Consider the following 144179-nt stretch of genomic DNA (forward strand, 5'->3'; position numbering starts at 1 on the left):
CAAACTAGGCCTGTTAAATAAAAATTCAACCTCGACAGATTATCTCCAGACTTGCCAGTGCGAGATTTGGTTGATCCGAAAAATAAAAGTCTGATCTCGAAAATTCACGTCGCCAAGAAGGAATTTTACACGGATGGTGCATCTCATACATGGTCAACGTTCAAGATTATTCGCAACACTGTCACGGACGCTACAATGAATGACAAGCGAGCGGCAACTATCATTAACTACATCGCTGAATACGAGGGCAATCAAAAATATTTCTTCAGAGTAAAATTTATTGTATTAACAGAAACAGGTAGTTGGATTATCCGTGACAAATATGATCCTGTCCTTGGCAATAATAAAACTGTCATATCAAGTAAAAATTCCAGACCGGGTCTACTGACGGGTATTGACAAACCGTATTATGAGCGAGCATATCCTGTAACAGCGGTTATTTATGGAATCTATGAGATAAATAAAAAACCCAACGTTGATAAACTAGCGCCGATGAAATTTTCAAGGTTAAATTGTGTAGCCGAACGAGTAATAGAACACTTTACAAACGCGATGCGTGGAAATGGAATAACTGATTTAAGGCGTGAAAAAATAAACTCGTGGGCTGATTCAGTTAAGGATACCGGTGCTACAATAAAAGATGTTGCTGAACTAGGAAAACTATTAAAATTTCCAATAACCGTAGCGACAATAACGGGAGAGGTACTGTACGAATCGAAATATAAATCGAAAGGAGCTCCAATAAATATTATTGATCATAACGCGCACGCATGGACTAGCGCAGTAACAATATTTCCACGTGATCGAACTGTTAGATTTTACCCCCCCCCCCCAGATAATTCTGGGGGAGGTATGTTTGATTTTATTAACGAAATAAGTAAAACCGATCCTGTATCGGTATGGTTATTTAAAAGTAATGAGGAAGGTGAATTTGATCAGTTTGTCAGACCAAACGGTGAAATATATCGAACAGAATCCCTCCATGACGAGATGAAAAATCTCGCGGAGAAGTTTTTAGAGTGCAAGCACGCGGAAAATACTGACAAATTACTAACTAATTGCTTTACCGTTCCATCTGTTGCGGCTCATTTTGCTAGAGAAAAAAATTCATGGAAACCAACACGATTTGATTTACTCGAGGACGTACGCGCAAGTTGCGTCGAATACGGACATGGCGGATTATGGAATACCAAATACAATTACAATGATGTTATTTCGGTTGATATGGTTGCATGTTACCCAGGAAGTTTTCTAGGACACGGAGATTGTTCTGTATACTTTAAAAGATTTGGTCACCCTACAAACGAGATGACGCGAGTGGCAATTAATGGACCATTACCTGATTTTGATCTGACTGGATTCGCCTGTATTGAATCATTCGAGTTTAACGAAAATCTTCACAAGATTTGTTATGTTTGGTTTGGCAGACATTTTTGTGAAAAACGTTGGGCACCTATAGTTTTATTACGATATATGCTAGATTGTGCGATACTGACATCGTTGGTGGTCAGTGAGGCGATTATATCATATCATGCACAGACGAAAGTTTGGTTGCCCATGTCAGATTCTGAAGTTATTAGCGAGTTTAAGGATGTTTCCGAAGATGATATTCCTAAAACTCTCGAGAATAAACTCAAAACCGCAAAAGATCTCGGTAGAAAAATGATAGGTAAATTTACTCAGGGTGGTACATATGATTATAAAAGACATCACGCACGATTAATTTTAGATGATGCCGAGTACGATTTTATAATCGCTGACACAACAGCGAGAAATATATTTGTAAATCGAGAAAGTGTTTATTTATCCGACGGAACACAATTGGGTACGATCGTTAGTTACATAAATGACGTCTTCCCACAGTATACTCATCTAAGATCTTCCATGTTGGCTTATGTTTCTATAAATTTATTATCGATGATTAATAGATTTCCTGAGACCGCAGTCAGAGTCGCAGCAGACTCGTTTTATATTTCAAGTAAATATTTAGAACCTGTTATGAAATTTACAAGTAATGATGAACGATGGGGTTCGTGGAGAATAAAAAAGGAACTATTACACAATTATACAGAATCAGCAGATGTTCCAATGAGAGATTTTTATTGTAAGGGTAATAAAATATCAGAAATGTCGAAAGCGCCATCATTGAGTGATCCAATAACTAGATATAAGACAGTATATCTCAATGGACCTGGTGGATGCGGCAAGACGACTCGAGCAATTAATGTTTTTAGAAATTCAGATATAATCGTGCTGACACCCACACATAGACTTGCACGCGAGATGAAACAGCGGCAAGTACAATCGTGTACGTATCATAGTTTCTTTCGGTGGCGCGGGGATACATGGACTCCTGAACGAATGGGAGAAAAATATATACCTAAAATAATTATTTGGGACGAGATATGTACGGTGTCATTGGATACATTAAAAACGTTTCTTGATTGGTTATTGACGAAAAATACCGCTATAATAATGTGTGGCGATCATGGTCAACCGCCGCCTTTTGTTGGACCATCTCCACATGATTGGTTAAAAAATTTCGTTGATTATTATGAAGAAATAGATGATGATCATAGAGCTTTTGATGCAAATTTAAAGGAATTTAAAAAATTAATCAGATTACAATCAAACAAAATTCAGTGTGAAATAATACGTGGAGTGATCTCAGAGACCTCAATGAGTGATTTTTTAAATTTATGGAGACCCAACGATTTGATCGTAACAAGTAGAAAAATAATCAGAGACGATTTACAACAACAGTTATTTCAACTACATAAAGAAAAATACCCAGAATTACCCATACCGTTGTGTTATAGACCATCAGATACACGAAAACAGAATATTAATGTTGATATTCCAGGACAGACTGAAAAACAGAATCTCGTATTAAATGATATTGTCGCCGTTGATATCAGTGTGGTCGAAGATGCATTACGCGCTGACAAATCTCCATGGGTGTTGGGATACGCCATGACGATCCACTCGTCTCAGGGATTAACTATTTCTGATACACGAGTGTGGATTGTAGACGATCGTATCGAGTGGTCAAATTTAGTTTATTCAGCGGTATCGAGGGTCAGAAAAATATCTCAATTACGTAGAATTATAATTCCTGAAATCGTTGATAAATGTAACATCATCGATGATGATATATTAAGAAAAAAATTAATCGGATACAAACAATCTGATAAAAAAAATAAACGTGACTTTGATCTTGATGTTGAATTTATTATTGAGTTAAAACAGCAGCAAAATAATCATTGTGCCAAGTTGTAATTGTATAATGCTGTGGAGGTATTCGAGTAATGATTCAAGACAATTTACCGCAGACAGAAAAGATAATAGTCGCGGTCATGCACGAGAAAATACCATGTTGACCTGTCTTGAGTGTAATCGACGTCGGGGTGCAGGCACCCTTGGCGCTAGTGCTAGTTAAGTGATCGCGGTGGTAGTTGTGTATCCTCGGGAATTATTTCTGGTTGTTCACGTACAAATCCACGTTGAGGAGCAGCCGAATCTAATCTGTAGATTGCAGGTCTACCTGAGGATCTTGTCACGGTGGATATTTTGTGTGTGGTAACACTCCAAATAGGATCAGTCGCTCTCGCGCTACCACCCTCAAGTTCACCAGGCTCATATAAATATCGGACTGTAACATCACCCAATATTTTTTGTTTTTCAACATCTTTTCGTTGCGTTGGTATATTTTTTTCGTAATTGCATTAATGGGTTTCATGTTGGTTGTTCGTGTAATCTCATTATTTAATGCAGCTATCACGCTTGGTAATCTTGCAACCCATTCAGGAGATCTTTTATCCTGAATAAATTCCCTCACGTATTGATATCCAAATAACCGCTCAGCGAGTGTTCGATTAAATCGCTCAACAATTGCATGATCACGATGAATTGCAGTATGACCTCGTCGTATTTTGGTATTATGTTGTTTCATCAACGATGATACTGGACCAAGAAATTCCTTACCAGGATCAACCTGTAGTAGCTGTGGCCATCGTAATGGTCCTCGATGATAAATTCGTTCAAACGCATCGGCTACTTCAGATGATGTTTTCGCTGATAGCGGCTCTGCTTCTTTATATCTACTTGCAACATCAACTACGGTTAACGCGTATTTGTATGTTTTTCTACGCACAGTATCATGCGGTAAAAACAGAATATCAGCTTGATGAACTTCATTAGGAGCACTGACATCGAAATACGCGTACTGAATTCGTTTCGGTGGTGGTAGATAAATTTGCCATATTGCTTGTTTGGATAACCACGTTTTAGCAGTAGAATGTTTAACCGCTGCTGCATCAGCAAGTTTACCAATTGCTGCTTTCCCCCTCCAGTATCCTCTTGGTGAATAATAAATCGATTCCATTATTAATTATCAGCCCCAAGCGCTAATTTACCTTTCATCGCAGATCTTACTAACCAATTAGTTAATGATTCTCTAATATTTTTATTTTTTATGGAATTTAACGTGTGAATTAATTTCACATCTGCAATATGTCTATCTTGTAGATTTTTACTTTTATAAGCTACATCATGAGAGTGACAAGCTCGATCAATAGCGTTTATTGGTTCCTCGCCTGGTTTTGGTTGATCTTGATTATCGAGCCTGATATCAAGTCTGGTACCAGGACCGCAATAATTATATCCCGGTAGATGTTTTTCTCCGCTGTATTTAGCCCATGGAGCACCTGGAAACTTTGACATCAAATTAGCAATATCACCACCGCGCTTATTAGGTAAAAACGAAAATTTCTTTCTACCGCATACAGAACATTTTCCACCATACGCTATTTTTTTATTTTTTGTTGTAACCGTAGCTAAATCAGTAGTTGGAGTTTTAACTCTACAACGTAAGCAATATAAATTCATGACATAATATATATATATGGATATAATTGATTTCTCAGCAACAAGAAAACGAGAGCCAGTTAAACACCACCCTGCGTTACCAAATTCCATCAGAATGATTATCATAGGACCATCTGGATCGGGTAAGACGCAATTATTACTTAATCTGATAATGAGATGGTTGAAATGGGATAAATTGTATTTAGTAGCACCATCCGCTGATGATCAACGATGTTATGATGTACTTAAAGATTTCAATGAAAACGCGCGATTACTGGATGAGGGTAATGATGTTATAGAGTTTATACCCGATATTGATGAAGCACCATCCTTAGATTCCTTAGACGGATTTATTAATAATTTAGTTGTATACGACGATGTGATGCTAGATAAACAATCAAATCCAGCCAGAATATTTTCCCGAGGTAGACATAAAAATACAGATGTGATCTATGTTACTCAACGATACACACAAATACCAAAAGTGATCAGAGACAACTGCAACATTTTAGTTGTGTTTAATGGCGTGGACACACACACACTTAGAAATATTCATCAAACTTGTGGTGGTGACATGGATATAATTAAATTCAGAAATTTCTTCTCACGAGCGCAAGCTACTCCGCACGGATTTATAACAATAAATTTACATGATCCAAGAACAAGATATCGTGTGGGTCTTGATAAAATCTTTTAATTGATATCAGCAGAAGGGGTGTAAATTTAATTAAAAAGATATCGTTCATATAATAAACAACTGTGCGTGGCTGCGTCAAGGAACTACTAACAAATGTGATAAAAAATGTCGTGGAGAATATTGTAAAAAACATAATTATCTTATAAAGAAAAATCCTCATGCTGGCCCACGAAGTTGTGTTGGATGTAACAACGGCGTTAGAGGTTTATATCAGATTTGCAAAAATTGCGGTGGAGATCGATACAGAAGTTTGATGATATATTATAAACACAGAGAGAACATAAATCCAAAAATAGAAAACCACCATCAGAACTTGAATATTACTTGAAACATAGAACAAATTCCGAAGATTCCGAAGATTCAGATGATTCAGATGAAAAGACAAATATTCATCAAACTTAAAAATTTCTTTTACAACATGAATAGCAGCAGAGAGGGGGCGTCTACAATTCTGTTTAGGACAAACAATAATCGTAGACGTGGTATTGACCTCTATGAAGGGTCACTATTTTTTTTTGGTCCAAACACAAGGGTGACCGCTCCCTTAAGTGGTCTGATCGCCCTCTCTGCTGCTCAAGCTTTCACACGAGCACACGTTGACCAGACGTTGACATTAACTTAAACAGAGCAGACAGAGGTGAGGTGTCGGTGATCTTTAACTGGGAGCGCCTTTTTGGACCATTCGGCTACCCGGACGTTTTGGGGTGACTGTACTAACCTCCTTGTAAATTATACATGCTTGTTGTGCTTAATATTGGCTTGTATGTATGTATGTATGTATGTGTGTGTGTGTGTGTGTGTGTGTGTGTGTGTGTGTGTGTGTGAGTGTGTGTGTGTGTGTGTTTCATTACGCTTGGTCCCAAACATGATAAAATGACTCATTTCTGATTTGGTCAGTGCGGCTTAATTGTTGTTGTTGTAGGGTTTAACGCCATTTTTCAGCACTAGATAGGCTATACATGGCGGCCAGTATAACTGGTGGAGGAAGAACCCTGGAAAACCCAGGGAAGAACCACCGACCCACGAGAAGCTACTGGCAGGCTTTCCCACGTACCCACGCTAGCCGAGCCTTGGACTCGAACCCACGCAGACAGAGCAGTGCGGCTTAATAAAAGTTAATTCACCCTGGAAGATTTAATAAGGAAACTTGAACATGCCATGAAAAATGAAGGCTAAAAGTCTAATGATCAATGAAATAAATTTCTTTCTCAGATCTGCTTTATTTTAATAATTTAAATCATTTTGTAATTAAGAAATTCTTGAAAATATTCATGTTCAACGAAAACTGGATTTAAATTAGGGTCTTAAAAAATAATGCATTAAATGATATACAGTGCTAATGAAATCTAAGTAACATTGCAGCCTATTTCATTTATGCTTAATAGTTTACACATCACTTCACAAATGAAATGTACACTTTGTTGGTTTAGATACATTAGATATTTTCTTCATTTGGCTTAAAAACAATTGTTCTAATAGTTTACTTGTATTTATTCATATTAAACTTATGACACAACAATCGCTCGCTATTTTTATCTGTTCAGTATTTTTAAAAACGCCAGATTTTCTTAAAAATATAAGTTGTAACATCCCTTTCTCACCGATTTTATGCGCTTTTGAATTAACATATAATTTTTGGTCGACCAAGGAAACCGTGATCATATCCATTGAAGTTATTTTTTGGGACCTTTTTCTTATTTACCTTTTTTTCGCAAACTGACACTTGATGGATTCAGTTTAACTTGAAATGTAAGTGAACATTGGAAATGAGTGATGGGTATAATTTATTCAAAATAGCGAAAAGAAGATTCATTTTTGTGTGTGTTGGCGGAAATAAATATGAAGCGATCTACAGGTACATTATATAGCTGGTAGTTTTTCTGCATCGTCTTACATTCGAAGTGAGCGCCAGTCCAAGTTTATATTTCCTCTTGCATGCGATACAAGTGGGCAAATAAATAAAACTATCAAACGGAACACTACACTGCACATTTGGCTCAAACATATCAGATTCTTTCCTTAATTGCTGGTATATTTTCTGTATCACCAGAAGCTGAACGGTAGTTACTGTAATTATTTTCTTTTGGCTTGATTGCTTCATTGAAATTCCATGAAACGTATTATTATAAATACACCAAGAGCATTCTGTGATACTGATTCATCCTTAGTCTGAAGGTCAAGATAAATGTCAAGGTCGCATGGAATTTGTAATTTCATATGTGTTTATTTGGTTTGATTTGTGGTTTTACGGCACAGGAATACAAGAGGATTATTGAGTGCCGAGGTAATAACAGTAAATTTCCTTAGCCAATAACAAGAGACGGTAACCGACCTGGGCTTTTACGAAATGCAGGTATCACCTGAGGCGTATTTTACAGCCTGCAGTCCGTTCGGGTTATTTCATATGGGACTCGTAAAGGTCAAACTCTTATTAGAGTTAGATCACAATAAGATCAATAGTCCAGCGTCATTAAATTGTACAGGGACTCATTCCTGACTTAAAATAATCGTTATGTCTATTCTAAATTGTATTAGAGTCTAAACCTAACACTATTTTCTGAAATACAGTTTCCTAGCTTAATTCGCACCCCACCCCACCCCCCAAAAAAGAAATGTCAGCAAAGATTTTTGTTTTATCTTTAACGGCACATAAACACATGAAGGATATATTGTACCGAGGGATATGGGAATGAAGTGCCTTGCCCAGAGACAACAAATCAGCAGCTGATCCGAGCTGATCTGGGCAGGATTCGAACCCGGACATTTGTCTTGCATATCCAGCAGGATACAGCGGCTCCTCATGATTTACATTTCCCCCTCTCTCCCCCACCTCTCGTGCTACACTCCGTGTGGTATCGCAAAGTATTGTAGGACAGAGAAAGGATCTGATTACTGTCAGGTTAATATAATTATAAACAATGAGTGGAGTGTTACAAGGTCAAGAATATTTCACATTCAAGTTTTACCGATATTTTTTTCTTCACATTCCTCTGTTCAACTGAATACGATTTGATCTAGAGCTGTATGAATTTAATTTCAATCAAATCTAATAAGAGGTTGCAATAAAACTATAGTACGAGTCGACGGGTACGAACAGCACTGATACACAAAGAAAAGAAAGCATACAAATATTGTGATTTTATTATCTCATTCTGAGTGAAACAGGTTGGGTTTTGTAACAGTAGGAAATTTCACTTATATTCTAGATGTTGAGAGAGAGAGAGAGAGAGAGAGAGAGAGAGAGAGAGAGAGGATTTCTTCAGGACGACGAGACATTAATTTTTTTTTTTTTTTTGTAAAGTCTTTTCATACAATGCAAAACGAGATGCCTTACATCAATACATTCTAACCGCTTCGGTGGCATAAGTGGTTAGAGCGTTCGCCTCGGATGTGGGAAGTCGCGGGTTTGAACCCCAGCCGAGTCATATCAAAGACTTATTTTTTTAAAAATGGCACTTGCAGCTGCCTCGCTTGGCGCTCAACATTAAGAGGTTAGTGTTAGGACTGGTTGGCCTGGTGTCATAATAATGTGACTGGGTGGGACATGATGCTACATGTCAATGGCATTATGCCCCAGTGCTAGACATCACTATAAACTCCCACACTGCAGACATCGTAGCGATATGACTGAAATTGTTTTAGAGCGATGTTAAAAAATTCAAATCACACACACACACACACACACACAAACACACAATACATTTTAGCATGAGGGGATCCATGAAGTAATCAAGACCTTATCAGGTTGATTACTGATTTCTATCAGTAACACAGTAACGTCACGTGAAGTCTTTTCTTAGCTCAACGGCCAAGTCATATACCAAATCCACCCTACATATTAGGACCCAAAATGAAAAGGCATATGGAGAAAAAGTGGGCTATCACAAACGTCAACGCTTTTCGTATAAAAGAAACAAGTTTAATTTTTAAAAATCCGATCAGAACTAATGAAATATACTTTTATTGAAACAAACAGTATTATTTGCAAGCGAAAAAATGTGATACAAAAGTCCGCATCTGCGGAATCAAACACACACACACACACACACACACACACACTATTCATAGGTGTGTGTGTGTGCGTTGGGGGTGGGGTGTGTGCTTCTGATTCAGCAAAATCTACCGGCTCGTGGACTGTAAACAGAGAAGGTGGACTGTAAACAGAGAAACAATTTGGCTTGGTCATCTCTCTGTTCATCTCACTATGTAAGAAATTCACGAGACGGACATTCCTGAGAAACTTCACTTTATCGTGTCTTGTTCAACTGAGTAACTGTTTCCTAAAAACAAAAGGTAGCCGTAGGATTGTTTTTGAGTAAACAAATATAGATGAACGAACTCGATCTATGAATATGATTACATAATGGATAATACTAATATGGTATTTTTTAAATCAGTGAAAAAAATGAAAGTTATGATTGGACCAATCAAGTTCTTGTGCCTCGAATTTGTGAAAAATAATACGTCTTCATTTTGTTCCTTTCGTTCGTTCTTTCTTTAGTTTTTGTAAAATGGCTAATCAAGGCCAAGATGATATAGCTCTTCAATGAGACTTTCCCTCGTCTTCTTAAGTTCTAAAACGTCCAACGTTTTGAGCATAAAATACACACAAATATAACAACTGTCATGGAAACATGGCCACTGGCGACAGATCTAATTGGACGATCGCACTCTGTTACATATTCCCCAACACAGGAAGCGTACGCCATCACGTGAGGTATATAGTTCTGCTCATGCGTACGTTGGAATAGGTGCGCCATTGGTCCACGTGCATAAATGGCGACCTCCTCTGCACCATGTGTTTCGTCTGCCATCGGTACAGCGGAGGAAAATACAAAATCCTTGTGCGCTGAAAATAGTAAAAATAACATGCTTTGATGCCTTGCTGGCAGTTCTGGTGCGGGAAATGTTATCCGTCACCGTTGTTGTTATAGAATTCGTCATCAAAAATGATGGAAACTGTTAGTAGAATGGACATTCAGTGGCTGTTACTCTTCCAAATGATGAGCTGGAATGCCTGAAGTTCTAGTCTGTCTAGGGCTCAATAATGTAAAGCTGCACGCTAAATTTGAGTGAAAATTCAATGATGTTTGGTAAAGAAGGTAACGCTCTAGAAACCAAAGGAAAGTGGACAGGCAATCGGGCATCTTCATTAGCCAAGGTTCCGATATGTTAACCGTATCTACACTTTGGCGGTTCGATCAGATATTTTAGTGCTCCGGGTCTGTAAATTTCATTGGATACGGCGGCAAGCCACAGCATCCAATCAAATTACGTTGTTCAGATTTGAACACTGTTCCTACGTGATCGAGACTAGGGGAGCTCACAACTTGAATGGACTCATAAATAAGAAATTTTCCGCCTCTGGTGCGTGTTTGTACCAATATATTTCACTCAAATACACCTGTAATGGCTTATCGCTGGTAACTAATCACACTTTCGATGTTAAATCTACAAGTATCCTTAAAAAGTCAAGTACCTCCACCATTTTCGGCCAATATACAATTCAGCACAGTTACACACTATTGGTTAGTTGGCATTATATACTAAGGAAGGCAACTCATGAAATCCAATAGATGCCGCTAGGACAACTAAAATATCTGCTCGATCCGTCAAGGTGTGTAATTATGGTTAATATCGGAACATTGGCCAGCGAAGATGGCAATCAGGATTCATAAGTCTGCTAAACGATAATGTGGAACACTGGAGATCGATATTTTGTGTTTTCTATTAAATTTGAAAAATTACCTTTCCTAACCTCCAACCAAAACCCCCTTTTTAAATGGAGAATTTGGAGGTACGTCACCTATTGAACATATGTACAAAAAAGAATGATATTTTTGTTTCCTGGAGTAAAGAAACAATATATTATCGGTGATAATGTGTAATGTTTGATGTAACAGTAGCAGGTGGATAAATTGTCTCATAATATTTTAACAATTCAAATATTACTTACAAATGGTATCGACAGAAAGTTACAATTCACAGGAAATTAAAGGATGACGTATATACGACCTTGACACTCTAATTTAGAGAGTTCATCAAAAGGAAAAGTGTGAATTTTTAAAACAGATCATTCTTTAAAAAATCAGGTAAATAAAGAACAATTTTTAGTCAAAACTTCTAATCAAAGACTAACAATATGAGATGGTACAATGCAGAAAATAAGACTCTACACTGTGCAATTCAAATGATATCGGTGACGAGTTTTGCTGCTTTTACTTCAACATTGACGTTTAAATGAATATAAAAAATATACATACATAAATTTTAATGCAGGCAAGCAAAGATATTAAAGCTGACAGAACTATTTTAGAGCAACACTAGAGAGTTGTAAGGCAACCGTCGCAAATTTATTCAAATTGCAATTGGAAAATGACTTGTAAACTTCAGTAAAATTTACATGAACTTTCATATGTTGTTATGTTTACTGTTCGCGTACATCTATGTACTACTTAACAATTATCTTATTCACTTTGTTTAGTTTCTTTATATATGTATATATCTCACCTGCTAATTTTCGACCTCAGTGAAATAAAGTATTTATTTGTATTGGAAATATAATTCATCAAAACTTTATAATGACTAAAATGTTGCATGCCACTCCTAGTTGAAATCACATAATCCTTGGTTTAGTAAACTGGCAAAAAACTAGGGGAACAGATAAACAACATGAACCCATGTAAACCATGCTGTGTAATGATCGAAATGTCGCGCATTGACAGAAATACCAAGTGAGGAGGACAGGTAATCAATGAGATCCCCTGTATACGATGTTACGCATTGACAGAAATACCAAGTGAGGAGGACAGGTAATCAATGAGATCCCCTGTATATGACGTCTCGCATTGACAGAAATCCCAAGTGTGGAGAAAAGATAATCAAGGAGATACCCTGTATACTATGTCGCGCATTGACAGAAATACCAAGTGAGGAGGACAGGTAATCAATGAGATCCTCTGTATATGATGTTATGCATTGACAGAAATACCAAGTTACCAAGAGAGGAGGACAGATAATAGGAGAGAATTCCCGTATACGATGTCTCCTGTTGACAGAAATACTAAGTGAGGACCACATATAATGAGGGAGATCATCTGTATATGATCTGGCGGGATGATATAAATCACGTTTTATTCACGGTTTTATAAATATAAAAGTGCAAAAGATATTTGGTGTAAATCCAAAAGTGCTTTTACAGACACCAAAGTAAGAAGGAGGGAAAATGAGAGGCTAAAGCGCCTGTTTAGGACGAAGTGGAACAAAGAAAGGCATTCAGATCTTGTCAGTATAAAGTTACTTCAAATTCTTTTTTTTTAAAATCCTACAATAAATTGTTGAAGTTATGTTGCAAAAACCCAAGTCCAGAGGATGAGCAATTAGGGGACACAACTCCCGCAAATGATACTAGATAAGTATCAAACTCAAAGTCATTCAGGGTCTTATCAGCATAAGCAGAATACCAAAGGTGTTGTCTTTTTTTAAATATCTTTCGTTTAATTTTCGTTTAATATTTTTAATCCAACCATACATGGCAACGTTTTTGCTGCGGAAACCAAAACCCGGAAAACAACCAGGGGCAATAACTCCTGTAATTGTTGTCGTGGATGCTGAAAATCGATTTCTTTCAATATCTGTTCAGTATAAAGCTACACACCAGATATGGCTGAAATCTAACAAAATTTGGAAGTTTTAAAACCAGGAGTATGTGTAAATAGGTGGCATAACTCCTGTACATAACGTCGTTGAATATTGAAAATTGGAAATAAAACTTTCAAAGTCTCATAACACTAAATATACGTAATTCTTGTAAACGATGACGTGGAATGCTGAGAATTTAGCTTTTTTATGGTCTCGTCAGTTAAAGTTTCATATCAAATTCGTATTAAATCAAACACTCCGTGGTTATGCTACGTAAATAACGGTTAGGAGAACGGGCAGTCAGGGGTCATAACTCCTCAAGAATACGGCTGAGAAAGCTGGAAATCAAAAACCTTTGCGAGCTCATCAGTATAAATCTGCATACCAAATTTTGTCAAAATACAACGATTGACAAGGCATTTTAAGAAAACCAAATTGCGGACGGACAGTTTGATTAATATAGGGCTCTACAGACTTAGCCGAGCTGATCAACAACGCATTATATATAGATCTACTACGCTGCCATGTAAGAAAAATAGAATTAGTTGTTATTTTGACGGCTGAAATAGCATTTATATTATTCCTTAGGCTTGCGTGCATCAGTGATTTAATAATGCAACCAAGCCATCTGAATAACTCCTAGCCGATGATATCTCGTATGTAAAGTACCTTTATATCCATCAGAAATTGTTTGTTATATTTCACTTTTTCATTATGTCGGTGATTAGATTACATTCATGGTAAAATCTCTCTCTCTCTTTCTCTCTCTCTCTCTCTCTCTCTCTCTCTCTCTCTCTCTCTCTGTATAGTGATAATAAAAAAATGTTTTGCTCACTTGAATGTTGCTTTTTGAGCTATCCTGTTATAGTGAAATTTTTGCAATTTGGAAACTGGAAAATTTGAGACTTTAGAAATGCCTATCGTTGAAAGACAGAAGACAATAAAGACATACGTTACATATTTACAGAAAATGAATTCAAAAACTTCCAGGGTTTGTTTTGAAGAATCTCTCTGAGAAGATATTTCAGTATCACAGGGCACAATGCATATATTGCTTAATATCCAATAATAAAAAATAAAAAAATTAAAAAATTAAAAATTAAAAAACTCATGAAACACCAGGCAAATGCAACAAGAAACCAGCGATGTGAAGCAACCAGGACCGTTCCTGAGCTCTCCTTCCCATTAATGACAGCCAACCATTCAACTGTAAGGGACTTTTATGGACCCACAGATTGAGGCTAAACTATCAGGGTTCCTTGAACCCATAAAAGCCTGGGGGAGGTGGCGCCATTCCCTTCCCCAGGAACAACTAGCAGGCTGCGGTGCAGTCAGAAAAAAAGTGGCACATGCACAATTGTGCGCACGCCCCTATAATTAAACTCAACAACAACAACAACAACGCCATAAACGATGGCAGTCTAATCAGTAAGGATAGAAAATATCACAAATATATATTATATTTTTAATTTCTAAAACGTTTTATGGGTCCAACTTACTGGTATCAACTCCTGTTAGATTCGTGCGATTGCCATAGTTGTAACTGGGCCCGTTACCATATATCAGGGTTGTGTAGGGCAAGCCATCTGCAGGAGCCGACTCCGCGGGCATGGGATCCACAAGTCCTGGAAAATACACGGAGCAGTGTCAATCAATTGGAAATATCAGAGAGAAAAAAATCCAAGGTGATCACGCAAAATGCTGAGATAAAACTGCAATTTAACTTCAACGGACTGACGCTTTCTTGGTTGAAGAGAATTTTCAGGGATTCTAAAAACTTACGTTTCATCTTTTTAAGTTCTGAAAATGAAAACATCTTTGGTATTCTGGAGAAACTCCAGCATACCAAATTTCGTAACAAAATTATTTTCTTATGTTTGAATTAACACGTTCAGGAGGTATCTGTACTATCAGGACCATTGTTTTATTAGATAAAGCTACATCACGATTCATTCTTAAGATGGCGGCCATATTGTAAGTCCGATCGACACTGTTTCATTTAAGGCGATCTAGATATCATAAGAAGTCTTCCAGTGAAAAAAAAACACAAAATGCTGAAAGTGGAATTACGGCCCCGGATTTCTCGTGAAGTACAGTAACATCTCGAAAAATATGTTGGATGTGACGGTATTATATATGCATTTCACATAGATATTTTACTTGACAAGGGTCTTAAGAGAATACTATGGCGGCCAGAACTGGAGAAAGATGGTCCCATTTTTTACGAACCCCTCCTACCCAGAAAGCAGTATGTCTATTATTCCCAGCGAATCACTTAACGGTCCATTGGTGAGATCAAACTGGCGTTCAGCAGTTGTTACCATCACACTATTGTCTACGCAATGACGGGTCGCAGAGACAGAGCGCTTTGTCATTTTACTAATACACGCCATGCCATTTCATTGTGTACATTAAGGGGCCGTCCATTTAGTACCATGGTTCATACAGAATTCTGAATGATAAATTCAAAGACTTTTAGGGTCATCTGCTCAATGTTCCCAAACTTTCAAGGCCTTGAAAATGCTACCTCATTTTTCACAAACTGTCAAAGACCTTCAAAGACCTATGAACCCTGAGTACGTATGCACGGTGGGAGGGGAGAACCAAAATGCATACGCTTGCGTGTGTGTGGGGTCTACTGATAAATTACGTACGCACAGGAAACGGGAGAGGGGTAAAACCTCAATAATAGTTGTCTCATACGTAACTTGTTCGAATGGCAGTCGGCGTTTGAATTTTAGCGGACACTAGAGAAACTTTTTAAAGTTACGCAGCTTATTTCTTTGATGCAGCCAGACATTCATCGTCGGTGGACTATCTGTTCTATTAAACACATTAATATTATTAATCCTTGATCTTTTCTGCGTGGATTAAATATAGGCTGTTCTATAGGATTCTGGGGGTGGGGGTGCGTCAAGCGTACGTACACAGGTGGGGGTGTAAAAAAGTATGCATGTGTACAGGGAGGGGAAAAGGGGTCAAGCTTTGCTAGATTTGTAAGTGCGTACTAAATCAATGGCCCCTTAGAGCAAATTGGACTGTGAACTACACAGTACGATGCTGCTATATACCAGGACAGATGACTACACATAAAGACACTAATACACACTATGATAGTTACTACACGGTAGGACTCCGCAACACACCAGGATAGCCGACTACACATAACGACACAGATACAAGCTAGAATAATTAAGCACACATTACGACTCTGCGACACACCAGGATAGCCGACTGCACATAACGACACTGATACACGCTAGGATAGTTAACTACACAGTACGACTCTGCAACACACCAGGATAGCCGACTACATATAACGACACAGATACACGCTAGGATAGTTAACTACACAGTACGACTCTGCTACGCAACAGATTAGTTAACTAACCGGGATAGTTAACTTCACATAACGACACTGAAACACATCAAGATAGCCAACTACACAGTACGACTCTGCTACGCACCAAATTCTCTGCTACGCACCAAATTAATTGCCTACACATAACGGCACTGATACACGCCAGGTCAGCCAACTATACAGTACGACTCTGCGTCACATCAGGACAGACAATTACACACTACGACTCTGCAACACACCAGGATAGCCTTGCTATTACCCTTGAAGGCACCAAAAAGGTACAATTCCACTGTTTACGGACGTGTAATGACAAGTCACCTCACTGCGGCTCACAAATAGCCTCCGCTATTGATAGAAGCGTCACAACCCTGACATCAAAGTTTCTACTTGACAGGTCCACTAGTGCATAACTATTTTCCCACTGACCTTTCCTGTTCCGAAAGTTTCACTGACAGCTGTCCAACACTAATTATAGATAACACAACAGAACACCTAGATCTCCTGTAAATGCAGCGTCTTTGGCACAGTGCTCTAAACAGGCCTTAAGGACACGCGGTACTAATGGACTGGAAAAATGGGAACCAGCCTAGAAATGGGTGAACCTAAATTAGAGTATATACGGGTTAGGCTGACCAGGATTGGTTCATAATGTAAGTTATGCTGTTGGATAAAGAATCTTTTGAGAGCTTATCCTAGTTGTAAGTGACAAAAAATTAGAGACATTTGTTTTATTGATGGAATTTCAGTCCTTTAACAGTCTTGAGTTTGGAACACTCGTTACTAAAATTAGCACCTGACTTTGGTGCGGAATTGAAAGCACACGTTTCAAACACATGCAGGTCCAGAAAATACCGTGGCTCATATCCTTTCCTCTACACAGAAGCTGACATCCAGGTTTCATCTATACTGATAAATATAGGTTTGATTATAAGCATTCAAAAATTTAAGTTATTGAATTTTTAATATCATGGTGTTTGCATAGGTTTACTATTAGTACGGTGAGTCCTTAAGGCAGTCAAAGGCAATCACAGTGAGCGAATAACATTAACTGGAGAGTTATCTCCCTTCAATTGCTTCCCTTTCATAAGCAAAGCAAGTCCCATAAGAAAAACTCAATATGACGACTGGTATCTACTGATTAGATAATTGTTCGAGAATAACACAGAAGCCCATAATCACACAAACAATCACAAAAAGATACTGAATTTACGGGATTGAGACTGTAACGCATCAAGCTCTGCCCCCACCCCTCTCCACCCACCCATCCACCAGCAGTGCTTTAACAAATTCGCAAAATTCAACGTGCGTATTCTATCAGATATGGTTTTACTTAACGAGAAACAGCTACGCCAGTTCTTCTCTTTATTGACATGTAGAGACACGAGAACAAAACTGATGTACGAGTTGAATTACATTCTGTGATTTTCAGCATAATTCATTACAGACAGACAGACAGAAAGAGAGTAGGCTGTGATCTGATTCTTCTAAAACACAAAACGCAATGCACATACATTACCTAGTATATCGTTTCCTCTATACGGATAGCCTGCAATACTGAAGACATGGGAGTGGTCAGCAGTGACAAGGATCAAAGTATCCATTTCATTGGTCATCTTCGTGGCCATTTGCACAGCAGCGTCCATGGCAACCACTTCAGACAAAGCTTTCTTTGGCAAGGTGTCGTGATGGGCGTGGTCAATTCTTGCCCCTGACAAATCATAAAATCTCGTTTCAGAATAATTATGTAGCATTATAGAGGTCGATATCAAATACATTACCCTCCCCTGTTCCGTCACAAGGTTTTGATTATATTTTCACTGATAACATCACTATTAATTTCAAAAGACAAAGATACACTACTTCAGTAACGGCAACAATCTGCTGTGCTCCTTTATCTGTGGTTCTAATTGTGATGAGATTTCCTCACTTTTCGCGAGCATCCATGAGAAAAAATACGTCAACAGCAAGACAATGTAACAATGTCAGTTACATCAATGAAAGTCACTCAGATCAATTAGTCGAGTTCCACAAGACAAAAATATGCTTCAAATGTATATCGGAGTAGTAACTTACAGAAAAATCGTACATTTTGTTCGCCTGCAATGTCTTCACAGAAAAGAATCCGTAATCTATTCGGACTACCTCGGTTATTTCTAGAATTGCCCTGACCGTATGATTAATAGGCAAGTTGTGAATTAATAAATCGTTCAATGCATTCACAATATATCGGTAAAGCCATGTTTTGTAAATAGCCGAAGTAGTTCGAATGGCAGCTATCGGCATACAATCTAGCTATGACCTATATGAATGACCTCAAAGTTGCTAACGATTTAAAAATGTCCATTGTATCGATTGACAGATGATTGCGTTTGGAAGAAAAACTTGGATTTGTTTATTCGATCAGCATGAAATGTCATGTTAGATCACAATAAAGAGAACATTTTATTTGTGCTCGCAGTGATTGGTTACGCAGGTATGTATATTCATGAAAAACAATGAAATCTCCGCACAGACAGCCACGGCATTTGGAACATCGTTCGTGGATATCTGTCAAGTCGAGAAATAACCTAGGCTGTAGTGTATGAATACACATACATTTCGTGGGTTTGGTGTTTCGCCTCCGGCAACAGATAAGGCTGGTAATGTTCTCATCGTGACTTCGTCTCCTTCCGCATCCTTATTGTGCTATGTGTAGAAAAGCAGTTTCGAATGCAGTTCTAAGTTCAGCGAATTAAATCCAAGGTTCGATGGAAAAGGCGGGAGATTTTCCGATTACAGCCGTGTGATAAAAGTAAGAAACGGATTGTCACCCGTGGTTTTGACAAAAATACATCAGATATGATACAAAATTTAACACATTAAGATACAATCTTGCATAGCCTAAGTTTGGCATTATTATTTTAAGAGAAGGCTACATTAAAATTTGAAATCTTTTTTCTCTTTTCAGTAAAAAAAAAAAAAAAAAAACATAATCATGAAACCTTTCTTAATATTGCTACTAAACCAGTCCTGAGTCATTATTTCCCAAGTATACACAATGTTGTTATTCTCATTTTAAATTAATTACCGTAATTAACTACGTTGTAATATGCAGTTAACCAAATTTCCTGACTATGAAGCTGGCGAGAGTGGTGAAGTACTAACTGTCTTTGTCAACATTCTTGCGCAAAATGTCTACAATATTTATTGACTATAATTTATTTTAAAGTGATTTTAAGTAAATTCCCCGTGATGCATTAATCACTCTGAAGGAGGAGTCATATCAAGATGGGTGTGGTCTCATACTAGGAGTCACAGTCTGTAAGAATGCACAGTATTATACACGCGAAGAGAATTCCGCGGGACACATAATTCTATTAGTCTTAAAATAATATATTCAAAAGAAAGGACTGTGAGAACATTGGTTTGGATTGTCGGTTTAACGTCATTTTCGGCAAATGATAAATGGCGGCTAGCTGTCCGAATCGAAAGTCCGACCCACGTGGACAGATGTGAAATGTCAACGTTATGTAAAGGCGATCCAGGGCTTCGAGAACATTTGGAAAGGGCGGTGTATTTGATAATTGATTAACAAATATTTTAGTACGCTTTATACTAAACAATTATTTTATTTTTTAAGAAAGGAAAAAACACGTTTGTTTAGCTTATCTTTGTTGCATTAGCCAGGATGTTCTCATTCTACATACAAAGATGAAAAATACATCTTGACGGTTTAAGACATGGAAACCTTAATTTTGCCGTAGTATCCTTCAGTTCTTTTCTTTCCACATGCGTCTGAACCTTATTAACAGATTTAAATTTTGTGCTATACAATGGGGCATGAATTTCAAGTGCTAATGTTTATTTGTCTACACATTTTTTTAATCCTGTATGCAACAAAAGAAAAACATTTACGACAGTATCATTCATAGATTTGATAATCTGCTAATTTTCGATGATCGTTTTTTCGGACTTGTAATTTAAACAAGGATTTAAATCCGATGCTTTGTTTTTGATAATCAGTCATTAGAAGCAGACTGCATCATATTGTACTTAGTAATATGTGGCACTTGGGGGTCATGTCGGATTTAACATGGGAAAAATTGCATATAAGAGACAATGGAAATTTAAGACGGAGATGGCATTAGGGGCACATATAATGTTAAAGTTATCATGATATTTCATCTTCTTCCAAGAGTTTAATGGCACTTACCCAGTAGGTTACAATGGCAATTTAACAGGGACAAAAAAGGCACTTGAGGGACAATGGGAAATCTAACGTTAAAAAATAACATAAATTTTCTCATTATCCTAGGATTGGGGAGGGGGGCATTACTTGCAAGAATTACTTGAAGGACAATGGGAATATAATATTAATTTGTAATATGAAATTTCCCACTATCTCAAATGCCATGTTTTACAAAATGAAACTAGACCTACTAACCAACATGCTGTTTGGAGTGGCCATATATTTACAATCCAAAACCGCACACTTACTATCCAACAAGCCACTTAGAGTGACCAACATCCAGTCATATACTATCCAACACCCTATTTAACATCCAAGACTTGCTATCCAACACACTTGAGGAGAGCGGTATTACCGATTAACTATGGTGTTTTCTTGTTCTTTTCTCGGTAGTACGTGTAATTGTACCTTCTCATTGTACCATTACGTTGGTGGTTTCTTCCAGTAAGGAAAGTACGAAAATTACAGAGGCAACTTCTTATGTTATGCATATTTGATTTAATTATATCTGATTTAAAATATATTTATTTCAATTTAAGTGTTTGTCAGTTTTAAACATTTTTGTATTTTTTATTACATGCTATTGTAATGTAAATTTATTCACTAGAGATGATACATTTTCAGAAAATAATTTGACCGTGACTAATAATTTTATAAACACCAGGTGTTGATCTAGATCCTGACCTTGATTCAAAATTAGTAGCAGCCACGTAAACAAGTTCTATTTTTATTTTAAAATGATTGGTTGTTGTCTTGTCGAGGTCATGATGGGACTACGTGTTGATGTAAATAAACCGTAAGTTCATATTTTTTTCATTTTTACAGAATTTTCCAGGGAAATAAATATTATATTCTTCAAAGGTTGTTTGTTTTCACTCTTTCTTGTGTTACTTTTTATTCGAGCCTAAACATGTGACATAAGACTTACGACTTTAATAATATTAGCTATGTGTTTTCATTATTTGTGACATAATAGTTCAACAAATTTTTTTACAAAACGTTTGCATCTGTCACAAATAAAGGTGAATATTACAAATATAATTTAGTGAATGACCCATTAACCACATGTTTACACGTGTCACAAACGTCAATTCAGTGGCCATTTGGAATGTTATGAAATATATTCGGGCCAAATCCAACTCTATATGGTCAAACGGGAAAGCAAGGCGACAATGCGAATTTCACATTAGGCCATCACCAAATTTAACTGTATGTGGTATGATGGGGATTTAACATTAGTCCATGGGTTTAACCATGCCGGCATGTATAGCGACAAGGAAAAATATAAAATTAAAACGACCTTAGATTGATCATTATGGGCCCGTATGGCGACAAAGGAGAAAGTAATGTTCATTTATAAAAGTCAAAAAGCTTACAAGCTATAGACATTAAACATGTTGGAGAGAAGAAGAAACACGTGTAAGGACATGGATTTGTTTATTCTTACAATCCAAGAAGAGTCGTAAAACATATCCGACATTGTTGTTAATCACGTTTGCAGCCAAGGGTGTTTAGAACTTGTGATAATCTTTTTCGTTTTTATCATCCTAAACTGAATTATCTAACTAAACGGCTACTCATTGTTGCTTGGCAGACAGATGCAGATGGTTTTATTTCAAAAGTATCTCGTGTCAATTGACTCAGATTTGGCTCTTAATTGTACTACAAATTTAAATTTTTACCCTAGATTTAGAACACAGGCTGCCCTTCCCCAGTGTCAGTTCTTTTCTTTGTAAATGATTTTGTATTTCTTTTTTTTTTCTTTCTTTGTTTAAGACTCTGAGTGAAATGTGACCTATGAAGAGATGCAGGAGGTAAATCTGCTATGTTATCAAAGTAAATCAGAATTTGTCGTGAAACTTGAGGTTTACTGTAAGGTTGTGACATTTCCTATATGTGTGCTTTGAAAACGGCAAAACGTATGGATCCTACTTGGTGGGAAAGGTTCTTAAAGTTACCTAAACATGCAGAGTGATCCCTTACATTCTTAGTCACTATTAACCTCCCTATCATCCCCATTATAGCAAAAATAATACCCCAACAATACCAATGTCCCCTACAAGACTACCAGGCAATGCAGATTTCTCTGTTCAGCTTGCTACAAATGTATGTGTTGCTATTCTAGGATTTAGTACACTGATTGACCTTATATAGCGTCCGTTGAATCCGTTACAATTTTTCTTTTAATTGTGAAATATAACCTATGAAGACAGGAAGCCTCAGCCACACTGTCAAACTAGATCAGAATATGGAGTGAAGCCAAGGGTTTACTGTAAGGTTGTGATATGTTTTATTTGTACTTGTTAAAACAGCAAAATTAACGTACCTTACATTAAGTGTTTGCATTTTTATGCAAAGACTTTAACTTAATTAGCACTGAGACTTACTGATTGTGCAATACGCTTTACTTTCTTGAAATGAAGTTTGAGTAATATAAACAATACCGGCCGTATGATTACGTCCGTTTCGTGTAAACCAGAGCTTGATTTCTTCTTCCTCTTCTCCTAGCATATCATCGAAGAAGGCAACACGTGTTGGACGAGAATCAGACACGATCCAGTCCTCTTTACGAGAAATTCTGTCTACAAATGAGATGGATTCTCTTTGACTTTCTTGACCTAACGTGTAGGAGAATAGCCACTTTGTTAACGCCACACGATACGTTGTTGAGGGCGATCAAACGTGATTTGTGTTCGATCAAACGTTGGACAAATTCGGGTTTGTTCTAACCGCTCGATCTAGTAATTAGCATGTTAAACGGATCGCGAAGATACAGCACTTCCCAACTTTGTTGAACTGACCTTTCAAAATCTTTGAGAATGGATGGTGCAACCATAGCTCTCAAACTGATTTGGAATTCTTAGATTCCAAAAGCGAGATAGAAAAATAAACATGTTTAATTTCTTTGTTCATCGTACAAGAAAATATATTCACATTAAAAATCCTGACTTCGTTCTTTCATCAGTCACATATGACCTCTTGAGCATAGTCAGCAACTTTGCGTTTCCAAGCATAGAACCCACGACTTTTCCAGTCACGAACATCCTTCCAGTCGCATATCTGTTGGAGTACCCAACCAGCTATGCACCCTTCTTGCTAAGCATGCCAAGCAGACAAAACGGCAACGAATGTCTTCTTTACATGGGGGTAGATAAATAGTATTCACTCTTCGTGGAACTTTTAACAGAATTAGTTTCTCGAGCACATAAACGGAGATAATAAGCATGACCCAGAAACAGAGATAATAAGCATGACCCAGAAACGGAGATAAGAAGCATGACCCAGAAACAGAGATAATAAGCATGATCCAGAAACGGAGATAATAAGCATGACCCGGGAAGGTAGAGACAGCACGGAAACTATCTGACGTGTTCAAGAAAAACTGAGTTAATCTTCAAGCTGTGCTTGGTTGCCTTTCACCAAGTGGAGAAATTCTACTCTGGCTAAAGTTTTTGGGGTGGGTAATCCTTCCAGATATTTAGGCCATTTTCAAAAATCACAAAATCCAGGCAAAATTCACAGGAAACGTGAAATTCTTGAGGAACTAGTGGTACCCAACGTATCTAGCGTGGTGTGGGAGTACGTAGATGAGATCTATATATTGTCATACGTACTGCATCGCTTTCAGTATTAGTGCGACAAAGTTTTGATGATCCGAATGTGTCATAAATCTACAAATGGAAGCGATGACATGATCTATGGATGAATTGCAATATAACGAGGGGTTTTATAGCAAGCTTCCACTCAATTAATCAACTGAAGTTACGACAAGATATAAGTAACTGTGGGAATGCAGTAATGTATCAGATAATCATTTTATTTATGCAAAGATGTTCAATTAAAACCAATATTATTTCAAACATTTCTTTGATTTAAACGTATCCTTCCCTTGAGGGAACATTAGGAGGGATTCATATAAAACACGTTAATTGAAGGTAATGTCCAGATGGTCTTCCGTAATCCGGTGAAACATGATTTAACCGATAAGGAACATCAATATTAAGTCCTTGGAAGAATTTGTTTGTATTGTATTTTATAGGATTTTGGAATGGCAAGGGTTTGGATTTAAAACGGTTTAATGTATTAAGCAGGTGATTAAAAATGACCACATGGGTTGAGGACTAAAATAATTTTTCTACCTACCTTCAACAAACAGGAAGAATCCTTTTTCATTTTTCTGTAATATCTGAATGGCTTTCTGCGTCATTTCCGCTAGTGATGGCTCTCCATTGCCGCTTTTGTCCCTCTCTAGCTCGTATTGCATGTGGCTCGGCTCAAATAGACCTAAAATACAAGAAAATTTGAAAGAATTGCACATATCAACAAATGACATTACCTCGAAAGTAGCCTAACAATTTTATTTAAAAAGAAGCTTGTCTATCGATTTAGTTTCCTCGCATCACTTTGCATTATATTCTCAAAGAAAGTGCTCCATATTAAAATTATCGATTACATTTGCAATCTTCTTAGTCTAATACTTATAGGTAATCAAAGAATCACGGCATCTATGGCACAGCGTGTAAACAAATATAATATTGGATTTAAGCAACGTGAGTTGAGGTGTTTGATCAGAATATACAGATTTTCCGTGATTATAAACGGAGAAACTTCCTTTATCCGCCTAAAAGAAAATGTCGATGGAAAAAGATAGAAAGATAGATGCGTGTTCTACATTCATTCATTAAATATAAATTCATTTTGTATGTGTGCAGGAGTGGGGAAAGAGGTAAAATCCCCATCGGAAATACTAAATTTCGTTCAACTCGTTCAAATCGCACATGGCTCCCTAAGAGATCTGCCATACGAAAGTCTGATAAAATTATTAAACGATCAATGCCAATGACAGAAGACGTTTGAGTAGTTGTAGCAGAACTACAAAGACACCTATCTCTACCTCAGATTTTTCTAAACATGTTTTCTGTAATCGTTCAAACAAAATTAATATTGAAAACTTCAAAGAATATAATTTAAAACCAAAAAAGGCGCGTTTCAATCAACCAGTGAGATAGAGGAGATAAAGAAATAATTGGATGGAGTGAAACTGCAGAAAATGGAAGACAATCGGGAGAACTGGTAACACGCTCAAGTAATTTGGGAAATACTCAACCAGGTCAAAAAACATTATGAAATTGTATTATGAAATTATTTGCTTTTTATTTTTGTTTATTCTAACGGCACTTGTAACACATTATTGGCGGCTACATCATGCTGAGGATATGGAAGCTACATGCCTTTCCTGGGCTGACTTAATTGGGGACCCAACCACGATCATTATATGACAAGTCTATCAACCCAGCTACTGCAGCTACCTTATATAAGTCCCATAAAAAATACATTTCTTAATGAATTCACGCTTAATTCAAAAGCATCTTGAGAATGTTTTGAACCAGCATCAGTCATTTCAGTGGAGTCGATCGTAGTGAGAGGTTAAATGGCATGTTATGTAAACGTGACGTCATTCGGTAAACAAAGTATATACATGTTCTGTGCTTGTTTAGGTCATGCTGTTTATATCGCTGATCGTTTAGAAACAGAATATATTACATGACGTAAACAATATTATTATATGCTCATTTTATTCTCCGTTAACTTTACATTGTCAGAATCGTTCAATATTTCACGATATTGCACACCTTCATATTGCATTCACGTGCATAAAGGAACTACTTTCTATTGTAAACAAACGATAGACGCAGACGCCAGTACTTTTGATTTGTAAACAAATCATGTACACTCGCGTAGTAGGCGCTTTACGTTTTGGTTGATTCAATTTGTTTTTGAATGAAGTAAAGCAGATGTTTCGTGGACTGCCACATTCCAGCTGCTTTGGCACATTCCGCGTTAACCTTTCTGATACAATGTTTCGGATTTAGCTTAGCTATACAGTTGACGCCAGAAAAGGTTCTTACAAATAACATGCAAGTGACAAGGCATAAACTGTTTTCTTTAGCTAGTAATAAGAATGGCAAAAAATATACTTACAATAATACATCCTGAATTTCCTCAAAATGTAATTTCTTAGTTCTGTAAATCGGAATTACATGAGCCATGTCATAGGTGCTCAATCTTGATTACACGTTTGCAATGTCAACACGCTTCTCTCTCGCTTCTTCAATCCGATATATTTCATGTGGAATTGTCACATATAAATCCAGTCTATAATCACGAAATTTCGTAGAATCGTAAACATACCAAAATCTATTCATTCCAGATCAAATGGGAAAGTAGTTGCAGTGCGCATTCATTCACAATATGACTAAGTTCAAATTTATCTGGGCGGAGTTATGTGCGCAGTAATAATGTTGTTGTTGTGTAATGATGAATCTGCGCTTGTTTATTTAGTTTCGAATAAGGCATACATTCATTTACTTTGTTTCTTGTATTGTGTTTTGTTAACATAATATAAGTAAGCATTATGTAGAATAAGAAAATGAGCATATAATAAAAAGGTTACTGCATTTGTATGAAAAAATATGAACTCGTTTTGACGGATGGATATCTACACTCCCATGGTCGTGCTGTATTTACATCCGAAAAACTGGTTCATATTTTCCCATACAAATGCAGTAACCTATAAATATTGAACTCAGTTGGAATTCAGTCTGAAGAAGCAATAAAGCGAAACCAGTCACACATTCTTGATGTTATTTATTTTAATATGTATTAATATTTATATTCAATGGCTGCTGTAGTATTTTGAAAGTGTATTTAAGGGGAGGGGGGCGGGGTCCCCAATATTAGAGGATGTGCGCATGTGTTGTTGATTTACAAGATTTCCTATAAAAAAAGCTCCAAAATCCAGTTTTATCCAGTTTTTTATTTTCTAAAAGATTATCTGTGTATTCTTATTTTTGAAGTACTTAATGTTGACGCTCTTATTAGTAAATAATTGAAGTTGCATCAGCTGATAAATGCATGGAAGATTTCCACTGGTTTGAACATGACCATGTAATCACACCCAGCTGCGTTTATTTCTGTATAAACTGTAAGGAGAACTACGTTATACTAACTTCTATAAATAGAGTCACGAGCAAAGTAACTAATGTAAACGCAGAATCGGAAGTCATACACACTGCATGCCTTTAAAACGAAATAAAAACGATGGGTTTACATTTTATTTAGAAAATTTAATAAATTGATTTGACGGAATCAAACAACAATTCTTTGTAAGTTTCTGAAGAAAAATAATTCTTTTATTTAATTAGATTTAAAAATAAGAAGCCTGGAAACTCAAAATCTGCCAAGAAGAACATTGGGTCATTGTACAGCACTTTCACACATTATAATAATTGGATTCACAGTCATACAATGTAATACGCCGACCTTGATAGTTACGGTGTGAGGGTGGGTAAAAATCCCGCTATTCTCCCACTGTAATTGACAGGGTCTTACTTTCATTTGTAAGTAGCCCCCTTAGGTAATCTAAACAGATAACGAACACAAAAATAGATTCAAAGAAACGAAAATTCGTTACTCACGTGTCTGGACAATAACAATTCGGCCAAGTCACAATGAACTCATGAGAGCATCAAATCCAAGAGTCATTCGTATGTCAAACAAAACAACACATGCTTTGCTTTGAATACTGAACTTTACTCAGTTCACATATGCCAATTTAGATAAAAGATTAAGACCATGCTGTGGAATGTTCAAAGCCTTAGATCGCCTACCATTGTAGAATTATTTGTTTGATGTCGACATAGCTATTACGCTGGAGATGGAGAATCTTCTGTTCTATAAATAGCTATGTAGCACACACGCTCAACAAGAATTCATACGCTAAAATAAAGTTCTAAAACTGATAGGAACTGTCTTTAAAACAAATTAATACAAAATATAAGGAATTGCAATTATAAGAGTTTAATGTTGTTTTTTTCTGAGCTATCGTGGTATAAACTGATAGTTGTCTGACTCATACAGCTTGCATAACGCCCTGTCATTACTGGCATTTTGTCTCTTCCCTGATTCAAAACCCACTCGGTCTATTCCAGTGACAGCAGCCATATTATCACTAATATTAGCCTACATTCCCGGTAGTGTGCATCCCCTTTTCACTTTGCGATATTTAAACGCTAAAAGCATCAAGAATATAAGAAATGTACAAAACGTAGTCATTGCATTCATTAGTTTATAATTTCTGATTTTTCACAGGGGGATATCTAACATTGTCATCTTGTTCACAATTCAAACCAAGCGAGTGTTTTCTGTGTAAACAATGAGTCTGCTCATTCTCCTTTACCTGTTCCGGAAATGTCCATAGGATTATACATGCATATTAGATAAAACCAGTGTTGTCTGCATCCAATATCTGCTAATGCCTAGTTTTAATATTTCTGAACAAAACTTGAAATAGCAAAAAATAAAATGGCAACGCGGTTTGCAAAATGTACATGGATTCAAAGGGATGTAACTCCCAAAGTTACATAAATCTGCGTAATTATTTGCAGCTTATCGAAGACGACGAACTACATCACTCCTGCTGTACGATAAAAAAAATAGACTCTCCCGGTGTTAGTAAAGAAACTCCAGGTTTTGTTTGAATGAAAAAAACTGTAGACTTATCGCAACCTATCTATATTGCATATCGCCGTAGAAACCATTTTACACACCTTTATTCGATAAGAGTAACACCAGTTGATGAGAAATACCAGATTTATATCTATCATAATGAACATCATATATATATATATATATATATATATATATATATATATATATATATATATATATATATATATATATATATATATATATATATGTGTGTGTGTGTGTGTGTGTGTGTATGTTTTATGGTATACAATCAAAGGCAAATGTGCCAGGATGCAGGCGATGATGATACAAATGGTTTAAGTTATCAATCGAAATATGTACCTGTTTGTTGTTTTTGCTTCTTTTTAATTAAAAAACCCAGTAACACCAGATAAAGCTACAAGGAAAACTCAGGAGAAACAAATGGAACTCAAGTACAATTATATAAGTGAAGTAACGCCAAGCTTGTATAGCAAATATAAAGAAGTATTTTAGAAACATTTGACTCTAAATGGCCTACAGCCATCAACACAATTTAAAATAAAGGTAGTTTTAACTACTTTTTTTGAAACATCAGAAAATAAATTTTAAGATCCGTAGAAAGTTGTTAAGGAAAATCTAACTGATTCATTCCAAGAAAGATGGAATGTTGAGGTCTACATTTTTAATTATGTGTATAAATTATAGAATGTTTTAGTTTGCGCATTGGTTGGAATAATAACCTAAACTTTCGATCACATACATCTGCAAGAACATGCTTATTTCAGATGCTTAATCACAGCCTTCTTGTTGATGTTGGATATTTTTTATAGAGTTTATAAAATTGATCGTTTATGTGTCCTATTTGAGGGCAGTACAACCGGTTATGAATTCCATAATTTTTATTTAAATTTTTGACAGTAGAGAGGAACATATTCCTGCCTCATGAACGCCGCAAGAAAATCTTATCAATCAATGATACCGCAGATCTCATATCACCAGAGACCAAATGTTGAAAAACTGTTACCATCGGGAAATGTAATAAGAAAGATAAATGTATCAAACTTGCAAATTGTTTTATCAAAATTTCAATAAGCTGCCTCATTTGTGCATAACCCAATTCCTTGAACATGCAGTTTACATTTTTTTATGTTCATTTGCTGTTTCTTTGTTACTTGTGATACTTGTTTATACAAACCTACCCAAGAATAGGTCTTCAGCTAAAATAACATTTTGAATCTTGAATAACAAAAACATAAAAGGTTCTCACTGTAATAACGTGTCATACAACAAGGAACTTTTAGAACCAATGTAAAATCATCTAGGTCTTTGATTTATTTTTAGGACGAAGACACAAGGGCAGCTGGGTCTTGGGTTTAGTTTTAGAACCAAGATAACCATACATAAATCGTCGATTTATTTTTAAAACCAAGATAACCATACATAAATCGTCGATTTATTTTTAGAACCAAGATAACCATACATAAATCGTCGATTTATTTTTAGAACCAAGATAACCATACATAAATCGTCGATTTATTTTTAGAATCAAGATAACCATACATAAATCGTCGATTTATTTTTAGAACTAAGATAACCATACATAAATCGTCGATTTATTTTTAGAATCAAGATAACTGCAGCTGGGGCTTTCATTAATTTTAGAACGAAGGTAACCAAAGCTAGGTCTTCAGTTTATTTTTACCTTTATCTTTCATTTTATTTGCTTTTAACATAAGTTTGAACATCTTAACCTTTCATTTTTTATATTGTTATTATAAATTTTTAGGTTTATTTGGAAGGGGTTATCTTCCAAATTTATTTTGTATATTTCTGCAGTTCTATATCTTAACAGTTTTAGAACACACATTTCATTTGGAATCATATAGCCAGCATTGTGCTAACGTGCCGTTCAAGCTGTCTATATACATTATTCCACCTCAAAAACTTATTATGTGCACATCTATCGTATCGAGGCTAATTTCCATGATTTTTACTACTTCTACTACTGATGTAATTTGCAATTTGATTTCTGTACATTTGATTATAACCGCGAAACTAGAGTTATTAGCAACAGCTATCCACTGAAACTTCTAACGCTTTTAAAAAATGTATATTCCATCTCTAGCCCGGCTATGTACTCAACCCCACTCCCAAACAGTGACTCTGTGTTCATAATGCCAAATCTGTATGGTGGATTGTTCATGCCACGACTATGATCTATGGTTAAAACATATACTGAAAATGTCAGAGTAATTAAAAAATGTACATTTGACATTTGACCCCCTTGCAGCGACCCTAGGACTGGATCCAAGGATGACTCACTGCATGAAGTGGTATATATATATATATATATATATATATATATATATATATATATATATATATATATATATATATATGTGTATATATATATATATATATATATATATATATATATATATATATATATATATATATATATATATATATATATATATATATATATATATATATATATATAAAACTCCTGGTACATGATTTTATCTTATATATGTAATTTGTATTATTCATGGCTGTAAGTTGTACAGATTGTCTTTAGTTATATTTTGTCTCTGTGACTATGGTCTGCTATAGAAATAGTAAAAGAGTAGAATTACATAGGATCTATAAATAGATTCTTATATGTACGTGTTGACAATTACAACTAACAATCTTAATAATACAACTTAATGACGACTTTGGGTTAATTTCTCATTGCCTGGTAGGGTTCGGACGGTTCTAGAAGAATTAAGTAACTTCCCATCGGTTGGGCTAGGTCACATGAATAAGCGATTTAAAGATAATACAGAAGTAAGAACTTTCACGTAGGGTAGGTTGTAAAATATAGTCATAATAGAAGGTGTATATAAGGAGAGAACTGAGCAATCAGTTTCATTTCTATTTTGGAGTCATTTATATTTATTGTATTCCTGTTGTAAGTCTGCAGACGTGTCTTATGTTGTGCTTAGATATTATTCCAGAGGAAAAGAATGTGTTTGGACTGTTCAGTGGAAATAGAAAGAACTCCTTTTTTGAACTATCATATTATTCTGGAACTATTTTGAATTATTCGAAGGAGTTCTGGACGACGCCATTTTCACGATGTCAAGATTCTTGGCCGACCAGTACATTTCCGGTTTTGAAATTTATGCGGACTTTATTTGGACTTTCTTAGAACTTTATCAGGATTATTTTGGATTCACTTCAGAATACAAGTTCCTTTCACATTTTTCCTTTAAATTTTACAAAACTTGTTGGTTTTGCGCCTTTCTGTTAATTAGTTTGTGACCACAGAGTCGCAGCATAAGATAATTGCCTTTGGTGGAACGTAACTACAGCGTTTGGTGATAATTCTACTGAACGATTGAGGAGGCGATCTGGTAACGGACCGACGGAAGGATGACAGACAAATGCCTTAAATATAAAAAAATTCGAGAAAATAAAGCTAATTACCTAATAAATAATCTGCATTTCTGGGGTCCACATTATCAAACTGTTGCTTGTTCCAGACGTAGGTGTGGAATTTGTTCCGTGCATCTTTATCTTCTGCCCATGCCTGCAACACATTTGACCTGCTAAATATTCGCTTTTGTTTTTGCTACTTAGTTTTGCTCAAATTCAATCCAACAATTTTGCAACAAAAGAAATAGACATAAAAAAGCCACTAGAACCAATCTTTAGATAAATATAAAGAAGCAAGATGAATTATTAACATGACTGACATTTCTTGAATATACCAGTCTTGATATGTGTCAAGCAACGGATCAATCGATAAATCGAATGATTCCAAATATAACATTTTAAAAGGACTATCCATATAAATTACAGGCATAAAAGAATGTTTAGTTTTGGTGTTGTCACCCGTACACATTTTTGAACTAAATACAGACCACAAGTCTTTATGAGACATATTTGAAATATATTGCAAAGATAGAATAGATCAACAAAAATATGACAACCAAATCATGTCAAGTTATTTTTATGCATGCTTGGTCAAGCTGCCATAATGTTTTAAGAGGATTTGCGATTTTGATGCAATAATAATAATAATAATAACAATAATAATAATAATAATAACTAAATAATGTAATAAATCTACGGCATGTGTCATCTTTATTTACTTTCGTTATAGATTTGTTAGATTTTAGTGATTAGTTGTTTATGGGAAGTCGGTGTTGGGGAAATATTCCTCAGCCTGAATAATTAGCTAATAACTAGGGGCAAACGTCACAGAGTGCAGTGTTGGTGAGATTTCATGGTGGCATGGTTTAGTTTCATAGGGAGTTCAGGTCAGAGCCGCATAAATGGGTTTTTAGTTAAGTAGTTCCTATTAAAATCTAATTGCTTTGATTGACTGTGTATCTCCATGTGAACTATTTGTAACTGAGACTGATGTTTTGTATAATGGAATAACTGAGAAGGGATTGTTCCATTATTTGGAGGCGCCTTTTATTGTTGTTATGACTGTAAATATGGTGTAGATTCACATACGAAATGAAGCCTAAAATCATGATCAAACTGACCTAGGGATTGAGTAGGAAAATAGTTCCCTGTATTTGTTGTTTGAGTTGTATTTATATTTCACTGAGCAGAGGAAAATTATTTATACCGGATGTCTTGGCGCGTTGTTAGACTGTCCATTAGAAAACGGTTGTTGTTGAAAAGCCCTTGGAAATAAGGGAAAAACAAGTGACTTCAAGCTGAATTTACACGAGGGTTGGAATCGCTCGGTAATGAGACCCCTCTGACATATTACCACACAAATGAATTGACACATTACTCGCTTTGTTGATTTGTACGCAGCGAAGAGTTAAAAACGGATTGAGGTCGTTCGTTGTAAACAGTCTTCATGTAGAAGAAATTTTCACAGTTACATGTGTAAATGATGCAGATTCTAGGTATGTTATACAAAAAATTACTCTTACATTTGTTCTCTAATTTTTTTAAATTTTAAAATAAATTTTTATTACAAATATCAATTAACACCCTGCTCGGCATGATGCATTTCTAGCCTCACTAACTGCTTACATAACAGAAAAGGAATTAAGTCAATAAAAGATCAACTTCTCTCTCTCTCTCTCTCTCTCTCTCTCTCTCTCTCTCTCTCTCTCGAACGAACGAACGAACGAACGAAACTAACCTTAATGAGATCACGTCCGTCCTTCCTCTGTTTATCCAAGTCTATTTTACCTGTTTCTGGATCTGTCTGATTTTTCAACATGAAGGAACGTCTCCCTCCCCCAAGTAGAACCTGATATAAAAGATATTCAATAATACGAATTTACATTATATTTCAAGACCTTGTCGTCGTTTAATACACTTACCTGGGCATGCGCATACTGATATGTATCTGAAACAGAATCTCATGAAAAGATGAGTGAGCACAAATGTTGGAAAAAGTATATTAATCTGTACTGAGTGAGAACCAATATGTACTTTCGGCACCAATACAGCAGATCTGACTTTTAAGAGTTGAAGAATTCCAGATCCAGATCATTCGGAGTATAACCTTTTCCATTTAAAGCAAACAAAGCTTAACTCAACAATAGGCTATTGTTTCAATAGGAGGACAGACTGAGATGCGCCATTTTCTCTCCAACTGTAGAGGCAAAGCAGCCTCTGAACAAAACACTGATTGATCAGATACGTATATAATTGCACCAGTTGACAAGTCTAATGTCCCACATGTGCAGGTCAGTCTGGATGGTTTGAAAACCCTGCATTTAATACCCAGTTAAGCATCTTGTTTTACCATCACCTTCGATGCAATCACATATCTTTTGCATGTTTTGGCACAGAGAAGGAGTAGATCGGTCTGTATTGTAATAAGTTGTGTTCAATACTCAGAGTAAAGAAAAATTAGGATGATAAACATAAAATTCATTCCATGTAAGATTAAACATAATATTCAATTTAATTGAAACTAGTGTTCTTAACAGGATAACAATGCACCATTCAAGACATACTGAAAATTTGATCTTGACTTTGACCTCGACCTCAACAATGGTCAAGGTTAGGGGGAAGGCAATAATTTTCGAGGGGGGGGGGAAGCAATCAACAAATTTTGGTAAGTTATCATGGGCGCACATTTCTACTATATTAATGAAATTGACTAATTATTTATTAGACAAAGACTCCTTTATTTTCTTTTGACAACAAAGTAAATACATTTATCACTAATTATATTTTAATTATTAGCAATAACAAACGACTATCCAATTATGTTACTTTTAATGGAGGAAGATTTCATCAGTTCCACCAATTTCCATCATGGCGGGTCGGATAGAAATGTTATAAAAGGGCCAAACCCCAGGCCAGCGGTAGTAATCGACACTTTGTGGTACATAGTAAATAATCGGAACTTTTAAACCAGACTGATTCAGGGAGACGTGTGATACAGAATATATGTGTACAATGGTTTTGAAATCGTTATGGTAGAAGTGATGGAGAAATATTTGTGACAGATAGACTTAAAGGTGCTTTTAAAAGAAAATAAGCTAAACAAAGGTTACCGTCGCGTTTTCATTACTAATTTAATTAAATGTTTTCCTAAGAAGGAAATGTTTACTTGTTGTTGGTGTAGGGTTTAACGCCATTTTTCAGCAACCGATAGGCTATACATGGCGGCCAGTATTAATGGTGGAGGAAGAACTCGGGAAAACCCCGTTAAGAACCACCGACCCACGAGAAGCTACTGGCAAGCTTTCTCACATACCCACATTAGCCGAATCCGAGACTCGAACCCAAGCAGACAGAGGTGAGATGGCAGTGATCCGTAACGGAGAGCGCTTTAGACCACTCGGTCACTCGGGGCCCCAGGAAATGTTTAAACAGATCAGTCACAAAGACTTGCCAGTGACTGCCCTGTCCATCCTGAGCTATCTACATTCCAAAATTAATGTTGGCGAATGAGGATGCCTAAGATTTGATGGTAATGATATACTACTACTACTACTGCAACTACTACTACAACAATAACTACAACAGCTATTATCATTTCCTCACACACACACACAATACATACATACATACATACATACATACATACATACATACATACATACATACATACATACATACATACATACATACATACATACATACGTACGTACGTACGTACGTACGTACATACATACATACATACAACAAGTACTACTGGTACTATTTCTACGTTTGCTACTGCTACTATGTGCATCAAAGCATAGATACACGACCACCACCAACACCAACTACTACTAATGTTTCTACGTTTGTTAATGTTACTACATGCATTACCGCACACATGCAACAACCACCACTACTACTACTACTGCAACTACTGCAACTAATACTTCGTCGGGTAATTCATCATCTACTGTGACCACTCCTTCGTCAATATCGATGTTACATCTACTGGATATAATGTGTATATATATAACTCAAATCAAAGGTTATACCTCGATGTTGGAATTATCATATATCAGCTGGTAAGCGATGTCTTTGCAGTCTCCGTCTACTCCCTCCATATCTGCATCCCCCTCCCAATCTCGCTCAGCTGAGTGAGCATACAGCGCAGCCGGGGACGCATGCGTAATGCGAGAAGTGGTCACTATGCCGACGGATTTGCCTGTTTCCAAAAAGTTGACGCTGTTGTTTTTTACTACTAATTTTGTATCAGTATCTAGCTATGTATACATAAGTTAAGTTAAACGCTGAAGTCTCGGAAGTCGATAATTACGATTCTATTTTCTTCTAGATAGAAATCTATATCAATAATCCAGAAATTACCGTATAAATACTACAGAAGCTTAAATATCATGCTGAAACATTTATTCGAAAAAATACATCTTTTAGAATAGGCATTATGTTATCTTAATAGTCTGAAGTTAAAGTGAATTGGTGGAATCATCTACTAGTAGCCCTATAAATCACCCAACTCACCCCAATATGTGTTAATACTGATGAAAGATATGTGGATCTGATGTCACCCGTTCATTAAAATGTACAATTTTGCTACATACAAATCTTTCCTGAACACACCCTCGTATACTTGAGACTCTTGGTGGTATTTGGTAACAGCCATATCTAGCGCGAAATTCAAAATGGTCACAGGACAGAAGGTTGTACTATTCATTGTGGATTCTCAAGTCACCAAATACAGGATTTGGCCCAGAAATATAATGTTTTTGTCGCCCCCCCCCCCCAAAAAAAAAAAAAAAAACTTCATCCGACAGTAGCTCCACAGCTGCAAGAAATACATGTAAGTGAAGAAAATGTACACCGATGTGTGCAGACAAGACTGACTGCAACCTATTTTTGCAGGTTTTAATAAACTGGCAATATGGTACCCTAAACCGCCAATCAATCTCATCACTCGTGTGGGCCTGATTTATCTGCCTAATCTACTTGTAATTATCTCAGAAATATGAACGGAAGAGAATTCTTACCCACAGCTTTAGACCAGTCTAGAATTGACGTCACTTCCCTGCCTTTCTGAGCAATACAGTCACTTCTTGGTACATTTGGATCTACACCGAGTGTAGCGTAGTTACCTTTGACTCCACATAAATACGCCGTGGCAGTACCCGCTGAATCGGCCGTTTGTCGGTCTACATTATAAGTCTATAAAATAATTAGAAAACATTACATTAATTTACAGAGAAGAGGAATATATGATACCCAAATCAATAAAAAGGATTTCAGATAATTACTGAGAACTTTATCCTGTCTGTAAAGCAGTGACACGGCTGATTTTATAACGTTTCTGGAGTCTTACATCTACAGTATTTGAAAAAAATTCTAACTTATTTGCTACTTCAAAAAAATGGCATGACAACATGTTCTCCTAAAGGATTAGATTGTAAGAATTTGTGTTTACAATAACATTTACATTTAAATCTAATGAAGATTTACTCAGTTTGTCCATATTACTTAGCTTCGTGGGCATCGTGTTCAGCACTCACGTAATTTATATTTAGTTTATACAGTGTGATTGCCTTTTGTCTGTGATTGCGGGTAGAGTTCAGGCCTACCTGACTTTTGTCAATTTTTTTAGGTGTCTACTTCCATTTAAGTTCAAGGTCAAACCTTATTAATGAACTTAGAATCTAGAAACCAGACACAGTTTACAAGTTCGTGAAGTTTTCTATAAATGATATTGCGTCGTAGGTCAGGTGACAGTCTGCATATATAGGGTGAGGTAAATAATTATACTTTTCTTTTTGAATTAAGTATGCGGAATCACTGACTGTTGTGTTCAGATACAATTTGAGAGGAAACATGTATTTACATTATTAATTGGAATTACACAGTCCCATAGACCTATTTAACTCAAACACTACTGTGGTATTATTGTCAATTCATTTAAAGACAGTCTGGATTATATCATTATGATACATCAAGACTATTTGTGTATCAGCAGATTCACGACCTTTAGTAGTACATCAGCACATTTAATATTGGAATTCATTCGGCTCCTTCAAAACCTTTACCTTTTATCAATGATGACAAATACAGACCCCAAGTCATATTGGTCGGAATCTTTATCAGTATCAGATGTGTGAACTATGTAGAAGATGTTTCTAACATTACCATATCTGACCGCTCAAAATTCTTTAAACTAAAACTACCATATACATCCATGTATCTTGTCTTTATGATAATCAATATTTATACAATAACATGATGGGAAATGTTAGGTTTTAACATGACGGCAACACCTTCCCCCTTAAGAGAAACCTTTAGTTTTCGAACAAAATTATAAAGGATGGATAAGGAAGACTGAAGAGTCACTATTTGGAAGTATACAGTTCTATGCAATTACCTTACTTCATGAAATTTAACAGTTCTAGCATCGCACTGGCATTTAGAGTTCTATCAATATAATATACAGTGCAAGCATTCAATGACTCGCTAAATATTTCCATATTCCGAATACAACATTTTGCGCAACATCTAACAACAAACAATTTAGATTAACTTAAAATCAAACTGATATGCATTACGGAAGTACTTAATTAGTACACAAGAGATAGTACACACCACTACATGGGTCTTAATTCAGACAAGTCCAACAAGAATGAATAATAAAATACATAGTCGTAGGCTCCGGCAAGTGACAATCCATCAGCATTTGCATTCTCTGTTCCCCAACGCTGTTGGATCGTGAACATGTATAGTTGCAGTCACAGGGACCATCTCAGAAGCCGTTGGTTTTTTCCTTTGTTTTGGCTTAGCCAGGTTAGCGGGTTATGGTCATTTTCGACACTGAATGGAGCACCGCACAATCAGTAGTGAAGAGATTATATCGCCCATACTATCGCAAGGCGTGCTTTCGTAATTGTAGAATGATTCTGCTCCCGGGGATATAGTTTGCGACCAAGATACGCTATAGGATATTTGTCCTTACTGTCATTGTACTGACTCAGAACAGTTCCAATGCTCATGTCACTTACTACAGTTTGCTGTACAAATGAGCGTTCAAAAACAGGGTTGATCAGGATAGGTGCCTTTACAAGTGCATTCTTAAAGTCACTGAATGACTTACCAGCTGTATCATCCCATGTACCACTATACTGCTGTCCCTTCATTGTCAAAATACAAAGCGGAGACGAGAGCTCAGCGAAATCATTGATGAATTTTCCATAATAACCCACCATTCCTAGAAAAGATCAAACCACTTTCTTTGTTTTCGGGAGTGGGAAGCCAACCATGGCTTCCACTTTGGAGGCGACTGGTTTAATTTATCCTCCCCAAATAATGTGACCAAGGCAAACAATAGTATCCTTTCCAATGTCACACTTGGAAGGTTTAACTGTCAGATTATTTTCTCACAACCTCTCCAAGACTGCTCGTATATCCTAAAGGTGGTCATCCCATCTCTCACTATAAATAATGTCATCAACGTAAGATGCAACATCACGTAATTTGGACAGCAACAAGTCCATCATGCGCGAATATGTTACTGGTGAAGTTTTCATCCAGAAAGACATGACAGTAAATGCATTAAGTCCAAAGGGTGTCAGAAATGCAGATTTCTCCTGTGCTTCTTTAGACAGTAACCTTTGGTCATATCGAGTTTGCTAATATATTTTGCATTTCCCAACTTGTCAAAAAGCTCGTATATCCTTGATATATGATAGGCATTAAACAGTGTGATGTTGTTCAATTTTCTGTAATCAACACAAAGTCGCAGACTTCCATCTTTCTCGTGAACCAGTACAATTGGCGAAATCCATGGGCTTATAGGCGGACTTATCTATTCTTGTTGTAACATTTCGTCTACTATAGCTCTCACTTCAGCCCTTTTTGCATGGGGAATACGATAGGATTTCTTCGTGATCGGAATGTCAATTGTTGTTCGAATGTTTTGAGTGATGAAGCTTGTCTTGCCCGGTTTTGAAGTTAGCACGTCTTCAAACTCATAGTATAATTTTCGCACCTGTTCTCGCTGTTCTTTCGCCAGTCTGCCATTCAGACAGGCGAATGATGTTGTCCAAACTCTCGATATCAACCAGTGAGAAGTCAAACCGTACTCCTCAATCAAATTCATCACACACAGTTGCTGATGACAGTACAGCTCCCTTGTACTGACGTAATAGGTTACCATGGTAGAATACTTGTCCTTACCTACCACTAATGTTAATCTTGTAATTAACATCACTGACTTTACGAATTACACCATAAGGTCCCTTCCAGTGAGCTTTCATCTTTGATGCATCGGATGGAAGCAAAACCAGAACCTCATCTCCCGGCCAAAATTCCCTTTTGGCAGCATTTTTGTCGTACCATGATTTAACTTTCTTGTGATGCTCTGTCAGATTTTCTTTCACTAACTCACTTACATCAGCCAATCTATGACGAATCGAAAGCATGTGTTCTACAACTGACTTCTGTGTCTCACCCTTACCGGTAAATCGGCCCTCTTACTGGCCAACCATACAGCACCTCAAATGGCGAAAACCCAGTTCCCTCATGTGGTACCTCTCTACAACAAAAACAGTACGTAAGGCAGCTTCACATCCCACTCTTCAACGTTCGTGGAACACAGTGTCTTCAAGACAGCTTTGAGTGTGCCATTAAATATATCGACCTTTCCATTGGATTGTGGCCTGTAAGGAGAGGTTGCTATCCCCTTGATGTTCAACATGTTGTATAGTTCGTTTAGAAGAGTACTTGTGAAGTTGGTCCCTTGGTCTGTAAAGATAGCATTAGGTATACCAACCCGACTAAATAGGCCAATTAAAGCGTTGGCCACGGTTTTGGCATCAATGTCAGTCAACGAAATTGCTTCTGGATACCGGCTGACTTCATCAACCATGGTTAGTACATATTTGTTCCAGACCGTTGGCGCTGTAGTGGGCCAACGATATCCATCGCGAGCTTGAGAAAAGGGCCCGACATAATTGTTGGACACACCGTTGGAGCTTGCTCCTTCCCTGTTCTCTTTGCTGTCTTTTGACAGCTGTCACAAGCCTGGCAGTGCCTCTGAATATATCCAAATATTCCTGGCAAACAAAAACGCGGTTGTATTATTGCCTTCCTTTTCTCCCTTCCTAGAGGACCAGCAAGCTGTCTATCATGCGCCAACTCCACCACTGCTTGACGTAACTGCTTTGGCAAAACTAATTGGATTCCATATATTTTTCCATCCAACAACTTCCACTTTCTTTTTAAACTTCCATGCTTTCAGAAAAATGCATTGTCCACGCCTTCTGCTTCACATGCAGATGATAGGGCCTTTCTCTCAAGCCAGACAACGAGCTGTCATGCTTTTGAGAAATTAATTCAACATTAACATTGTTCAGCCGATCAAACGACAGGTTACTGTCATTAGCCTCATATTCATGACGGATGTCATCCTCGATCTCATCAGGACCATGATCACTATCTTTGTCCGAAAATTGCCTATCCAGATTCACTTCGTCCAGTTCCTGGGATCGGACCCCACATTCTTTTATTTAACTTTCCTTTCTTAAGCTTCCTCTTTCCGCGCACTTGACTGGTTCTTTGTTACTACCATAGTCCCTTTTTCCCTACGTAGAATGTCCATACCCAGCAGTGCTTGTGCTGCCAAGTCAGCTACCAGTCCAACCTGGACATGACCCTTGTAGTATGGCCAGTCTAATTCTACTATGGCTAATTTTGCCTCAAAATGATGCCCAATGGCGGTGTAGCGTGTTAGGCTCTGCCCTTCAAGGATACATGGCTTATCGGCCTGGTCCTCGCGTATCAAGGCATGTCTGCACCTGTATCTTTAATAAACAATACTTCCTTATTGCTCACTGTTCCTAGTAAATTTATTAGCCGTTTACCAATGGTATTCTGGACAAAGTAGGTTGACCCCTCCGGTGGACTAGTGGTTAGAGCGTCCGCCTCAGATGAGGGAGGTTGTGGGTTCGATCCCCGAACGATTCATACCAAAGACTTACAAAAATAGTACTAACAGCTGCCTCGCTTGGCGCTTAGCATTAAGAGGTTAGTGTTAGGACTGGTTGGCCTGGTGTTATAATAATGTAACTGGGTGGGACATGATGCTACATGTATGTGGCATTATGCCCCAGTGCTAGACATCACTATAAACTGCCACACTGGAGACATCGTAGCGATATGACTAAAAAAATGTTATAGCTTAGCTAAAAATCGAAATCACACACACACACACACACACACACACACACACAAAGTAGGTTGGTTAATTTTGTTTATTTCTGCTGGGACAATCACGGAAAACATGTCCCTTCTGGTGACATTTAGATCACTTTTTGTTTCCATCTCATTTTTCTATAGAACCAGTTTTCTTGGATTGAAGTGAACTTGATGCTCGGTTATTTGCTTGTTGTCGGCTGTGCTTAGGGTCAAACTTATTGTCCTTGATGGGCAAAATGTAGTCCTCAGCAGCGTCGACAACAGATCCACTGCTAATATTGCGCCTTATCCACTGAGCCTGCACTGGAGGGAGAGCTTTCAATAAGTACTTATGTGCCAAACATTTATGTGGATCACGACTTTCAATGAACCGTGTTAAATACTCCTCGATACGCGTCATCAAACCTGTTTCGTTTGCGTCCCTTCTTATGCTTAGTAACTGGCTAAAATATTCGTGAGGTCTTTTCCCAAACCTATTTAGCAGGGCTTTTCTTAGCTCAACGTAGCTCTTGCTTGTTTGCTGTGCTACCTTTCTTGCCTCTCGTGTTAGCAGCGTTCTCAGTTGCGGGGTTTTCATTTCTCCACTCCATTTTGCATGATCAGCCACGGTCTCCACGAGAGAAATATAAGACTATCCTCCTTCGCTTGATCATTGGAAGTTTGAAGTTTGACTTGGAATGGGAGGCTGTCATTTTGTTTACCTACGTCTTTCTCATGTCTCACTTTTTCTATCTCTAACTTCAGCTCTTTAAGTTTAGGATTGTGCACCATTTGCAACTTCTCCCTTTCAAGGTCAATTTTTTGTCTTTCAATTTCATTCTCTCTCTCACTGCAACCGGTCGTCTTCAGCTTGCTTGTTGGTGTCCTTGGATGTTTTTTGTTTGCTATGTGTTTTCTCTATTTTTCTTACAGGATGATCTTTCTCTATATCTACGTTATCTGCTTCTCCGCCACTGAAGTCTCCTTCAACATCTGTAAAGTGCATCAAATTTGTTTGTTGTTTCCTTCTGGTTCTATCCCTTGTGCTCTTCAACTATCGTCCCTACTTCCTCATCGATAATGCTACCTTGGGTCGCCATTAATCCTTATTATATTTATCCGTGGCTTAATAAAAATCACATACACAAAGTCACAGAGTATATCCAATAGCAATTTCCAGCTACGCTACTCAGACAGAACTTTGGTACTTGCGCTGTTTCAATGTTACTTTCAAATAAACTTTGACATCCCAACGCTGCCTCCAAAATTGTTACGGGGTACAAAAGTTGCAAACAATAACATCCAACACAAAGTAGATACCTAGCCAATTTTTAATGTTCACCCAAGCTAGGGCTCAAGGCGAATGTCCTTTACACAGAACAGATTGGTAGCTGTACAACAGGGTAATAGTTTATCAAAACTACAGAATGGATACAAAGACAGGGTTCATTAATAGTGTAAATTCTTGCTGTTACAGTGATGACAAATACAGACCCCACGTTCTATGGGTCAGAATCTTTGTCAGTATCAGATGTGTGAACTATGTAGAATTTGTTTCTAACATTACCATATCTGACCGCTTACAATCCTTTAAACAAAAACTACCATATACACCTATGTCTCTTGTCTTTATAATAATCAATATTTGAACAATAACATGGTGTGTGTGTGTGTGTGTGTGTGATTAGGATTTTTAATGTATCTTTAACAATTTTTCAGTCATATCGCTACGATGTCTGCAGTGTGGCAGTTTATAGTGATGTCTAGCACTAGGGCATCATGTGGCAGACATGTAGCATGATGCCCCATCTAGTCACATTATCCTGACACCAGGCCGACCAGTCCTAACACTAACCTCTAAATGTTGAGAGACTAGCGAGGCAGCTGTAAGTACCATTTTTGTAAATCGTTGGTATGACTCACCCGGGGTTCGAACCCACGACCTCCCGCTTCTGAGGCGGACGCTCTAACCACTAAGCCACCGGAGCGGTCTAACAAGGAGGGAATTGTTAAGCATTAATATGACGGCAACACACACACACACACACACACACACACACACACACACACACACACACACACATATATATATATATATATATATATATATATATATATATATATATATATATATATATATATATATATATATATATATATATATTCGTATGTTACGTGTTTAGGCTTGAATAAACAGTAACACAAGACAGAGTGAAAACAACGAGCTTTGAAAAATACAATCATTTATTTCTCTGGAAAAATTCTGTAAAAATGATCAAATATAAACTTACGGTTTTAGGAATCAAATCCAAACATAATCCAAGAATAATCCACGAATAAAATTTTAGGAGTCCTAATAATAAAAGGTTCTAATGATTTCAAGTTCGAGTCACGACGAAGAATCTAAGATGGAAGACGATGAAGTTTGCTGTAATATGTAGTGTTGAAGTCTACAGTTCCTTGTAGAAACAAGAAATATCACTCCGGTTTTGGAAATCTGAATAAAGTTTTTATAAGAACTGTCTTTGTTCAAGAATTCCACTTGAGCACACATATTTTCCAGGAAAAAAAGTAATCTTTTTTAATCCAATTAACTTGAAATAACTCCAAACAGCACAACATACACCTTCCAGTGAAAACAAAAGCCCAACTGTACTGAGAATACTTCTCCAAAACAAAGGTTATATCGTATTCAAAACGCAAAAGGGTGTCATGTGATCATGTTCCAGAACCTGGTCGAAATTATTTACTTGTTAAAATGCATGTACACCCAGTGTGGCCCTGGCGAAAACCAATCATTTTACTCTAAGAAATAAAACGTAAAAAAAAAATTGTTTACATCTTAAACACACAGCTACTTCATGACCTCGTCAACAACCAATCAAATTACAATAAAAATAAAACTTGTTTACGTGGTAGCTACTAATTTTGAATCTAGGTCAGGATCTAAATCAACACCTGGTGTTTACAAAACTAACAGTCAAGGTCTAACTATTTTCTGAAAAAGGTATCATCTCTAGTGAATAAATTTATATTATACTAGCATGTAATGAAAAATAAAAAAATAAAAAAATAAAACTGACAAACAAACAATTAAATTGAAATAAATATATTAGATCAGATATAATTAAATCAAATAAACATAACAATATATACAATATGCGTGTCATGTACCATGAAAGAGTTTCAGGATAAACAGAATGCAAATTTGTGAAAAGTATTGAAATTGAAATAATTTCTTTATTGTACGCTGTGCATAGAGCCATTATCAGACATCTTTACATCGTACATCAACAGATCTAGAGCCACATGCGTTTGCAATACAAATGGAACATACAGTGTCTTTCAAAAAAAACCATCGGTATACGCTTTGCGTAATTTTTAACCAAATGTCTGTTTCATGATGAAATCGTCCGCCATCAAACTTCGGGATTTAAGCAAAATTCTTTTTACAAACATGCATGGCAGAACTGAACCTATAGTACAAATATCACGTTTTCTCGAACTATTCTACAATACGGTTTCTTACGCTAACCGTTGGACAGCAGAATCGCTTCCGTACACATAGATATAAGAATTATTCTCCGATATGATTTAATTTTTCTTTTTTCCAATCAATTTTAAGAGGCACGTGCATTTTTGTGATGCGGTCAATATTCGCTCAAGAAAATGTTATGATAATGTTAGTGTCATATTATAGATACAGTCGAAATGCCATGATACTATGAGCGTCAGTACGTGCGATTTGGAATTTTAACTTAGCTTTAACAATTTTCCAGTTATATCGTTACGATGACAGTTTACAGTGATGCATAACACTGTGGTATCACGCCACTGACTCGTTGCATAATGTCCCACCCTGACACCAGGCCGACCAATCCTAACACTAACCTCTTAATGCTGAACGCCAAGCGAGGCAGCTGCTACTACCAGTTATATAAATTGTTGGTATGACTCGGCCGCGATTTGAACCAGGGACCTCCCGCCCCCGAGACGGACACTCTAACCACTTAGACCACTGGAGCGATTTATTAAAGTCAGATTAGTCGTATTTACAAAACAATCTGCGTTCAATTACAGTTCTATTTGTAGATTTTTTTTTAAATGTTTGACATCGAAGTTAATGAATTCTTTTGTGAGGTTTGGTTAAGACAATGAAATGAGTCCAGAGATGGAAGAAAATGTCATGCGCGATGTCTACATATAAAAGCGGGGGAATACCTTAGCATATGATATTTTAATCATAATTTTGAAAAACTAGTGATTCCGGATGTAAACATATAAAAAATACATGTCAGTATAGTTTTGTGTACGACGTGCAGGATGTGGATTCGAAACTGGAGGACAGATTCAAGCTCGCACAGGAAGAATCACCGTAGTAATATTAGTAGCACATATGTGATAATCAACCAACGCCTTAAGTTGTAATTAACCTCCCATAGGTGAAACATAAGCAGAGAAAAGAAACTAATTACGAGGAACAGACCAAAATTTCTGTCAGATCACAAGAACTCTCATAATGTATGAAGCCGTCTATCTGAACAAGATAATGTACATACTCCCTCGAGGCTTATTCCTCCGCTCTTGTTATTTAAACAACAGGAAGGCATGTCAATAGAAACAACATGTTGCATCTGCAAGGAAGGTATTTCTTGTACCTCTACACTGTGTATATCAAACGTAGCAAAGGAAGGGGGAATTTTTCTACTCATGATAAAGATTCGATACTACACATAATAAGACACACAAAAATGTAACAGTGAAATGACATTATTTTGGCAATTTTAATGCACAGCAACACTTCTAAGGTTATAGAGTGCCGAGGCAAGCAGAGTAACGTGTCTTGTCAAATGACACAACATATAAACCAGATCCAATGGTAGGAATCGAAACTGAACCCTCCTGGTCATGAGTTAACGTTTTAACCAGCGAGTCGCTTTGTCTACAGTACTACTGATTGAACCTTTCGAGTTAGATAGTACAGCTTTCTCTACGGTACTATGGACTGAAGCTTGGAGATAGAGCTACTTCTCGGCAGTGTTTGGGGATAGTACGGCTTTTTCTGTAAACTTTGTCAAATTCAACAAATAATTTATTTCCCTAGAATACAAAGTGAAAAAGAAAAATACTTACGGTATTGCGAATTAAATCTCAAAACAATCCTAGAATTACAGACACACATCCTAAAAATTGAAAGTTCTGAATAAATTTTAGTAGAAGTCCAAATTAAGTCCAACGCTAAAGTGTTTATGTTTATGACGGCTTGTAAAGCATCGATGTGCCAACAGTCCTTTGTTGAATCACAAAAATACAATCAGAGAAAATACTCTTTTGTTTGTATGTCACTATAAATCCAAGACTCTCTGTCCAAGAAATATTAATTTAGACAAATTTATATTTTGAAGGAAGAACATTTTGAATTAACTTCGCCCAAATCAAAATACTGCACAACAATAATATAACTTCATTCTGCCAGATGTTAAATCAAGAATGAATTTTTTTTTTCCAGTAACAAGATTATATAGTCTTCTTCTTGACGTTAGATCGCAATTAACATTTTCTATATATAAAAAATACCTAATGGAAAATAACCTTCTATAATGTTTTTAATGTTTACAATTTAAAAAAAATCTGAGCTACAATTAGAAATCGGTTACTAAAATTATAATATATATATATATATATATATATATATATATATATATATATATATATATATATATATATATATATATATATATATATATATATATATATATATATATATATATATATATATATAACCTGGACAATGTCAGATACGCGAGGTACATTGTAGGGGAATACCAATAGCCTAGACCCAGACCAAAATAAACATATTTACTTTTATTAATAATGATCCTGATAATAAACCCATACACACAGGGAATATATCAAGTATATATTAGTTGTTTACAGAATAAAATAAATAATTTTAAAAAATCAATAATTCAGGTCAAGTAGAAAATAAACTTGATTTTAGACACGGTTAAGTCCAACGGATACATTAGACTACCATATAACGAAATGAAAACAAAATTAAAAAACTAATACCAAATAATGCAAATTAAATATATATGACAGGAGATAGTACGGCTTTCTCTACAGTGCTATGGACTGAAGCATGCGGATATTAATACGCTTATATAGCATTCAATTCGATATCTTCTTTTATAAACAGACTGACCCAACATTGTATCCACCAAAACATTGAAGGGAATAATGAAAAATGCAGTGAAAGTGGCAAATGTTACAAATTTCATGGCAATTCCTGGGATTTTTAACAAAATTTGTATGCCCTGAATTTTATATCACAAGCACGACATTGGCTGTATCACAAGAATGGCTCAAGATATATCACAGGAATGAAACTGTGCGTTATAGAAATGTTTGGAAGAAGAGAAATTAAACGATCTATTACAGCAATTTTTTATCTGTATGTGCAGGGAAGAGATTATGCAATATGGCAGTGATTTCCTCAAAGTAGGATTACGTCCTGTAGAAAAACTGACAAAAAGGTGAAATTGTATGATGGGATCAGTTCTGAAATCTATATTTAAATTCACTTCTTGCTCAAATGCCAAAGTTTGACGACAGAACGAATTCAATCTTAAGTTTTATGTTTTTGGCTAAAAACCTTGCGAACATGATGTGTGGTGGTGTTCTGTTTTAAGACAGTAAACCTTAAAAATATCACATGTTCCTTCGATTTCAGAGAAAGCGTCTGATGTAGACTTGAGCAGATGACGTTTCCTAAAGACGAAGTTTCTTGAAGTGATAATATGCCCGGGCCGACCTTAGGCCGATTGTATCGATTTGGCCCAATCGGGCCAGGCGCTCACAAGGCCATGAGCGCTAGTAATATTTACATTGCGAGAGAGAGAGAGAGAGAGAGAGAGAGAGAGAGAGTAAATTTAAAGCGATGGAAGAAAATTTTGATGTTCAATATCATATAAAACTTGTTAAAAAGTTTATCTCTATTTGCTGTGCTCACAGTGGACCCAGAGCATAATCCAGAGGGCCCTGCCGAAATGAGCTAAATAGGTCCTCGCGTTTGCTAAGGCCGTTCCTGAATACGCAAATGTACATTGTTACTGAGTAAACTGTTCTTTAAGAAGTGAACGTACATTTCGAAATCCGTTTAAATCCGGTGTACAAATTGTCCGTACTAGTGAAATAATATTCGTAGGCCTCAGAACGCATGTGCTGACGAAAATATGTGCCTTCACGACTCAAAGAATAAGATTCAACTGAGATGAAACAATTAGTTACTATACAGTTTTTAGAACCGTTTCGTTTAAGGAAAGAAATGATTTTGAAAAAGAAAAAGTATTTTTCGTCAACTATGACCGCGGGTGTACATTTTCACCAACTATGGCAGCTGAAATACATTTTTCATCAATTATGACCCAGGAAATACATCTTTCAGTTTCATCCTAAGTATTCTATAAAATACATTACCACTTTCAATACATTAACCTACGCATTTCTTTACCGAGTAATTAAACGATTCATGGATAGGGAAGACTCACCTTCGCTAGCCCAAGATTCGGGAATTCTTCAAATGACAGAACGGTTTCTTCTCCTGGATGCCCATTTAGCTGTCCCTTATAAATCCTTGCAGCTGTTACCGTGGCTACACCCATGCCGTCTCCAAGAAACATTATTACATTCTTAGCCACACTATTTATTTCCTTCTTTCCTAGAGATAGCTTCAGCTCTTCTTTAGCCTTCGTTCTCCAAAATGCTGCGTCTGTTGAAGATGTTTTCTTAAATTCATACATTATCGTAATGAAATCACTAACACATGGCAATAGCAACAGCAGAAGAAGAAAAGAAGAAAGAAGAAGAAGAAAAAAACCGAAGAAATAGGAAAAAGAAAAAAGACATAAGGAGAGTGGAGAAATTACTAAAAAGCATTAGAAAAGCAAAATAAAAATGAAAAAGATGTAAAGAAGGAGAAGAAAAAGATAGATACTTGTCTTTTTCGCGAGGAAAGCTTCAATAACATTTATACTCGCTTCATAAAAATGTCAGTAGTTATTATGTAACCTTTTCAGAAACATCTGAGATTTCTTAGTCCTAGCATATTGGACGTGCTATGCAATCGAGATCAATGTTTTTGTTACATCAGGAACGCAAATATCAATCAGCTCACCTGACATTAGGGTTGCAAATCAATATAAAACAAATTTCATATAAACCAGTTTGCACCGTATAGTTATAGAAAATGCGTTGAAGAAACTACATCCCTAATGTGTGATATTTAAACTGCAAATAAACTGTAGCTATAGCTTGTTCACTTCAATCAACATGTGTGCACGAATTCGCCCGTGTTTGCAAGCGTGGCCATATCATTGCGGTCGTCCTGTGGTGGGTAATTTATGGCAACTCCTGTGTCTTGTCGATCGTTTAAAATCTACTTAGGTTAATGTTGTCTGCAGTCACACAAATCTACGAAAACCAAGGGTAGTTTTTATTTGTTTTTAGATATTACAATTCAATTGTTCAACACAACAACGCCGCATGTGGTTCAATCTATAATTGCTGGATCAACAGATATGCACTGTACCAACTATTCAACAATCCACTAAAGTGGTTGAGTGTCCCAGTTGTCAGCGTGCCTGAGTCGCTGACGGTGAGGTGTTGGTTTCAAAGCGATCATCAACTCAGTCTAGGCAGCTACTGTAGCGAGTTGTTGTTGTTGTAGGGTTTAACGCCATTTTTCAGCACACGATAGGCTATACATGGCGGCCAGTATTAATGGTGGAGGAAGAACCCAGGAAAACCCCGGAAAGAACCACCGACCCACGAGAAGCTACTGGCAAGCTTTCTCACATACCCACGTTGGCTGAATCCGAGACTCGAACCCACGCAGACAGAGGTGAGATGGCAGTGATCCGTAACGGACAGCGCTTTAGACCACTCTGCCACACTGTAGCGAGTACTGGGCAAAGTAATCGACTCCACTACCCTCATTTGCTTCTGAATTAATAAGTTATTTGTACCGCTGCGTTGTAAAACAACAAACCAAAAATAATTATCCAAACTGTTTAGCTATGGGCACTTGAACCTCACAAGGCAAAGAGTATACTGATAACGTATCGACAGTGGTAAAGTACACACACACACACACACACACAGAGGGTGTAACTTTCGAACATATTTTTTTTTTTTTAAAATGTATACTCACCTCTCTCTTCACTTGGAATTTTCGGAGCAGCATTTATATTATGGGTCAAGAAAATTAGGCTGAACCAAAGTAACCTGGAGATGGCTTGCATTTTCCTATATAAAAAGTATTATATGTGTAGAAAAGAAAGGATGTTCAAACTTTAAGTAAGAGATTATTTGTACAAATGAAACAGTAATTTGTATTCATGAAGTGATGACTAGTAACACATTAGAATAATAGAATGAATCATATCCACTGGTGATGGACAGGGAAAACCTAACCGATGATCAGAAATTTGGACAGAAACAAGGAGACCTGCACATTTTAATCCATTTAGTAAGAATAAAATAATTCAGGAGAAGAAAAGAAAACACAAAAAACCCACAAAATACACCTTTATGTCAGGATTTGCGTCAGTCACGATGCTGTACCCCTCCTCGCTAGCCAACGTTCCGATATGTAAAGCCTATCTAAACATTGGCGGATCAAGCATATATTTTAGTATTTTGTCCTAGCGACATCTATTGGATTTCATAAGTTGCCGCCCTTAGAATGTAATGCCAAATATTCAGTAACGTGTAACAGCGGTGCATTGTATATCGGTCGAAAATGGTGGAAGCAACTGAGTTTACAAGGATACTTTGTAGGTTGAACATTGAAAGTGTGACTACGTACCAGAGAGGCCATTAGAGGCGTATTTGAGGTAAAGGTAATTGCAGAAACACTGACCAGCAGTGGAAAATTGCTTATTTTAAGTCCATTCAAGTTGTGTTCTCCCTTCGTCTCGATCATGTAGGAACAGTGTTTAAATTTGAACAACTTAATTTTGATTGGATGCGATGGCTTGCTGACACGTCCAATGAAATTCACACACCCGAAGCACGGGATTATCTACTCGATCGACCAAGGTGTAGATAATGTTAACATATCGGAACCTTAGCTAGCGAAGATGAACTGTACCGAGTGTCTTACGCAAAATTTTGATCCCGATTATGTTAGTTTCCTATCCTATACTATTACTAAAGCATAATGATGGATTTTTCCCTCACATTTTTGAATAAAGAATGAGTACTAAAGTTAAAATGGCGTATTGTGAATAATACTGTAACTCTCTGCCGGCAAAACACCTTTGAAACATTTTCTTACCCTGAGATACAGAGTAAGATGTTTGATTTGCACTGAATTATGCAGAGTAAGCGTTCAATGACGTGCAAACACATTTTATCTTTGGAACAAGAGTGTTCGAAATCGATACTGTCTTGGTAATAGACAGCGTCCGAATTGTGTACTTGCTTGCGTAATGATAGAAATGTGAGTAGTGAAGTGGGATACTAGAGCGACAATGGGAATTAGCATTAAAAACACCCCTGGGAACATATAGCGACAATGGAAATTTAACATGGAGAAAAATCGTGGAAACATATAGCGACAAGGGAAATTAACATGGGAATAAATCGTGAGACCGTTGAGCGACAAGGGAACTGAATATGGAGAAAAATCGTGGGACTGTTTAGCGACAAGGGAATTGAACATGGGATTTTTTTTTTTTTAAAAAAAAGGGGTAGGCAATGGAAAGACTATCTCTTTTCGAGAAATATGGGGCCCTGAAAAGGGCCTTTGGGTTTTCTTCTTCTGCTTCTAAGTTCTTCTTTTCCTCCACCAACTTCTTATTTTATCTCCAACACTCTTTCTCTTCTTTTTTTTCTCCTCCTCTTCTTTTTTCTCTTCTTTCTTCCTCTTCTCATTTTCTTCTTCTTTTTCAACTTTTTCGTTCCATGTTCTTATTCTTATCTTTTCCTCTTCATCCTCCTTCTCCTCCTTTATTTCCTTCATCACACCACTGATCATGTCCTTTGCTTTTCTTAAGTTGTTAATTTCCATTTTTACTCTATGCGGACTATAAGAATAGTGGTCTTCAACGAGTCGTACGAGCATTTGTTCTATCATGCCCAAATTGTCAAGGACGTCTTGCAATGATTGAAATTTAACCAGGTGGTTTGAAGCCATCTTCTATGTAGAATGGTTTGAACGACGAATACTGTGGGTTCTTATACTTAAAGCGCGTACGTGAAGGAAAACATCCCCCTAAAAAACATACAATCTATCTTACCTAGATCATGACCAAACAACGCGCGGACGTGAAGGAAAACATCCCCCTACTTTTTCATTTCATATAATATAACCCCAACTATACGCTAAGAAACAATTAATAAACCCATAATCTACTATTCACACTAACATACCTGAGCTCTTATAAACACTAACACACCAACACATACCCTCACACATTAAAAAAGAGTTAGTGTTTATATTCACACTACTCTACCTACACACATTGGCAAATCGATCGTTATTTCTTTTCTAGAGTATTGGGTAGCCCTGAAAAGGGCTGTTTTGTTTGGAACTTCATGGACACCTGGTTAATGGTGGCACCTTCCAGGCCTGGCGCCACATACACACCTTATCCATCAGTTACTTTTTACCTTTTGGGGGGAGAGAGCAGAGGCAGGATATGTCGCTTCAGAATCCCAATTTTCGCTCTCTGGGATTCTGAAATTTTTTCTTCTCTCCTTTTCCTCCTCCTCTTCTTTGTATCTTCTCTCCTCCTCTTTGTATCTTCTTTCCTCTTCTTCTTTATATCTTCTCTCCTCCTCTTCTTTGTTTCTTATTTCCTCCTCTCTTATCCTTCCCTCCTCGACAATGGCTTCCGCGGCCAGTTCATTTAATATGCGCCTGGCATATTCCAGATGCACATGAAGTTCCAACAGTTTCTCCAGTCTCGTGTTCATTTTTGGTGTTGATCAATCAACAAGGGTAGCTAGACTGCCCAGCGAGTTTCAATTTATAGTGAAAGCGCGGACGTGATGGAAAACATCCCCCTAATAACATAAAATTGATCTTACCTAGATCGTGACCAAAAAACAACGCGCGGACCTAAAAGAAACACTCACTCACTTTTTATGCTACCCATCACTATTTTAAAATTTTTTATAAATCACTTCAATAGACTATCCACATACACAAAGCAATCCAATCTAACCCCAAATATACACCTCAAACAGCCCAAAAAAAAAAAAAACAAACATCATTTTAATCTACTATCCACACCAACCTACTTTATCACTTACAAACACAAACACACAAACACACAAACACATTTTTTAAGAAAGAGTTAGTGTTTATTTTCACACTACTCTACCTACACACATTGGCAAATCGATCGTTATTTCTTTTCTAGAGTATTGGGTAGCCCTGAAAAGGGCTGTTTTTTTGTTTTGCTATGGCATTCTTTTTTTAGTTTCTAAGAATGCGATGTCCTCTGAGGATAGACTTTCTGGCGATAGGTCTGCTTCTTCGGAAAGAGAAGAAGAACTCTTTGGTGTCGATACGACAATCGACAAAGCCTCTGTCAGCTTCAGGTTGTTGCTGCTGCTGTTGCTGTTGTTGCTGCTGTTGCTGCTGTCTCTGAAGTCTGTACTTCTCTGTCCATTCTTCTTTTTCCCTGTTCATTTCTTCTCTGAAGAGCTCTTCTATCAGGTCTTCAGTGATTTTTAACATTCTCACATTCTCTATTTCTTCTGGCTTCGGTATCAGACTGTGTCTGACCCTATGCAAATTCACGTAGGCTTCGTTGAGCTTAGCTAGTTTGGAGCACATCTTCGTAGGAGGATGAGTCGACAATGGATGGTTAGACTGGAAACAACCCCGGTTCTTAAAGTCAAAGCGCGGACGTGAAGGAAAACATCCCCACACGGTTTTCGAGCCGCAACATTTAGTGAGTGTCATGAGAGGGATAGTAAGAAATCAAAGAGCATCAATCCAACATTCTTCTAGCTAAACAAAAGACAAAGACATTTTTTCAAAACTCAACATTTTTTATTCAAAAATCACTTAACACTAAACAACAACTCTAACATTTTTTTAACAATAATCCAACACTATAACATCAAACAATTTTTTCAAATCACAAACATTTTTTTCTCAATAGACATTCTACTTTGAACAGGGCTGACAACGTTGTGAATGAAATTGTGATTTCCACTGTTGGAAATCATTAGGCCATTGATGGACACTACGTTTCCTAGCTTGAGACAAAAGATAAGCATAATGGTCACAAAACCATCGATCTACTTTCACATCGTTTCTAGCAGAAGAACGAGGATCAAAATGAGTCACTAAATGTTCTAAGGAATAGCCCAGGCTGCGATGATGCAGAAAATACACACAGTACTGTCCACACACCAAGGAATCTGTGCCTTGTAATTTCACATTATTGAATCGGGTGGTTTGAGCATTTCTTCTCATAAAGTCGATGATATCGTCTTCCAAAGGGGGCAATCCGTACGAATCGAAATATTCCACACATCCTTCTTGAGGAAAGTAGACGGCTACCCAGTGGGTTCCTGGGAGATGACTGTCGTCCGTGTTGATCACGTAAGCTTGATGGTCTTTAGGTTTGCGATGAGGGAGTTCATCTTTAGCAAGAAGCCGTATAGGAACTGTGGTTCAAAAGGTAATAAAGTTCCCAGGTATCCATTTGTGTGGTTTTTTTCTTCTTCACAGGTAATAATAAGTCGTCAATTCGATCCTGACATTTTGCTTGAAAATGTCTGACGAATAAACGGTTATTCGTTCTGTTTCCTCACTCTGATTCAGGAGAGCTTCGATACGATGGATCTCTTGAGTGGTTAATGGTGGACAAGAATGTTCACGCAAGTCTTTATACCACTGGTGCAACACGTCTTTGTTCGAGATGAGACTCCAAGCTTCGTCCAGATACTCGTCCAATTTTTCTTCTTGACTCAACATTAGGCATTTATTGTGTTGAATTTGACTGGGATGATCGTTTTGACATCCATAGCAATTTTTCTTGATCAATTCCGTCATTTTGTCGACCAAGTGTTTGGCAAAACAGGAGACTAAATGGGCTTCTTGTTCTGGCCATCTCGATTTCATCATGATCACTTCTTCTTCTTTCTCTACGGTCTCCTTACATTCCATCTCCAAAGTTTCTCCACTAGGTAAAGAGAGATAACAGTCTTCCATGGTTTCTAGTAATCTAGGATGACTTCTCTCAAACTGTTGATTTCTATGGTATTATCAAATTCTGCATACAGGATGACGTTCACTGTCTTTTTCAGTGGTTCTGCAAACTGAAGTTCCACACGAATCTGGCCTGATTTTATAGGGTGGAAATGTCCCTCGTCGCTGCCTCGGTCTGGAGTGAAATCGAAAGCCCACAAAGCATAGCCTCCGTCATATTCGTCGTACTCAATGCCGTGACTGGTGTTGGTTCCTAACTGGCCGGTGGCTTCGTACAGGGACAAGTACGACCTCAAGTAATTTTTGTTGGCAAAGTCAGGTTCGAAAGGTCGGGTACACAAGGTCTTGCCATCGCGACTGACTTCGATTTTCTTCACGTTGAAGTGTTGAAAGTTGAAAGGATTTTTAGGGAAGGCTCCGTTGAAGGCTTCATTCTCGACCATACCAAGGATTAAACGCTTGGGTAGCTGTCCTTGAAACAGATGATCTTCGATCATGGAATGATGTTGAGCGGGAATGGTGAACGTTTTCACTTCCACGCGTCGGATGGGATACTTGGCGGTCGTTCTGCTCAACGTTTGACTGATGTCGTTACCTACTTTGGGTAACACTTCCACGCTCGTACGTAGAGTTTGGCCTCTAAAATTGTGCTTTTAGGACCCTTAGTAGCATCAACAGCCTGCAAATGGAAAGTGGTACTGCTGCGATTCAGTCTCAAGCGAACATTGACCCCGTTCAGCAAATATTTCTCTTGCAACCACATGTCCAAATGCAAACGATCCATCAGTTCTAAACTCTTCTTATTTAAGATTTTGTTTTCTCTTGCCTCAAAGCCTTCATTGCTTGGATCTATTTCGTCGAACTTGTCCGGTGTGTCATCTACCCACAGCACACAGGCATTGAGATGACTTGTCTTGGCATCTGTTCCGTACGTCAAGAGATTTTCCAGGTAGGCACGGTAAGGGTATGTATCCATGCTGCTGCTGACTAGTTTGTTATTCAAGTACAAATCCACTGAGCTGAACAAGGAATGCATGAAATTGTTGACGGGAGTTATATTATCATCGTCTTCTACTCCTTTATCATCTTTTTTTAGAACTTGGACTTTTAAGTACAAGTAACTGCTATTCAGATCGATGTAATCTTCGGGCTGTCCCTTGATTTCAAACTCGATGGGAGCCGAATCGGTCAATGAGGAGACGGGGTGAAATTCCACCCACTGGGATTCTTGCATCGTCATCATCGTGGGGGGCATGGCAAACAGATCCAGTTCCATCTTGGAACAAGCGCAAGACTCTCGGTGCATCATTTTGTTCTGTGTTTCAATAATCGAAAACGTCTAAGTCTCGAACGGTTCTTCTTTTCTTGGCCTTTCTCGCTTGAAGTCTGGTGAAAGGGTGTTTTCTTCGTCGTCTCTTTCTGCCTTGTCCTTGCTGAATGCCAGACTCGGTAGCGTGCAGGGCATTTATAGGTGTGTCTCGTCGGCCCAAAATGTCTTTGCCCGTTTGCAGCAAGACATTTTTGCCTGCCCTCATGAAGGCTTCTTTAGGGTTTTGTTTGTCGATGATGACATTTTGGAGAAATTCTTTGCCTTGCGTCAGTGCCGCATCTTTCAAGGCGTGCAATCCGCGTGTCACCATCGGTTTCAACACCGGAGCCACCGAACGAAAGGCCGATTTTAACATGTCTCCTAAACCGTGTCCTCGCTGTCGAGCAACCCCTCGGTACACTGGATACATGACTTACTTACGAGTCGTGAGAGAACCGTTTTCGAAAATGGAGTTTCACCGTGACTTTTCCTTTGGTGAATGGAATATCTTGTCCCAAATCTCCTTTTATAGCAATGTTGACCGTGTCCAAATACGACTTGCTGACCGGTAAATAGTGAGGATGGACAAATTCGCGGTGGACGTGGTAAGTGTTTCCACCTTCCTCGTCAGCGTTCGTGGCAGAATCTACTTTGAAAGGAATGACACGCAGTAACGGTACGGAGGTGTGTCCCACCACGTTGTACTCCACCACATCGGAATACACAAACATCAAATTCAGTCCTTGGTTCAGTTCTACCGGGGTACGAAAATGCCTGACAAAAGAATCGTTGTCGAAAATGCCTGGTGATTCGCCTTTTTGTTCTACTTGCTTCCTCATCTCCATGTCACCGCCCAACATGTCAAACAATCCAGGACAAAATACAATGGTTACGATTTTAGGCCGTTCAAATTTTATTAAGAAGCGACGAGCTACTTTGTGGTACTCCATGGTGACACTTTTGTTCTTGACATTGACATTGGAACTCTTAAAAGCTTCCCCAAACACACCATTAAACTTGGTAGCTATGGTGTTGACCAAATGTTGACCACTGAAATAATAGCCTGGGAGAATGAACAAGTTGTAGGTCCACGTTTTAGTTCTGTCATTATAGGTTTTATTGGTAAATGTGCTACTAGTCTTATCCAACTCTTGTTGCAAATGTGAGTCATGAACTTCCACATAAAAACAATTTTGCTGGGGAATGACATTGAGGACTTGGGTCGGGTGAATCATTTCTACCAAAGCCACTTCCCAATGGGCTTCGTGATCTAAGGGGATGGCTTGAGGTAATTTGGCCGTGTAACAGCACAACGTGTTGTGGGGAAACACCTCCATGGAACTGTCACTGGGTAAGGTTAAGTAAAATTGGTTTTGGTGACTCATAATTCCAGAGTTCTGTGGCTGTCCGAGGGGTTAGTGGATGTCAGAGGCGTGTCTCCGCCCAAAATGGGGTTCTGGTTGTGGTTGTTGTTGTTGGAGTGGTGACTGGCACTGGCACTGGACACAACGTTCCCGTTCGAGGTGAATTTCAGGGAGGGATTGGGAAGCAGGTAACCGATGCAACTGCTCAATAAAATGGTCCACAATTGTTTGTCTCCTTGTTGCAAACTCAAATTGGCAATGGCTGCCCCGATGACACAATACACCACGAAGATTTGGCAGAAAAAGACGATTTGCGTTTTAGGCACACGTTCTCCACACCACACCCACAAGGGTTGTTTTTGTAAATCTTGCACAGAAGAACTAGGGGAAGAAGGAGTGGTCGACGTAGCTGCGTCTGCTGTGTGAAAGGGCATGATGGTCACTTCTTCTTTTTATAGTCGATGACTTGCGAAGCGTCGATCCAAGAATCGAAACTGGGTGGATATCCTTTCCAACGTACTTTGACTTCTTTGACACGTCGTTTGCCCACTTTACGGGTTCTGCGTTCGAGAATGCTTTCGATGTCGTACACGTCGTCTTCTTTTTTGGTGACACGTTGTAACTCGGGCAAATAAAACGTTCCTTTGAGCACTTCTCCGTTCATGTCTTCCAATTTATAGACGGCAGGATGACGGCCATGCACTCGTCCAGTGACGCGAACAATTCGGTCGTCCAGTTAGGTAAGTAACCTTTGTCGAAAGTGCGTTTGGTTTTGCCAATGCGCACCCAATCTCCTACGACCAACTCTCCACTTTTCTTGGGGACAGCCCTCGTCGGGGACGTACCGAACAGGCGCTCAAACACCAGCACCTCGTTGTCGGGAGTCACGTCTTGCGGGGCACGTCCGATGCTTCGATGGTAAGATTGATTGTACGCTTGCACCAGGTGCGGTAAGATGTCGATGTACTTCAGAGTGTGGTGATGCGTAAAATATTTCCACATGCGTTCTTTCAAAGTGCGTTGAAAACGTTCCACGATGCTGGCTTTGGTTTCGGGATTCTCGGTGGTAAAAAAATGAATGTCACGTTTCTTTAATTCTTTTTGGAAAGCTTGGTTCAGAAATTCGGTGCCTTTGTCCGTTTGCCATCGAAGAGGGTGACGACCGCTTTGTTTCAACACCCGTTGCAGGGCTCGCACTAACTCGCTGCTCGATTTGGAAGTCAAGGGCACGACCCAGGCAAATTTGGAAAAGACGTCGATGACACAAAACAAATATTTGTAGCCACGATTGTAGCTGGCCAAATGAGAGACATCGGCTAAATCGGCTTGCCATTGATGATCGATGCCTTCCACTCGGGTGCGACTTCTGGCAAACTTGCGTCGAATGGGTTTGTGTAAAGTGTAGGTAGCTTGTTCTTGTAACCATCGTTGCACTTGAGGTAAACGGAGACTTTTCAGTCGAGTTTTCGCAGCACGATACAATTTTTGAACTCCTGCGTAACCTGCAGGATGCGAGGGATCGTAGTAAATGCTGGCTAAGACTTTTTCCATTTTTTTTTGTGTTGGTTGGTGTGTTAATAAGGCACCCACTCTTGGAAGAGGCTACTCTTTTTCTCTTGGGGTATTTTCTTGGATTGCAAGGCTTTGCGTGTGCGGCCAGCAATAGGTGTCGAAGAGGAGGAGGATGTTTGAGCGGGGGATATCGGTTCTTGTTTCACTTCTGTCTTCACTTCTGTCTTCACTTTCTTTTTCTCTTGTGATGAAGAAGGGGTGACCATCATCTTTTTAATCCATCCAATTCTGGACGTAGGTGGTGTTGTTACCTTGCGTACTTTTTCTGGTGGAGTTTGAAACCCTTCTTCTTCTTCTTCTTTTCCTTTTTCTGTCTTGACCACTGGTACCGGTACTGGTACTGGTGATGGTGTTGGACTTTTCATCAAGGTCTTAAAATCTTTCAAAGTGGGTAGAGCTGTTTCGTCTAAAGCTTTCTGGTGAAAGAGTTGCAGTAGTTGCAAGAGTTGACCGTACTTTTGCGATTTTTCTGTTTCGGACAAATCTTGGCGATTCATCAAGGACTGCAATTCGTGTTGTAACTGGGACATCTCGCTCAAATTGGGATTGGGAGGTAAATGCGGGGTGCGTTGTTCTTGCCACCGATGGTATTCCATCCATCGTTTGTAAGGCACTAAAGCTAGTTTTCGTCCTTCCATGGGGTTGTCAGGGGTCGATTCTGAGATCTTGGGAATTCCGAAGGCCTTTTTATCTTGCTCCCACCAGTCCTCCCAACATGGTTCCCAAGACTCCTTTCAGTATGGGGCCTAACAAGAGAGGTAAAATGCCTCCAAGTTGGACCAACATCTTCTTTTTTTGACGAATGGGAATTTTCTTTTGAACCATTTTCCGATGAACGTGACGATGTTTGCCTAAGCATTGTTTCTGATGTTTGGACAAAGGGATCGTGCCTTTCAAAACGTTCAAACAACATTCGCACACGGTATCGATGACCTCTTTGGAGGCCGTTTGAATGAGTTTTTTTCGTAGGGGTGGAGAAGCTTTGGACAGGACAGATAACAGGTCCCCATGTTTGGCTAAACGTGGTGGCAGTCCTTTCCTTTTCTTTCCTTGGGGTTTTCTGGAGGGTGACATTTTTGCTTGTGGGTTCCGGGACATTCACCGAACAAACACTAACGTCGATGACTTAACGCACACCCTTTTATCTTTTTTTTTTGGGACTATCGCTTTGTCATAAAGGTGACAATGTTTTTCCCAAAATCGCCAAGGAATCCTCCCCTTTGTTGACGCCTCTTTTTCTTGGAACGACTGTGTCTTTTCTTAGGGTAATGTCGATGCTTGGCTAAGCGCTTTGTCGGATGACACGTCTGCCTTTGTCTCTTTCTTTTGTGGCTTCTTGGAGGTGACATCTTTTACAAGTTCACTGATACCCCGACTTGGTCACAGGCTCTTTTTATACTGGAACGCGTCGCCACTGATTGTCTTTACGTTTTATCAGTTTGAGGACAGGCATGACACGTCGTGCAGGGGTACGCAACGGACTAAATCGAGCCAGTTCTTGCTTGGACAAATCCAGTAAACTTTGTAACATGCCCGATCTTTCTTGGACTTTGATTTTGGGAGAAGGTACTTTGTGAGCAGCAGCCACTGCCACTAAATTGGAGGGTCCTGCCACTGGGGAAGTTCTTTTGGGGGTCATCAACGGAGATGTTCTTGGTGTGATCAACGTCTCCAAGTACTCTTCAGTTCTGGGTGTCATCAACGGAGAAGTGGATGAACGTGAGGATGCCGGAGACGCAGTCACTGCCGTGGCAGGTCGTGGTTTGCGAGTGTAAGGTTGCGTCCTGGCCGAAGTGCCTCTCTTGCGACTAGTTTTCTTCTGTGGACTTTTCTTTTTCTGGGGACTTTTTCTCTGTTTCTTTTTCTGGGGGCTTCTTTTCTTTTTCCGGGGTGGTGGTGTCTGGTAAGAGGAGGGTCCTGCCACTGGAGAAGTTATTCTTCTTGGGGACCTGGTCTTTTTCTTTTTCTTCTTGGGGCTTCGTTGGACTTTTGTCTTGGGGATAACTTTGGGGGCATTAGGATCCCATCTTAAGAGTGAGCGAATGATGACCCCTCCTAGAGTACCGCTCCCTCCAGGTTTCAAAATGATTTGTTTTTTGGTTTGAGTATCGATGCGGGGATCGGCCAGTTGGACCAAAGCGACTTTGTTTCGATCGAAAAAGCGTTTGGTTTGATGAGGAATCTGAATGATTCCTTGGAGTAATTGACGTGCCGTCACCGTGAACCATCGTAAGACTTCTTTGAGACTAGCTTCTAAGACACGACCTCGTGTTTGTGGATCTTTTTCTCGACTGATGCCATACAAGGCACGAATCAATTTGACGGGAAGATGCGACTGAAGGGACGTCATGTTCGCACTGAGAGTGAGACAGGCGAAAAAGGGTCTGAGGTTTTTATAGATTTTTTTTCATGGGGAGTGAAATGAAGTCGAGGACGGAGACGTGTACAGGACAGGCCCTCCGTCTTGGCACCAGTGGTGAAACAAGTGGGTACGAAATCGCAAATCCTCGGGGGTCGTAGGTTTCAAATCGACGAGTAAATAGGCGTGTGGTGTTTGAGTGGCATCGTCGTACGCCTGAGTCAGCCAAGGCGTTCCTAACTGTTTGGCTAAGACTTGCACTTGCGATTTATCTCGAGGGCTTTTAAACAAGACCACGTAATGCGCATTGAGACTGATGGTGCGATGGGCTTTACTTTGTTGAAACAAATTTTGGGTGATGTAAATGACACTGGCATTACGGTGATGCCCTTTGCGCGTGAACCACAATTTAATTTCTTCTTCGTCTTCTCCTAACATGTCGTCAAAAATGACCAAATGGGTTTGACGGGAGTCAGAGACGATGCCGTCGTCTTCTTTAGGAATGCCTTCCACAAACACGATGGAATCGCCTTGACTTTCTCGCAAGAGGCTGTATGCCGATTGCCACTCTTTGTAACACCACACGATCCGTTGAGGGGGCCGATCGATCAAATGATGTTTATGTTCGATCAAACGTTTGACGAATTCGGTTTTGCCAGAACCGCTAGGTCCAGCAATGAGCATGTTAAAGGGATGGCGAAGATACAAAGCCTCCCAACTGGCACGATCTAAGTGTTCGTCGATGACTTTGACAGTAGAGGAAGAGGGAGCAGAGACAGTAGAGGTAGCCATGGTGTGAGAAATGTCACTTGTGACACGAAAACAAACAAGACAAGAGTTTATATACTTTTTCAGAACACGTTTATTGAATGTTTTTTATCAAATATGAATACGAAAGACAAAAATACATAAAAGCCAAAGGCTTAAGTACAAGGATAAAAGGCACATGATAACGATGAACGTGGAATAAACACAAGTGTCTGTACAACATGTTTTGGGTAATGTTCTAACCAGTTCTATAGTAGGGGGTAAGGTCACACAAGTGTCCTCCCGAAAGGGTCTTTCAGGCCTGTCCACGACAGTCCTGTCCTGGGTGACGGGTTCTTCTGGCACCGTCACTAACACGGGTTGAAAAGTAACTTTTTTCCTTGAACAACTCTCGTGCATACTGGGCCACTTCTTGGGTCCAAGCCTCAAAACCCCATTTTTTCCAGGCACGGACATCTGTCCAATGGGGATGTAAGTCACAAGCTACACACACATCGTCATACACGTCTTGGGTAGCTAAAAGTTGACGAATCTTTTTTTCCTGTTGAGGTCGAGAAGTATCCAGATGAAACCGCAAGGCTTTGAGCAAAAGGAGTTTTTCGTGACCATTTAAGGCCATTGAGGTGGTAAGTACTGATCGTAAAGAGTCCACAAAGAATCGGCTGGTAAACGAAATCCCAGAAAACAAGTCACTAAGACACACACCACTTGTCGTCCCAAATTGAATGGATACAGTTCTTGTAATAATCGATGGTAATGATCCACAGTTTGAATATGGTCATTGAGTTCCTTCCACGGAATCTGTTGGATGACATACGACATAAGTCGTGGCATAGCAGCCTGTTTTTATAGTCTCTTTGTTTCGAAAAGAATACACGTACTTTCTAGCCAGTGATCTTCGTTCTCCAGTTGGGAATGTAAATCTTGCATACTGTAACCGAAACGTCAGAGTTCGATTAGAAGTTTCCTCTTCCGCTAAGTAGATTCCACGTAACAAATGTTGGTAATTCTTTACCTCGTCTTCCTCAATGGGTTGCTCTAGGTGAATCTCGAAGTAACCAAAATGATCAACACGTGAATCATCGGGGGCCTGGAAGTATTGAACAAGGTCTGACCACTGAAACAATTTCTGACGAATCAGTTCTCTTATACCATTCAGGTACCAGTGCTTAAAGATCTGGTGACGTAACGGATGCAATTGTTCTTTACGTTTGACTTGTATTTTCATCAGCTCTCGGTAAATGCGTTCTCTCAACTCCACAGGCAAAGCACGAATGTTCTCTAGCAAAGTATCCATGAATAGGTCATACTAAATCCTCTTTGGTCTGACACAAGAAATGTACTCTTTGCACAAACATGGTTTCACTTCAGTGTCGAATTTAAATCGTTGAGTCACTAATCTACACATTACAATTCGTTCAGAAGTTTCCTCTTTCACCAAGTTGACATTGTGTTCAAGATGTTGGTAATTCGTTAACTCTTCCTCTGGAATTCGATGCAGTACGTTTACAATGATGTAGGTAGAATCGTCCATACCAAACCAATCCTTTTTAAAACTAGAGGATCGTTCATCAATGTCTGTCCGATGGAACACTTTCAATTGAATCAATCCTTGTATAGCCTTCAGGTACCAGTGGTTCAAACACCGGTGACGTAACGGATGCAATTGTTCTTTACGTTTCACTTGTATTTTGACCAGCTCTCGGTAAATGCGTTCTCTCAACTCCACAGGCAAAGCACGAATGTTCTCTTGTAAAGTATCCATGAACAGATTATTATGGTAAGAAGTTACTTCAATGTCTCGGTCCCACTAAGGGTAAGTAATGACAATTCGGTGACCATCGAGCATGTTCTACGTAGGCCGAATCTTGCGGTTCCCAGTGGTGAAGTGACACACCGCAACTGAAGCACTTGACTTTATCTCCTTCGCCCAAGTAGAAAAATCCGGCTCTGGCTAATTCTTCGGGGGTCGGTCCTCCCAGATACTTAGGCCATTTTCCTTTGAACGATTGAAGACGATTTTCAAAGTCGCAGTATTCCGACAAATGCACAGGAAACGAATATTCGTCTTTCACAGGTTCGTTTCGATGAGGGTTGGGTGACATGGGTAGGAGTTTGCTCAGGGCTGGATGACATCCGTAGGGGGGTAGACGTGAAGGTCGACATTCCCCTTTAAACCCAGTAAAATGTCCAAGAGGACGAGCAGCATCGCTTTCGCATCCCACAGGTTTGACACGCACAGCATCACTTTCCATGACAGGGGCAGTGAGAACAAAGTTCCCATGATGCTTTACGGCATCGCTCAGGTCACAACGTACAGCATCGGTCCCATCGCAAGGCTCACAATCGCACTCGTCTGCAAACTCCGTTACGCAATTACAATGGTAACCACATGGACAATCGCAGTTTCCTTCCGGACATTTTCCGTCGCAATGCCTGGGTCTTATCCATCCAATATTAGTCACACTAGAGGAAGATACAACTTTTTTACAATCCCCAAACTGGAACGATGTCTTTTTCAAAGTATTCATCTCGTTCGCTCGGTCTTGGTAGTCACAATGAACTATCGATCTTGACCATAGCCCCCCTTTTTATACTAGTCGCAATGCAGTCTCCAGCTTGTACATCTTTCCTTTTTTACGTTTTTTATGTCTTGTTTCGGAAGGTACCGTCTCTAAGGTACCGTCAACATTGTACCGTAGTGTAATGGGTGGAAAGGCCATAGAAAGGTAAGGGCAGTGCGGAGACCATTGAGTATGTTCCAGAATAGCTGAATCTTTATAGATACATAGATCCATTCGTAACTTCAGTCCACAAGCGAAACACTGTACCTCGTATCCCAATCCTGACTCAGGTCCCAAGTAGACAAATCCTGTTCTAGCTAAAACATGCGAAGAAGGTAATCCTTCCCTATCCGTAGGCCATTTCTGAAACGTGTCCAATCGACGGGCACAATCACAATAGTCAGGTAAGAAGACTGGAAAATGGTAGGGTTTGAACTTGGAGTTCTCATCGGGTTTCTCACTCGATTCTTGCTGTGGCGAAGTCATCTTTCTAGTGGGTAACTATCCTCTTACAACCAATGTTTTATACCAACGTGTCCATACGGTAAGGTGAAATGATTGGGAAGTCGAACTCGCTTCTGGTACACGATTTGATAGACTTTTTCCAAGGGTCGACTGACGATGTGGTGAGTGGGTAAACGTACAATCTTGTTCGGTTGGTGAGTGGTCACTTTAAAGTTTCCATCCTCTCCCGATTGCAAGGCTTCTTTCAATGCCCCAAAGTTGACCACTCGACTGGTACGATAATTCAGAGTCAGTCCTTTCACTTTGCACGTCGTGTGCACTTCTCCTTGTTTGTCCCGGTATTCGTAGCCGTAATTTTTGGGACCGCCACTGACGAAACTTAGAATCTTGTCGTCGGGATGCTCGTCTGTCCAGGCTCCTAAACGGTCTCCTTCGATGTTAGGGTGATGTTGAATCGGGTGATGGATGTAAATGCAACTGTCCGTGTCAAAGTACAGGACGCGTTCTTCTAACAGTTCTAAAGCTTCGTACAATTTTAAGCGAGCATGGGCTGTCACGTAAGCCGCAATGATGACATTTCCAAAAGGGTCGTCTTGTACAAAGTCCAGATCTTCGTAATTGATCAAGATCAAATTCTCTCGAACGACGTCCACGTGTTTCATGTATTTGGTTTTGTCGTGAATCATCTGGAAGTAGCGGGAAGGTTCTGTCAAATATTCCGTCTTGGGTAAACACGGTCGTTGTGCCATTTTACCCCACAAGCAATTTAACATCACTTTGGCAAACGATCGCCTGCCTTCGTTTTTCTCGATGTGGTCTAAAGTGATGCCTTCTTGTTCGTAGTATTTCTCTTTGAATTGTATTTGGTCTTCGGGAGTGTGACACCAGGAAGGATAGCCGCTGGCTTCTTGCTTCAGTTTCAAAAAGGCATCCACGTAGTCGGCGAAAATGCCTTTCTGCGTGGGGTCACCCTTGCGGTATTGTTGTGTCTTGGGAAAGTGGCAAATTTCGTACACTTCTAACAGTTGGTATCCCATGTCCAGAGCTTTGAACAATTCCACGCTGACCCAGGTTCCCGTCAAGGCCCGTTCTTCCTGGCTGTGATGACAAGGCTGGTCTTGGTTGCACGTTTCGGCACAAGTACGGCACAAGGGAAACATCAGTTTGCCTTGACAATGGTGAGGTAAGACGGGATGGTATAGGTTCGTGGGAGGCAAAACTTTACACTTGATCAAGCCTTCGTATTGTCGAATGTTGACCAGGTCGATGTGTTCCGTCAGCAATTGCGGGTGCCCTACAGGAAAGCGACAATATTTGCACACGTAGGGATACAGCGAACACACGTCCAAGTATTTGATTTCTTCTCCTTTCTCTTCGTCGGCTTGGTACAGCAAACAGGTGGCATTGGTCCTTCCTCCGTACAAACTATCCCTTGGGTTCAGCGGGTCCATGAACTGGTAACTTTCCACGAGGCGTTTAAACTCGGGATCGGTTTTCATACGGTGATCGTACTCGTGTTCCCACATTTCCACCACTTGGTATCCTTGCTGTTCTAACTTTAGGCGTCGCTGACAAGTGTCCTGGTACAAGTCTTCCATGGTTCGTTGTAAAAACTGATTTTTAGTGCCACGGTCAGGGTAACAGACGGGACATCCGTGAAATAAGCAACCGTTAAACTCGTACACGATCTTGGGGTTTTCTAAGTCCCAGCCATCGACCGAATACGTTCCGATGGTCTTTTCACCCCCTCCGTTGCGGGCATGCTGAATCCACTTGTCTTCCTTGTCGCACAAGTAATGTAACCAACGTAGGGCTTTGACCGAGTATTGACGTTTGACATAGTGGGTCGTTTGAGGACTGATGACAGCCACGGTGTTTTCAGGCATGAATCGTTGGCGGTACACTAAGGAACACGCTTTGGCAATGGTGCAAGCTTCTTTCAAAGGATCGACCCCTCCGTGTTCCATGAACAGTTCTCGAAATTTTCCACAGCAACGCCGTAAAATGTCCACGTCGGAACGACAATACTTTAGCATTTCTTCCTGAAAGTCGAAAGGGTCCGAGGCGTGAGCCTGGTACCAAGCGTAGAAAGCTTCTCGTTGTTCGGTACGCATGTTGTCGGGGTCGTAATAGTGAGCCTCAGGTAAATGGGGTAGAACGGCGTGTTGATTGGCTTCCGTATTGAAAAAGTGTGGAAAGTACCCTTTAGCCATTTCTGTCATTCCAAACGTTTTAGGCATTCGACTCAAAGGCATGGCCAAATAGCTCATCGAATCTTTAAACTGTACTTGTCCCACTTGCATGAAAATGATTTTGGCTCCGTTCAAAGTCACTTTAGGACGCTCGGTGCCTTGTTCCGTATAGTATCTGAGAAGAAACTGTCCATCGTATCCGGAGAAATTGTGAGCCATCACCGTGGCATGACGATGACAATCTCCGTAACGTTCGATGTCCTCTTGGCTCCACGTCTTGTCGACGGGGTCTAAAACCCATTGGGCAAAATCGGCTAACGTGTTTGGTCCCCGAAAGATTTTTTCACGCCCTCCGGGAATCTTGCTGCAGTGAGGGCAATGACTGAAGATAGGTTCTTGAATGCACTTCTCGCACGCTCGATGAGCCACGCAGAAATTAGGGATGTGAATGCCAGTCTCTTGCATGCATTCGAAATCGAAAAAGATGAAATTGCCTTTCTTCTTGTGACCGTCCTCTTTCTCTGGTGGGGGATGGTATTTTTGCACGTAGCATTCGTGTTCCAAGTCCACGATGTGGTGACAAATGTGACATTTTTTCTTTCCTCGACATACGTGTGCCTTGGCATTTTTGGTAAGTATGCCTTGTCCACAGGTAGGGCACAATCTCAAGAGTTGACAAGCACATTTCTGCTGTGAACCTTGCGTCTTCAGATGTTGCTGGTAACAGGCAGGGCTGACAAACGTACGCAGACAAGTTGAACAAGGCACTGGTTCTTCGCTCAGACAGGGTGGAGAGGCCAAACATCCTGGGCATTTCAATCCACAATGCTTGTGTTGCTCTCGATTGTTATAACCATAATCACATTTCTCACAATAATAACCGTATCCCAGGAATCCAGTGATACTGGTAATGGTATCGAAATGGTCATCGTGATGATAGACATGAATGTATTTTCCGTCCTTAAAATCTTGGCCTCGAAACAACAGAGGTCCGCGCACTTCTTGAGGGTGCACTTTCAAGGTGTATCGTGGAGCTAGGGCATCTTGCAATTTTTGCATCTCAGGAATGCCACAGGGTGTGTCTTTGGACAGTCCGGCTTGTTGTAACAGGAGTTCTGCTTCATTTCGTTGTTTGGCTCGATCGGATCGTTGAATAGTTTTCCAGGTTCTTTTCCATTCTACCGTGTCGTTCTTGTTGGCATAAGTTCGTCCCACCACGATGGCACGGGCTAAACACATCTGGTCATGAGGATTGTGAATTTGGACAAGGCTACGCTTAATGCTGCGAAGGTCGTTCACCAATAACATCTTTTTGCGTCCGGTCCCTTGAGGAGGAGAGACGTGGGTCATGTCCAATGTGGCTTTTCCATCGGTGATGTCAAACTGGTCATTAGATTGTTGCACGTGTTGAATCTTGTCCATGACTTTGGAAGCGGTCAATTCTGCAGGGGTGCTAAACTCGATCCAAACAGGGGATTTCAAACCGTCGTGTTGTATGGAAAGTCTCAAGCGGTCGTCTTCTTTGGGTTGACATTGTCGCTTGAGTGCAGTGAGCAGAGAATCCCACACTCCGGTGATGAACCCTTCTGCTTTCTCTAACGGTACTTCGGACTTGAAATCTTTAAACTTCACCGTGTATTTGTAAGCCGTGGTTCTAAATTTTCTAGAGGAGCGCTTTTCCGTCTCTCGAATGGAATAGTATTTTTCAGGGTTGACTAAGGGTGGTGAACTTGGTTTAGAGGTTTCAAATTCTGGTTCACTCATGTCCTCTTCAAAATCACTGGCATGAATTTGTGCCAAGATTTCAGCCCTGGTTCGAGGCGATAGATCACGTTTCTGCCTCTTACTTTCTTCTTTCTTCTCGAATGAATGGGATCGTTTCATCTTGAAAGCAAAAAGTCAAATGACTCAAGTTCAAACACCATGAGCTACTTTATAGTCATAGCAGACCAGCGTATATAAAAGGGTGTGTGTCTTAACCTTTCACTATTCATTTCACTCTCAAGCCGAGCACAACGATGGAAGAGACTAACCAGATGGAACGTTTCGTCAGAGCTTTGCGAGGGGTCATTAGAAAATTCTCTTTAGACCAGCCTACGGACTACTCTCCTTCCTTTCGAGATAAAAGTCAAGATACTTGCTATATCTGTCAGAAGAAAGGGCATTGGTCTTCAGAGTGTCCAGACCGTCAAAAAAAAACAAAAACAGGGACTAAAAAAGACAAAAGTCAAGATACCTGTTATTATTGTAAAGAAAAAGGACATTGGTCTCCAGATTGCCCAAAAAAGAAACAAGAGGAGTCAGAAGGAAAGAAGGATTCTTCAGAAGAAGAGAGGGATTCTTCGGAAGAAGAGAGGGATTCTTCAGAGGAAGAAGAGGAAGAAAAAAGACAATTCTATTTACAAGAGGCAAAGAAACAGGAGAAGAAGAAAAAAAGAAGAAGGGAAGAAAATGAGGAAAAGACGGTGAAGAAATTCAAAAAACAGAGAGACTAAACAAGGAGAAAGAAGAAGTCAATGAACTTTTTATTAAAGTGTTGTGTTGTGAATTGTGAATTGGATTGTAAAAAATGGAGAAAAGAATAAATGAATGATATAAGGTAAGTGTCTTTGAGTTTTGATTTTAAAATAAGAACGTACACTCAAGCACTCATACACAGACACGTACTATAAGGGTAAAATGGGTGGGGGGTTTTTTTTGAGTTATTGGCAAATTGAAATTGTATTTCTTTTCGAGAAATGTGGGTGGCCCTGAAAAGGGCCTTTTTTCTTCATGGTGAAGGGGTGAGTTTAAGCAATCAACTTTAACTGCCTTATGCCTTTGCCACGGCCAAGGCCTACTTCTGGACTGCGTAATGTTGATGATGATGATAATGATTGGGTTGAAATCACTAAGGGTGGTACGGTAGGCTTAGTCACAGGGTTGACGTGTTTAGCTCGGGAAGGTCGTATTCTCTTCGGTCGTGATAAAGAAGTCTGATACATTTGTTTCAGACTTCTTAACTCCGCTAAAATGTCCAACAGTACCGTGACCGTTTGATTTTCACCCTCTTGTTTCTTTGCTGCTACTTCTTCTTGCTGTTGTTGCTGTTGTTTTTTTCTTACCTCTTCTTCTTGTTGCTGTTGCTGTAGGAGAAAAGCCTGTTCCGCTTCCTTTTGTCGTTGTATAAATTTCTCCAATTCTTCTTTCTGTCTCTGTCTAAAATTCTCCACTTGCGGTAATGAAGAAGGTAACGAAGGTTCCGGAACAAATTCTTGCGAGGAGAGAAAATCCACAAAATCCCAATTCACCTCTTCTGAAAGTAAGTCCGAGTTCCCTTGGGCAGTCTCCCCTGCTGGTGCACCCCAATGGATCGTTTTCTGAGTTTCCGTCATGTTGAATCACTGTCGCATAGATTGACTGCACACAAGCACTAGCGAATCTATATAGACTACGTGACGTCACAGACTGCTCTCTTCGGATTGGATGCGAGCTGACTGAATTCTGTAACGCGTGTTCGGATTGGTGAATGAACTCAATCCGTTTCAATCCTTTCTGTCCCTATAAATAAGCGCAGTTCACTGCATTGATTCACCTATTGTCGGAGCCTCAACATGTGGACAGACGTTGAATCTTCAACCCTTGTGTCAACAATGATGTTCAGGACGGACATGCTCATGTATGTCCGATCCAAGTGGACCGTTGTCCACAGGACCAGCAGCAGCCTGTGGATAAGAAGAGTCTATATAGAGAGACAAGGTTGCCTCAAGAGGACTCTGATGTATGGCCCTGCTGTAAGACGAAGTTTGAGGACAAGAAGATGTCGCAAATGCCCTTTATGTTAAGGGCATATTAACATAAACCAAAGGCCCTTTTCAGGGCCAGCCATATTTCTCGAAAAGAGATAGTCTTTCCATTGCCTACCCCTTTTTTTAAAAAAAAAAAAATCCCATGTTCAATTCCCTTGTCGCTAAACAGTCCCACGATTTTTCTCCATATTCAATTCCCTTGTCGCTCAACGGTCCCACGATTTATTCCCATGTTAATTTCCCTTGTCGCTATATGTTCCCACGATTTTTCTCCATGTTAAATTTCCATTGTCGCTATATGTTCCCAGGGGTGTTTTTAATGCTAATTCCCATTGTCGCTCTAGTATCCCACTTCACTACTAATGTGAAAAGGTCACAAATTAAACTTCACTCTTATCGATATGATTAGTCAAGACAGACAAAACGTAATGAAATAATCCTCGATTCAACTTTTATCTAAAATTGATTTACCCTTCAAAAATAACAATAAGAATATGATTTTTTTAAAAATTACACGAGCTTTTTTCGACTCGAAATGGACTAAAATAAACGTACATGTAGCAAGGTTAATCAGTGCGAAACGGTCTGTTTTGGGAACGCTAAACTTCACCATTGCTAATTTAATTACGTAAATGTATGAGGCGCCGTAATGGACAAAAGCTGGTCCAATGATAAATTTGCAGTTGAAATTTCGAAGTCGTATGTCGAGAAATCCAATATCACGTGTTGAATCCAATTGCATGTCCTTAAAGTTCCATTTTCTAGATCGAGATTTTATATTTTATATCTTGAAGTAGAGAGTGGTGGTTTAAAGTTCAATTTCCGATGTCGACGTTTTACAGTGTATATTTTGAATTACATGGCGGTGGTTGAAATTCCAATATCATATGTCCATAACCCTTAATTCACACGTTCTATGCAACTGTTTGTGATGAAAGTTCCATCTCATATGGCGAATATTTAGATTTCATCTGCTGAATTTCACAGCAACGAGAAGCAGCCTCCTTGTTTAAAAATAACGCGGTCCGTTCACGAGAACGACATCTAACGAAGAAATTCATAGTAATTCTCGACCTGTGAATGGTAACTTTCAAACTGTAAATGCAAAAATGTAATGGCGCTTCATAACTGATTACACAAATGATATATCTTACTACTCGATACTATTTTGAATTGTTAAAGTGGCATTTGTGCAATGTTACTTTTAACACCAACACATCATTTCACCATATAAAAATAACAATTATGACAAGCATAATAAAATGTTTAATCAACACTGTGTAACTCAACAGATACAATCTAAAAACTCAACATACGAAATGGAGCTTTCAGCACAATCAATGTGATTCAACGTGTTAAATCTGAACTCTCGACATATGCCATTAAAATTTCGACAACCATCGTGTAATTCAAAACATACAATCTAAATATTCGATATTGGACAACAAATTTTCAAACAGCGTTGTGTAATTCAACAAATAAAATCTAAATACTGAATATATGAAATGGAACTTTCAACATAAACTCTTTGAACCAATATGTAAATTAGGAATTATTGACGTATGACATTAAAATTTCAACCACCGCCGTGTAATTCAAACAATCCAATCTAAAACCTCGACATATAAAATATAACTTTCAACCACTACTGTTTAATTCAACAGATACAATCTAAAATCTCGACCTAGAAAATGGAATTTTAAGGACAGGCATTTTTTTATACAACACGTGAAATTGGAATTCTGGACATATGACATTAAAATTTCAACGGCAACGTTCTGATTGGACTAGCTTTTGTTGGCTACGGCGCCTCGTATAAATGTGTTACACTGCACTCGCAGTTGAAGACCAAATTAGATCACGAGTCTCGATAGGGGTCACATGTGAGGCAGGATAGAGTTATCCTGTACCGGTGTTCTAAACTGGAAAAAAATAATCAAACACATAATGGAATGTGAGAATTCCCACATCAACCCATATGATAGATAATGTTGATCGCATTGTTCAGAAGAATATAGTCTTAATAAACAAAGACAGAATATAATCGCAAATTTTATTCAGGTGATAAACAGTCACGCGAATGAAACTCATTGATCCACAAAATGGCGGATGACCTTACGGTGCCCGTATGTTATGACGTCATATGATAACTATGTATAGAAATAGATTTAGAAATCAACAGTATTTTCTAAAGGTTATGCGTTATAATAGAAAGCATAGAAGTTTAATTTTAATTTCAACAATAAGTACAGCTGCAAAGTCTGACAAAAGTTGTCTTACAAAAGGTAAAAATGCAAACAACATCAGTTGGAGCGTACTAACATATGGAGGGTGGGCGGGAAGACGGGACGGTTGCCCCGGGCGCCAAACGTCTTGGGACGCCAAAACAACTGATACGAATTATGTATCAGGAAAATCGTTGGAGATACAATCATGGTCACCCCGGGAGTCATTTACCCTTAGTACTCGACTACATATCAGACTTCATAGCATCATAAGTTTTATAACGTCATCTACAATGCACTAGTGTAGGATTAAAAAGGTCAACGAATAATTGTGTAACAAAGCACTATATGTTCGCAGAAGAAGGTCAAAAGAGGACACGAGTTGGGACAAAGATAGCAGTTCAGGATATCCTGAAGTGTTCCACGCTGGAAAGAAAGAAAGGAACATTCCATCCGAGGATCGTATCTTGGCGAGAGACGCAAGACATACAAAGTTTTGCCAAGTCAATCAATTGAAATTCTATTCTAGATGTAGCATTATCATCACGTGGCCATTTCCGTCACATCGGAAGTAACTTGTCGACATTGAGAACTATATTCTGAACTACTTTTTTATCATAGTATTACTGAGCATCTGATTCAGAATTCTGACCGGAACAGTGGAGTTTTTCCTATCCAACAGCGATGCATATTAAGGGTTATATTTTTCAATCTCCTGAACTAAAAAAAAAAAACGTACTGTGAGTAATGATTCAACTTTAAAACAGCAAAATGTCCATTGAAAAAGAGTTCGTAAAAGTTAGGTTTTACCTGTGATAAAATTTAGTGTAACCCTAAAGTGACATTTAAACACATATCAGCGGTCAAAGAACAATAGCAGTGACCATATAGGTCATCGAATGATAGCCTGGGTCACCCAGCCCGATTTTATGGTTGGGCAAGAGAAAACCAAAATCAGAGTTTGGGGAGAAAGAAAAACAAACAAACAAACAAACGAACATGACATTAAAACGAAGCGCCCCTTAATTTTGGAGCGATAGAAGGCACTGTAGGCATTGACCAAGCTAAAGTAAATTCAATAACACAAACACAACAATCCAATTAACACTCTAGGTAAAGAAAGTTTTATAAGACAGAAACAACGTTTATTAATTTTATTGTGAGTTAAAAAACTTAATGTCATCTTGACGTCATGAACACTATAACGTAACAACCTCGATGATGTGAACGCATGCTTAAGGGACGGAATAAATGTGTATTCGCTGGATGTAAACAATCCTCAAGAAGGCTCAATTTTGTTCTATATTTTACCCATATCATTATTTGCGAAGTCAGTATGCAGATACCGTCTAAGAAGGTCTAGTCGTGGCACCGGGAGAGCTTCGCCCAGTCCAAACTTCCTCGGCACTTTCCGTTAAGTCTTGAAATAAACTTCGGATGTAAATTCGTCGAGATTTCAATCTGATTAAAACTTTATCTCCATTGTCCTTAGTGAAGATCTATCAGCGACTGCTTATGAGTCATGTTCTGGTGACCTTTGAATTAGCCAATGGAAATACAGCTTTCGAAAATTTGAAAGTAATTCAAATCGTTCAGCACACGTTGATGGTCTTCGGTCATCCTACCCTTTCTCCCAAAAGAAGATATAAGACTTCATCTGATTGGCTGATAAAATTAGTGATTATTGTAATAACCTTGGGTCACCTGAACATAACCCTTAAGCGGCCGCTGTCAGGTCTTCAAGTACGACAGCTGAGATATGATTTTATCAGATTGTCAAGACTGTGAACTATATTCTGGTTAACTTTCGTTCACATGGAACAATATAGCAGTGGAAGGGGACAAAGTCACAATCGGAACCATGTCGGCCTTTGCTGTCGTAACAAATGTGGCGCAATCCGCCAAAACCGAATCACAAAACACGTCAAATTGATGTGTTCCTAAAACTACTTCCGATGTTATTTTACGACCGACAGAAATAATCGAGTGATGTTGCGATCGATCTTCGCCGTACTAATTGTCCGGTAAAATGATTGTTTTTATATCTGTTACCAATAGACCGCTCAGGTGGCCTAGTGGTTAGAGCGTCCGCCTCGGATGTGGGAGGTCGTGGGTTCGATCCCCGACCGAGTCATACCAAAGACTTTCAAAAATGGTACTAAGAGCTGCCTCGCTTGGCGCTCAGTATTAAGAGGTTATTTTTAGGACTGGTCGGCCTGGTGTCAGGATAACGTGACTGGGTGGGACATCATGCTACATGTCTGCGGCATGATTCCCCAGTGCTAGACATCACTATAAAACTGTCACACTACAGACATCGTAGCGATATGACTGAAAAGTGTTAAAGGAGACCAGAAACCAATGGAAATATAGAATAATAATAAAAGTACTATAGCAGAAAACCTTATTCTGAAGTATCATCTGCGACTGTAATGCCAATATTTAAATATTGGCCTATCTTCTAGGAGCTGAATTTCCGTGACCTCGTATGCAAAATTTCCGCGCCTATTCTGTTACTTTCGGGATGTGACGTCATAGTAGCGACTCCGGCTACCCAAGTGGGAGTTGCCAGAGTAAAAGACAATACCGTTTTGCGTTGCTTACGGGTGTAATAGAACATTAAGAAAAGCCTGCGAACATATTTTTTTTCTTTTCCGAAAGATAAAGGCATCATGAAAGAATGGGTACATTATTACAAACGAGTCGATTTCAAAGCAACACCATACAGCACTATGTGCACGTTACATTTCTCAAAGGAATGTTACGAGAGGGATCATGAAAAAATAGCAGCTCAAAGATACGCAAATGCTAGGCCTAGACTAAAAGTTGGCGCTGTTCCAGACATACCTTTGAACATTTTAAATCCTGGGAAAAGCGTTAAACGTGTGAGTTACGAAAATGGGCAGAAGGACGAGTAAGTGACCACAAAATGCAACAATCAATCCACATATCTTTTATCTCAAACAGCAGTGCTAAAAACAAATCTGATAGCCCGACACCCTGGGCCCCTTCTGGTTTTAGTTCCGGCCCATCCTGTATTCAAAGTGAGGTGCCCGTCAGGCTTGTCGAAACAAAAAGTGTTTGCCTGAGGAAACTTTGATCGCGCTGGTGAAATGAGTAAATGTCTTTTCAAGATGTTGACATACATGCCTTAACACGGCACAATCTAAATCAAATCACCACTGTCGTAGGTGAAATTTAGATTTGATTTTAATCAAATCGAAGCTTTGCTAAAAGTAAGATTCTAAACCTGTCGTGTTTCAAGAAAACACAATTTTCAGTAATCTTATAAAAATTAAATTTAAAAAAAAAATGCATTGTATACATGTAGTATGCATAAACGGTAATCTGTATTAATTGGAACTGATATAAAACTATTCCTTGGGCAGTTTAAAAAGGAGCGATTAAAAAAAAAGGTCAAAGTTTCACATTAACTGTCTGACAATAGAACGGGGGAGGGACTATTGACCCCCCCCCCCTTGCCCCAATGTGCGACCGCCCATTTGACGTGCCTTTTCTCGCTGTGATACGCCTTATTATTCCCCCATGACAAGCCCCTTTTGCATACTCTGGTCAGTTCTGGCTAAATTGCAAAATAGCTAAAGTTTTGATTTAAGTACGCAAACAATAAAGCCTGTGTGACTAATGAACAGAATCCTTATCCTTACATTGATCTTGTGAAAAGGACTGCCCTTCGGACATACTTCCAAGAAACCATGTTCGACAGTGTGTATGTATAAGCACCAGCAATTGATTACCAAATAAACGATGCCTATTTTGTTGTTACTTACGATGCCATGGACTTCATTTTAACAGTTCAAATCTGCAGTCACAAGTTACCGTACATCTGGCAACTGTTTTTCTCAAGTTTTATGCCCCACCTTATTTTCTTAGGTTTAAGTCTTAATGCATGTAACACTGTTTGCTGATTAAAATATTTATTCAGAATTAGTTCTTTAGGGCCACATATACTGCATGGTATATTTTGTTTTATTTTTTGTAATTTAATCATGGTAATTAAACTTTTCATATACGGTAGAGGAATGTCAGGTGTTAACTGGCCGAGTTTCTTTGGCGGAAATGGAGATGCGATTTTGTTTGCAGAGAAAATTTCAACGTGATCATTCATTTAAGCTAATTGGTGACAATTTTATTCTTTTAATTATTTTTTTTACTATAGTACTGTTGTAGTTGTTTAAAAAATCTGAAATTTACTTGAATAATGTTTAATCTTCACGTTCTATTTACTGAAGAAGAAAAAAAGAAGAAAAAAGCTGTTGTATGATATTAATTATTTCGTACAGTGCCGGGTTTAGACGTGTGTGCGTGTGATTTGAATTTTTAACGTAGCTTTATCAATTTTTCAGTCATATCGCTGCGATGTCAGCAGTGTGGCAGTTTAGACTGTGGATTGCATACGTTATATTTAAAAATGGTTTGGGGTTGTTTTTTTTTCTTCTGACAAATGAAAATTGACAGACATAATGTAATAATCGGGACTTCGCTGCGCAAAATTGAGAGGTATTACGAGATCGGGATGTAGATGAGGAAATACCCCCAAAATCGGGAGGTTTTTCTCCCGGCTTGAGAGTTGACAGGTATGAACTGTCCGGGCTTGTGGAATTTCATTCAGGACTTTAGTTTATTTAAGTCACCAGCCCGGGGCCTGTGCCTAACAAATTTCTTTTAGTACTTATCAGTACAGTACATAAACTGTTATATCAGACTGCAGATTCAACTTTTGAATGTGCAACCCAAATGTGGTCACCTGTCTGCCTCGCTCGCCAATGTTTATGTTTGTATTCGAGGACTCGCTAGTATAGCGTCACGGTACCACGTGATCTGTCGTCTCATTAAAACTCGGAAAAACTCGGCAATTTACGGAATCGTGGTATCTTCCACGCAATATAATCACTACCCGCTTACGATATTTCATTTATAAACATTGCAGTCGAATTAAAATCTGTAGAGAATTACATACGTAAAAGGAAAATTTTGATTTCTAGTCTCCTTTAAGGCTACGTTAAAAATCCAAATCACACACATGCACACTGTTACCGATAGAAGTTATTTCAGTAAAACGTTAGCTAACGAAACTACACAGACCACAAACCCCATCACCACATTTTTCAGTACATATTTTCTACACTCATTCAAACTAAAATGAAAATGTAATCTCGCTACCCTCCGAATGGTGTCGATGCCATATATATTGTTGTGACAACAGCAACAACAACAACAATAATAATAATAATAATAATAATAATAATAATAAATGACCAAACGACAAGTCGCTATGGATTCATCAATCTTTTTCTTTCAAAATTGAACACAAAATACAATTTTTATTTTCAATACACATACAATGTTTAATAGATTTTTCTATTGTTTCTTCCCATATTCACACCTTAAGTTACAATTTTGCGGATTTTTGAAAGAAATGTCCGCGTAATATAACATACATACGTGCTTTCTTTTCTAAACGAATTATTCTTCAAGTAAGAAGTGTACATAAAACTCAGCGTTTGTTTTTCACAGTGTTTTCCCGATCATTCATGACTGAGAAACGGGTCTGCAATACATAAATCGTAGTTTTCTCTCTTTGAGCGGTAAAATCTTGGTTTTATATTATTTCATCTCGAATTTCTAGCGTGTCGTAGACACCAGCATTGGCATGTCCTCGCAATCTGTTTTCAAAACAGTTTCAATATGCAGTGATGATAGGGCACGTTGGTTATTTTCTTGCGAAAAATATATTTCAGGAATGAATAAATGCTAAATTTTTCTTTTATTTCATTATTTCGGTTGTTAATACCGGTATTCTGTTAATCGTTCAACAAAAAGGCTAATTTAATTCATTCCATTGGGCGATGACATTAGAGCAAACTTTATCTTTAGACATAAATATAAACACTGGCATTCCTCAAACTCAACGAACAATTGTATTTGTATCTTAATTACTTCTGTGTACACTAAATACTTGTGCCTTTCTCGTAATTAATGTTGTATCCACTATAATTTTGTTTGTCTGGTAATTATCTTTATGTACACTAAACAACTATATTTATCACTTAATTACCTTATAGTGTACACCGAGATAATTACCAGACAACCAAAAGTATAGTGGACACAAAGGTAATTATGAGACAAGTACAATTGTTTAGTGTGCATAAAGGTAAGTAAACAATTGTACTTGTCTCATAATTACCTTTGTGTACACTATAATTTTGTTTGGTAATTATCTTTGTGTCCACTAAACAAGTGTATATCTCTGGTACTTGCCTTTGTGTACACTAAACAATTATATTTGTCTATTAAATAATTTTGTGTACACTGAACAGTTGTACTTGTTTCTTAATTACTTTTGTATACATTACAGAAATTATACTTGTCTCTTAATTACCTTTCCGTACACTCCAGCGTTTGCAGCTACTAGGAAAGACGAGTTCAAACGGTCTACACAACAGCCAGGATTAGTGGCTAACTGTTTAAAATATTTTGTAACGCAAATTAAAAATATTTCCATTGTAAATTTCCTTTCGTCCTCAAAATATAAATTTCTCTAAATTATGAACTTTTCGTAAATTAAGAATATTGAGACTAACAAAGGAAACACAGTATAAGATAGAGAAATAGACAAACATATCAAAATACAGCCCGCGTGCGAGAGAGAGAGACAGACAGACAGAGAGGGAGACAGACAGACAGTGTGTGTATGTGTAAATGTTAGAAATTAAGCTCTTGTTATCGGTATGAGAAGATTCATAATACACATTTGTCCGAAAGATATGATCTTTAGATTTTTTTACTTTTCTTTATATTCCAGGGAGACGTTATAAATTGGATGTAGACTTTCTACAAAAACCCCTTGAATACATCTTACATCTTTCAATGATATCTACACTTCAATACATATTGCACTTCAATACACACACACACACACATATATATATATATATATATATATATATATATATATATATATATATATATATATATATATATATATATATATATATATATATATATATGGTTTAAACTTAAGACACTGGGCACAAAAATATAAAGTATGATGAAACACGTACTGATCCTTTATGCATGCACGTATGCTTACAATGCCTACGTGTACGCGTACAATATATGCGTGTGTATGCGTACAATGAGGGACCATGAAGGTATATTGTGTTGTACAATATACATTTTATGTGCCAGAATCAAACCATACTCACCACATTCAGCATCTGTTACCGAAACACATGCATCACCCGTTTATCTGATTGAAAGCATACCACTGAAGTATAATTATATCCTTGGTAGTCAGCCGTGATGCCACAAGTGTTTGAAGCAAATGCATCTTATATCAGTATAAGATCGGATGATATAGTTGATGGTACATACCCCCCCCCATACGAACTAGTAATATATGAATATTTTTTTAAAAGCTCGTGACATTTAAAGCGACATTTAAATGAAAGTGTAATCCTGCAACAGATTCATTCAATATCAAAGTTTAATTTTGCGGCAGAATCACTCGTCCTCAACGTGTAAAGCTAAACAGAAGATTTGCGAGAAGACTTTATCAAAGTATCGATAGTACCGATGCTTTTTCTGTTTTAACGATGACTGTTAAGATTTTACTTCAAAACTGATAGTATGACGGCACAGTGGAAAGAAAATGTAGTTATAAAATGTGGTATTTTTCTTAATGAAATTGGTTTATTCACGTTCAAGCAAGTCTAGAGTAAAATATGACCATTAAAATGGACACCATCTTTTGATATAACAGGCCCAGGAACGTTTGAAAGTAAATAAAACATTTGCATCACTCCATTCAAACGTGTGTATGGTGTAATACTGGTGGTCGTTCGTCTGTGTTTGAAGATTATATTGTATCTACGATCCTATCTCCTTTAACTACCCTCTGTCGCACAACACAGGTACACCGGATTTCGAGTTTAAAGATCAGATACTGTTCTCCGTAGCAAAAGGAACCAGTATTAAGCAATTATTTATTAAGGTATGCTTACCCTTTAGACGCTGTCTAGTTATATATTTATATATTTTCCATAAGCTTAAATATTTCTTAATTGTTTGTTCCAGGGTATAAAAACATTTTAAGATATAAAAAAAATGTTTGCTCTTTCATAAGGAGATCTTCATCCTTTATGCCAGGATCATATACAGGGCCTGATCAGGTCAATTTTTTTTTTTTTTGGGGGGGGGAGGGGAGCTCAAGATTTCAAACGAGCCCTGGCTATGCATGATCTGTAATGTTGTGGACCAACGTTCCCTCTAAGCAAATGGTAGATGTGCGCGCTATGCGCTCTGCATTTTGCAAGCATTACGGTGACCTGGTCAAAATCTTTAGATCTTCATCGATTGCAATGCGCGGGGATGTCTGAGCAGCTGCGCCGCCGCGCTCGCGCGCAGCTTACAGGGAACAATGTTGTGGACGACTGTCCAATTACAAATTTGTATCCGGGATATATTATTTTTGTTGAACTGGCTATTACTTTAAACTAATAACAAATTTTTCAATCAATAATATTACAAAAGGGTGCTGTGGCTATTTAAATAAATACATAATTAAAAAATTAAATAGCTTAACATGATACACACTTACTTCTTACATTTTTACTCTAAGATAAGATTTAAAAGAACTGGGCTGGCAAAAAATGAAGTTTATGTCATAATACTGAGAAAGAGAATGAATGGCAGGAAAATATGATTTTGGTAACTTTTGCAGGAAAATTTGACTGTTCTCTAAGCACGGGAATTGACATTTTCAGATTTTTCTTGATTTAAACGGCAGGATCTGAGTATTCAAAACCGGCGAATGCGTTAGGTTTCTTTGGATTTCATATGTTGTGCTACATTTCGAGTCATGCATGTAATACATACAAACATGTCATGAGACAAACACGTGATAATTACATCTGCTTAAAAAGTACTTGAAACCTTATTTTTCAGTTAGAAATGCTGCACATCCAAGAATGCTACACATCATCATTAGCATCACCATCAATGAAAATGGCGAAGAAACACTTATTGGTTTACATTACACCTACATCTCCCACCCACACCATTTAATTAGCTCACGCTATAATTGTTGTAGTCGGATAACGATAATTTTGCAAAATCTTAATTTCGTCTTCGCTGTCATATGAAACCCTCATTCCTACCACCCTCTTCATGTCAAATGGCTTTCACTGTAATACGATAACTAATACTGACAATTTTTAAAAAATATCGTGTTATTTGTTTACCTTTTATGGATCTAAATGAAGCTGACATTTCTTTGCAAACGTGATCATTAGTTGATGCTACATCAGGGGATTACAGCTTTAAAGAAAATGCATTAACACCAACTCATTCATTTTCGAGAGTAGAGAGTGTTGTATTCTGCTCCAATTGTCATTTCTCTTCTGCCCAAATGCCCCCATATAAGCGGTGGATAAAGTTCCATCCAATTAAATATCCCCAAAAAGCTTCCGTCACTGAAGAAATGAAGAAACCCCTCTCCGAAAATTAACTGGTCGGTGCCGTATTGAGTTTTATTTTTTTTATTCATTCATTCCATAGGAATATTTTCAAATACAAGTATTACAAAATGACGCGAAAACGTCACATTCAGATTATATATATATATATATATATATATATATATATATATATATATATATATATATATATATATATATATATATATATATATATATATATATATATATATATTTGCAATGGTTTGATTGAAAATGTTTATACAGTTAAACACAACCTTATAGGAATAAATATTGGTATCTAAGCAACAGTTATAGAATGATCAAATAATGAATGACGTAATAAATATTAAGATGATAGCTGCAAACGTACAAATGAACAAAATACATTATTTCATAATATGTGCATCAACAAGGAGTATACCGAAACGTGTCATTACGTTAATATGTAATATGTTTTTCCCCTCTAATCGAGTCCAAGCTATTAATTTTATCCCGTGAAAGGCGGAGAAATAACTCCAATTACCTAGTGTTGCGCGCTCTAATCCCCAATACATATAAATTTTCGCATGTGATGACTTGTAGGGATTGGGGAAATGTGCTTTCGACACGGGTAAAATGACCTGGAATGAACCAATGCCAAATTGGTGAAGCTGAATTTCATTCGGGTAGTGTCAGTGACAAGCCCGAGAAGTTTCTTCAGCTGGAATTCGTCACTAATTTGGCTGCACTTCACTTCAAGGGCTAGGTCAAACTGATCATACGTGTACCAGTGAAAACCATTGACGATTTGTCTCGTATTAAAACAAGATGTCACAACTTGATAAAGTAGGTCATTACACTGATGGTCAAATTATCAACAACTGAAGCCACAGGGATAGTTGAAAATGATATCAAACTACTTAATTTAAGCTCCTAATTGATCACTGTAGTGGAATAAAGACCAGATGGTTTACTATTTGTATCAAGAAGCCAACAATTAGAAAAATCATGAGAGATATTTGTTCTTTCTCTCCAAGCAAACTTCATGTTCGTGACTAGCTTTGTTAACTATTCTCTTCCACTGATATATGTTTGGGAAGCGTGCCAAGTTCATGAAATCTGAGAAAAAGTCAGTATGTCAGACTTTTGAAGTGTAGACCAAATATGCGCAATAGACATTTTGTACGAATTATGTGCGTGCAAAACCTCAGATAGACTTTGAGAGATACCTGTTTGGAGATTAAACGATTTGTAATGTTATCCAGTTTTCAGAGGAAGAGGAGTTTACGTTATTTCGAACTCGGTTGTTATTAGAACAGCTGGATATTCTTCGCAATAACAAGATACCGATGAAAGATTATTCTAATTTTTTTGCAAACATACAGCAATAGTGGGATCACATTTATTTTATATATCCTGGAAGCTATTATTGGTTTAGACATGGTGTGCCAACTTTAAGATTAGCAAGGCCAAAACTGTCTTTTCAGCTTTTCTACAAGCGTTATAGATTAATAGAGCGGGAGGTATACCTAGTAATATACCTATGTGTGTAGCTGATTCGGTTTTCTAATTATTTTCTCCGGGGTTTAAACCTCTCCTCTCTCCAAATACAAAAGTACATGACTTATTATACATGGTATTTTAACATTTATTTCGTAACGCTATTTTCGTGAGTATCCGGCAATTATCTCAAAAATCGTAGTCAAGCTAGTAGGAGAGATAGCATAACAAGTAAGTCTATCCGCATGAGTAAAGCACACTGTTCACTGTTTTGTGACCTAAACTGTTCATGGTCAGCATGTGGAGCAATGCATCTGTGAATACTAGACAAACAAAGGAGGAAAGTACGCCACCCTGTCGGATTCTTTGTCTGATCAAAACCGTTTGGGCCGGTGTATGGCAATTAAATCCGTAGTCAGTACAGTCTTGTACGTATTCCCTATCATACTAAAGATTTTGTCCATAATTCCAATATTAAAGAGCTTTAAAGAGTACTCTATCATGCCAATGCGGTATCCAAGGCATTTTCTTTGTATCAAGGAAGGTATATAAAACTATAATTTGTCGAAATAGTGGTGGATAACCTCTTGCAAGTTATATGCAGCCGCACATTTCAGTATTTTGAAAATCTTGTTAGCGATTGTGGAACAGAATTTTATATCAAGAAAGATTTTATAGTTTGCATAAACCATTCAACCTGCTTGTATATTATAGGTAATAGAGGCATTGGTAGGTTACTGTCATGATCATATGTACTTTTTGTGCTAACTCTATAAGTTGAGACAATGAGACATTTCCTCCATGTGTTTGTGAAACATTCATATTTCAGAATGGAATTAAATAGTATTAATATAACTATTTTGAATGATGATCTATGATATATATATATATATATATATATATATATATATATATATATATATATATATATATATATATATGCAGTTTCTTGGCTTGAACGGCATTGGATACATAGTATGGAAACACACTACTTCGGATAACCGCTTCGATGGCCTAGTGGTTAGAACGTCCGCCTTGGATGCGGGAGGTCGCTCAACTTTAGGAGGTTAGTGTTAGGACTGGTCGGCTTGGTGTCAGGATAATGTGACTGGGTGGGACATGGTGACACATGTCTACGGTATGATACCCCAGTGCTAGACTTCACTATAAAAAGGCGCACTGCAGACATCGTAGCGATATGACTGAAAAATTGTTAGAACTACATTAAAAATTCCCTCACACACACTCCGCGGATATTGTTTGAGATTGTACATTGTTTGCTTGACAGTATTTTGGGAAATATTGTCACAAGAATCATGATTTTTGGAGTGTGTGTAGAAGTTAGTGAAATAATCAGCAAAAGCATCGACTACTGACCACGGATCGAAAAATGTAAATGTTACAACATCTGATCTGTCTTTCTTCTATCTCGTGTTTGTTATCAAGTTGACAGAAGTGGCGTACTCACATTCAGCCGCTTCTTAAATTTGATAGAAAGTCATTACTAGTAGTGTGCTGTGCATTCCTAAATTTAGACTTGTTTTTGTTGGGGTTTTATGCTTTTTTTGTTTGTTGTTTGTTTTATCGGGGATAGGGGTGGTATTTAGCTTTCGATTCAAAGCTCGGAGTCCATTTTATGACAGCTTTTAAGCAGGTTATTTCAGTGCGGCTTTGTACACGAGTTCATCACGTACACGTTTCAGCATACATTCAGCTACGTTCAAAACTAATTAATGTCACGCGGTCATCTAACTTCTTACAAGTTACAAGTCAGCACGTTTTCATAATCACGAGTGGGGATATTTCGTCGGCTTTGTGCCATACCGTAAAATTACGTACGTTTATCATGTCCGCACACATCAGTGCACAACATAGACATTACACAGTATTTATTTATTGCGGCTCTCGAGTTCCGATCAGCTGAAGGGTCCTTTCAGCAATATGTAGAGAGACATTTTCCATATCAAATCTTATGTTTAACAAGCTGTAAATGCATCTGGAATAACACAACCCCAATTACTGCGACCCTTTCGAATTTCGTGTTTATTTTGGACGACAACTCGGAATTGGCGTTGTCTTGGAATGCAAGCTGTTACGCTCTTTCTGGAGAAATAGGAAGACCATGCAAAGTTGTATAAATAGCACATGGCCGGGTTCTAGACTACACGATAATGTCCTCTATTCCTAACCGATAAAAACATAACACGAATACTGATATTTGCATCTCAAAACACTATCCGTACCTTGATAAATAATATAATAATGATCAAACCTTTCAAGAAATTTCTATTAGTTTAATTTTGAAATAAATTTATTTCAAATTCATTTTGATGTTAAAAAAATTAATGCAACGTATGTTTTACATGTAATTACTATTAGAAACATGTAAGTTGTTATGGGGTTGGTCGTGCGATGGTGACCTTAGTGAATTAACATTAAGCATTACCCTCTGGGGACGGGGGGAATTTAACATTAATTATGACCATATGGGAATCTATGGATGGAAGTCTTTATGATATTAACATTAAACATTACCCTATGGGGACAATGGGAATTTAACATTAATTATGACCTTATGGGAATCTATGGCAATATAACATTAAATAGGAAACTATGCCATATGGGTTCTATGGAAGATGTACCGTTAATAGCGTCTATGGCTAAACCAATAACACAATCTTATGGACCTTATTTGGATTTAACTTGGTAAACACCTACTCTGACTGACCAAGACTTATCCTTACTCGCCAAAGCATACACCTACGAACTACAAAACTACAAACGGACGTGTAAAGGGCGGTTGGAGAAGTGGGTAAAGTACGAGTTACAGTCATGAAGAGTATTACTTATTGACCATGCACACCCACCTTCACTCTATAACACTTACACTTTACAAACCAACCGAAGGAGGTATGGTATGGAAAGGAAATGCTCACTCACAGACACACACATGTGCTTTATCCAACCTTATCATGTCACCATACATAAGTTGTATATGAATTATATCTCCTGAGCCACTAAGACATTCCAAGAAATGTACTCGTTTATTTTAGTGTTTTCGCGTATATCACCCTGTCGATGATATATTGCAATGATTCAGTTCGAGTTACAAAATCCCATTGGATTCATGAGTGAGGCACCTAAGTTTCCTCGAGTAACTCGAAGAAGAGGGTTCAGTCATATCTTTACAGCCGATTTAGCATTGTTACGTACGAACTGTGTGCGTGATACATGATACATGCGAAGCTTGTGTTCAATTAAGGATGTGTTATCACCATCACAAAGGCTCAGCAAATTGTTGAGGCGAATGGGTTGATTGCATGATTAACATACTGACATAGATGATATGCAGGTAAAGAAATATCCATATCAAGTTTCGATTGTTGTGGGGTATTCTTAGACATCAAAAGAGACTGAACCTTTTTAATGTGTATTCTGAGATCGGAATTTACAACGGTTCACGAAGACGTATCTTGACCATCCAAACTGATCGAATTTCAAATCTTGTGTAATTCGTGATTTGAGTTTTACACGTGCGTACTGCAAAGCATTTACATTGATATAATCAGCGTTCCCTCTAAGCAAATGGTAGATGGGCGCTCTATGCGCGCTGCATTGTGCAAGCATTTTGGATAGATTTTAGCATTAATGTTGGATTGAATATTTGGTAATTCTGATCTGCTGCGCGGAGAACAATTAAGCTGCGCGGGGATGTCTGAGCAGCTGCGCGGTTTCCTGTTTAATGTTATATTGCCATAAATGTTTTAAATTAAAGCGAGCGCGCGCAGCTTAGAGGTAACGTTGGTGGTATACTGCTGTTGTTGTTATTGTAGTGTTTAGAGCCATTTTTCAGCACAAGGTAGGCTATACATGGCGGCCAGTATAACTGGTGGAGGAAGAACCATGGAAAACTCCGGGAAGAACCACCGACCCACGAGAAGCTAATGGCAGGCTTTCTCACATACCCACGTTAGCCGGGCCTGAGACTCGAACCCACGCAGACAGAGGTGAGATGGCAGTGATCCGGAACGGTGAGCGCTTTCGACCACTCGGCCACTCGGGGCCCCGGTGATATACTGCGACTGCGTTGATTGGAATGCAATTCTCATGGAGAAGTCATGTATATCGCAAATAATGTAACTTTTAATACGAGGCGTTTTCAAATCTGGGATATTGCAAACTGCAACACTGGCATTGCCCATAGTGTTTTCTAGTTGTTTTTAATCGCCTTCTTCTAGGTAGTAATATCCAAGAACACAATATTTGTTTTCCCATAAGAAAATCAGACTGCTAAGGCTTTTTATCGTGCTTGTAATGTTGTAATGCAATATGGTCACTTTGTGTGGAGTATATAGCCGTTCTCCGACATGAATTTTGAACTCCTACTGGCTTACGTCTGAAATGCAATCAAAACACTCCCTGACCTAATCGATTATACGAACGCTGAGAATATTTTTATTAATGGCTGGTTGATTGCCATTTATAAATGTTTTAAATTATAGTGATCCTATGCGTATTTTGTTTTCTGCTCTAAATTTGCAATACTTTTTTACAAATAGGGCAGGCCGCTCCGATGGCCTAGTGGTTAAAGCGTCCGCGTCGGTGCTAGACATCACTGTGTAAACTGTAACACTGCAGACATCGTAACGAAATGGCTGAATTTTTAAACGAGCTATAATCTAAATCACACACACACACACACAAATAGAGCACCTTGAGGTCTGTAAGAATCGAGCCCAGAATATAAGGATTGTTTTATATAACTTATCAAGTCCTCTCTGTGAGCTACAGCTTTCAGGATTTTGTTCCCACATACACATCATCGATTCCCCATTAAAATGGTTATCCACAAAGGTGCTATATTCCAGACTGGGTATCTGGCGCGGTAAATCAGTTAGGGTCAATAAGGGGTCATCCTGGCTATTAGTGCGTGAATAAAGTTTACAACCATCCATTGGATGTACAGAGCAGCAGTAAAACAACTAAGATGTTACGGGGAGATGCCCGATGGAGGTTTCTGGTTTCTTCAGACACAAACGGAGTTGCTACCTTCAGACGTGGGAATCTGTCATGGCTTATTTACGACACCGAAATGTAGTGTATATTCCAGAATAGTAATTGATTTATCAGAACTTTCAGGGCTATGTACTGGTTCTTACTTGGACACTGCCATCTTAATTAGCAAGGGAAAAGACACAATCCGGCTCTGAAGAAATTCCCAGACCGCTCCCCCTCCCGTCCTGAAAGTTGATTAGTTGATGACTTGTGTATTTTTGTATCTGCTCTCTGATTCCAGTACGAGTAACTTAACCTGGAAACTCGAAAATATGTTCTGAACGACATAATGTGTAATATTGAAAAATTACCTGGCTTACGTGATCTTTCGTTGGTCTTTTATGTAATATCCGTGAATTTTCGAGGAAACATTTTTTTTAGGCCTTATATTTGTGTTTATGGCCTAGATTATTCAATCGAAATGTACAAAAATGACGGTGTGGGATTCTAAAAATAAATAAGCGCTAACGATGAAGTTGATGAGGTATCCTATTATTAATAGTCAGTACGAATACAATGTACAACAAATCACCGAGGGAGAAAAAAAAAACACCTAATAATAGGCATTAAACAGGTTAAATTCGATACTTGATCTCCTACCCTTCTTCAGAAATTTTCCGACCTACGCGCATACCTTGATAACTGCACGCATTTATAACTTCTGCGAAAAATGAAAGATCACAAGAAACAGCAGACTCCTAATATATCTCGTCTGAGGAAATTTAAAAAGGTAGGCAAAAACATACAAAACTAAAGCACTAAACAATTAATGCTATGTTTGACAATATTATACTTCACAGATATTAAGGAATACATAGTTACTAAAGCAAAATAACGAATGCTTGAAAATAAATTAATAGATTAATAAATTTCAGGTATTTTCTTAAAATAGTTTCATTTTATCAGTGGATTCTTTTGTATAAAAATAACAAGATAACGGCTTTGCGGAAAAACAGTCCTATCTAAACGCAGTTCGAATACTAGGAAGTGGAGATTTGGTCGTGCGCGAAATGCCGTTCATCGCATTACTACTCGCTCCATGTTTCCACACTGAATACACTTCGAAAGATATATCTGAGCTACCAGTCAGTCACCTCATGGCACACAAACAGCACGACGTTGTGTTTTATTTAAGCTATGACATTTCATTTAAATAACAAATAAACAAACAAAGTATATACATGGGAGAAAATAATCATCATATAATGTTTCATAGGGTTATGAAATCGAGATCCCAAGACGGTAACCAATCTATTAGTTCAGTAATGTTAAATTCCCATACTCATTCATGTACTATTCATTTGGTGGAACATAGGATCCAGACATTACTCTTTTTTTTGGGGTGGGGGTGTATTTCGTAAAACTATAACCAGCAGTAGCATTATTGTTTTATATGAAGAAAATAAAAAAGCAAATCGATAGCGAACATTGTTCGAATCTTCTGATGCTACCATTATTTAATTTAGCAGTGCATATAAATGTCATTGCCATTGCGTTTGTATCTTTGCCATTGCGTTTTAATACCATAGTCTGTACGTTATGACTGACCAGTGTGTACCGTACAAATATAATTTTTATAAAAATTAAAAGAAAAACCGTAAAATTAAAAATTTCAGCGGCTAACCATTCCGTATAATTACTGACTTTATTTGAAACGAATACTTGATGCAGTGGATAACTAAACCTGGCAACAATTTTCAACAATTTCTGTTGTTCGCGTGCCAAATACACCACATGGCGATATTGCTACAGATGGTAGCTTTTATATAAATAGCCTATGGTGCAGAATCACGTCAGTTACATACATATGAATCAATGCATGAATGTATGTTTATCTCTTGTTAATCTCCATACAAGATGCAGATCCATAGTGGTCATATTATAGTCGACCATAATCGTCAACAAAGACAAGATATACATACGTTTGTTACAGAGGCAGATGAAGTCTCCGAACGCATCATCTGGACTACCAGCTGACTGCCATAGTTACCGATGCCAGCTAGAGAGTATTAGACATAAAAAAAACAGTGGCAGTATTTAGAAATTCTCTGGAACTCAAAGGGATAATCACTTAATAGGTCCAAACCACGAACGGAGCCTTAGAAAGCTGAATGTAGAACGTGCTTATTTTTCTTATCTGTTAATAATCCGATATCACTGACATCCAGAACGTGTGGGTCGAGATTTAATTAAAACTTTTTGACATTATGGAGATCTTATTGGGATTTTTTATTTTATTTTCATTTACTCGCCATTGGAAAAGAATTTGTTTTTAAAACGCGCTGAGAGTGTAGATATGCATGTGAGAGATGAGAAGCAACACTCGGTTATCTCTTTTAATGCTGGAAGACAAGATATATGTTCACGCCTTTTTGTACATTTTTTTTCATGCATTCAGTGATATAACCACATAATTATAGCATGTTTTTGTATCTTTCATTTAAGTATAATCTTGCATAATTAAAACTTGCATTGGTGATGATGATGATTACGGTGATGATGATGATGATGACAAAAGAAACAACTGGTACATAAAGGTTCAATTATTGACAACAAAAACAATAAAAGGAGAAAATAATTATTCTATCATATATGTAAATTCAACAGCAAAGAAAGCTTGCATCAGTCTATTGTTATCTAGATTGTATAATACAGACAAGAGATGAATGACAATATAGATAAAAACTAGATGAATACATTGGGCATACTCTTGTGTTTTAAGTCACAGCAACAACAACACCAAAAATCCAGAAGTTACTGGAGCCCAGTCCTAGCTTAAGGGCATATCGTGGTATCCGTTTCGGCCTAATCCATTCATTTGATCATTTGTGTGTGTGTGTGTGTGTGTGTGTGTGTGTGTGTGATTTGGATCTTTAACGTAGCTTTAACAATTTTCCAGCCATATCGTTACGATGTCTGCAGTGTGGCAGTTTATAGTGATGTGTAGCACTGTGGCATCATGCCGCAGACATGTACAATGATGTCCGACGGGATCACATTATCCTGACACCAGGCCGACCAGACCTAACAATAACCTGCTGAGAGCCAAGCGTGGTAGCCGTTTCGAGCTGATCCATTCATATGGTCATTTAAAAACAAAATACAAAGAAAAAATAAAATCTCACACAAATAAGTATGCATTGAATTAATGGGATCGAATGATTAATGCTGTTTTTTATATAATAAAAAATAGCATACATGTTCGAAATAGCTGAGGGTTCAATCTAGAGTCAGGTTCTACTGGAATTGTCTATATCGCAGTGTGGAGCGTGGCAGTATTATGGAATACGTTGAGTATGACAAGTTGATAAAATAAAATACAAAAAAACCTGAACAGAAAGAAGACAGAAGTATAGTACTTACATGTTTTTCCTCATTGAAGCCCTGTTATTGAACTCCGAATATAAATGAATGTTGGTGCTCTCAAAATGTTGCACGTAACCTTTCCGCTAGATAATTGGAAATGAGCGGATAGCTTATGAACTGTGCACCGGATGTGTGGGAATGGAGCAAGGTAGCCACAGGCACTTGATTCCGGGGTAAACTATAAACTATTATTTCGTAAAAAATATTTTCAACTAATCTGTTCATTTACTATATTTTACGTGTATCATAGCGGTAATGGATGATAGGTATGGAGTGTCTTCTTTGCAGTGGTGTACGTTATGAGTGTCTGAATGCGCAGATAGTATCGGAAAATGAGATCGGAGGCATCGAGGGGTCAGATTGTGACCGGCGAGAGTTAGTTACCTTGTGTTAATTATAGTACAGCAATATGAAAGTAGTAACATACATTTTAAATTTGAAGCGAGTCTTTGTTTGAAATTTTATTTATTTGTTTCGTAACCCTTTTGTATGAATGTATGAGAGAAAGAGAAAAAAAATGAAAATGGGTGTGTAAAGGAAAAAATAAAACTTCTATGGGAATCGCATGAAACACAAGTAAACTTATCAAAGGATCTTGTTTTCAACTTGGAAAAAGAGAAAATAATAAAACTGGAACATTCCGCAGACCGTCTGTTTACTTATTCATTAAATAAAGGCAACATTTAGTGTATTAGCATGACAAGAATTTAATTAAGAAAACGTTGCATGGGTAAAGGGAATAATCAGGACAATTTTAAATATTTCATCGGACTATGTTACAGGTTAATTGTACAACATATCTCTATGTAGTCAGATGTCTATGTTGGACTAAATCTAAAATTGGAAATAAATACCTCGTCAAGCACTTTAATAACATTGAATTTTTGTGTCATTACGCAAGTTATACCATTATCGTACTATACTTAAGCACTACCATTATCATACTATGCTTAAGTACTACCAGTATCATGCTTTACTTAAGTATGACCATTATTAAGGTACACTTAAGTATGACCATTATTAAAGTACACTTAAGTATGACCATTATTAAAGTACACTTAAGTATGACCATTATTAAAGTACACTTAAGTATGACCATTACTAAAGTACACTTAAGTACTACCAGAATCATGCTATACTTAAGTATGACCATATTAAAGTACACTTAAGTATGACCATTAATAAAGTACACTTAAGTATGACCATTATTAAAGTACACTTAAGTATGACCATTATTAAAGTACACTTAAGTATGACCATTATTGAAGTACACTTAAATACTACCAGTATCGTGATATTCTTAAGTATGACCATTATCAAAGTGCACTTAAGTATGATCATTATTAAAGTACACTTAAATATGACCATTATCATGATATACTTAAGTATGACCATTATTAAAGTACACTTAAGTACTACCAGTATCATACTATGCTTAAGTACTACCAGTATCATGCTATACTTAAGTATGACCATTATTAAAGTACACTTAAGTATGACCATTATCATGCTATACTTAAGTATGACCATTATTAATTTACACTTAAGTATTACCATCATCATGCTATACTTACGTATGACCATTATTAAAGTACACTATATTATTACCATTTTCATGCTATACTTAAGTATTACCATTAAAATAGCACATTTAAGCATTGCCATTATCGTGTTATACTTAAATATTACCATTATCATGCTCTACTTAAGTATTACCATTATCAAGCTATACCTAGGTATTACCATTATTATGCTATACTTAGGTATTACCATTGTTATGCTATACTTAAGTATTACCATTTTCATGCCATACTTAAGTATTACTATTTTCATGCCATACTTAAGTATTACCATTAAAATATCACATTTAAGTATTGCCATTATCGTGTTATACTTAAATATTACCATTATCATGCTCTACTTAAGTATTACCATTATCAAGCCATACTTAAGTATTACTATTTTCATGCCATACTTAAGTATTACCATTTTCATGCTATACTTAAGTATTACTATTTTCATGCCATACTTAAGTATTGCTATTTTCATGCCATACTTAAGTATTACCATTTTCATGCCATACTTAAGTATTACCATTTTCATGCCATACTTAAGTATTGCTATTTTCATGCCATACTTAGGTGTTACCATTTTCATGCGATACTGAAGTATTACCATTTTCATGCCATACTTAAGTATTACTATTTTCATGCCATACTTAAGTATTACTATTTTCATGTCATACTTAGGTATTACCAGTATCATTTGCTATACTTAAGTATTACCATTTTCATGCCATACTTAAGTATTACTATTATCATGCTATCCTTAAGTATTACCATTATTATAGCACACTTAAGCATTACCGTTATTACAGTACACTTAAGCATTACCGTTATTATAGTACACTTAAATATTACCGTTATTATAGTATGCTTAAGTATTACCATCGTCATGCTATACTTAAGTATTAATATTATCATGCTATACTTACGTATGACCATTATAATAGTATCCTTTAGTCTTACCATTATTATAGTACACTTAAGTATTGCCAGTATCGTGTTATACTTAAGTAAATCCATTATCATGCTATACTTAAGTATGACCATTTTTATAGTACACTTGAGTATTACCATTATTAGTATATACTTAAGTATATCCATTATCATGCTATACTTAAGTACACTATTCAAATGGAGAGGCTTTTCCAGGTTCACGTATGGCGCTCTTTCAACGTTTTAAAACGCGTGTAAATAAAACGCGCTTTTTGACTGATGGGGCGTCACCAGTAAATCTCAACGTATGATCGCTGTTAAAAACTATTTATGTCCTAAGAAGATCTACGAAACTCGTTAATTTTATAAATAATTTTGCTTCTCGGGATTGGTATTTTCATATTACCTATCTGTATTGTCTTAATGCAATAAAATCCACCTTCAAACCTTTTAATCATCGATGAAGCACATTTCCGGCATTTATTCAAAGATTACTAACTACCCCAAAATACAAAATATGCTTAACTCATTACCCCTGACAAACACACACACACACACACACACACACACACACACACACACACACACACACAATGATTAACTCAATCTAGAAATGTGGATTTGCAACAGAATAAATAACTTCCCCTCTAAAAGAATCAATTCCGTGATACTGCACAAAATAAGTCAAAATTTTCCACGTATTTAAATTTTTGGATTTTCCCTTGACGGCAATGATATCTCTGGTAAAGGCACTTTGAGATAGCTGTTTAAATTCGTTCCAACCACGAACTTCACGAAAATTGGTACCCACTACGATTTCGTCAAAATATTTCTCCAACCTTAATTAGTCATCATCGCACAGTAAAACATCGTGAAGAAATTAGACACAAAATACCTTTTGTGAACAGTTTCTGTTCACCACCAATTACAACACGTCATTAACAGTGAAACTAGTTTGGGGGAATCCCAGCTGGAAAACTTCTACGAAATCATGGTGTCTTAAAACGTTCCGCTGTTTCTAATCCTGAAAGGAATATTGTTTGCATTTTAAGCAATCGTTTTTAAAGTTTGTTTTCACCATCCAAAGAAAATGTCATCAATGATGACCTTCTCGTTTTTTGTATCAGTAAATGAGTCGTGTGTGTGTGTGTGTGTGTGTGTGTGTGTGTCCTGTTAGTGCCATTTTTATAAGCCTATGGTATGACTCGGCCGGGGTTCGAACCCTCGACCTCCTGAATCCGAGGCTGAAGCTCTAACGGCTACGCATTCGGAGCGGGACGAGGTTTGCAAAACCCTTTTTGTCCTCATTAACACTCGGTATACGAGGCTTGCAAAACCCCTTTTAGTGATCATGTTATATACAATATAACTGAAACGTTGTTAAAGCTACGTTAAAAATCCAATCCAAATCACACACATACACAAATGGCTGCCGTGGCAATATCATCTTTGAAGCCACTTTCGTTTCCCATGTAGAAAATACATATCTTCCCTAATGTAAATTATTCAAATTTGTATTTCGGTATTCGGGCGTAATTTCATTTTTCTGTCTCACTTCAGCTCTCTCTCGCTCTCTCTATCAGGATTAACTGATCTTAAAAATATGCCAACACAATATTGTCATGGTACATGTATATAAGCAATATGGAAATGTCATCAAAACACATCTAAAAGCAAACTCCAGAAAGCATGCAGTGTGTTTCAAATATTTACTTGTAAAAGAATTGTTTTGCACATAAAGCTTGCAGACTGTTAGCGACTGAACTTAAATTACCTTTTTTCGATTCTTGATGTCATCCATTCAGTACCTGATACTTTGGTTTTTCTTTCTTGGACAAAGTTGATAAATCTTGGTCTGGCGAGTAGTGGTGGTCTTTTTCTGCTTTCTCTTCTTCACGATGTCAGCTCGCTCTAGGAAGAACCTGTCATGCCTCGGTCTGTAGTTGCCTTTTGTTAGTGAAGTCTCTTGCATGCCGATCGGATGTGCTCTAGGTCACTTCTTTTTTCCACAGAGAGAACACGCAGGATTTTCAATGAAGCCCCGTCTATGCAAGTTTGTCGATGATACCAAAAGATTATACCCTGATCACAGCAAAAAACTGAATGCGGAGAAACTCGTAGTTCCAAATATCGGGCCACGTTAGCATTTACTCTGGTAAAGACCACCTGGACCATACTCCTTATCATTCCACTTGGACGATCTTTGATTGTCGACTCTATCCCTTCACTCTTCGTAACTCGTTATTGATTGTGGACCTTCTTGTAGCTGGTTCAGATTCTCTCTAGCGTTAGGTATTCCCTGCTCTCAATCCTTGTTTTTCAGAGTATGTTGTCCTCAAAACGTCCCTGAGCATCAAGGTGGTTGGCACCTACAAAAATTATCCGATTGACAAAAGGACGGATCCCGTTCCAAAGGATTTTTTTTCTTCAGGTAAATTGTTTATGGTTATGAGAACATGAAATTACAACTGGAAAATAAATGTATCCCTCAACCATACCAAACATAAACACTGAGGCCCACCCACCCCACCCCTACAGCTCTTTCCCACGTTGAAATTTCTTAGGAACATTGTAATATTGATACATATGATCCGAAAGAATCAATGCTGATGGCTTATTATGGGGAAGACCAGGGATTGTTGCCAGCAGTGAGTCAATGAAAATTATTGGATACATGCAGACCGTGTGATAAATGACGGCAGTCCTATTTCATGTGAAGTATATCATACTGGTGTGCGGCGAGTTCATTTTACATGGATACAAAATTCTTACCAAATCTAGATAAACTTAATGGGCAAGCGCTGACTGAAACTTTATATGATAAAATAACACAAATACGTTTGTTCCACATGGCCATTAAATAATTAAGAAAGAGACGATAAGATCACCGACATTTTTTTACTAAGTATTATGCGTCATAAAATTATATCCGAGGTGATAATCTTGCTGCGGTATCAATGGCTCCACCGGTAAGTGTATCTGAATGGTCGAGATGGTTCATGGTAAACAACACGGGTTATTACCTGCTATAAAACTTCACATATTTTGTTGTGTTGACGCTAACACATGCACTAGCAAGCGATGTGATAGAAACCAGCTTATTTAAATCACAAACTTACTGAAGTTTCTTCAGATGGCAGGGTGACTCCAGCTGAGATCCCGCGTGCATGGGAAGCAAGTACATTCCTCGTATGATAATATGGGATGCAATCTGTACTGTGTCACGGGCAACGCTGGAAATGTTTTTGACATGGCTGAGCAACAAGTCGTGCTATGTGGAGATCATGGTCAACCAACACCGATTGCTGTTGAATCTCATTACGATTGAGTCCGCAAGAACGCTGATTATTTTGAAGAAGTTACGATGATTAGCTTGCCGAAGACGATCTCTGCGATCGCTGACAGTGAGAATGCGTTTAAGATCCGATCAAGCGTGCATAAGGCAATCCCTGAGACATCTTGCTACGACTTTCTCGACTGGTGCACACCCGCGAATTTCATCGTGGTTTCTAGAAAAGCAAATTCGTGACAAGATTCAGCAAGAATTATTTAATCTTCATCAAACTAAATGCTCCAATGAACATGTCCCGCTGATGTATCGAAAAGCGGATACTGGTCGTCAAAATATCCATGTGAAAATACCGGGAAGAGTTGCTGCCGACACAGATGGGTCATTTAAACTGGTTGTTAACGAGATTTGTCCCACTGTGTGAAGTTGAATGCGTGTTAAGTGCACCAGTAGGCGATACATTTCTACATTGGTGTTTTGGATATCCAATGACGGTTCATAATTCACACAAAGAATTAACGATAAAAAATTATCCGCTTTTCTTGGCTACCAACGATCGCATCGATTGCTCAAAACTTGCATATCTCGCCGCATTGCGAGTCGAATACATATCACAATTGTCGCGAGTTGTCATTGGCAATTTATAAACAGCGGAATTATGCGACCTTTTGTCAGCACGTTAGCGTAATCCGCGGCCACCCGGCGCTCCTGGGTACTGATGTGATCTCACCGTGGATTACATAATTATTTTGACGGGGGGAAAAAATAATCATTGCAAATTAAACGTCGAAATATAATGGGATTACCCCCGCCGTTGATTCTAGACAATTTACCGCAGATCGTGTTGATAATGAACGAGACCTACGCGATAACGTCATCCTGACGCGTTTAGAGTATAACCGACGTAGAGGATTTAGCGACCTTTCCGCTGCATGGTCAGCGCGGGTGGAAACTGAACATCTGTTTGAGTCACTTAGAATTCTTCACGGAAAAAGGTAATAACTCATCGGTGCATTGGTAGCCCTTTTTATGTCCTACCTTCTACTTTTTATGGCGCGTATAAAAATCACAAGTCAGCGCTTTCAGCAACATCTACTAATGGCGGCAGGAAATCATGCTAGCTATTTTCGTGATCTTGCACTGGATTCATTTCGTTCTTGCATCAAATGTCCAAATACCCGTTCCTCAAGTTAAATCTTTCAATGACGGTGATGACCGTCAGCATATCCCTATTGAATAATAAACCCTTTACGTTTCATCAACGCATATACATTTCCGAGAAATTCTCCAACAGGGTCAACCCGCAAAAGATTTGCCAACTTTATGGTACACACGTGTACATGTGCCTGAATGCGTAAAGGACCTTAGATGCTGTTTTGGATGTCAAAGGCTGAGCTTCTTTGTACTGACTGGCTATATCGAAGACGGTCATCGCATATTTGTAATTAATTTGTAAATAATTAAACTACATATAAATGACGTTACATAGGTACAAGGACAAGGGGTGAATGATTCACAGTGATTTCACAATGAAAGAATGGTGTGTTTTACTCAGATATTAAAACGGTGGTATATTACTCATATAGTAAAAATGTATGCACTCAAATAGTGAAAATGATGAAAACAAAGGGACAGATGTACAAAATATTTTTACAGTCCCCAAAAACACACTGGGTATTACAAACCCCAAAGATTAGCCCACGGCTGAAAGATTACATGTATGGAGTTACACACTCCGTCACCAGCATACTTGGCTACCAGTCACACTGGTCAATCAAGCAGTCAATAGTCCAGGTTGGTCAATCAAGCAACCAGCGCCCACCAATCTCGGTCAGCAACACCCAACCACCTGCTACTCGACCATCAACACTTTCTACGGCTGCTATAGTTCAGCTTCACAGCTGTTATGGTCAACTTCTATGGTTAGCTCTGCAGCTGGTACCACAACGACTCCGATCACTCCGATAACTCTGATCACCCTGGTCAGCTATACAGCTGCGACTCCGATCTCTCTGGTCAGTTGAAAATACATCTAACACCGTGTACTATGCATGACACGGGCATATACGATAAAACTTAATGCCTTTATATCCGGTAAGCTACACATATTACATTTTCGGCACAATAATTACAAAACAATACACAAGTTCAGAAGTGAACCCACCCATGCCCGACAAGAATCATACAGTACTAATCATTTCTTAAAAATGAAACTTTATCTAGTGCTAATATAACTTTCTTGCTAAGTCACAAACAATAGAAAATATTTGCATGATACTACGTAAGACCAAGCTACATAGAAAATATACAAAAATAAACGCTGTAGTACAATAGTTATAACTTATACACAAGAAATTAATAACTCACATATCTCTACAGCTGAAGATGTGCACCTCTTTAAAGTAGACAGGTCACTGACAAGACGTTCCGTAATGTAAAGTTTTTGAAATACGGTGAGGTATTTATTCATAGACGATGCCGCAATATATCGCGCTGAAAGTATTCGGTTCTTCCCATCGAAAGCACTTCGCACGTGCGGCATAGGATGAATCGAATTCACTATTTCGAAGTCTTTGTACAATATACATAAATCACCATCATATATCGTTGTACACAAAATAAACGAAACTCGAGTACATGTATTTAATAAATAAAAGGATTTATACAATTCCGTGACAGTTGAGATGGAGGAAATTAAATCTGCCACAATGCCAGTCAGCGGAAACATTTTTTATCAACGCGAGCTGCACTCACTAATTTGCTGACCGCTGCGTGCCTTTCCAATAACACCTATGACTTTAATACACGGTTTCCAATAACAGCTGAGACTTTAATACACGGATTCCATTATGATAATGCTATCATTCTAAATACAAGTAATGACCGAAATATTCATTGATGTGGGACAATACATTGTCCTACTATTCACTTTGCCCGAATCACAGTTGTTATAGGCTATCACTCTCGCATCGTCGGTGAACTGATGTCATGTACCACGTCAGTCAGCTAGTTTCTGAGATCATGACCATAACAGTCGGAGTCTATTTCATTGACTTGATTCTTGCCAGGTTTCGGACGATCACCAGAATCCAATCCAATATCCAATCGAGTCTCAGGGCCACAGTAATTATATCCCTGTAAATGTTTCTCTCCTGCCAATTTTCCCCATGGAGTTCCGGGCAGACCCAACAAAGCGGATGCGATATCACCGCCACGAGCAACAATTTTATTGCCGCCAGAAATTTCATTTCTGGCCGCGACGCTATTGTATGTCAACATAAATTTATATATTTTAACGCCTTGTGGTCGCGCAAAGTTTTTCTTTCGTGGTGACTAACCACGCGTTTGCTCTGTCCATATATTCCTTGCATCACGGCCAATACAGACTTATGGGCATTTCATATAAATATGTCGGTGGACACAACAACGAGTACCACACAGTTGACTTTTCATCAACAAAAGCGCCCACACCTTGCCAAATAGTATTCGTGTGACCATCATTGGGCTGTCTGGGTCTGATAAGACTCAGTTGTTACATAACCTCGTGAAAAGAATGCTCAAATGGAACAAGTATCTAGTCGCGTCAACCACAGATAACGAGGTATGTTACAACTATGAAAATAACACGCAAAAAGATTGCTGAATTCATCAGAGATGTTGATGACGTACTGTCCATCGGCGACATTGATGGGGGAATCAATAACCTGGTCCTAGGATGTGTATGACGATGTCGTGCTGAAGAAACACGTATATTATTTAAATGGGGTTAGCGGTGATGTCAGAGGATTATTTAGTGACGTTGCCCTTGTGGTCCGTGAACATGGTATTCCCCCCCCAAAAAAAAGCCATTGAGTTATAAAAGACAAAGCCGTTGGGGAGATCGGTGATTTATGGCTGTCGTCAGCGAGTGAACTCTCCACGCGGGTTTTTTCTACAGTAAAGGATAATGCTATTGTGGTGAGCGGGTTCCCTCGGGGCGGAATAAGACGGTTAATCGCCGCCCATTTAATCAATGGTCAGTGATATAAAATTATGTTCAAATGTGTATCAGATCCCACATTTGACATGGACCAACTCATTCCCTAAATCGAATCTGTGCGCGATTATCAATATTATTCTTATGATGTTCGTGTGCCAAACGATCGTGGACGAATATAACTACAAGTTCTGGACAAAAGCAGAGATTTCTTGCCCGCTGATTCCTTCAACGAAATTGAACTAGCATTACAAAAACAAATAGTGCTCAGTACGCCCCTAGAAAATGCTAGATTCGTTAACAACGGGATAATAGCGCTATTCAACAGCGTCCGAGACGTCATCGACGGCAAGTTAATCGTAGCATACCTGGATAACGTTAATGTGGCGGGGCACTGCGTGGACTCGCACTGTACTACGATGATTATTCTCGCACCTCTGGCCCCTAAATGATGTTCGCTAAGGATATTGCAGATAATTGTGATGACAGAAAATTTTATCCCGCGGTAATACTCCTCACTGCAGCCGCCAAAAGCTGCTGCATAAGTAGCAAGAACGTAAAATAAACTAGCTGCCCCCATTGCTGATTCATTCCCTCCCAACGCAAATGCAACCCGGGACTTTTCAGCACGTATAGTTCAAGTTAACGACTAAGGAAAATATAGTCGTCTAATTCCAGTCACACATTTTTGCGTTTTGTAAATATGTCGGAAAAGTTATATTTGGAGCCAAGTACATAGTTGTTTCGGCACGAGGTGGTATTGACAACGAAGAAAATGACATGTTGAAGGCGCGGCATACACGATTTAATGCAAATTTGGTGCCTTTCCTGAACATAGAACAATGATGGACATAATGATAATGTCACGAACTTAACCAAGTTGGTAACATTTCAGTCTGGACTCGATCAAGCTCATATTGATATCAGTATAATCAAAATGAAATTGGTGTCCAAATCCTAGTTGGCAGAAGGTGAACCCAAACATACTCGTCTATGGTGACGTATATGTCAACCTAGGTGGTTATTAGATTAACAGTTTTGGTGATCGGATTAGTAAGACATCCCAATGACTGATGGAATCAGTGAGCTGGAGACCAGACGCAGTTAGGATACAAGAAACTTGAATGATGTACGCCACGGCATACAACCAGTCACGGACTTAATTAATAACTTGAACAAAGACATTGAAACGAATGAAACAAGACGAGTATTTTACTTTTTACCTGAACACAATGATATTTAACGAGTGTCATTACACGGTGAGACAATATTCATGTAGTGTCCAACGCACCCCAACCCCTGGGTCGGATACACGCTGTTTGAATCCAATGTAGGTCAAGAAAAAATGGAAAAGACCTCTTGAAGGAGGAAGTAGTTTCGTTAAATGCTGTTTTAAATTAGCCCCTGATGAAACAAATTCTAGCACAAGCAGACTATGTTCCTTTCATTGAAAGTTTTTAAAATCCATAATCACGTGATAGCGCGAAGAGTGCCACGGCATTTCGACCACAGGTCAATAATTAGAATGCCAGATTTAGAATACAATGGGCACTCAGCAGTATCGAGGTAATAATTTCAAAGACTCAGACGCTAATGTGTAACTTCCATCTATTGATGGAATACTTCAGCCGTTAACCGGTTTGGCAAAGAATGGGAAAAACAAGTCCATGAAGATAACGCTTTCTGACTTCAAAATATATATAATAAACATATATAATTGTAAAAAATCTCAACCTGTTATAAGAGAAAAAAGAAAATATTTAACTCATGAAGTGGCAATGTTTTTCTTGTCATAATGTTTCCACTCCACTCGTGAAATATTTATTATATGCTCATTTTTGTCTCCATTACTTTTATGTTGCCAGACTCGTGCAGTATTTTACGATACTGAATACATTCATATTGCATGAAGGTTTTGGTAGGAAACTAACAGACTCAGAGCCAATAATTCAAGACAACGAAAGAGTACTGTTTCCTTTGTGTAAATGGAGTATCACACAAGAGCTGTTTTTTCAATTTTCCCCGTCTAACTATTTTGATACAATGTTAGCTAGCTATAGAAGGCACACTGTGACACAGGTCATATTTGTGGTCTACGGTTGTGAATTTAGTTCGGAATAAAACAAAAATTCATTAACATTGTTTCTTGCAATGTCATTTATTATTAAGCCTAAGGAGGTTAAACAAAATGAGCATATAATGATAAGGTTACTGCATTTGTATGGGAAAATATGAACTCGTTTTTTTTTTCTCTCTGACAAATACAGTACTCCACATGATCGTGCAGTATTTTCAGACAAACTCGTTCCTATCCCCCGCCCTCCATGCAAATGCAGTAACCTATAAATATCTAATAAAAAGCATCCTTTATGTATCATTGGTTTTACTTTAAATAATAGTATAGATCTGAGTCCCAAACAACTTGATGGATGGGTATGTACATGACAGGGATACTTACTTCACTCTCAAGAGGAGGCGGTCAATTTTAAAATCTTCGAGAAGTCCAAAAGGTACTTAATTTCTCGTCAAAAATATTGACTAGAAAGAAATTTAATTTACTATCAATTAAGTTTAAGTCTTTAGGCAACACGAAAACATATTAATGTTGGGAAGTCACTTCGACCATTAAGGACTTGGAGAAATGAATGATGTAAAGGGAATACGTTCACCATTAATACGTGGACAAAGATGCATGAAACTACACAGATATAGAATGCAAACTGATTCCTTGACACCGTGATATTCCTTGATACGGGTTACATCAAAACAATGTTGTTTACGAACCCACTGACATACTGCTAGGACAGGCCCCAACAATGTATTCCCCTTACATAATGCAATTGATGCAGGTGTGTGTAACTGAATAATTAGTGTCTTATTTATATGCATTTTAATTTTTAATTTGCATTTTTAAGAGCCAACACCGCCTCAACGGAAGTTAAATTATGTATTTCCAGCGCTGTACAGCAACCATAAATTGACTTGGTTATTTACACGTGACTTTGAAGATTTGAATTAGACTACATTAAGTTCATTTTGTAAATATTTCGTTTAAAAAAAAAAGGAAAAGGAAGTATCTGCCAAATGACATCATGCTCGATATTTGCGATTTCATGCAATATCAGTTTCCAATATGTTTCATTTACCGTACATACCTATTACTTGATATTTACCGTACATACCTGGCAGTTGACATTTACCGTACATATCTGGTAGTTGACATTTACCGTATATATACCTGGTAGTTGACATATACCGTATATATCTGATAGTTGTTACAATACTCTTGACACAAGGCAGAAATTTAGTCTCAACCGAATCACAGGACAAACAATTTTGCAACAGAATTATCCCCAAAAATGACTGGAATTTATTCTAATCAGTTACACTGTTCTAGTGATTAGTTAGTAACGCAATTTATCTAACGAAAAAATTCAAATGCACACAATAGACGTTGATTACATTATCAATTTCTTTCTGAGGCAAACGCGTCCATATAAATGGAATGTGTGTGTGTGTGGGGGGGGGTGTTTGGGTGAAGGTTGGAGCGGGTGTTAAAAGTAACATGGTGTTTAAAGTGTTGGTATAGAGCAGTTGGAAACACCATTACTATTGCTTTAATTAATTTAATGATCTGTTGTTGTTGTTTCTTAAAACTGTTATAATGTTCTAAAGATCGATTCTTATTAATTATGTATAAAAAAAATATTCGAAGGCCGCACACACACACACACTCTCTCTCTCTCTCTCTCTCTCTCTCCGGACCATCGTATCAAGATACAGGCGAAAATCCTCAAAAAGACGAGTGTAGATGATTTTCGCTTGTGTAATACGAGGATTTCTCTGGACCTAAGAGAGAGGGGGGGGGGGAATTTTATGGTTGGTAGTAATGTTAATTAAAGCAGAATAATTACTTAAATCAACTGTAAATATATTGAAATATTTTATTTACCTCTTGCTGGTTCGTGATTTCGCTTAGTTTCTATTCCGCACTAATTTCCATGCGCCCGTATGTGAATGGCTAAGTGTTCAGTGTTCATTAAGCTATGCATGTGTTAATAGTGCTCTACTTTCTTCATTAAAACTATCTTTCATGTTTAAATCATAAGTGTCTTATATTGATTAAATCAAATGAATAAAAATAGAAGCTCAATAATAAAAACAAGCAACATATCAATATACAAAGGTGATTGTGAATAGCCTCAAAACGCACAGAACTACATTTTGTAGCGGACACACTCGGCAGGGATGTGAGCTCATTCACACGGTCAATATACAGTTAGCTGTAGTCAATTTTAAATGTAACACAGGTCAGCCACTAAAATTATTCTCAAGATCCATAATTTATTTAGCCTCCTATCGTGTTGGAAAAATGCCTGGTGTTAAGTTTTCCATGTGTTAGTTAGGAAAACACGTTTGCAGTTTCATACTTTACGCAACCGCATATTCTTTCTGTAGTTTCATGACTCAGCAAACAAAGAAAAGTTTGTAGGAGAGAAATTGTTTGTTTCTAGTTTTTTGAATGGCATCAAAATGTTAACCAGAAAGTTTGCACAAAGTATATTTACCATATATTTAAATGCATTCACAACAGAAGGTAGAGGTAACACATATTCTGCGATATCAGTGATGTATTTATATTAGCTTATTACAAGAAGCAATAGTACTTAATATATTGAAATGCATATAAATAAGACACCGATAATTAAGTTACGTACACCTGCATGAATTGCGTTTCTTAAGAGAACTATGCGGATTGATAGACAAAGATATACAGTAGTTTGGGTTAAACAACTAATATTTTCACTGTATATTACCAACATGCATTTATCCCAGCACAGTTGACTTATCGCAAGTTGTCAATCACGCTGATCAATTAACCAATCAGCGAGCGTAAATTATACACACCTCCAGGCATTGCATACATCCGCCATTTTCCTCTGACAGCTGCTTGTAGTAATAATGAATTGATGATAAGTATCTACAAATTTTGCAATGATTTATTGATTTCTCGATCGATAACGGTGACAATGAAGTCAACAGAAGCCTTGTAATTCTGACAGCCAATGCCCAGATCGTATAAACCGAGGAATTATACGTATTCCTTTCCCGAAATATAGACGAAACATCGATGGATAAAGACTTGTGGCCCTATGTACGATCAGCTGAATATAGACGCAGTTGAGGGCAATTACAGCGTGTTTGTTTGCATAAAAGTATGTAGTAAAGCATGTCTCATCGATGACTTGAAGAAGAAAAAAGAAATGTAAAAATAAATGTTGCTAGAATATGGGTGGAGAATCCATTAACTTTCGGACCTTAATACATATTATTTATCTTGCATAGGAAGCACTGAACCCCAGACTGTATTATTTTAACGCTTGAATATTTACACTTTAATGTTGACTTGTCCCTGAAACAATGATTCATCGTCTCGATCTTTCAGACACTAGGGCGACTCTTTACTTTCCATTGGGCTGAAGGAGGGGTGGGGATACAGAAATGTAATTAATAATACAGAAATACAAAAACAGTGGTTTCAGATAATTATCTTAAGATATATTAGGCATGCATCTATTTGTTTACATCAATATATATCATTGATCAACATAGTAGAACTTTAAAATTATTATATACAACAGTATACTTCTAAATAGTAAATATATCCAAGGAAGGCCTTAGGTCGATTGGACCGATTTGGCCCAGTCAGGACCCTCGCTCTCTGGGTCCTCGCATGTCTATCATTTTTAAATAAATAAATAAATAAATATTTATTTCCAAATGCCGTGCTCACAGGGAGCCACGCGCGTAAATCGACGGGGCCCCACCAAAATGATCCAAATCGGGCCTCGCGTTTGCATAGGCCGTTACTCATTATATCCCTACATGGGTTGGTTAGTAATAAAAAATAAAATAATAAGTTATTAATCTATCAATATGGTTTCCTTTTAGTTGTATTCCCCTACGATTGATTGCTGTGAACATTTTTATTCAATGCAAACAGTCAGACGGACAGACGTGGGAAGGAATCTAAATCAGAATATAAAAGTTTGGGGCGATTTTTGGATTAAAAGAAGAAGGAAAGGAAAAAGCATTCTCGCTTCGCGCTAAGAAGTTGCTTTTTCATAAAGCACCACACAAAATGCTATATCTTAGACACAGATGATGAAGACATTTTCCTTTAGAAAAAACTGGCAAGATGTGAACAGATAATAGACAGAACAAGAAAAAAGAACAAACTTTTATTTTTGCCACACAAGTCGTATAAACATCCTTGGTAGATGACAGACAATATAACCCACCCATCTGCTGTATTTGGAATCACCGACCTGCAATGATTTAGATTCATGTCAAAGTCCCTGTGCAATAGCAATAATCTGTTGCATGAATAGGAAGGAGTATTCGTAAATAAAAATTGTCACTTGTTTTCCTTTTACAGGAAAAAAATTCGATTACACAAACTAGCTGTAAGCGAGCAAAATAGGATTCATTTCAATAAAGTGTGAGAAAGACGGCGTGGAGTGGATTTACCGGTAACACTCTCCAATATGGCCAGAACTTTCGGAATATCCCTCTTCTCGCTGCAGTACCTGTGTTGATCGCCGCTGCAGCACCAGCTGTAGAAAAAATCCGCCTCATTTAGCGCTGTTTGATATGCGAGACATAACTTACCACAAAAAGGACACGAGAGGCAGCCAACAAAGTTTTCTCCAACAAATATCACCGATATTAAATATGGGCGTTGAAAATGAATAAGATTTCAGGAAGCCGAACAGAATCCGTAAACGTCAACCCATATTCTAAGTTCTACTTTCTTAAGTTCTTACCTCTACAGGTGTTATCTTGTCTGAGTAAGTTGAAAAGTCTTACCCATTTTCCTTTTCCAGGAAATTCTTAACTTTCCTGTTGCAAAACTAATTTCCATCGTTAAACTATTCATTTTCAGGTCTCCTGAGTTTGAAGATTTATTATGTCATCTCCCGTTTGTGTTCACTTTGTCAGCCCATGAGTATTTGCAGAAAACATATCTCACCCTTAAGGTCTCACTGGATAGTTTCGTATTTTGACCCCCCCCCCCAATTTTTAAGGTAGAAGGCATGAACCTAATTATCAGAAGCCTAACATTTATAAATTCACACATAAGCTAAATCTATAATGTGCTTTAGATTTACTTTGAGTTCGGCTTGGAAATAGGTTGGCTTGTTGGTGACTGCCTGTCACAGTTAGAAGAGCATTGGAGATCAAATGCGTAACTTGGGCTGCAAATGAGCTGCCGACGTGGCTTACGTATTTATGTGTGTCTGCTATAGAGGTAAATATCTAAAAATCTAGATGGCTGAGGGGTGATGAAAGTATGCTAATTTGTTATAGTACTAGTGAACTTTATTCATGCATAAGGCATATACTGATTCTTTTAGCTGCCTTGTCACAGGAAAATATTCAATGTAACTATTTCTTGTCAAAACTGAATGTAAACTTTAGGGGTTGGTGGCAGTGTAGGTTCAGTATAATGACTTGGGAAGGAATCCAAAATAAGAATATGAAAGTTTGGGTTGTTTTATGGATTAACAGACGGACAATACAATATGTCCATCTGCTATATTAGGAATCACCGAACGCATCCGTGTAAAATTCCTCCTGCAATGATTTAGATTCACCGTACGTACCCATGTTGAAATCTTCCTCTAATAGCAATAACTTGTTGCTTGCATGAAGAGGAAAAAGTCTTTGTAAATGAAAATATAATTGTTGTGAAAATATTGCAAAATTGCGTTTGCATTCAAATTGGAATTTAATAAAAGTAAAACTTGAAATCTGTGAATGAATATGAATTATTACTTCCAGAATACTAATCTAACTGACGATAATGCAAGCTAGTATTTTAATTGATCCTACCATCAGTTTAATAACATTTCATTCGAGATAATCCGAACGATTTTCATTTAAATCAAAATGTGTGTATCATTCACGTTTTCTACCCATGATTCTCAATCAAGCATCTTGTTCTTCATGTTTGCTTTTGAACGAATTCAGATTCATTTATTTGATCAAATCCAGGCTTTAAACGCGTTCTCTTCTAATAATTAATAAAATTCTTACCTCCAGTAAAAGGAGGTAGACTTATAAAAAAAAAAACCACAGATTTAGTGTTGCGAGTGGAAATAGAAATAAAACTTACTGAAAGTTTGTATACTCAGTTTGCACCCCTGCGGTTATGGGTTCAGTACCATATGCAAACCACCTATTTAGGTTTGGTTACTTGTTACTTTGAGCGCTCCCGTAGCCTAGTGGTTAGAGCGTCAGCCTTGGATGCGGGAGGTCGCGTGTTCGAACCCCGACCGAGACATGATGCTACATGTCTGCGGCATGATACCCTAGTGCTAGACATCACTATAAACTGCCACACTGCGGACATCGTAGCGATATAACTGAAAAATGATTAAAGCTACGTTAAAAATCCAATTCACACACACACACATTTGCTACTTTCTTTGGATTGTACGTTTTCATCAGCATGTAAGATACTTAAATCTAATACATAGGTTATCTAGACTTCCTGTTATAATTTGTAAGGAAATATAGATAACTCTAAAATTCATTAACCGTCTTTCTCTATGCGATTTGTTTTGTCAAGTTAGGAATCTGACAAAAAGTACAATAATCTGAAGTTGAAGTACGTGTACAATCAACGGCACTAGTGACGAAGACAGGATCAAGGATGGGGAGGGGGGGAGGAAAGAACAATCACGGATAACCATAACATATACGCCTGTTCCCAATATGACTGAAGGCAATACATTTTTTAAGGAAACATATATTTTTTAAATCTCGGGGGTGGGGATTAATAAGTCACAACACGATACAAATCAGGAAGCATATCTTTTTTTTTCTTGATTTCTGCTCCATAATAAATGTCCCACTACGAATAAATCTCTGGTTACTTCAGCGTAATAAACCTTCGTGATGTGAAAATAAACTGAGATTAATTGTTGGCCTAAGCCTCATCTCACGTGGCAAGACGAGAGCTTGATAAAACGGACTGCTATGACTGATTTTGCCTCAAGTGACGGGAGTGAAGAGTTCAGTCATACGCCATAATTAACTATCATAATAAATCTGAGATGGCAGAACTTAATAAATATTGAAAACAACAACAATAATAATGATAACAACAAGAACAACACCAACACCAACAAACTAATAATAATAATAATAATAATAATAATAATTCGCGGAATAAAAACACGACAACAGTGATTAAAATTTACAAACTCTTAACTCAGATTGTCCTAAACTTCAATCACAATGATGTAAAAGGAAACATACGCTACAGAAGTGGAGGCAACCCAAAATGTAAGAATCCACGAGAGAGAGAGAGAGAGAGAGTAATACATAAAACATTTTGGTATCAATGCCTCTTCTGATACATTGACAGAATACAACTATTTCACTTTCAACCTAGTAATTTCAAGGAAAATTAGAAAATCAATATATAATTAAAGTTAATATAGGTAAATACTACTGCTGCTGCTGCTGCTGCTACTACTACTACTACTACTACTAATAATAATAATAATAATAATAATAATATTCGACGTCGTCGTCGTCTCATCTATTCTTGTTTTCTTGTTACAAGTACTGCTGCTGATATTATTCGTAGTATTGAAAATTAGAATTTGCGAGCGGCAGCAATTCAAATAATTAAGAAATAACTAATATTTGACAGAAGATTTTGTTTCTTTGTAGGACCCTCGCTGGTACCCGACCAAAACTGGCAAGAAAATATCATAGTCCGGTTAACTAGTGCAATCTAGATCTCGTAATTAGTCGCGGTGCGGAATGCGTAGCTGAGATCATGACAAGGAGGGAAGCAGACAAATAGGCGTGGGGCATCATGGGAAACAAAGTACAGATACTATAATGTTATTACTCGGAACCACCTCGACTATTTTGGCAAGTCAAAATTATGCCTCGGATTTAAAGAAAAAGCATTGCTCACCGGAAATTTCTCCACAAAAAGAAAACCAATATACTCGATCATCTAGGCTATTTATATCGTTAGATTCACCGAAGGTTTAACCGCGATGTTACTAATTTAACAAACAGTTTTTCATTCAAAATATCTCTGTCAGTCTTAAAAAAGATATCTAAATATATGTCAACATATATGGTTAATAATTTCTCTCGGAAAGTGTGTTTCAAAGAAGCACGTGCGCTTAATACTTGTGTGGGTGATATTGGGGGAGAAAATGACACGTTCAGAAAGATGAATGAGGACATTATTGATTTTTGTATAAGTCCATTTGGCCCAAATACAAGTATAGTGGTTTTCAATAAGCCTATTGGATCAAATTGTTTTTCTTTGTATAAGGCCATTGGCCCAAATACGATTACACTTGTTCTTTTTTTGTATAAGGCCATAGGCCAAATAATAGTGCACTTGTTTGTTCATAAGGCCATAGGCCCAATACAAGTGTACTTCTTTTTTATAAGGCCATAGGCCCAATACAGGTGAACGCGATTCTGTATAAGGCCATAGGCCCAATACAAGTGTACTTGTTTTTTGTATAAGGCCAAAGGCCCAATACAAAGTGCACTTGTGTTTTGTATAAGGCCATAGACCCAGTAATAGTGCGCTTGATTTTTATAAGGCCATATACCCAATACAAGTGTACTTGATTTTGTATAAGGCCATAGGCCCAATACAAGTGTACTTGTTTTTTGTATAAGGCCAAAGGCCCAATATAAAGTGCACTTGTGTTTTGTATAAGGCCATAGGCCCAGTAATAGTGCGCTTGATTTTTATAAGGCCATAGGCCCAATACAGGTGCACTTCTTTTTTGTATAATGCCCTTGGCCCAAGTACGAGATTGTTATACCATGAAGAAAATATATTAATATTTTCTAAGTATACATTACGGTGGTAATTCATATAATCACACATATACATAACTGCAGATTTGCAAATTATATTTCTTTAGTTTGAAGACAAACAATATCAACTACGTCGTTTTCTGATTACTTCATCAGATTAGTTATAGAGTCGATTGCAAATATTTCATAAGACATCCATTCGTAATAATACCTTGGAAAAAAACGGAATTCTGAGTATTTATGGCCATTTTAATAAAACCAATGAAATTCATCTTCAATATCCCCACTGTCACATACGGAATAATATATGTGAGCTTTCGACATTTATTCTTGTCTGTTTGTAACTATATAAATCGTAAGATACTGCACAAGCATCATATTTCGTTGCTTTAAAGAACACGTAGATAGTTTTCACATTCGATAAGACTTTATATTCTAATTCTATAAAGGACCGCTCCGGTGACATAAGTGGTTAAAGCGTCCGCATCGGAAGCGGGAGGTCGCGGTTTGGAATCCCGGTCGAGTCGCACTAAAGACTTCTAAAAGTGGTACTAGCAGCTGCCTCGCTTATCGCTCAACATTAAGAGGCTAGTGTTAGGACTTGTCGACCTGATGTCAGGATAATGTGACTGGGTGGGACATAATGCCACAGCGGTATGATGCCCCATTGCTAGACATCACTATACACTGCCACACTGCAGATATCGTAGCGATATGACTGAAACATTGTTAAAGCTATGTTAAAAATCCAAATCAAACACACACACACACACACACAATAGAACTTTCAGGTTACTGGTCCTGTTGGTTTGCAGAATTGTTTGACCTTTTCCACATGCTGGTTACAATTTTTAAAAGAAATAAAACAATCTGAAAGACGATCTAATAATCCGTCTTTGTAAATGATTTACTTATTACTTGATTGATGGCTATGGGCACATTATCACATCAACGACAGTGCAATGAAAAAGTAATAATTGAAATCATACAATTGTCATAAAAGGCTTAAGTGCAAACCTAAGTAGGAGAGAAATGGAGATAAACAAACTTATAGAATATAATCAGTGCAAAATAAAATGTAGGTCTTTGTGACCTGTTTTTGCCATAAAGTTGTAGTACACTTAGTAAAAGCCTTAGCAAACGCGGGGCCCAATTTTGATACTTTTGGCCAGGCCTCTTGGATTTATGAGGGGCATTTAGAAAGAAAATTTTAAGCATGACATTGAACTTAAAGGTCTCTTCCATTGCATTAATATAACTTTCTCTCTATATAGATATATTTTTAAAAGTTAATAACGCGCACGGTCCTTGTCAGTGGGGGGTTGGGGAACTGAGCCAAATCGATCCAATAGGCCTACGGCCATCCCTGAGTAGCTTCATAATGAATGTACTAACCAAGTTTGATGACTAGATACGACAATACCAGAGAAACAGAGCTAAGAGCAAAAGAAATTAACACGCTAGTGATTAATCGAATGTGAAAAGTGGGTCATTACAAACTACTTTTACCCATGGTTATTAATACCCCTCTAGATGAATATGCCCATCCATTTTCAAAGACTTTATGTGCAGCACTAAAAATAAAACATTCAGTCACATCGCTTCGATGTCTGCAGTGTGGCAGTTTATAGTGTCCCACCCAGTCCCATTATCCTGACACCAGCCCGACAAGTGCTAACACTAACCTTATAATGTTGAGCGCCGTGCGAGGCAGCCGCTAGTACCATTGTTTAAATGTCTTTGGTATAAATCTATTGGGACTCAAGCACGCGACCTCTCGCATCAGATTCGGACGCTCTAACCATCTAGGCCACCGGAGCGGTCATTATGTGCCCATAGCATATATTTTTAAGTCTTGGAATGAAAGCGAGAAGGAATGAGGCAGACCAGCTAGGTGGATTCTAGTTAGCACGACTATTACAATCTTTTCAAGAATCAGGCCTTTTATTATAAAAGCAGTGGCTTTTTTTTAAAGAGACATGCATCTCATTCAATCCAGGCGTGTACTGCCCAATAATGTGAGAAACACGTGCATATGGTCCACCTATTGAATTACTGTATGTATCCAAAAATATTACCAAAAGAAATATTTTGACAATGCGAATTAGTGTTATTCATAACTATACAAACACATACATAGGGATGTAAGTACGTATTTACATTGGTGCGGGCGTGCATACATACGTACACTCTTTTATTTGTTGGCCTAACATCAGTCACTTATATTTTGTTAGTCTGGCACATTTAAGTCGCAAACACCACACCAGTCCTTTTAAATAATTCTTATGTGTTGTGCACCCTAAGAAAAGTACTCTTTGGTAGCAAAATCCCACACAAGCCCAGCCATCACCACCCCAACAAATTGCAGTTTTTAAACATAACAACCAATGTTATGCTGATGTACAGGAATGTCAAACTTGCCACATTTATGCCTCAGATGTGTTTAATAAATTTCATTGTATAAACAGGAATGGAACTTTTCATGGCAGCCAAACGTCAAATGTAAAATCTTTGCTTATTCTTCATGATTATATGGCAGAAAGCGAATCTTCTTTGTCATCATGCTTTCCCTTAATTTCATTACGAATGAACTGTTTGCTATTTTCTTCTTTCAGATAATGCAACAGCTTTAAGTTGAATTTGACCTCACTCCTGTGTTCTAAGACTTATGACTGCTCAATAATTTTGGTCATTGTACACAATACTGCCACAAGAAATCTCTTGCAAGCAAAAGCAAAACAAGCATAATTAGCTCATTTTCATGCATAACAACAATATTAATTTACCATTCTGGTGAGAACATCACACATGATCACAAGAAAATAAGAATTTTTTTATACCAATTTTCAAACATATTTTAAAGTGGCGCTCTACCGTTTCGTATTTTCCATCAGGTTAGATTTTTCAAGAAAAATAATATTCCAGGATTTCGTCACTATCCCTCCTGGCTATTTAAAAATAATATGTATATGCTAGGTTTTTTTAAAAGAACTTTGGATTCCTTGATTTTGGTATATGATTGATGGGTGTAAATTGGGTTATAATAATAAGGTTTGCAGCTTAGCCTTATTTACGATTTGCACCAATAAAAAAGATTCATAGGTCGGCTTTCTCATTTTCACTTTTTGGACATCAAAAGTAATTGTAAATATATGGGCTGATAAAGATAGTTTAGTTTCGGCTAATTCAGGTTGTCGAATACATGGGAAAAGATATTTTGGTTAGATGTTTGCCTCGATCATTTAAAATTTCGACAATTACAATATCCAAAGAAATGTCAGCTACAGTAGTAGTGAATGGGGCCACCCTAGGGACAATGGGACTTAGCATTAAAAACACCCCTGGGCCACTCTAGGGACAATGGAAATTTAACATGGAGAAAAACGCTGGGCCACTCTAGGGACAATGGGAATTTAACATAGAGTTTGGGCTTGTCTAGGGACAAGGGGAATTGAACATGGGAATAGAGTTTGGGTTTCTCTAGGGACAAGGGGAATAGAATATGGGATTTTTTTTTTTTTAAAAGTTTTTTTAAATCTAAATTTAAATTTAAATTTAAAAAAGGGTAGGCAATGGAAAGGCTATCTCTTTTCGAGAAATATGGCTGGCCCTGAAAAGGGCCTTTGGGTTTTCTTCTTCTTCTGCTTCTAATTTCTTCTTTTTCTCCACCAACTTCTTATTTTATCTCCAACACTCTTTCTCTTCTTTTCTTTCTTTTTTTCTCCTCCTCTTCTTTCTTCTTCTCTTCCTCCTCTTCTTTCTTCCTCTTTTCATTTTCTTCTTCTTTTTCAATTTTTTCATTCCATGCTCTCATCCTTATCCTTTCCTCTTCATCCTCCTTCTCCTCCTTTATCTCTTTCATTACACCACTTATCTTGTCCTTTACCTTTCTCAAGTTATTAATTTCCATCTTTATACGATGGGGACTATAGGAATAGTGGTCTTCAACGAGTCTTATTAACATCTGCTCCATCATTCCTAAATTGTCTAAAACGTCTTGCAATGTTTGCATCTTGTCCATTTGGTTCGAAGCCATCTTCTTTGTAGAATGGTTTGAACGACGAATACTGTGGGTTCTTATAGTGAAAGCGCGGACGTGATGGAAAACATCCCCCTTAAAACATAAAATTGATCTTACCTAGATCATGACCAAAGAAACAGCAACGCGCGGACGTGAAGGAAAACATCCCCCTACTTTTCTCATTTCATATAATAAAACCCAAACTATACTCTCCACATGCGCTAAGAAACAATAAACAAAATCCATAATCTACTATCCACACAATCGTACGTGAGCGGTTACAAAACCCAAACTATACTCTCCACATACGCTAAGAAACAATAAACAAAATCCATAATCTACTATCCACACAATCGTACGTGAGCAGTTACAAACACAAACACACAAACACATACCCTCGCACTATGAAAAAAGAGTTAGTGTTTATAATCACACTACTCTACCTACACACACACACACACACACACACACACACACACACACACACACATTGGCAAATCGATAGTTATTTCTTTTCTAGAGTATTGGGTAGCCCTTAAAAGGGCTGTTGTTTTTTTTTTTTGAACTCCAGATGCACCTATCTAATGGTTGTACCTTCCTGGCCTGGCGCCACACACGCATCTTCTTCCCCAGTCTCCTTTCACCTTTCTTCTGGGGAGCGCAGAGGGAGGATGATTCGCTTCAACACCCCAATCCTCTGTCTCGGGAATATTGTACGACATCCTCTCTTCTAGTTTCTTTTCCTCCTCTTCCCTCTGTCTTCTCTCCTCCTCTTCGTTCTTCATTCTTTCCTCTTCTACTATAGCCTCCGCGGCCAGTTCATTTAACAGGCGCCTGACATATTCCAGATGTATCTGGAGTTCAAGAAGTTTGCTTATTCTGCTATTCATTCTTGTGTTGATCAATCAACAAGGGTGGCTAGACTGCCCAGCGAGTTTCAATTTATAGTGAAAGCGCGGACGTGATGGAAAACATCCCCCATAAACATAAAATTGATCTTACCTAGATCATAACCAAAAAACAACAACGCGCGGACCTAAAAGAAACACTCACTCACTTTTTAATGCTACCCATCACTATTTTAAAATTTTTTTTATAAATCACTTCAATAGACTATCCACATACGCAAAGCAATCCAATCTAACCCCAAATTTACACCTCAAACACCAAAAAAAAAGACATCATTTTAATCTACTATCCATACCAACTTACTTAACCACTTACAAACACAAACACATACCCTCACATTTTTTTAAAAAAGAGTTAGTGTTTATTTTCACACTACTCTACCTACACACATTGGCAAATGGATTGTTATTTCTTTTCTAGAGTATTGGGTAGTCCTGAAAAGGGCTGTTTTTTTTGTTTGCTATGGCATTCTTTTTTTAGTTTCTAAGAATGCGATGTCCTCTGAGGATAGACTTTCTGGCGATAGGTCTGCTTCTTCGAAAAGAGAAGAAGAACTCTTTGGTGTCGATACGACAATCGACAAAGCCTCTGTCAGCTTCAGGTTGCTGCTGCTGTTGTTGTTGTTGCTGCTGTTGCTGCTGTCTCTGAAGTCTGTACTTCTCTGTCCATTCTTCTTTTTCCCTGTTCATTTCTTCTCTGAAGAGCTCTTCTATCAGGTCTTCAGTGATTTTTAACATTCTCACATTCTCTATTTCTTCTGGCTTCGGTATCAGACTGTGTCTGACCCTATGCAAATTCACGTAGGCTTCGTTGAGCTTAGCTAGTTTGGAGCACATCTTCGTAGGAGGATGAGTCGACAATGGATGGTTAGACTGGAAACAACCCCGGTTCTTAAAGTGAAAGCGCGGACGTGAAGGAAAACATCCCCCACACGGTTTTTGAGTCGCAACGTTTAGTGAGTGTCATGAGAGGGATAGTAAGAAATGAAAGAGCATCAATCCAACATTCTTATAGCTAAACAAACCACAAAGGCATTTTTTTCAAAACACAACATTTTTTATTCAAAAATCATTTAACACTAAACAACAACTCTAACATTTTTAACAATAATCCAACAATATAACATCAAACAATTTTTTCAAAACACAACATTTTTTATTCAAAAATCACTTAACACTAAACAACAACAACTCTAACATTTTTTAACAATAATCCAACATTTCATGTCCAAAGTTTCTCCACTAGGTAAAGAGGGACAACAGTCTTCCATGGTTTCTAGTAATCTAGAACAACTTCTCTCAAACTGTTGATTTCTATCGTATTATCGAATTCTGCATACAGGATGACGTTCACCGTTTCATCAGGGTCTCGGTCTTTAAACTGAATTTCCACACGAATCTGACCGGATTTTATAGGGTGGAAATGTCCCTCGTCGCTGCCTTGGTCAGGAGTGAAATCGAAAGCCCACAAAGCATAGCCTCCTGCATAATCCTCGTACGTAATACCGTGACTGGTATTGGTTCCTAACTGTCCAGTGGCTTCGTACAAGGACAAGTACGATCTCAAGTAATTCTTCTTGGCAAAGTCAGGTTCAAACGGTCGGGTACACAAGGTTTTGCCATCGCGACTGACTTCGATTTTGGACACGCCAAAGTGTTGAAAGTAGAAAGGATTTTTTTCGGCAGCTCCGTTGAAGGCTGTATTCTCGACGATACCAACGATCAAACGTTTGGGTAACTGTCCTTGGAACAGATGATCTTCGATCATGGATCGCTGTCCCTTGGGAATGGTGAAGGTTTTCACTTCCACGCGTCGTATGGGATACTTGGCGGTCGTTCTGCTCAATGTCTGACTGATGTCGTTTCCCACTTTAGGTAACACTTTCACACGGCGTACGTAGAGTCTGGCTTCTTGGATTTTGGTTTTGTAACCGTCACTATCAGCCATCAAATGGAAAGCGGCACTGCTACGATTCAGTCTCAGGCGGACATCCACCCCGTTCAGCAAATACTTTTCTTGCAACCACATGTCCAAATGCAAACGATCCATCAGTTCTAAACTTGTGTCGACTCCCGTGATTCTCTTTCTTCGTTCTACAAATCCATCATTGTTGTCTTTCTTTTCATCAGTTTCCAATATTTCAAACTTGGTAGGTTCGTCAGCTTCCCATACCACACAGGCATTGAGATGAGTGTTCTTGGCATCTATTCCGTACGTCAAGAGATTTTCCAGGTAGGCACGATAAGGGTAAGTATCCATGCTGCTACTGACCAGTTTGTTATTCAAGTACAAGTCCACTCCACTGAACAAGGAATACATGAAATTGTTGACGGGAGCTACTGCTTCATCGTCTATAGGACCTCCAGTCTTATCTAGAATTCTGACTTTCAGGTACAAGTAACTGCTATTCAGATCGATGTAATCTTCGGGCTGTCCTTTGATTTCAAACTCGATGGGAGCGGAATCGGTCAGTGAGGAGACGGGGTGAAATTCCACCCATTGGGATTCTTGCATCGTCATCATCGTGGGGGGCATGGCAAACAGGTCTAGTTCCGTCTTGGAACAAGCGCAAGATTCTCGGTGCATCATTTTTTTGTCTCTTTTCTCAATAATCGAAAACGTCTAAGTCTCGAACGGTTCTTCTTTTCTTGGCCTTTCTCGCTTGAAGTCTGGTGAAAGGGTGTTTTCTTCGTCGTCTCTTTCTGCCTTGTCCTTGCTGAATGCCTGACTCGGGAGCGTGCAGGGCATTTATAGGTGTTTCTCGTTGGCCTAAAATGTCTTTGCCCGTTTGCAGCAAGACATTTTTGCCTGCCCTCATGAAGGCTTCTTTAGGGTTTTGTTTGTCGATGATGACATTTTGGAGAAATTCTTTGCCTTGCGTCAGTGCCGCATCTTTCAAGGCGTGCAATCCGCGTGTCACCATCGGTTTCAACACCGGGGCCACCGAACGAAAGGCCGATTTTAACATATCTCCTAAGCCGTGTCCTCGCTGTCGAGCAACCCCTCGGTACACTGGATACATGACTTACTTACGAGTCGTGAGAGAACCGTTTTCGAAAATGGAGTTTCACCGTGACTTTTCCTTTGGTGAATGGAATATTTTGTCCCAGATCTCCTTTTATAGCAATGTTGACCGTGTCCAAATACGACTTACTGACAGGCAAATAGTGAGGATGGACAAATTCGCGGTGGACGTGGTAAGTGTTTCCACCTTCCTCGTCAGTGTTCGTGGCAGAATCCACTTTGAAAGGAATGACACGCAGTAACGGTACGGAGGTGTGTCCCACCACGTTGTACTCCACCACATCGGAATACACGAACATCAAATTCAGTCCTTGGTTCAGTTCTACCGGGGCACGAAATAACTTGCTAAAAGACTCGTTGTGGTAAACGATGGGTAATTCGTTTTTCTTGATCATGGCCTTTCTCATGTCCATGTCTCCGCCCAACATGTCAAACAATTCAGGACAAAATAAAATGGACATGATTTTACTCCGTTCAAATTTCATCAAGAAGCAACGAGCTGCTTTGTGGTGCTCCATGGTGACATTTTTGTTGACATGCTCCAAAGCTTTCAGAAACACGACATTAAACCTGGAGGTTATGGTGCTGACCAAATGTTGGCCACTAAAATAATAGCCTGGGGGAATGAACAAGTGATAGGTGGTGTACTTTTGTGTAAGGGTTTTCTTGTCATATTTGACATTGCTATCCATCCACTGTTGCATTTGCTCGTCATAAACTTCCACATCAAACAAATTTTCATTGGGAAGGACATTGAGGACTTGGGTCGGGTGAATCATTTCTACTAAAGCCACTTCCCAATGGGCTTCGTGATCTAACTGGATGGCCTGAGGTAATTTGGCCGTGTAACAGCACAACGTGTTCTTGGGAAACACCTCCATGGAACTGTCACTGGGTAAAGTTAAGTAAAATTGGTTTTGGTGACTCATAATTCCAGAGTTCTGTGGCTGTCCGAGGGGTTAGTGGACGTCAGAGGCGTGTCTCCGTCTAAAATGGGGTTCTGGTTGTGATTGAAGTGGTGACTGACACTGGCACTGGACACAAGGTTCCCGGGGTTCCCGTTCGAGGTGAATTTCAGGGAGGGATTAGGAAGCAGGTAACCGATGCAACTGCACAATAAAATGGTCCACAATTGTTTGTCTCCTTGTTGCAAACTCAAATTGGCGATGGCTGCCCCGATGACACAATACACCACGAAGATTTGGCAGAAAAAGACGATTTGCGTTTTAGGCACACGTTCTCCACACCACACCCACAAGGGTTGTTTTTGTAAATCTTGCACAGAAGAACTAGGTGAAGGAGGAGTGGTCGACGTAGCTGCGTCTGCTGTGTGAAAGGGCATGATGGTCACTTCTTTTTATAGTCGATGACTTGCGAAGCGTCGATCCAAGAATCAAAACTGGGTGGATATCCTTTCCAACGTACTTTGACTTCTTTGACACGTCGCTTGCCCACTTTACGGGTTCTGCGTTCGAGAATGCTTTCGATGTCGTACACGTCGTCTTCTTTTTTGGTGACACGTTGTAACTCGGGCAAATAAAACGTTCCTTTGAGCACTTCTCCGTTCATGTCTTCCAATTTATAGACGGCAGGATGACGGCCATGCACTCGTCCAGTGACGCGAAACAATTCGGTCGTCCAGTTAGGTAAGTAACCTTTGTCGAAAGTGCGTTTGGTTTTGCCAATGCGCACCCAATCTCCTACGGCCAACTCTCCACTTTTCTTGGGGACAGCCCTCGTCGGGGACGTACCAAACAGGCGCTCAAATACCAACACTTCGTTGTCGGGAGTCACGTCTTGCGGGGCACGTCCAATGCTTCGATGGTAAGATTGGTTGTACGCTTGCACCAGGTGCGGTAAGATGTCGATGTACTTCAGAGTGTGGTGATGCGTAAAATATTTCCACATGCGTTCTTTCAAAGTGCGTTGAAAACGTTCCACGATGCTGGCTTTGGTTTCGGGATTCTCGGTGGTAAAAAAATGAATGTCACGTTTCTTTAATTCTTTTTGGAAAGCTTGGTTCAGAAATTCGGTACCTTTGTCCGTTTGCCATCGAAGAGGGTGACGACCGCTTTGTTTCAACACTCGTTGCAGGGCTCGCACTAACTCGCTGCTCGATTTGGAAGTCAAGGGTACGACCAAGGCAAATTTGGAAAAGACGTCGATGACACAAAACAAATATTTGTAGCCACGATTGTAGCTGGCCAAATGAGAGACATCGGCTAAATCGGCTTGCCATTGATGATCGATGCCTTCCACTCGGGTGCGACTTCTGGCAAACTTGCGTCGAATGGGTTTGTGTAAAGTGTAGGTAGCTTGTTCTTGTAACCATCGTTGCACTTGAGGTAAACGGAGACTTTTCAGTCGCGTTTTGGCAGCACGATACAATTTTTGAACTCCTGCGTAACCTGCAGGATGGGAGGGATCGTAGTAAATGCTGGCTAAGACTTTTTCCATTTTTATTTTTTGTGTTAATAAGACACCCACTCTTGGAGGATGCTACTCTTTTTCTCTTGGGGTACTTTCTTGGATTGCAATGCTTTGCGTGTGCGGCCGGCAATAGGTGTTGAAGAGGAGGAGGATGTCTGAGCGGGGGATATCGGTTCTTGTTTCACTTCTGTCTTCACTTCTGTCTTCACTTTCTTTTTCTCTTGTGATGAAGAAGGGGTGGCCATCATTTTTTTAATCCATCCAATTCTGGAGGTAGGTGGTGTTGTTAACTTGCGTACTTTTTCTGGTGGAGTTTGAAACCCTTCTTCTTCTTCTTTTCCTTTTTCTGTCTTGGTCACTGGTACTGGTGGTACTGGTACTGGTACTGGTACTGGTGATGGTGCTGGACTTTTCATCAAGGTCTTAAAATCTTTCAGAGTGGGTAGAGCTGTTTCGTCTAAAGCTTTCTGGTGAAAGAGTTGCAGTCGTTGCAAGAGTTGACCGTACTTTTGCGATTCATCAAGGACTGCAATTCGTGTTGTAACTGGGACATCTCGCTCAAATTGGGATTGGGAGGTAAATGCGGGGTGCGTTGTTCTTGCCAAAGGATGGTATTCCATCCATCGTTTGTAAGGCACTAAAGCTAGTTTTCGTCCTTCCATGGGGTTGTCAGGGGTCAATTCTGAGATCTTGGGACTTCCGAGGGCCTTTTTATCTTGCTCCCACCAGTCCTCCCAACATGGTTCCCAAGACTCCTTTCAGTATGGGACCTAACAAGAGAGGCAAAATGCCTCCACGTTGGACCAACATCTTCTTTTTTTGACGAATGGGAATTTTCTTTCGAACCATTTGGCGAAGAACGTGACGATGCTTGCTTACGCATTGTTTCTGGTGTTTGGGCAAAGGGATCGTGCCTTTCAAAACGTTCAAACAACATTCGCACACGGTATCGATGACCTCTTTGGAGGCTGTTTGAATGAGTTTTTTTCGTAGGGGTGGAGAAGCTTTGGACAGGACAGATAACATGTCCCCATGTTTGGCTAAACGTGGTGGCAGTTCTTTCCTTTTCTTTCCTTGGGGTTTTCTGGAGGGTGACATCTTTGAGTCTTCAGGAGCACAAAAAAAACACTGATACCCGACTTGGTCACAGGCCTTTTTTATACTGGAACGCGTCGCCACTGATTGTCTTTACGTCGTATCAGTTTGAGGACAGGCATGACACGTCGTGCAGGGGTACGCAACGGACTAAATCGAGCCAGTTCTTGCTTGGACAAATCCAGTAAACTTTGTAACACGCCCGATCTTTCATGGACTTTGATTTTGGGAGAAGGTACTTTGTGAGCAGCAGCTACTGCCACTAAATTGGAGGGTCCTGCCACTGGGGAAGTTATTTTGGGGGTCATCAACGGAGAAGTTCTTGGTGTAATCAATGTCTCCAAGTACTCTTCAGTTCCTGGTGTCATCAACGGAGAAGTGGACAAACGTGAAGATGCCGGAGACGCAGTCACTGCCGTGGCAGATCGTGGTTTGCGAGTGTAAGGTTGCGTCCTGGCCGAAGTGCCTCTCTTGCGACTAGTTTTCTGTGGACTTTTCTTTTTCTGGGGACTTTTTCTCTGTTTCTTTTTCTGGGGGCTTCTTTTCTTTTTCCGGGGTGGTGGTGTCTGGTCAGAGGAGGGTCCTGCCACTGGAGAAGTTCTCCTTGGGGACCTGGTCTTTTTCTTCTTGGGGCTTCGTTGGACTTTTGTCTTGGGTATAACTTTGGGGGCATTAGGATCCCATCTTAAGAGTGAGCGAATGATGACCCCTCCTAGAGTACCGCTCCCTCCAGGTTTCAAAATGATTTTTTTTTTCTGAATGATTCCTTGGAGTAATTGACGTGCCGTCACCGTGAACCATCGTAAGACTTCTTTGAGACTAGCTTCTAAGACACGAGCTCGTGTTTGTGGATCTTTTTCTCGACTGATGCCATACAAGGCACGAATCAATTTGACGGGAAGATGCGACTGAAGGGACGTCATGTTCACACTGTGTGAGACAGACGAAAAAGGGTCTGAGGTTTTTATAGATTTTTTTATGGGGAGTGAAATGAAGTCGAGGACGGAGACGTGTACAGGACAGGCCCTCCGTCTTGGCACCAGTGGTGAAACAAGTGGGTACGAAATCGCATATCCTCGGGAGTCGTAGGTTTCAAATCGACGAGTAAATAGGCGTGTGGCGTTTGAGTGGCATCGTCGTACGCCTGTGTCAGCCAAGGCGTTCCTAACTGTTTGGCTAAGACTTGCACTTGCGATTTATCTCGAGGGCTTTTAAACAAGACCACGTAATGCGCATTGAGACTGATGGTGCGATGGGCTTTACTTTGTTGAAACAAATTTTGGGTGATGTAAACGACACTGGCATTACGGTGATGCCCTTTGCGCGTGAACCACAGTTTAATTTCTTCTTCGTCTTCTCCTAACATGTCGTCGAAAATGACCAAATGGGTTTGACGGGAGTCAGAGACGATGCCGTCGTCTTCTTTAGGAATGCCTTCCACAAACACGATGGAATCGCCTTGACTTTCTCGCAAGAGGTTGTACGCCGATTGCCACTCTTTGTAACACCACACGATCCGTTGAGGTGGCCGATCGATCAAATGATGTTTATGTTCGATCAAACGTTTGACGAATTCGGTTTTGCCTGAACCGCTAGGTCCAGCAATGAGCATGTTAAAGGGATGGCGAAGATACAAAGCCTCCCAACTGGCACGATCTAAGTGTTCGTCGATGACTTTGACAGTAGAGGGAGAGGGAGCAGAGACAGCAGAGGTAGCCATGGTGTGAGAAATGTCACTTGTGACACGAAAAACAAACAAGACAAGAGTTTATATACTTTTTCAGAACACGTTTATTGAATGTTTTTTCAAACATGAATACGAAAGACAAAAATACATAAAAGCCAAAGGCTTAAGTACAAGAATAAAAGGCACATGATAACCATGAACGTGGAATAAAAACAAGTGTCTGTACAACAACCACATGTTTTGGGTAAAGTTGTAACCAGTTCTATAGTAGGGGTAAGGTCACACAAGTGTCCTCCCGAAAGGGTCTTTCAGGCCTGTCCACGACAGTCCTGTCCTGGCTGACGGGTTCTTCTGGCACCGTCACTAACACAGTTTGAAAAGTAACTTTTTTCCTTGAATAACTCTCATGCATACTGGGCCACCTCTTGTGTCCAAGGCTCAAAACCCTGGTCTCGGTGATGTCCAACATTTGACTCCTAACCAATCTGGTTTCTTCTTCGTCAATGACATGGTAAGTTACTTCAATGAACGATGAACTATCGATCTTGCCTAGGGTTCCTTTTAATATACAGACCAATACCGACGTGACCGTACGGCAACGTAAAGTGATTGGGAAGTCGCACTCGCTTCTGGTATACAATTTGATAGACTTTTTCCAAGGGTCGACTGACGATGTGGTGAGTGGGTAAACGTACAATCTTGTTCGGTTGATAGGTGGTCACTTTAAAGTTTCCATCCTCTCCCGATTGCAAGGCTTCTTTCAATACCCCAAAGTTGACCACTCGACTGGTACGATAATTCAGAGTCAGTCCTTTCACTTTGCACGTCGTGTGCACTTCTCCTTGTTTGTCCCGGTATTCGTAGCCGTAATTTTTGGGGCCGCCACTGACGAAACTTAGAATCTTGTCGTCGGGATGCTCGTCTGTCCAGGCTCCTAAACGGTCTCCTTCGATGTCAGGGTGCTGTTGACTCGGGTGATGGATGTAAATGCAACTGTCCGTGTCAAAGTACAGGACGCGTTCTTCTAACAGTTCTAAAGCTTCGTACAATTTTAAGCGAGCATGAGCTGTCACGTAAGCCGCAATGATGACATTTCCAAAAGGGTCGTCTCGTACAAAGTCCAGATCTTCTTCGTAATTGACCAAGATTAAATTCTCTCGAACGACGTCCACGTGTTTCATGTATTTGGTTTTGTCGTGAATCATCTGGAAGTAGCGGGAAGGTTCTGTCAAATATTCCGTCTTGGGTAAACACGGTCGTTGTGCCATTTTACCCCACAAGCAATTTAACATCACTTTGGCAAACGATCGCCTGCCTTCGTTTTCTTCGATGTGGTCTAAAGAGATGCCTTCTTGTTCGTAGTATTTCTCTTTGAATTTTATTTGGTCTTCGGGAGTGTGACACCAGGAAGGATAGCCGCTGGCTTCTTGTTTCAGTTTCAAAAAGGCATCCACGTAGTCGGCGAAAATGCCTTTCTGAGTAGGGTCACCCTTGTGGTACTGTTGTGTCTTGGGAAAGTGGCAAATTTCGTACACTTCTAACAGTTGGTATCCCATGTCCAGAGCTTTGAACAATTCTATGCTGACCCAGGTTCCCGTCAAGGCACGTTCTTCCTGGGTGTGATGGCAAGGCTGATCTTGGTTGCACGTTTCGGCACAAGTACGGCACAAGGGAAACATCAGTTTGCCTTGACAATGGTGAGGTAAGACGGGATGGTATAGGTTCGTGGGAGGCAAAACTTTACACTTGATCAAGCCTTCGTATTGTCGAATGTTTTTCAGGTCGATGTGTTCAGTTAACAATTGCGGGTGCCCTACAGGAAAGCGACAATATTTGCACACGTAGGGATACAGCGAACACACGTCCAAGTATTTGATTTCTTCTCCTTTCTCTTCGTCGGCTTGGTACAGCAAACAGGTGGCATTGGTCCTTCCTCCGTACAAACTATCCCTCGGGTTCAGCGGGTCCATGAACTGGTAACCTTCCACGAGGCGTTTAAACTCGGGATCGGTTTTCATACGGTGATCGTACTCGTGTTCCCACATTTCCACCACTTGGTATCCTTCCTGTTCTAACTTTAGGCGCCGCTGACAAGTGTCCTGGTACAAGTCTTCCATGGTTCGTTGCAAAAACTGATTGTTAGTGCCACGGTCAGGGTAACAGACGGGACATCCGTGAAATAAGCAACCGTTAAACTCGTACACGATCTTGGGGTTTTCTAAGTCCCAGCCATCGACCGAATACGTTCCGATGGTCTTTTCGCCCCCTCCGTTGCGGGCATGCTGAATCCACTTGTCTTCCTTGTCGCACAAGTAATGTAACCAACGTAGGGCTTTGACCGAGTATTGACGTTTGACAAAGTGGGTCGTGTGAGGACTGATGACAGCCACAGTGTTTTCAGGCATGAATCGTTGTCGATACACTAAGGAACACGCTTTGGCAATGGTGCAAGCTTCTTTCAAAGGATCGACCCCTCCGTGTTCCATGAACAGTTCTCGAAATTTTCCACAGCAACGCCGTAAAATGTCCACGTCGGAACGACAATAGTTTAGTATTTCTTCCTGAAAGTCGAAAGGGTCCGAGGCGTGAGCCTGGTACCAAGCGTAGAAAGCTTCTCGTTGTTCGGTACGCATGTTGTCGGGGTCGTAATAGTGAGCCTCAGGCAAATGGGGTAGAACGGCATGTTGATTGGCTTCCGTATTGAAAAAGTGTGGAAAGTACCCTTTAGCCATTTCTGTCATTCCAAACGTTTTAGGCATTCGACTCAAAGGCATGGCCAAATAGCTCATCGAATCTTTAAACTGTACTTGTCCCACTTGCATGAAAATGATTTTAGCTCCGTTCAAAGTGACTTTAGGACGCTCGGTGCCTTGTTCCGTATAGTACCTCAAAAGAAACTGTCCATCGTATCCGGAGAAATTGTGAGCCATCACTGTGGCATGACGATGACAATCTCCGTAACGTTCGATGTCCTCTTGGCTCCACGTCTTGTCGATGGGATCTAAGACCCATTGGGCAAAATCGGCTAACGTGTTCGGTCCTCGAAAGATTTTTTCACGCCCTCCAGGAATCTTGCTGCAGTGAGGGCAATGACTGAAGATAGGTTCTTGAATGCACTTCTCGCACGCTCGATGAGCCACGCATAAATTAGGAATGTGAATGCCGGTCTCTTGCATGCATTCGAAATCGAAAAAGATGAAATTGCTTTTCTTCTTGTGACCGTCCTCTTTCTCTGGTGGGGGTTGGTATTTTTGCACGTAGCATTGGTGTTCCAAGTCGACGATGTGGTGACAAATGTGACATTTTTTCTTTCCTCGACATACGTGTGCCTTGGTACTGTTGGTACGTATGCCTTGTCTACACGTAGGGCACAATCTCAGGAGTTGACAAGCACATTTCTTCTGTGAACCTTGTGTTTTCAAATGTTGTTGGTAACAGGTAGGGCTGACAAACGTGCGCAGACAAGTCGAACAAGGCACTGGTTCTTCGCTCAGACAGGGTGGAGAGGCCAAACATCCTGGGCATTTCCATCCACAATGCTTGTGTTGCTCTCGATTATTATAACCATAGTCACATTTCTCACAGTAATATCTGTATCCCAGGAATCCGGTGATAGTGGTAATGGTATCGAAATGGTCATCGTGATGATAAACATGAATGTATTTTCCGTCCTTAAAGTCTTGGCCTCGAAACAACAGAGGTCCGCGCATTTCTTGAGGGTGCACTTTCAAGGTGTAGCGTGGAGCTAGGGCATCTTGCAATTTTTGCATCTCAGGAATGCCACAGGGTGTGTCTTTGGACAGGCCAGCTTGTTGCAACAGGAGTTCTGCTTCGTTTCGTTGTTTGGTTCGGTTCGATTTTCGAATGTTCTCCCAGGTTCTTTTCCATTCTACCGTGTCGTTCTTGTTGGCATAGGTTCGTCCCACCACGATGGCACGGGCTAAGCACATCTGGTCTTGAGGGTTGTTAATTCGGACGAGACTTGTTTTGGTGTTGCGAAGGTCGTCCACCAATAACATCTTTTTGCGTCCTGTCCCTTGAGGAAGAGAGACGTGAGCCATTTTCAGTGTGGCTTTACCATCGGTGATGTCAAACTGGTCATTAGATTGTTGTACGTGTTGAATCTTGTCCATGACTTTGGAAGGGGTTAGTTCTGCGGGTCTGCTAAACTCGATCCAAACAGGGGATTTCAAACCGTCGTGATCTATGGATAGTGTCAAGCGATCGTCTTCTTTGGGTTGACATTGTCGCTTGAGTGAGGTGAGCAAAGAATCCCACATCTCGGTGATAAACCCTTCTGCTTTCTCCAAGGGTACGTCGGCCTTGAAATCTTTAAACTTCACCGTGTAGGTGTAAGCCGTGGTTCTAAATTTTCTAGAGGAGCGCTTTTCCGTCTCTCGAATGGAATAGTACTTTTCAGGGTTGACTAAGGGTGGTGAACTTGGTTTAGAGGGTTCGGATTCTGGTTCACTCATGTCCTCTTCAAAATCACTGACATGAATTTGTGCCAAGATTTCAGCCCTGGTACGAGGCGATAGATCACGTTTCTGCCTCTTACTTTCTTCTTCTTCTTCTTTCTTCTCGAATGAATAGGATCGTTTCATCTTGAGTGCAAAACGTCAAATGACTCAAGTTTAAACACCATAGACTAATTTATAGTCATGACAAACCAACGTATATAAAAGGGTGTGTGTCTTGTCCTTTCACTATTCATTTCACTCTCAAACCGAGCACAACGATGGAAGAGACTACCCAGATGGAACGTTTCGTCAGAGCTTTGCGAGGGGTCATTAGAAAATTCTCTTCAGACCAGCCTACGGACTACTCTCCTTCCTTTCGAGATAAAAGTCAGGATACTTGCTATATCTGTCAGAAGAAAGAGCATTGGTCTTCAGAGTGTCCAGACCGTCAAAAAAGAAAAAAAAACAGGGGCTAAAAAAGACGAAAGTCAAGATACCTGTTATTATTGTAAAGAAAAAGGACATTGGTCTCCAGATTGTCCAAAAAAGAAACAAGAGGAGTCAGAAGAAAAGAAGGATTCTTCAGAAGAAGAGAGGGATTCTTCGAAAGAAGAGAGGGATTCTTCAGAGCAAGAAGAGGAAGAAAGAAGACAATTATATTTAAAAGAGGCAAAGAAACAGGAGAAGAAAAGAAGAAGGGAAGAAAATGAGGAAAAAACGGTGAAGAAATTCAAAAAACAGAGAGACTAAATAATGAGAAAGAAGAAGTGTACGAACTTTTTAAAGTGTTCTGTTGTGAATTGTGAATTGGATTGTAAAAAATGGATAAAAGAATACATGAATGATATAAGGTAAGTGTCTTTGAGTTTTGATTTTAAAATAAGAAGCTACACTCACGCACTCATACACAGACACGTACTATAAGGGTAAAATGGGTGGGGTTTATTTTTTAGTTATTGGCAAATTGAAATTGTATTTCTTTTCGAGAAATGTGGGTGGCCCTGAAAAGGGCCTTATTTCTTTATGGTGTAGGAGTGAGTTTAACCAATCAACTTTAACTGCCTTAAGCCTTTGCCACGGCCAAGGCCTACTTCTGATGATTGGGTTGAAATCACTAAGGGTGGTACGACAGGCTTAGTCACAGGGTTGGCGTGTTTAGCTCGGGAAGGTCGTATTCTCTTCGGTCGTGATAAAGAAGTCTGATACATTTGTTTCAGACTTCTTAACACCGCTAAAATGTCCAACAGTACCGTAGCCGTTTGATTTTCACCCTCTTGTTTCTTTGCTGCTACTTCTTCTTCTTCTTGTTTTTTTCTTACCTCTTCTTGTTGCTGTTGCTGTTGCTGTAGGAGAAAAGCTTGTTCCGCTTCCTTTTATCGTTGCATAAATTTCTCCAATTCTTCTTTCTGTCTCTGTCTAAAATTCTCCACTTGCGGTAATGACGAAGGTTCCGGAACAAATTCTTGCGAGGTAAGAAAATCCACAAAATCCCAATGTACCTCTTCTGAAAGTAAGTCCGGGTTCCCTTGGTCGGTCTCCCCTGCTGGTGCACCCCAATGGATCGTTTTCTGAATTTCCGTCATGTTGAATCACTGTCGCATAGATTGACTGCACACAAGCGCTAGCGAATCTATATAGACCAACTGACGTCACAGACTAATCTCTTCGGATTGGATGCGGGCTGACTGAATTTTGTAACGCGTGTTTGGATTGGTGAATGAACTCAATCCGTTTCAATCCTACCTCTACCTATAAATAAGCGCAGTTCAGTGCATTGATTCAATTGTTCTCGTCGCTTCAAGATGTGGACCGATGTGCAATCTTCTACGCTTGTGTCTTCCATGATGTTCCGGACGGACATACCCATGTATGTCCGATCCAAGTGGACCGTTGTCCACAGGACAAACACCAGTCTGTGGATACGTAGGATCTACGTAGAAAGACAAGGATGCCTCAAAAGAGTCCTGATTTACGGTCCTACAGCGAAACGCAGCCTAAGGACAAGAAGAAGACCAATGCGGTGCCCTTTATGTTAATGGATATATTAACATAAACCCAAAGGCCCTTTTCAGGGCCAGCCATATTTCTCGAAAAGAGATTTCCTTTCCATTGCCTACCCTTTTTTAAATTTAAATTTAAATTTAAATTTAAAAAAACTTTTTTTAAAAAAAAAAAAATCCCATATTCAATTCCCCTTGTCCCTAGACAAACCCAAACTCTATTCCCATGTTCAATTCCCCTTATCCCTAGACAAGCCCAAACTCTATGTTAAATTCCCATTGTCCCTAGAGTGGCCCAGCGTTTTTCTCCATGTTAAATTTCCATTGTCCCTAGAGTGGCCCAGGGGTGTTTTTAATGCTAAGTCCCATTGTCCCTAGGGTGGCCCCATTCACTACTTACAGTACATGGAAGTAAAATAGATGTATGGTAACATTTCCTCCAATGTGCATGTTGCAAATGCAAAGAATTTAACGTTACACCTTTCACTCTCAGAGATACATAACATGTGTAGGGTGCCCCCAAATGTTGCCTGTATATATCTGGCGTGAAGGGAGTTACATGTGACGAATCCGAATGTTGTCCCATAGCAAGGCAATTAAGTACAATCGTATTCCCATAATTATTTCGGTACAACCACGTTCGTTGCATAGGAACGGTAGATACCAAAATACATCCATTGTCTGGCTGAAAATGGGCTGATTGATTGATTGATTACTTGGATCTACGTCGCGTGCGCCCAAAAGGGCATGTGAGACGGGTTTATTCACACACAGCGGGGTGCTAAATGTTCATGAGGGAAGAAATTAGTGCCACATCGTACAGGCGTTTATGTGCTCAATGATCACTGTTAATTTAGCCGTCAGGACTAAATGTCCCTAACGACCTGAATGAAGGGCTTTCATGAGTGGGAATGGGCCCAACACACTCTCATGTTAACAATGAGTTGATTTCAGTCCGTTATTGACTGTATTGTTGTCAACCCAAGCAGTATGTAACGCCCGTTGCGATTGGTCGCAACGATGACGTCACATCGGGACACATAGCTTTAGGCGGGTGGAAATTGTTCCACTTCTTCGCCGTTATACTATGTCCGAGAGAGGCAAGAGGGCAAGGAACTCGGCAAGCCAGCTATGAATGTCGTGCACTCCCAAGAACGCCAGCCCGTATTTAGCCAAATTTAGTCTAGTTGTACTAATGGACAATAAAAAATGCCAATAATGTGTTAGCCACCCGTGCAATTGGGTCAAATGAAAACTAGTTGTAAAATTTTCCTACGTCCTAACAATCGTAAAAATTCTAGTAATTAGTGTACGTTGTAGATGCCCTACAAATGTTTAATAACTAATATGTCTGAGCGACATATAAAAAGTTTGGTCACTGTTACGTCATAAAAGGTTTGAATTTTTAAGCGGTGGATTGAAGGATCAAGTTAGTGTAGATAACAGTTTTATCGAAACGGGATACCAAGCCAAAATGGTTCTTTGGATAACAGGCAATATTGGTAGCCCTTAGAAGGGCTTTTTAAGCAAAAGTTCCCCGTTTCTCTTCTGCTTCTTTACATTTCTCCGCAGTCCTTTTTCCTCTCAGGTAATTTCGGGGAAATGGTAGCTGAGTAGCGTAGATATGATAATCATGTGATCTGACTCTTGCATAAAATCACTAGACATTATCAGACGACAAAATGGTTAACCGATTCGTTCCAGTGATGTCTATTTTAAGAGGATATAAATTTTATTTGAGAACATGTGTTTCAGCTGTGTTAAAAAAAATTAAAATTCATCTGTGCCTTTTTAAAATAGTGTATTTGCCAGAATTTTCGACATTTTCCCGAAAGGGACTGATAACTTATGATCATTCTGTTTATATACGATAAGTACATCATAGGTGGCGTTATGCAGAAAATTACTGAGGACATTGAATGCCGCGATAACAAAGAACCCGCGATATTAATAGCAAGCTACTATAAATGTACAATTTAAATTCGGCGAATTATTCTAACATTAGTAATTTCTTAACTGCAATATTTCATCTAGGATTTATTTTCATGAATTCAAAACATTTAGTTCCTGTTCTGTGAGAATAAATGCTTCCAACTAACAGTTGTATAAATACAAATGAGTTCTTGACGTCGGAATACATTGCAGTTATACGACATCGTTTGGATCACCGTTGGTAACATGTTCTCACCATATATAGCCTTTTTCTTATTAATTTATGTGTGGGGATTGCATGGGTCTGTTTTCTCTTCACATATCACGCTTTTGCTAATATTAATGGTATGTGGTCATTGAAAGAATATATTTTTATTTTCATATAGGACGCTTTTAATACAGATTGTGCTAACGTTAGATCAGAAAAATTAACAGTTGTTTAATTCTTTAAACGTATTCATGGTAATTGAATGTATACATTTATGTTCAAATATCATACTCTCTTATTCTTAAATTCTGAATCAGATGAACTTCTCTGCATTCGTCATGAAAATATAATTTTTATCCAGACACCACACCAAACTTCAAGTAATAGTCGTACAAGACGCAGTTCAAGGGACACAGCTCTTTTCCATCTTAGAAACCGTCATGTTACCGGTTGCCTCCCATGATCAATTGCTGATCCAATAAATTCAGTTTACGTTATCTGGAAGAATTTGAAGTAATAAAAACGTCTTCTGCATAGGATTGTATATTACACATATAAAGGGAATCGTCTTAACAGTATTCCCCTCCCCCATCCACACATTCATTAAGGAATGATACACTGAGTAGGACTCAAGTGATACAGAGACAGAAAGTTGGCGATCATTCAGCACATCAGTGACTGAAAGTAACTATAAAAATCGACCGTAAAAGAACTTATCTGAATGTTAGTCACGAAGTTAGAGTTCACAAATCCACAGTCATTACGTATTCCCATGAATAAAGATGATTACTTATTATTCGATTTATTGCTATTTTGTTTTAATTTTGCTTAGTGTGCATTCAAGGTGTGACTGTTATACTTTTCACCCAGTTTATTGCATAAGGTGTATTTAACAAATGCAGTGCAAACAGTGTTTGTGTTTATTGTATTAAAAGGTGAAAAAAAAGTACAATGCGGGTAAATCCGTTACAATAGTTGTTACCTTAGTTGCCTTCCATACCGGTCTTGCATCTGAGGTAATCATTTATTTTCGTATTTAATGCCTCTCTACATTCTAAGACGGGTCGTAGGCTTCTTCATAAGATTGGCGGAAACCATTTTGTAAAACAGTGATATTAGACGAAAAATATTTCAAGAATAATCGCTGAATCTTAAGTTCATTTATTAGCTAAAGGTACTTTTAATCGGACTATGTATACCCATAAAACGCGGATGCGTTCTTGCGTGGGAATTAATAAACCATCGTGATCTAAACTTTTCAAAATTCATCCTGCGTCATCTAATTATAGCGAATAACATAAAGCAATCAGTCAGACAAACTGACAACAAACAGTGGAAAACCAATTTCTAACTAGCGTAATCAGACTAGTTAGAAATTATGTTTTGCAATGTTCGTTGTCAGTTTTTTTTGCATTTATCACCTGTACATGAGATCCTTTGCTGAATCCAATGCACCTGCAAGGAACGTTATTCGATATATATAGTAATTTCAACGTATAGATATTACATTACATGTATCATTTCCCTTTGCAAGAAGAAAACATTGCAGACATATTAATCAATCACATAATATTGTGAATGTCATCTTGCACATACAGCTCTCGTGATATCAGCCGCGTCCTTAATTTTTGATTGGTAAACAAAATTTCTGCCCCCCCACCACCACTTACGAAGATGCTGACGTGGTGACTCAATTTTCTTCATTGTTTCAAAAACGGAATAAAAAGTTAAAATCAACTTTTGTCCAAATGAATTGTAACTATTTCAAAGAGCATGCTTTCATGTGTTATATTTTCAGTACCAATTCCATCAATTGCATATTAAAATGGCCATCGAAACAAATACAACAAAATATCTAATAACAGCATGCCTAACCATCCTTGCCTTTCCATAGCTGAATTGATCAAATGTCCCACTGAACCGTTATTTCACTAGTCACACAAATTACCTTCATTATTATATGCTTCACTATTGGTTGCATAAATGTTGTTGTTGTTGTTGTTGTTGTAGGGCTTAACACCATTTTTCAGCACAAGATAGGCTATACATGGCGGCCAGTATTAATGGTGGAGGAAGAACCCGGAAAACTCCCGGAAAGAACCACCGACCCACGAGAAGCTACTGGCAATCTTTCTCACATAACCACATTAGCCGAATCTGAGACTCGAACCGACGCAGACAGAGGTGAGATGGCAGTGATCTGTAACGGTGAGCTCTTTAGACCACTCGGCCACTCGGGGCCCCTCCATAAATGTAAGACTCAAACACCAAACCAGTCTATCTGAATAAGTCTCATGTTTTGTGTCCCAACACAACTGTATTCATAATTAACAAATCCCACTTAACCCCTGTACCACACCTTCGCACCCACGATGATAAGTGAGCCATTACAAGAACAAACTTAAAGACCTAAAAATGTTTCCTACCTTAAATATTTTCAGCAAGTTTTTTTATGTTTTCTAATGTAATGGTCGTTCGTTGTTTTTTAAAAAATCATATTATTATATATATTATTTATGTTATAGGTGCTGTCTAATGTTGTAAAGCGCTTCGAGCTTCTAAAGATTAGGCGCTATACAAAGTCCTCATTATTATTGTTATTATTATTATTATTATTATTATTATTATAAAAATTCACATTTGCATTATTTTAGACATATGAACAGGATGGACCAGTTTATGATTTCACTTAATTTCATTACGAACAGATGAAAAGAATCATTTATTTATACACGATTTCTTTTCTTTCTGATAATGAAACATCTTAAATTTAATTTGACTTCACTCCTGTTTTCTGAGACTTCTAACTTTTAATTCCCCATGTGCGGTTTGGTGAGAACATCATACATGATCATAAGAAAACGAGGAAAAAGGTGTGCCAATTTTCATATACGTTTTAAGGTGGTGCTCTACAGTTTCGAGTTTGGATAACGTTGGATTTTTCAAGAAAACGAAATTCCTAGTTTTTTCCTTACTTTTTCTACTGGATATTAAAAAATATTATGTACATCTTAGGTATTGTTAAAAAGGAAACATTTAATTTCCTTTACTTTGGTGTATGGTTGATGGGTATAATTTGCTTTATAATGTGTATTGCTTGGCCTTACTTCAGCTGAGCACTAATACATTTTTTTTAAAATCCGCATCATCATTTTGGACTCCCTGACTATTAAAGATAACTTGTATAATGATGGACTAATAACGATATATATTCATTCATTGCATTTTCGGCAGCTTCTTTTGTCTAGTCTGAGAAAATTATTTCGCCCATTCTTTTAATAAATTTTAACCGTAGTATAGTTTATCTAATTCAGGTTGTGGAATCTATGGGAGAAGCCATTTTGGTTAGCAGTATGCTTAGATTATGTACAATTTCCACAAGTACAATAGCCAAAGAAATATCAGCCACAAATGTAATATAGAGGTATGGCAACATTATCGCCATTGTGCATGTTGCGAATGGAAACAACGTTACACTTTTCACACTCAGACGTACATAATATCTGTAGGGCGCCCCCAAATATTGCCTATATATATCTGGCATAACAGAAGTTCCGTGTGACGAATCCGATTGTGATCCAATGGCAACGCACAAAGTACAATCGCGTTCCCATAATCCCTTTGGTACAATCGCGTTATTGCGTGGGAACGGTAGATACCGAATACATTCATAACTTGGCTTAAAATGGGATGCTTTGGAGGTTGTTTTAGGGGATTTCGAAAATCGGTAGGTATAAAAATGTTTTAAGCATAAATGTTTGTATTACTATTGCGTTTTGTTGGATAGACGCAATCTATGTTGAAATTTATTCGCAAAAGTTCACACGATACAAAGTAACGTGACACGATTGTCCATGGGCGATGACGTGTTTACCATGAGAGTTGTAAAAACTAAGATATTTGTGATTGCATTATCTTAAAAGTCATTTAGTAGAAAATGACCTATAGCATGATCATTTACAAGAAACCCAATAAAGTGACTCTAAACCAATGAAAGTCCCAATGGCAAAAGTAGATTCGTTCGTAACAGGGGTCGAGGAAGGGATGGGATGGTTGGAGCAGAATTGGATGGTAAGAGTGTCATATCTTGCAGTATGTATTGGTTAGATGAGGCGGGGAAAAAATATTTTGAAATTTTAGACCTTTCTTCTAAACAAAATAGCGCGCAATATAAACTTTGTATGCAGCCGCATAAACAAAGAGAAGTCTTATAATTATAAAATAATATATCAGCCATATTTCTACGTTATCATTTACATTATGCAAGCAGTCTAATGATGTTAAGAAATCTAAATTTCGACATTAACTTCTAAAGATATTTTGCTAAGAAAGGTACGATAGATGCCACAATGTACAACTATACTGTATATCAGAGCTATAACATAATTTGAAGATATTAGGAGGGGGCCTAGAATTAAGTTACATATGGGGAGGGGTATACTTTTTTGCTGTGAAACACATCCATAAACACACCATTTTTTTTCTTCATTTTAAGCATATATTATAAATTTTATCACCTGAGCTATCAGGCATACATTACAGAATATTTCCAATGTTCTACTGGGTTTCTTTTCAATTCATTCAGATTCATTCAGATTTATTCTACAATCGAAATGATATATTATTTGTAAAATACCAGTATGGCTTACCTGGTATCTTTCATTTCATCATTGACGAAACAAAAAAGATTGTTCTGACGATATGAAGGTTTTTATATATCTGCTAAATTCATAACGAAATACTGAAAATTATCAGTGGGATATAAATGATATTGCCGGTGGCGATATCACTTTAAGCGCCATAGTGGCGATATCACTTTGGAACAACATTCCTTATCTATTGAGGAAAGACGAATGCCCAATAACGTCTTCTATTTCCTCCCGCTCCCAAACAACAAAAAGTAGATTTTAGATATAAATTTTTTATAATCAGGTTTCCGCCCGAATCGTTCAAATTGTCAGTGACTGGTCTTACATGACTTGTTGCTTTTCAATATTCCGTGTGTTATACCTGTTACATTAAAAAGCAAACGGTACGTTTTTAAATTAAAAAGCTCATAACTACGTAGTTCTATACAATTATTTCAGAAACAATTTTAACTATTAGACTCATGTGTGAATGCGAAGGAGAAATCATGCATTCATTATCGTTGATTTCTAACCGAAATTAAGTGATAATCAAAATTTGGGCGTAGTCTGTTACCAATATGGACTGCAATCGTGCCAACACACAACTATTACGTATCAATGCAGAAATATACATTGAACCAAATTTTTTCAAAGTAAACTCAAAATGTATGCTCTAATTATGTTACGCAATGAAGTGCCTTCCACCGATCTGTCATATTTGTACATTACGCCTACCCCAGAATTTTCTGTAAAATCGTTGATCAAAAATTATTGTAAAAAATTCGGAAGTTATTTTTATTAGTGTAGTTATGCAGCGTTAATCGCACTAAAACACTTTACTCGTGAAATATTTCATATGTCCTTATATCTACTCGTACAATGTAGATATGATATATATAAACATATATATATATATAAAATGTACTTAATTATGTAACGTATGTTAAGATCAGGAAGATCAAGATAATGAGAACTATGTCAATAAAGATTAAGATACATGTACTTAATAAATATTAGTTCTATACATTACAAAGAGTAATACGATAGCGAGAAATATTAACTACTTGTAGGACCGATTGAGATTTATTTTAATTGGGTGTTGTGGATCAAGACATAATATGAAATAATGAATAGGAAGGGATGATATAAAGGGAGAATATTCCATTTAGATATCTGGATTTATTAATATATTTGAATATTTAGAAGTTTATATTGCATATATAATACCATCGAAATAACTTCATGACTAATGATTTTCATGTTAAAAATATTGACAAAGTTCCTTGATCATGGTATATTTGCAGTGTGGTGAGTTTAGAGCCAGCCTGTATAGAAGGTTCGTTAGGGGAAAGGTTGCACCCCAAGGAACAAGCAACGTAGGTGAGTACACTGCGGTATTACTTTGTAGGACGGTGCAAAGTTTAGTAGGGTTTTATGAAACTAATGATTTCATGTCTAACATTGTTCTTCAATGCAATTATTGTATGTCTATATTTAACTCTTCCCATTGTCCATACAGGTAAAGACAAATCAATGCTTAACTCATAATAACTACTCAGTCGTCCAAATTACAATGAAATTAAACATTCATACTTGGTTAGTGATAACCTTCAAGTAGTTACCCTCTGTTGTAGGGTTTAACGCCATTTTTCAGCACACGATAATCTATACTTGACGGCCAGTATTAATGGTGTAGGAAGAACTCGGGAAAACGACGGAAAGAACCACCGACCCACGAGAAGCTACTGGCAATCTTTCTCACATACTCACATTAGCCGAATCCGAGAATCGAACCCACGCAGATAGAGGTGAGATGGCAGTGATCCGTAACGGTGGGCGCTTTAGACCACTCGGCCACTCGGGGCCCCCATAGATTTTGTCTGAATAGAATGTTTTAAAGGTGTGTTGTGATGTGATGTGATTTGGATTTTTAACGTAGCTTTAACAATTTTTCAGTCATATCGCTACGATGTCT

At 38.4% G+C, this 144179-nt stretch overlaps 2 protein-coding genes across 4 annotated transcripts in view; one reads left to right on the forward strand and one right to left on the reverse strand.

The window, feature by feature from the left end:
• Positions 1 to 9460: 9460 nt before the first annotated feature.
• Positions 9461 to 95452, reverse strand: LOC149782480 (alkaline phosphatase-like). Of its 2 annotated transcripts, XM_089933904.1 has the most exons (12): positions 95170 to 95452; positions 82173 to 82253; positions 52139 to 52233; positions 50478 to 50698; positions 37749 to 37923; positions 36759 to 36928; positions 34463 to 34573; positions 32776 to 32878; positions 24937 to 25077; positions 18082 to 18273; positions 14704 to 14829; positions 9461 to 10412 (listed from the first exon to the last, which is right to left on the reverse strand). In XM_089933904.1, the coding sequence occupies exons 3-12, from the start codon at positions 52227 to 52229 to the stop codon at positions 10138 to 10140; spliced, it is 1605 nt and encodes a 534-aa protein (XP_089790030.1). In that variant the 5' UTR covers positions 52230 to 52233; positions 82173 to 82253; positions 95170 to 95452; the 3' UTR covers positions 9461 to 10137. The 2 variants fall into 2 exon arrangements, with proteins under 2 accessions (XP_089790030.1, XP_089790029.1); XM_089933903.1 differs by lacking the exon at positions 82173 to 82253.
• Positions 95453 to 141187: 45735 nt separating this feature from the next.
• The window catches only part of LOC149782481 (uncharacterized), a 5874-nt gene continuing 2882 nt past the window's right edge, over positions 141188 to 144179 (forward strand). For both annotated transcript variants that reach the window (XM_089934884.1, XM_089934883.1), the window contains exons 1-2: positions 141188 to 141303; positions 143509 to 143584. In XM_089934884.1, coding sequence (XP_089791010.1) covers positions 141262 to 141303; positions 143509 to 143584 — 118 coding nt within the window. In that variant the 5' untranslated portion in view covers positions 141188 to 141261. The remainder of the gene's footprint in view (positions 141304 to 143508; positions 143585 to 144179) is intronic.

The sequence above is a fragment of the Sinohyriopsis cumingii genome, chromosome 15 (assembly GCF_028554795.1).
Source record: "Sinohyriopsis cumingii isolate HCF-2022 chromosome 15, ASM2855479v2, whole genome shotgun sequence".
NCBI classification, from domain to species: domain Eukaryota; kingdom Metazoa; phylum Mollusca; class Bivalvia; order Unionida; family Unionidae; genus Sinohyriopsis; species Sinohyriopsis cumingii.

What these genes read in the sequence shown, in the direction of transcription:
- LOC149782480 (XM_089933903.1), bottom strand. An exon ending in CGAATCTTGGGCTAGCGAAG is followed by an intron (nt 37,924 to 50,477) that starts GTGAGTCTTCCC and finishes ATTATTTTATAG; the next exon opens with ACTTATAATGTAGACCGACA. An exon ending in TCTAACAGGAGTTGATACCA is followed by an intron (nt 10,413 to 14,703) that starts GTAAGTTGGACC and finishes TACTATTTTCAG; the next exon opens with CGCACAAGGATTTTGTATTT.